The sequence below is a fragment of the Bubalus kerabau genome, chromosome 15 (genome assembly GCF_029407905.1).
Source record: "Bubalus kerabau isolate K-KA32 ecotype Philippines breed swamp buffalo chromosome 15, PCC_UOA_SB_1v2, whole genome shotgun sequence".
NCBI lineage: Eukaryota > Metazoa > Chordata > Mammalia > Artiodactyla > Bovidae > Bubalus > Bubalus kerabau.
In genome coordinates, this window is record NC_073638.1 from 46897517 (window position 1) to 47024568 (window position 127052).

General features: G+C 44.0%; 5 protein-coding genes and 1 long non-coding RNA gene across 15 annotated transcripts; 2 read left to right on the plus strand and 4 right to left on the minus strand.

The window, feature by feature from the left end:
* Positions 1-39963: 39963 nt before the first annotated feature.
* CCKBR (cholecystokinin B receptor) lies at positions 39964-50659 on the minus strand. Of its 2 annotated transcripts, XM_055547698.1 has the most exons (5): positions 50509-50659; positions 42310-42561; positions 41909-42158; positions 41469-41626; positions 39964-41329 (listed from the first exon to the last, which is right to left on the minus strand). In XM_055547698.1, exons 1-5 carry the CDS (start codon positions 50657-50659, stop codon positions 40791-40793), a joined length of 1350 nt encoding a protein of 449 aa, XP_055403673.1. In that variant the 3' UTR covers positions 39964-40790. The 2 variants fall into 2 exon arrangements, with proteins under 2 accessions (XP_055403673.1, XP_055403674.1); XM_055547699.1 differs by lacking the exon at positions 42310-42561.
* Positions 50660-60912: 10253 nt separating this feature from the next.
* LOC129628131 (uncharacterized) lies at positions 60913-64274 on the plus strand. Of its 2 annotated transcripts, none has more exons than XR_008702729.1 (3): positions 60913-61040; positions 61715-61871; positions 63870-64274. It is a non-coding gene; the product is annotated as an uncharacterized LOC129628131 (long non-coding RNA). The 2 variants fall into 2 exon arrangements; XR_008702730.1 differs by having other exon boundaries at positions 60926-61040; positions 61787-61871.
* A 1663-nt stretch (positions 64275-65937) lies between these two features.
* CNGA4 (cyclic nucleotide gated channel subunit alpha 4) lies at positions 65938-71962 on the minus strand. The gene is made up of 6 exons (XM_055547563.1): positions 71265-71962; positions 71032-71133; positions 70727-70833; positions 69778-70423; positions 68657-69006; positions 65938-66937 (listed from the first exon to the last, which is right to left on the minus strand). The coding sequence occupies exons 1-6, from the start codon at positions 71324-71326 to the stop codon at positions 66477-66479; spliced, it is 1728 nt and encodes a 575-aa protein (XP_055403538.1). The 5' UTR covers positions 71327-71962; the 3' UTR covers positions 65938-66476.
* A 4023-nt stretch (positions 71963-75985) lies between these two features.
* Positions 75986-104951, plus strand: FHIP1B (FHF complex subunit HOOK interacting protein 1B). Of its 8 annotated transcripts, none has more exons than XM_055548827.1 (12): positions 75986-76132; positions 87024-87352; positions 87482-88120; positions 88474-88632; positions 88825-88911; positions 89118-89318; positions 93106-93185; positions 93393-93598; positions 93991-94770; positions 97239-97417; positions 97577-97739; positions 100483-104951. In XM_055548827.1, exons 2-12 carry the CDS (start codon positions 87215-87217, stop codon positions 100845-100847), a joined length of 2997 nt encoding a protein of 998 aa, XP_055404802.1. In that variant the 5' UTR covers positions 75986-76132; positions 87024-87214; the 3' UTR covers positions 100848-104951. The 8 variants fall into 8 exon arrangements, with proteins under 8 accessions (XP_055404802.1, XP_055404808.1, XP_055404806.1 ...); XM_055548833.1 differs by having other exon boundaries at positions 93991-94188; XM_055548831.1 differs by having other exon boundaries at positions 93393-93556.
* C15H11orf42 (chromosome 15 C11orf42 homolog) lies at positions 101330-105421 on the minus strand. The gene is made up of 3 exons (XM_055548835.1): positions 105350-105421; positions 101726-102524; positions 101330-101460 (listed from the first exon to the last, which is right to left on the minus strand). Exons 1-3 carry the CDS (start codon positions 105419-105421, stop codon positions 101330-101332), a joined length of 1002 nt encoding a protein of 333 aa, XP_055404810.1.
* Positions 105422-110545: 5124 nt separating this feature from the next.
* Positions 110546-111559, minus strand: LOC129628133 (olfactory receptor 52W1). The gene has a single exon (XM_055547564.1). It carries the CDS (start codon positions 111506-111508, stop codon positions 110546-110548), a length of 963 nt encoding a protein of 320 aa, XP_055403539.1. The 5' UTR covers positions 111509-111559.
* Positions 111560-127052: the final 15493 nt, after the last annotated feature.

Consider the following 127052-nt stretch of genomic DNA (forward strand, 5'->3'; position numbering starts at 1 on the left):
AGTTTCTAGGCAGACCTTTGGAGACTTCTCTGTCGATGTCTTTGTTGTTGTTGCTTAGTTGCTAAGTTGTGTACGACCAAGTTGTGACCCCTGGACTGTAGCCTGCCAGGCTCCTCTGTTTATGGGATTTCCCAGGCAAGAATACTGGAGTGGGTTGCCATTTCCTTCTCCAGGGGCTCTTCCCCACCCAGGGATCGAACACTTATCTCCTGAGTCTCCTGCATTGCAGGTGGATTCTTTACAGCTGAGCCATCAGGAAAGCTCATTGATATCTATACTCACATACTTGTGAACATACATGCACACACACTTGTATATTACATATATGTATACAAATACATATGCAAACATACACATATATTTCTACTTCAGTGTTACGTTTTGTAGGTTTCCAAAAACCAGTTAGGAATGTCAAGTTAGAACTAAATTAATTTAACATTAAATCACAATCAAATCATACTAAAAATAAAATTACATTTCTGGAAGCATAAATGAGAAAGTTTATATAGAATAATATCTGGATTTCCAGCTAATTTTCACAAAATCAGTTTACAAAAGATATTAATATTTCTGCTTTTATCCAATATTATCATTTATATTTAGTTCTCCAAATATCAGGGCATGAGACATTATGACTTTTTTATTTAAAAGCAAATAGAGAACATTTAGAAAACTTTTGTCATTAGCAACTTCCGTCATTTCAGCTTTAGTAAAATAATCGACTCTGCATAGATTAAAATATACCATTTCCACATCCCTCAAATACATTTAACTATAGTAATTTTCTTGATTTTGACAGAGGTAAAACATATGATCATCTTTAAGATGATTTGTGTGCATGCTCGGTCATGTCCAACTCTGCGAACCCAGGGACTGTAGCCAGCCAGGCTCTTCTGTTCATAGAATTCATAAATGACTTTTTCCTATTTTAATTAACAACATCAAATAAGGAAACGCCCAAATCAAGAGGTAATACATCTTACAGTTCTATTATTAATATACTATATACTTTTACTACTATATTTTTAGATTTAAAACAAATCACTGAGAATACTGAAAACTTAGAAATCATACAAATTAATTCAAGAAAACTCATATCGGAATTTTACTGAAATAGAAGTTGCAATCGATTCCCTCTCATTCCTGATTCTGAAGCAGCAGTTTCTAGGTAGAATTTTTGTTTGTTTTTTATTTATGGCTGTATGCCTCAAATGGGATATGAGTCCCATAACCAGGGGTCAAATTCGTGTCCCCTGCAATGGAAGTGCAAAGAAGTTTTAACTAGCTGAAAAGACCTCATTCATCCTTGTCTCTCTCTGTGGAATTTATGTGTGGGAGAAACTTCTCAATAATTATTTGGGTATGTTTTAAGTATCTTTATTTTTCTCCCTGATTTGTTGCTTGTTTCAGTCTATCAATATCATACTTATCCTGAAAGAGAAAATTCATGAAGAAACTATTCTGGACAAAAAAGTCATGGTTTTAGACATGATTTAACTGCTGATGGCATTTTTACTTTCCCTGAATAGAGTGCATCTTACTTCAGTATACTTGAGAACCATGGATCATTTTGGAATCCACAAAGCTGATAGTAAAAAAATGTTTCACAAGCAAATCACACATTTAAGAAGGACTGATAAAATTTACAATTTCTCAACTTCTCACACATATAACTCACACATTCATTCTGGTCAAAATATACTCTTCAAGAAATGTTTCAAAAAAGAGTTTCTCCTATTTATGAATGGAAATTTCATGTTCCCAATTAACTATTTCAAACATTTAGAGCAAACACATTTTGGAAATGTTCTCTCACAATTTAAAGGTCAGAATACCCTCTCCTGCCCCCAACTCCTGGATGACTTTCCTTTCCTTTCCTCAGACTCAACAGAGGTCACAGTAAAAACTGTGGCAGGCATAAAATACATTTGTGAAGAGTGAAAAATTGTTCTCTACAACCAAAGCATCCTCCTTTCTGCCCAGTAAACAGGTGATACATATTGAGCATATTAATGTAAAGGGCCTTTCATGTGTCTAGACAATGAAGTCCAGTGTGATTGTTATTATTCAGTATTATGCTGAGAGTTCTACTTAATGTAATAAAAGAAGAAAAAATATCTAAATATGGAATATGCAACTATCTGCATATTCCACAACTGTGGAAAGGTGTCATTAATGTTAAGTTGTAGAACAAATGTAGAATAATACAAATTGTGTAATTTCATTAAAAAATTTAAGTACATAAAATGTATAACATATATGCAATAGAAAACTATTTTACTTTTTGATAGTGGAATGGAAAAACATAAACTTATATTTTTTATATTCTATACTTTTCCAACTATTTGGATTTATAAATATGTATTAATTTTGTTGATAAGAAAGGCAAAATTCTACCAAACTCAGAAGCCCTTAGCCTATAAATGTAATAGCTTTCTCTTTCTTTTAAACATATACATTAATACTTTTATACATATATACTTTTATATTTATATAAATGTCAAAATAACATTTTATATTTCTTAATCAAACTGTATATATATATTTCACAGCAGAAGTATAAGCAAAAATCTTGAATTCAGAATCATGTAATTTTTTAGAAAATCCTTAAGATGCAATGGCACCCCACTCCAGTACTCTTGCCTGGTAAATCCCATGGATGGAGGAGCCTGGGGGGCTGCAGTCCATGGGGTCGCTAACAGTCGGACACGACTGAGCGACTTCACTTTCACTTTTCACTTTCATGCATTGGATAAGAAAATGGCAACCCACTCCAGTGTTCTTGCCTGGAGAATCCCAGGGACGGCGGGGCCTGGTGGGCTGCTGTCTATGGGGTCGCACAGAGTCGGATACAACTGAAGTGACTTAGCAGCAGCAAAGATGCCATCAGAAAACTGCTAGAGATAATCAATGTATTTGGTAAATTTGCAGATACAAAATTAATCACAGAAATCACTTTCATTTCTATACAGTAATAACAACTGATCAGAAAGAGAATTTAAGGTAACAGTCCCATTTACCATTGCAACAAAAAGTATAAAATACACTGACTTTTGAACATTGAAAAACAAACAAAAAATTGGCTTTTTTTCTTGTGACTATAGGCATATATATAGCCCAGGAAATTTTTGTTATAAGGAGTTAAGCTCTCAGCATAGGAGATTTACACAAAGAAAAATATAACATCTACAATTATGACAATTCAAGCAGGTATCAAAAATGATAAGATAATTTTAATTATGTAAGAAAATTCTCAAAATTTTTATGGTTAACCATTTTAATGGTTAAAATATCAGAAAATGATACTATTTTAGCACAGTAGGATTCCAGCTATGTTTTATTTTTTAAATTTATTTTAAAAATATTTATTTATTTATTTGGCTGCATCTTATCTTAGTTGCACCACCCAGTTATGTTTTAAAATTAAAATATGCATAAGAAGAAAAAGCCTAGGCTAAAATGTTAATAGTGATTGAGAGGATAGTTCCATGTTTTCTTCTTTAACCTTTTTTCTTAGTTACCAAATCAAGTAATTTTTGCAATAAGCACATATTACTTCGGCAAATAGAAAAAAGTAAAAATTTAAAATGTTAAACAACAGTACAATGAAGTTGCAAGTAAATAAAACCTGTCAGAAATGAGAAAGAAACTTAAGAGTGTAAAGTTGAGGTAGGAAGACTTAAACAATTCTATGCTGACATGTGGAGAATTCAGAGAAGAGTTGAAGAGACTCAGTTAAGTGAGTGCCTCATTTGATTTATAGGGAATGGTGTCTTGAGACTGTAAACTTATTTTTCCAGCATCCAAATAAGGTATTTTCAGATTGTGCTGAGAAGCCAAGGGGAAAAAAATAAGATAGACAATCTCTGGTTAGAGCTCAAGTGTCTGCAGGCAGTCCTTGCTCCCTTGACAGAGCTTTAATAATGGAGCACTCCTACATGCCAGCTGGGCAGGCTCCTCTCCATCTCATCAGCACAGAGAGGAGAATTAAACTGCAAGCGTCGACTTACTCATAGGGAGCTAAAGCTAAATAAAGAGGTGACATTGGGGAGGTGGGTGGCGATGGCATGGATCCTAAGAACTGGCTTTCAAGGCATAAATACTTATGTTGCACAGAGTATCTACAAACCAAGGATATGGTTGAACAGACAGAATGAAAAGACAGAAGTCTCCTCTAGGGAAAAATCAGACAAGATAGCCACACTGTATATAATCACTAACCTTTGTATACGGTGTTTAAACAGCATCTCAGAAAGTACACGTGCCATCTTCCACCTCATTTCCTTTGCCCCCCCTTACTTCTGTCAACTGTATTTCCATTCCCAATTCCCAATGCTCAGTTTGTCTCCTCCCTTTCAATAATCTCCCATATGTATATTAGTTAAATCTTGAAGAAGCTAGTTATGCAACATTTTATAATTCTAGTCCCTCATTTCCGTTTCATTGCTATTATCCTCATTTATAGTCCCATTGCCTCTGATTTGAGCCCCTGAAATCATCTCTTAAATGTTCCTACTTCAATCTATTTGATATACTTGGTAGGTCAAAACACTATCTTGATTTTCCCCAAAACTCATGACCTCCTCTTCCTCTTAGCTGATTTCAGGGGCTCAAATTAGAGGCAATGGGACTATAAATGAGGATAATAGCAATGAAATGGAAATGAGGGACTAGAATTATGAAATGTTGCATAACTAGAATTCTTGTATATTTGCTATAGTCTATTTGTGTAATTATTCCCTTCCCCACTGCACTGTAAGTTCCTTGAGGGCAGGGTGTACTGAATTTATCTTTTCGTCCTTCACAATACTACTCATTCACTTAGAAGTCATAAAAACACTTGCAGTGTACTTAGTTGCTTAGTCTTTTCTGACTCTGCGACCCCATGAACTGTAGCCTGCTAGTCTCTGTCCATGGGGATTCTTCAGGCAAGAATACTGGAGTGGGTTGCCATGCCCTCGTCCAGGGAAAAACGCTTGGAGCCTTGGTATATAATTATTTGTTTAGTTTCCCCTCTCTTCTTACCCTGTGCCAAGAAACTTCCCAAGAGCATGCTTTAGGTCAGAGAAATGAGACTGATGCTTCCTCACTCAACCATAAAGACTTATCTCTTGAGCATTTGCTTCCTACTATATCACCAGTCAGTGATGGAAATAGATTACCACAAGCCCATTCAAAACAGACAGGGGTTGTCATCCCCTTTTCATAACTGCCTGTTTGTTGGTAGATATCTATGCTTCCATCTTAGTTGGAGTCTGATTCCTATGATGTATTTGCTACTAAGCACCAGTAGATATAGCTTCTGCACTTTGACAGACACAAGTTCTTTTTTTTTTTTTTAAATAGCAATTTCCTTTCCCTTTTAGGTTATTTTAAAAGATATTTGTTTATTTGGCTGCACCAGGTCATATGGGATCTAGTCCCCTGACTAGGGATCGAATCCAGGTTCCCCTGCATTGGGAGCACAGAGTCCTGCCATCAGACCACCAGGGAAGTCCCCCAACACAAGTTCTTAATTGCACACAACTCTGGGATGACTGCTGTTATACTGTTACCACCATACAGCTTCATCGGCTTACTTTCCTGGAACCTCTGCTCCTCAAGCCCTCTCCTACCCTGCCATCCATTGCCAATGCTCCAATATTTCGTTATAAAGTTAAACCTTCTTGCTCTTGCTCCAACCAAGGTAAGGTTTCCTGAGTGAATCCTACTGCTCTCACATACCCATGGAAGCTCAGATCTTTCAACTATTCTTGTTTAGGAAGGAAGGTACTGTGTTACAGTGTTTCTCTTTGGTCCCACCAATACTAAGTACAACTTTTCTCTCAAGGGAAGGAATGGGATCTTGATCTCCTATCCAGGTCAGGGTTTGGGGGACTTAACAGAATACTTAAAATAGACACATGGTTGGTGATTTTTGACAAACTGTTAAATACACTAAACCTAGTGATGAGGGAGGGGGTTGCTCCTCTAAGTCTGTGCTATTTAGCCACGTATGTGGCCCTAGACTTCCAGGATATATAAGCAAGTAAGCTGAGGGTATTTGGTTATGATCATTGTGTCTCACTCTCTTTTTTTCCCCCAAGAGGACAGACACATTAAGACCCATGTGTTTGCCTGGAAGTTGACAGGTTGTACTAATAAGAGGAAATTGAATAGGAAAAATGGAATTCTGATCTAGATTAAAAAGCAGAGACATTACTTTGCCAACAAAGGTCCGTCTAGTCAAAGCTATGGTTTTTCCAGTAGTCATGTATGGATGTGAGAGTTGGACTCTAAAGAAAGCTGAACGGGGAAGAATTGATGCTTTTGAACTGTGATGTTGGAGAAGATTCTTGAGAGTGCCTTGGACTGCAAGGAGATCCAACCAGTCCATCCTAAAGGAGATCAGTCCTGAATATTCATTGGAAGGACTGATGGTGAAACTGAAACTCCAATACTTCAGCTACCTAATGCGAAGAGCTGACTCATTTGAAAAGACTCTGATGCTGGGAAAGATTAAAGGTGGAAGGAGAAGGGGATGACAGAGGATGAGATGCTTGGATGGCATCACTAACCCAATGGACATGAGTTTGAGTAAACTCCGGGAGTTGGTGATGCACAGGGAGGCCTGGTGTCCATAGGGTAGTGAAGAGTCAGACATGACTGAGCAACTGAACTGAACTGAACTGATCTAGATTAAACAAAAATCAACTTAAGGCTTATTGGAAGATGGCAGAATACTAAAACTGCAAGGCTAACAGAAACACCTGAAAACAGAAGAATGCTTCCAAAACAAGACAAGAAATCTCATACCAACAGACAAAAGTGAAAAAAAAAAAAAGTTTAACTTCGTCAACAAAAAACAAAGCCACAGAAGCCAAACTCTAGATGGAATCTCTGCAATGTGTTGGATGCTTAGTGGATGGATTTCCCAGCACCCCTTAAAGGAGCAGCCATAGAGATCCAGCTGCTGCTGCTGCTGCTGCTGCTAAGTCGCTTCAGTCGTGTCCGACTCTGTGCGACCCCAGAGAGGGCAGCCCACCAGGCTTCCCCGTCCCTGGGATTCTCCAGGCAGGAACACTGGAGTGGGTTGCCATTTCCTTCTCCAGTGCATGAAAGTGAAAAGTGAAAGTGAAGTCGCTCAGTCGTCTCCGACTCTAGCGACCCCATGGACTGCAGCCCACCAGGCTCCTCCGTCCATGGGATTTTCCAGGCAAGAGTACTGGAGTGGGGTGCCATTGCCTTCTCCGGAAATCCAGCTAGTTATGTGCTAATTTCCTGATCCCTGGCCCCTGGTCAGGCCAAAGCATTCTATCCAAATTAGGTAAAACACAGTCTTTTCTCTAGACCAGTGGTTCTCAACTGGAGGTGATTTTGCCCCCAGGGGACATTTGGCAATGGCTGGAGACATCTTTAAGTATCGCGACTGGCATCTAGTACACAGAGCTCAGTGATGCTGCCAAATATCTAACAAAGCACAGGACAGCTTCCCCAACCAAAGAATTATTAATAACTTGTTCAAAATGTCAATAGTGCTGAGGTTGCTAAACCTCACAGTTGATTGATCCCTACTGTTAATCTTACGTAGGCTGTTCTTTACTCAGTTAGCTACAATGAAGAAGTGGATGAAAAATATTCTCCTGGAACATGATGAAGTACGTAGTGGTGGAGCTTTAAGTTTATTACTGACTCAGAGACAAGGCATTGCCTAGAATTCATAAAAACACTATAATGAGATAAATTTTAATTCAGATAAATTGTTTGGTAGAGGAAGACTTTTTTCCTTAGCTAGTAATTAACTTGCCTTATGGCCCTTTCTCCATAGCACTCAATATGAGACTGTGTTGAAGCATTAATTGAACAGTTTTTACTATCATGTCAAAATGAACCTGTTATTCAACCTGACATCCAGTAATACAGAACCAGCTCTGGCAGTGATGAAGACTCTATAATCTATATGTCTGTGCCTATGGTGCATGATGGAAAAAGTTGCAAAGTAAATTTAGGGTAACCCCTTTTCCCCAACCAAAGACATTACATTAAAATAAAAAAAACAACAACAAAAAACAGAGGAACAACACAGGTGTGTGTGGAAGCATTTTCATAGGGACTTGGGGGAAATTTTGTTCTTTTACAGAAATACTAGCACCCATTATCAGGACATCTATTTGTGCCTTTGTTATAATGTCTTCTTGGATGTGTTAACATAAAGGCACCGAGATCAAACAATATCAGAGCCACCAGCAGAGTGAAATAAAAGTGAGCAAAACTACTTAAGATTTGTCAGATGTGATATTTAGTTCAAGAAAGAAAAGGACAAGAGTATGTTTATGTATGAGTATTTTTCATAGGCATTTAACAATTATTTTTAGATACTATTTTCTGATTGTGCTTTAGGTGTGTTGATACAGAAAGTGGAAAGAGAAACTGACTCTAGTGAAGCTACATGTCATCATCACAGCAGGAAGCTAAAACGGGACTTAATGATGTAGAAAAGGGTATTCAGGTCAATGGATGCTGACCAGGCTTGTCAGCAGTTTGCCTTAAAATAACAAGCAGAATTTTAAGACAGAGCTGCATTCCCACTTGAGAGTTATGCTTCCTACAACCGTAGTCACTGTGTCAAGGCTTCCTGCACAGCCTGTCAAGGCAGCCAAGTCACTGTCCATTGTGCTGGATTGTCCAGCTCAGTCAGGACCCAGTGGAGGGAACATAGAGAGCTTCTGAGAAAGGAAAATAGGGAAATGCATCTGGGACCCCAGTGAAGGTTGTCTGGAGGTAGATCAATTTCTGGAAAGCAATATGTGCTGGAAAAATCTTATGGATCATATTGGGGCTACTGAATATTTCCTTGAATTTTGTTTTTAACATTCCCCAAAATGATCAGAAGGGTACCCAGAAACTCTAAAATAAAACTTGAAGTACATTTGGCTCTGGTGGGTTGGAGAAGGGTCAAACAAATAATTGTTCTCATGGTGGGGAGACAGCACGTGAACTTACCCAGCACATCAAAATGTGAAAGTCATTCAAAGCTTGTTGCAGATGTGTTGTCAACGTTATAGGGTCTGTTAGAAAGAATGGTGGTGAATGGAGGATAAATAAAATGTTTTTCCGGTCGGGTAACGAACCCAAACATATCCTGTGGACTTCAGTTGTCCAGGGCAGGGGTTGGGGGATGGCTAACATTTGACCTAGCGTGGGAAGCTGTTAAGCATACAGGGCAAAACCTTCATCAGCCACTTTCTGGATTCTTTAACCTTCTTAGAAGCTGCCAGAAGCCAATGCCTTTCTAGTGAATAATGGGATACTGCTCATATTTTTTAACGTGGCTCTGAGTCAGCATATGTGGGTCCTTGGCCAGCTCTCCAGACAGACCTGAGCAGATGAGAATAAAATAAGACACTCCTTTCAGTGGTTTTTCTGCTGTCCATCCTTATGGCTCTGTATAAGCTTTACTTTTCACCAGAAAAAGAGCTGCTTCTATCACCCGCTTCATTGCTGCTGCTCTTTATACAAAGATTGTGCTATTTAGCTCACAACTGAGGGGTTATCTAACAAGCCATGCCTGCCTGGAGGGCAAGGGTCTTGTCAGGCACTTCCTGGATGGTTTTGCCATGATTAAAAAAACTAGAGTGGTCTCTGAGTTCAGTGGTTGTTCTTTCCCACCCTGCTATGGCTGTAGGAGGCCACAACCCTGTGAAACGTCACCCTTGCGAAACATCACGGTGGAGCTTCGGTCAGATCTCACCATGTGGACAGCCTCTGATTTCCTGTATGTGGCTCATTTGGGTAGCCCAGTTACGAAAAAGAAGAACAAAAATTGCCAAGAAGGAATATCTCCTGCTTTGGGTATTTTTTGGGTACATCATTTATCCATTGCCTCTGGAGGCTTGGGTTGCTATTGTGTTGGAGGGTAGTTATAAATATGCAGCTAACCCACACTTAATTTCATGGTCTGGGGAGAGGGTACGTTACCATCATGTCTTCACGAGTCAGTATCATTTTGTGAGGGCTTCCCCTGTGGCTCAGCTGGTAAAGAATCTGCCTGTAATGTTGGAGACCTGGGTTTGATCCCTGGATTGGGAAGATGCCCTGGAGAAGGGAAAGGCTACCCTACCCATTTCCAGTATCCTGGCCTGGAGAATTCCATGGACTGTATAGTCCATGGGGTCGCAAAGAGTCGGACACGACTTTTTCAAGTGGGTGACTTTCACTTCACGTCCTCTTGTGAACAAGACCAAGCACTACTGTGTAGAGTACCGAAAATTGATCAACAAATCTATTTTCTAGAATCCATAGAAAGCTGATGTTCATGTGCTACTGCTCACTTATAGCTTATTGTAGAGAAAAAGTAACAGTCTTTAGCAGGTACCCACTGGAACTGGGGTGACCAACCCATCCTTATCTTCTCAGGACTGTCTCTGTTTTAATACCTAGTCTCCCGTCTCAGGAAACCCTTCAGTTTCAGGTAAGTTGGCACAGTTGGTCACCCTAAGGAGAACTGAATATGGCTCTGATCAAAGGGCTGATGAGATTTATGAGGTCCCGTGTTTTAAGGAAAGTTCCATACAGCTCTTAAGTGAATATGTTCATCTACATCGGTGTTATAAGGTTTCCAATATTGAAGCCAGAAAGGCCAATACAGAGGAGGAATGATTGTTAAACATAGGATATTGAATAAAACCACTGTAAAATTCATTAAATATTTAGTGTTTACTATGTTCCAAGCACATTTCTAGGTATCAGAAATTGAGAATTGAGCAAAATAAAGGCCTTAATTTCAGAGGACAAATTCTCAGGAATATAATCAGGAAAGTTGGCGTGCTTCTTCTGAACTGTGGAATAAAGGAGCACAATGGTCAAACCTTCCCAAAACCAAATTGGTGAGGACATGATGTAGCAAGATGTTTTCATGATGTATCCTACTATTCTCTAATCTTGACTGCACATCCTGGGAGGAAAAAGTTGGACATTCAACCTCAGTATATATTTGCAAATTATATGCATGTACCTCCCAGGTGGTGCTAGTGGTAAAGAACCCGCCTGCCACTGTAGGAGATGTAAGAGACGTGGACTTGATCCCTGAGTTGGGAAGATCCCCTGGAGGAGGGGCATGACAGCCCACTCCAGTATTCTTGACTGAAGAAGTCCATGGACAGCGGAGGCTGGTGGGCTACAGTCCATGGGATCACAAAAAGTCGGACATGCCTGAAATGACTGAGCATGCGTGCACTACTACTATGCGAAACACATACACAAAAATGGAAATTCAGAAAAGTTGCTCTCTAAGGCCTTCTGGGGCTGAAGCAAAAGCTCAGGGCACACATGGTCAACCATTAAAGGGTGGTTTAATTCCAAGTAGGCATTAAAAGATCACTTTTAAATGCAGGTAAAATCATGGCTCTCATACAGATATAAGAATAAAAATGAGTTGAAGATTTTATTTAACTCATTCATAGAAAATAAAAGTGATACAACCAGGTCAAAGGAGATTACCAAGAACAGACACAGTTAAAAGTCAGGAATATGGAAATGTACAAATAGAGCCAAAACTGATTTTTTGACTGTTTCTCTCTAGAAACAGAATTTGTTTGCATGTCAATAGACAAGAATTATCTGGCATTGCTATCAGTTATCTACAGTTTACAGAATCAGAATCAGACAACTCAGGTGTGCTTTAGAATAAGCACTTATTTTTCCATTTATGTATATTTTTTCCCTACAGTCTCCCCACTTTTGATCAAAAAGAATCTCAAAGAATCCTGATCACAAAATGAATGTGGCCTTATTAGATATGGCCTGATTATTTGCATAGGTAGAGCAAGAATGTTACCACAGAGGCCTTCTTTTAAGTTTACTCTGCTGGAGGTTTCCATAAAGAATCTCAGGTTGGAATTCTAAAAGCCTCTATTACTTGCTGTCCTGAGGCTAAGAAGCCATTGCCCAAGAAACTATCCACCAGGTTTCATCTGCAGGACTTATGATACATTGTGGTGACTTCTCTCAAAGTCTTCAAAACATCTCTAGGCTCCTGTCATGGAAGTGACCTTCCTTACCAGCCAGACCCTGTAAGCGAGGTACCAGGAAAGCATTGTTGGCAATAAAGTCACCCATGAAGTCAACCTTAGTTCCCTGAGATCTTCTTGCTTTGTCCCTGGGGTTGTGCCCACTTGGAGTGGCCTGGTGACAAGGTCACTGCTAGCATGAGCAGCCAGTCTTCTGCAAAGGAGCTGCTTGGTGGCTGCAGACGTCAAAAACCAAGGACCTGAAGCAGCTGGGAGTTAGAGGGTGTGATTCTCTTACTCTTCCAAACAGTCCCTCTATCTGCCCCTGATTCTCTGAAACCTTTTCCAAATAGGATTAACAGGCGCTCAGATCGGCTGTCCATGATGCTCCTGGTTGGAAATCATTCGATAAAGTCCCTCCCAGAGAGAATCTTCAGAAAATCCAAAAGCCATTCAGCAGGGACAAAGCACGAATGAACAGGGAGGACCTGTAAATCACTGGTTCAATTTTTAAGACTAAGAAACCTGAATTCGAGTCACCTCCTACCTCCATCCTGATTCTCGAGTATGGGCCATCATATGACTGATACTGCTTTTGTGTCCCATTGAAATTTTGGCTACTACAAGAAAACCTTCTAGCCAGATCTGTGGAAGAAACTTTAACCTCAGTGAAATGAACATGGGACCTCTGTGCTGAGCCTTAAATTGAGAAAGTAAAGCAGCTTGTTAAGAAAAAAGATTTAAGAAAAAGTATTTCAAATGCAATGGTAATTTGGACCAGTGAAATACTGCCAGGCTGGGAAGTAATTTGTAGTTAAGAGAAAGGTTGGAGAATTAAGGTGCAGGGATTGCCCCCTAGTGTTCATGGTAAAGCTTGGAGTCTCCTTGTATTAAGTGAACTGAATATCACTCCTGAATTTATGCAATATTCCTCCCTAGAGGAAAGAGATGGTGGGAAAGCTTCAGCGAAACAAGTTCTATCTAAATATATATTTTTCTAGGATAGAGAATGTGTATCTGTTGATGGTCCAGTTGCTGGTCTGGAATTAAGCTCAATTATTGTATGCCTTCTCCAGTGTTCTTGCCTGGAGAATCCTAGGGATGGGGGAGCCTGGTGGGTTGCCGTCTATGGGGTCGCACAGAGTCGGACACGACTGAAGCGACTTAGCATCAGCATTGTTTGCCTTTCCATCTTTCTACATCTTTCAGGTGGATGGTCCATATCACGATGTTTTATATAGTATCTTAGGAGGATATTCATACTGCAGACCTGATGTCGGTTATGTCCAAGGGATGTCCTTCATTGTGGTAGTGTTCATTCTCAGTTTGGAAGCAGTAGATGCTTTCATTGGAAATCTCATGCATAAGTCATTCCAGTTGGCCTTTTTCTGTGTGGATTGCCGCCAGATGTTGATATATTTTGGAACATTTGAAGTATTCTTTGAGGGCAGTCTCTTTACTCTTTTTCTTCATATTAAGTAGTCTTATGGTCTCACTCTAGACATATACTTGACAGATTAGATCTTCACACAGTATCACAAATCACTCTTCTGCTTGATCTGGCCAGTCCAGTCCAGGATGTATTTTGCAGAGATGGGGAGGAATATTTATTTAGAAGTGGGATAAGAATCCTCCAGTAATATGAAGACATTTTCCTTCAGATAGACTTTATTCACATAACACCGTTTCTAAATAAACTGGCAGAGAATCTCACACTGGAAATCTCACACAGTGGCTGCTGTATTGCAGCCACTCAGATGTAGAAAAGCACCAACTAATGGACTTAGGTCTTTGGGTCAATGATGAAGGATATTGAAGAAGGAGACAAAATAACAGTACTGCTTTGAACAGCTAATCTTCACAATTAACAGACCAACTGAAACATAAAGAAGCATTTTTTATAACAGTATTTTGTTTCCCATGTAAGCAGCATGGAGAAAGTTGGAGCAGTTCAAAAGAAGCGAGAGATGGAAAACTGCTGATTTTGAATTTTGTGTCTGAAGCAACAGAAATGAAAACCTATTGACAATATTATTTTAAAAAGTTATTTTGTAGGGAGAGCCATTTTACAAAAGAGAAAGTGTAAATGGTTAGTTCATATTCCATAATTTGGGGTAACATTTGAATGCAATAACATTTTAAAATAATTTTGGGGAAAAAAGACAGTGGCTTGTCATACCCAACTAAATAAGCATCATTTTCAAATATAACATTCCAGACAAAGCCTCTGTTACATAACCATTTTTCCAATTATATTTAGTAAAAAGGAGGGTAGATTCTTACTGAACGTTTGCAAATAACTATGTTATCATTTAAAAGTAAGAATATTTAATAAAAGTTTCTGAATTTGGAAGGGGAGTCAAGTAGGGAGAATAAAACATCATCTAAAGATGTTTCATTCAGTTTACAAAATCAAATTTTACTAAATTGTTATGGATTATAAATAAGTTAATAAGAAATGTATCTTATGTATCCAGAAAATTAGAACATTAAAACAATATCAACAATATTCCAAACAAATAGCTACGATCATCTCTCATTAGTCCATCCATTCTATGTAATCATTTCTTGTCCTGCTGGGTCTTGGGTTAGCAGTATCATGAACCCATCTTCTTCTTACTAAAAAGAGTTCTGTAGATCCTAATTTAGACCATTAGCATGGTCTTTCCTTTTCAGGACAGTCTTAAAGTTGTTTAAATGATGACATCAGCAGCCTGTACCCAAGATCTATTATTCATTGAAGTGTCAGTAGTTTGAAGTAACTGGCATAGTCCTTTTCCTTGGACTCTGGGGACCATGCATCTTTGTCAAAGACGTGATCTGGCCCCTGCAGCTGATTTCAGAGGCTTCAGGGGAGCTTACAAGTAATACAAAAACTATCTGTAGATGTCAGACTTAAAATGACTGTGGTAATTGATGGAGAGAGTTCATATCAAGCAAGATGTAACTGACAAGGAAATTTGGTTGTTTCTGTGTCATGCAAAACAATGCTAATCCAAATAAACAAACACATAAAGCTATGACAAAATGTCTACATACATAATGATTAAGGCTATTTTCAAAGAAGATATTGAACTTTACAACCAATTTATAAAAATGAATGAACATACTTGTTACAGAGGAAAAATTCTTGAGATGTGCAAAATTCCCTACTCATTATATACATAATGCACTAAAATATACCAATAATATATCAAGAATATCGAGTTAAGAGATTCAGAGTAGGTTCTAAACATTTATATGTTTAAGAAAACTCTACAGATAAGTCTCCATTGCCTGGAGAAGGAAATGGAAATCCACTCCAGTATTCTTGCCTGGGAAATTCCATGGACAGAAGAACCTGGAGGGCTACAATCCACGGGTCGCAAAGAGTCAGACACAACTTAGCGACTAAACAAACAGCAACATAGATAAATCTGATATTTATCCCCAAATGAAAACCACTGGCTTAGAAGACTCAGGTTTTGCATTAAAGGAGAAAGATTTAAACCAAGTAAACATTTTAAATAACTAAAATTATGATTAGTAACACTATTTTGCTGTTGCCTAACATCAAGCAAAGCATCCTTGGGATGAAGATAAACAAACATCAACAAGTCTCAACATCATTCAAGTCCCAAGATAGTTACAGCAATAAAATTTTACTTATACAAATTTAACCTGGGGAAGGCTAAGCATTTTTTCTGATTTGACAAATCTTTCCATGAAACTCATAAATAGCAACATAAATAAAACCTAATTATTTAGAAACAACATCCCTCTTTCATAAGTTAAGGAAAAAATCTTTTGGAGTTCGAGAGACCCACTTAGAAATATCAAAGATAGGTTTAGGGAGGCAAAAATCAAAAGTTGTCAGGAGATTTAAACTCTTAAGATAGGATTATGGGTGCCTCAGAAATTACTGTTGTTTTTCTTCAAATACTATGATTTGAAGGTGACGATAAAACATCTAAAGATAAGCACAAATGTAACACAATTGTAAAGAATCTTAGTTTTTTTCTAAGTAAGGAAATTTTGCTTTTTAAAAATAGTCAGGAACATAATACAATTAATGTATTGTAAGACAGAATCTTTTGCTATCTAGGCAAAGTATATAGATAAAAAGAACTTTCCATATTGGAGGTGAAGGCAATGAGAAGTAACATGGAAACAAGACCATCAAAAATGAGCAAACTTTGGTGAAATTTTAACACATTTCATAACTTTTCAGACTCAGGTATTATAAACCAAGGCAAATGAAATTTAGTGATTGCCAAGGGTTGGGAGACGGTGAGGACGGGGAGTTAATTATTTAACAGGTATGAAGTTTCGGCTGGAATTTGAAACTTTCTGGAGATGGATGGTGGTGACAGTTGGCAATGTGAATACACCTTACACTTAAAAGCGGTTAAAATGGTAGAGTATTACAAGCTTTGCCTTTTATTGTGTTCTTTTATATTTTGGAACAAACTGACACTTTACATTAGGACCCATATCTCAGGGCATCTATAATGTGAGAATGAATTTCAAAGTATGAAGATGTTATTAATATGTAAACAAGTCATTGCTGCTATTTTCAAATGACTCAATAAATAAAGATTATAAACATTTCTAGTTCAGTTTCCAATATGGTAAACAATTACACAACCCCTAACCACCACCCCCACAGCCCCCCAGCATCCTCAGTACGTTTCAACAGTGCCAAGGGGTTTTGGAGACAAAACAAATCATACATATAAACCCTTAAGACCCATTGTTTTAGGATAACACTTCTCTTTTTTTTTTTTTCTTGATAAACAGGAGCACATACAGAGTTGTATTTCTATTACTTCTCAATATAGTATCAACCACTAACATAAATTTTAAGTTTTAATCAGAGTAAACTTCCATTTCAAAGAAAACTGAGGTTGAGGGGGAGGGATGAGGTGGGTAATTGTGAACTATGTCAAACACCAGCTTTTTATTTTATTTTTTGACTATATCACATGTGATATCTTAGGTCTTCAACCAGGAATTGAACCTGTGCCCCCTCCAGTGTAAGCATGGAGTCTTAACCACTGGACCACCAGGAAAGTCCCACATACCAACATTTTAGCCTTTAAATAGAGCAGCAGGGTTCATGGATACACATAATACAACTTTCCATAGCCACATATATCCCTTACAGTACAACTTATCAAAGTGGCAAAAATGAATATACTAATTTACAGTGGTCCCCAACCTTCTTGGCACCAGGGGCCAGTTTCACAGAAGACAAATGTTTCCATGGATGGGGGGTGGGGGATGGCTTTGGAATGATTCAAGCACATTCCACTGATTGTGCACTTTATTTCTATTATTATTATATCAGGTCCACCTCAGATAATCAGGCATTAGATCCCAGAGGCTGCATTAACAGACTCAAAGATACAGCCTGTCCACAGCATATAAATATAAGACACAAAAGTATTTAAACTTAAAATTATGCTTAGTAATCAATGTCCAGTATTCTATCATACTTAAGAATGACCTTGGTATGCAGTAACTACCCATTACTTAACTTAATTTTAGTATCAGTCCAAGGTTTTAAGCTACCTAAAACTCTTGGAAATTATCTTCAAGCTGACATACCGCAAAACAGAATTACTGTTGAAATAAAATTTATTTTCAGAATTATTACTGTGAAATAAAAGATTTTCAGAATAATGATTTGATTAGTGAAGCACAACTTTTCATTTTTCATAATCTTAAACATTGTGAGTTATGCTAACTAATCTGACTTAATAAACTTGTATAAGTTTAGAAAAAACATATCCAAGTAGAATACTGTTAGGAATTATACTTAACATCAATGAATTAGAGAAAATATAGCTGTTTTTCTTAAACCCCAAATGCTAAACTACTGATTTTCCAAAGATTTCCTTATATTCATAAACTGGAATTTTAAAGATATTATTGAGTGGGTTTTGTTAGTGCAACACATTTAAATATTTAGAGTTCATTTTCACCACTTTCTGAAAATTAAAGGAATATTTGCCTAATTTAAGCTCTTATTTATCTCTATCCGTCTTCCCTGATGGCTCATCTGGTAAAGAATCTGCCTGCAATGTGGGAGACCTGGGTTCAATCCCTGGGTTGGAAAGATCCCCTGGAGAAGGGAAAAGCAACCCACTTCAGTATTCTGGCCTGGAGAATTCTTGGACTGTATAGTCCATGGGGTTGCAACGAGGTTGGACACGATTGAGTGACTTTTACTTTCACTTATCTCTATCAGCCAATCCGAAAAGAACTCAATTAACATGAGACTTTATAATCAAATTTATTAATACCCTCAGCAAGTGTGAAAATATTACACTTTCAGAATGAGGGATAAAGGTTTTTCTAAACTACAGACACACAGATAAAGAGGGCTTACAGCTTGCTTTCTAAAATTTCAGTCACAGGTCATGAGTAAAATCTCACCAATCCTGGTATGAAGGAGTCGTTCTCCTTCTCAAAGGGCAAAGGGCTCAATAGAGTTGGGCTCAAAATAGGCAAACAAAAATGACTAACAGTCCAAATTCTCTATCATCTTTCACCCAGCAGAGCATGGATCTCTATAGCTCATTAGTCCATTTACAGAGATCACCAAACGGTCAAAGACCAAATTCTCAGTCACTGCTGCCACTAATGAGTATTGGCTATAAATGAACCAAAACCAAAACACAAAATTTGTAGAGAGGAAAATTAAATCAGAAAAATAGCAAAGATGCCTTGTCACTTTGGATTCCCCTCTGAGAGTCAAGGAGAGATGTGCCTGAGCATAACCACATCTTTGGTGATGAGGTTTACCTGGCTCTGTCAGATGAATGCATTATGCATTTTAATGGAGGACCCCTAAAACTGTTAAAAGGCCATTTCCAAAGTTGAAAAAGTATGATTCTAATACACATATAAATATGTATTAAAAGGAATTTTTTTAGCTTATTAATGAGAACCCAAAGAACAGGCACCTTCATGGATTAGGAACATTAAAATGCACGTGCATATGGAACCCAAGCTGAGTTTTTTGCGGGGTGGGGTTTGAGGTAAGGGAGGTGTTTTGCATTGCTATTGTCTACAACTTCAAGGAGGAAGACAGCTTCAAGAGTGTCAGAATCAGATAATGGGAAGAGTGTACATAGAGAATACATAGGTCTACTGAAGTTCATTTTTTTCCCTACATAAGGTTATCATTAAGGTTGAGATGCAGATGCCACTCCTTACAAAGCTATGAAAATATGGTCCTACTGGACTTGTCTGTAATCCAGTTACTCCCAAGGTTCCATCTTATTGCTCTGAGATTATGTTTATAACCCTTCTCCAGACCCAAATATCCCACAGCATTCAATCAGTTGAGACACTCCATATACCACTTGCAATATCACCACCCAGGCCACATACAGTGGAAAAAAAAAATCAACCTTCTTTTCATGTTTCTAAAACCCTGATGTGAAAAACTAAAGGTTAAAATTGTTTTAAAAAACCCACACTTTAACTTGTTTAAAACTTCCCTAACTTCAGTTTCCAATATAAAAAGAAAACATCCAGAAATCTAAAAGCAGTTGCCTTAAACTGCTTTCAACAAGAAAAAAACAGTAGGCCTCCCCTCTGTAAAAATTCTTTTTGACTCAGTCATGGTGAATCACTTAATCTCATTTCTAAATTGTTAAAAAAAAAAAGAGAGAAAAAAGAGAGAGAGAGTGAAAAAAGTACCCTCCAAAAATAGACTGTAAAAAACTGAAAAAAAAAACACCCCAAAAGAAAGAAGGGGGTAGTCTTTCACTCATACATCTAAAATAGTGCTCAAAAAAATGGTAGGAGATGCTTTCTCCTCTGAGGGCTCTAAAATGCAACTTCCCTGTGCGTAGTGGGGTTGGAAAACAGGACATCATGCTATAATGGGTTCTCCTCTGCTTCTGATGCAGCTGAGGCCCAAAAGCAAAAAAAAAAAAAAAAAAAAGGAGTAGGTGGCAAGTCCCCTTACTTCAAAGTGGGTTTTGAGACCACCTTCATGGACAGGCAAAGGAGGAGGTAGTTGGAGAGGACAGAGGATGTGATGGTTGGATGGCATCACTGACACAATGGACATGGGGTTGAGCAAGTTCCAGAAGATAGTGAATGACAGGGAAGTCTGGCATGTTGCAGTCCATCGGGTTGCAAAGAGTCAGACGTAACTGAAGCGACTGAACAATAGCAAGTTAGAGATAGCTTTGTGATCTTTAGAGAAACACTCACCCCTCAAGTCCTCAAGATTTGAGGTCAAAGAAAAGACATTTTGGAAAAAACAGTTGATGCCCTGTAGCATTCTCCCTTCTACCTCCTTCACTTATCCAAGGCTGCACACCTTTTTATCTCAAATCTCGTGAGAAAGGGCTTTGAAAAATCAGTTCCCTTAAAACTGAGTGGACCGAAACAATTGGTGTCTGACCCATACCCAGGAGGATTAAAGGTGGATGGCTGTGGCTGGAGTCAGGTGCTAGGATGAGGAGTGCATAAACCATTAAACTCAGAGCAGAAGTGCCTGCTTCGAGTGGACCAAATGAGGGAAGGGAGAGAATGAGCCTGAGGGTTGTTTCCAAGGAGACCCCACCTAAGTGGGCTTGCTACTAGGCAACAGAGATTTCAAATCAGATGCACAAGTCAGTGGAACAGGTGGCCAGCACAGGAGGTCCAGTGTTTCAGCGGACCCATTTCCAAGGGCCGCATGAAGCTGCCTAGTAAGAGGAGTCCATAGTGAATATCCATCAAAATCCTGGGCCGGCACCAGCACCACTAAGTGTTACAGTTTCCCTAAAGTAAGGCCTTTCCTCCTCTCACTCCTCCTGCCTCCATCCCCAAGCCCTGTTGGACCCTAGTCCTAGAGGGAGTGGGTTTGGAGGAGCAGAAGCCTTAGGTGGGAAAACAAAGAAGACAGTTGTGCCTCCCCTGCCCCCGTGGGCCCCTACCTCCCTCTCCTCACTTCATGCTTCCAGCCTGAATCAGCCTGGGCTGGGGAAGCAGAAAAATGGGAAATATTTGTCTTAAATCAAGTTCAGAGTTACATGGGACTGGACATTTCAATGACTGAAATGAGGCTATTTTATGTCTAAAATTGACCGGAGGGACTTAAATATTTTTCTATGAGTGTCTGGAAGAGCTACAGACACCCACTTAAGATTTCATCCACAGACAAGAAAGAAATTAGCCTCTGAGCAGAGTGGGCAGGAAAAAAATTAAAGTTGCTTTCAGAGCACATCCTATCAGATGCTACCCTTTCCACATAATGGTTGTACAAGTTTGCTCCAAAGAAGACAGCTTCTAATAAGCTGTTTCTATAAGCTGTCTTCTACGCTTTTTCCCAGCTTCTAATAAGCCAACCACTATCCCCCTAAATTGCACTCATCTCACACGCTAGTAAAGTAATGCTCAAAATTCTCCAAGCCAGGCTTCAGCAATATGTGAACCGTGAACTTCCTGATGTTCAAGCTGGTTTTAGAAAAGGCAGAGGAACCAGAGATCAAATTGCCAACATCCGCTGGATCATAGAAAAAGTAAGAGTTCCAGAAAAATATCTATTTCTGCTTTATTGACTATGCCAAAGCCTTTGACTGTGTAGATCACAATAAACTGTGGAAAATTCTGAAAGAGATGGGAATACCAGACCACCCAATCTGCCTCTTGAGAAATCTGTATGCAGGTCAGGAAGCAACAGTTAGAACTGGACATGGAACAACACACTGGTTCCAAATAGGAAAAGGAGTTCGTCAAGGCTGTATATTGTCACCCTGTTTATTTAACTTATATGCAGAGTACATCATGAGAAACGCTGGACTGGAAGAAATACAAGCTGGAATCAAGATTGCTGGGAGAAATATCAATAACCTCAGATATGCAGATGACACCAGCCTTATGGCAGAAAGTGAAGAGGAACTCAAAAGCCTCTTGATGAAAGTGAAAGTGGAGAGTGAAAAAGTTGGCTTAAAGCTCAACATTCAGAAAACGAAGATCATGGCATCCGGTCCCACCACTTCATGGGAAATAGATGGGGAAACAGTGGAAACAGTGTCAGACTTTATTTTTCTTGGCTCCAAAATCACTACCTATGGTGACTGCAGCCATGAAATTAAAAGATGCTTACTCCTTAGAAGGAAAGTTATGACCAACCTAGATAGCATATTCAAAAGCAGAGACATTACTTTGCCAACAAAGGTTCGTCTAGTCAAGGCTATGGTTTTTCCTGTGGTCATGTATGGATGTTAGAGTTGGACTGTGAAGAAGGCTGAGTGCCAAAGAATTGATGCTTTTGAACTGTGGTGTTGGAGAAGACTCTTGAGAGTCCCTTGGACTGCAAGGAGATCCAACCAGTCCATTCTGAAGGAGATCAGCCCTGGGATTTCTTTGGAAGGAATGATACTAAAGCTGAAACACCAGCACTTTGGCCACCTCATGTGAAGAGCTGACTCATTGGAAAAGACTGTGATGCTGGGAGGGATTGGGGGCAGGAGGAGAAGGGGATGGCAGAGGATGAGATGGCTGGATGGCATCACTGACTCGATGGACGTGAGTCTCAGTGAACTCCGGGAGTTGGTGATGGACAGGGAGGCCTGGCGTGCTGCGATTCATGGGGTCACAAAGAGTCGGACACGACTGAGTGACTGATCTGATCTGATCTCCCTAAAATGGTTCTACAGGACTTTCCCCTGTAGAACCATCCCCAGGATAAAAGACCATGCAGACTCTGAGAAACCTGTCAACCACAAAGAATACAGCAGCCAAGCAGGAAAATAATAACAGGATAAGATGCTTTTTTAAGGGTCTTCCAGCATTGGCTTCTTACATTGAATATTCCACGGGATTCATCAAACAGAAAGTTCTAGAGCTAAAGGCTGTTTAAAGAAAAATCAGAGCAGGAAAAAAGTATCAGTGGAAAAAAGAATCAAAACCACAGAGAAATCAAACCACGAGGAAGTCGCAATGAATTCTAAAATCTCACTCACAAGGCAGTTCTTTGTATTGTGTGTGACTTCCATCTGAAGGAGTGTGCCAAAGAAACTTTGGGTGAATTTTAGAGACCTTCCACCTTGGTGTGGCAGGTGGACACCAGCTAGGGCCATTTTCAACCTCTGCTGAGAGCAATAATGTCCTCAAACTGATCTTTGATACAAATCATGGGATGAGGAAAGAATTACCTTCAAGGATCATCTATATGCTAATAAAGTTAGTAGAGGTGATGAAATTCCAGCAGAGCTATTTAAAATTGTAAAAGATGATGGTATTAAAGTGCTGCACTCAATGTCAGCAAATTTGGAAAACCCACCCATGGCCACAGGACTGGAAAAGATCACTCTTCATCCCAATTCCCAAGAAGGGCAGTACTAAAGAATGTTCAGACTACTAGACAATTGCACTCATCTCCCATGCTAGAAAGGTTATGCTCAAAATCCTTCAAGCTAGGCTTCAGCATTATGTGAACCAAGAAATTCCAGATGTTCAAGTTGGGTTTAGAAAAGGCAGAGGAACCAGAGTTGCCAACATTCACTGGATCATAGGGAAAACAAGGGAATTCCAGAAAAACATCTACCTCTGTTTCATTGACTACACTAAAGCCTTTGACTGTGTGGATCATAACAAACTATAGAAAACTCTTAAAGAGATGGGGATACCAGACCATTTTACCTTTTGCCTGAGAAACCTGTACGTGGGTCAAGAAGCAACAGTTAGAAACTTGTATGAAACAACTGACTGGTTCCAGTTTGAGAAAGGGTACGACAAGGCAGTTTATTGTCACCTTGTTTAACCCAGAGCATATCATGCGAAATGCCAGGCTAGATGAGTTACAAGCTGGAATCAAGACTGCCAGAAGAAATATCAACAACCTCAGATATGTGAATGATACCACTTTAATGGCAGAAACTGAAGAGGAACTAAAGAGCCTCTTGTTGAGGGTGAAGAGCATGAAAAAGTGGGCTTAAAGCTCAATATTAAAAAAAAACTAAGATCATGACATCTGGTCCTATCACTTCATGGCAAATAGAAGGGGAAAAGGGAGCAATGACAGATTTCCTTTTCTTGGGCTCTAAAATCACTGTGGATGGTGACTGCAGCCATGAAATTAGACGGTGATTGCTTCTTGGCAGGAAAGTTATGACAAAACAAGACAGTGTGTTAAAAAGCAAAGACATCACTTTGCCAACAAAGGTCTGTATAGTCAATGCTACAGTCTTTCCAGTAGTCAGGTATGGATGTGAGAGCTGGCCCAGAAAGAGGGCAGAGGGCCGAAGAACTGATGCTCTCGAACTGTGGTGCTGGAGAAGAATCTTGAGAGTCCCTTGGACAGCAAGGAGATAAAACCAGTCACTCTTAGAGGAAATCAACCCTGAATATTCATTGCAAGTGGTGATGCTGAAGTTCCAATACTTTGGCCACCTGATACGAAGAGCTGACTCATTGGAAAAGACCCTGATGCTGGGAAAGATTGCGGGCAGGAGGAGAAGAGGATGACAGAGCATGAGACAGTTGTATGGCATCACCAAATCAAGGGATAAGAACATGGGCAAACCCTGGGAGATGGTGAGGGACAGGGAAACCTGGCATGCTGCAGTTCATTGGGTTGCAAAGAGTCAGACACCACTTGGTGACTGAACAACAACATTATCATCTACATGTACAATTTCAATATAATCTTTGCTGTTTATTTCTACATAGTGAATGTGTACATTTGCTAACAAAGCTGGTCCATCATAATCATTCCCCTGCCTCAGTAATGTATTGAGATATCTTTTAAAACAGAGGGTATTACAGAGTTATAGGGGCAGATGACTTCAATATTCCTTCAAAATCTACCCTTTATCTCTCTGTGATAGATAACCTATCATACTGGGTTGGGTTATTTTTCTTTAATTATTCGGGAGTCTACAATGAACAGATGTGAGTCTGCTTTCATGGAATCCCTACAGAGCTACTGTGGTAGACACCATGTGCTGACTACCTAAACACCTCTAGCTAGCAACAGGGAATGTAAAAAGGAAGAAACAGACCTATGGGGGCTAAAAATGAACTTGGATCTAAGTAAGTGGAGTGAGAGAATTCAAAAATTCTGTCCCATTCATCAGAATTTCTTAAACTTTAATGTGTATAGTCATTACCTGGGAGTCTTGCTATAAAATGCAGGATCTGATTTAGAAGGGCCTGAGAGTCTTCATTTCTAACAACCTCCTGGGGGATGTTCACCTTGCTGAATCATACCTTAAGAAGGGAATAAATTGAAAAACAGTAAAGAGGATATCATGGAATGAAGGTAGAATGGAGGATTAAGTCCAATAATGTCCCCAGGTCATGCTCTGGCACCACTTCCAGGGGAGGCCTTTTAGATTCTTTAGCAACTGAACGTCTTCAGAGGAGTCCACTGCAGAATCCCCTTATGAGAATGGTATCATCCTACTCATTTTAACTGTGTGACAGAGTTGGGAGTTGGGCATCCTCCTCACAGTTCGAGGAAAACATCACGTGTCCTGGGAAGTGAAACCCTGGCAGCAGCTGACAGCAGGCTGCTTGGACAGTGGGAATGCTCTGGGGTGGGGGGGACGACAATGGCAGGAGCCACTCGGGAGAGTTCACGGGGGTAATGCATGAGTTGTCCCTGGCAATCCCCAGAGATACATTTCTGGTGAGGGAGTTTTTAAGGGGGATGCCAAGAGGCAGAGAACGAGGCACCCTGTAAAGAACCAGAGGTGTGGCCAGTGCTCACGGGGGCATCATGCCAGGCTGTGTCAACCGGAGAAGCAGAAGGTGACATGGCGTCACCACCCCTTCAAGGGAGGAGGCACTTGCTTTTCCTTCTTTCCCAACGCTAGGGGGAAAAACTGTAAGAGGGGAAGTGTGAGCGGTATCTGCGAGCCAGACTATGTCCCTTTCTCTACTCCTGTCTCTACTGTGATAACATATATTAAAATTTTTGGAATTTTTTGTGAATCTGCATGTTTATAACCTTCATCCATTTTTCTATTTTCTTGTTAATTTATAAGATCTTATATATATATATATATATATATATATATAATTTTATTTATAAGATCTCTTTATAGATATTAATTAAAGGAGAACTTTCTTATGGGAAAAACCCCATGGTTTGAATCTTGGAGGTGATTAGCTGTTAGCAGCAACAATAATGGCAGCTGCTGCTGCTGCTAAGTCGCTTCAGTCGTGTCTGACTCTGTGCGACCCCATAGATGGCAGCCCACTAGGCCCCTCTGTCCCTGGGATTCTCCAGGCAAGAATACTGGAATGGGTTGCCATTTCCTTCTCCAAGCATGAAAGTGTAAAGTGAAAGTGAAGTCGCTCAGCCGTGTCCGACTCTTCGCGACCCCATGGAGTGCAGCCTACCAGGCTGCTCTGTCCATGGGATTTTCCAGGCAAGAGTACTGAAGTGGGTTGCCATTGCCTTCTCCGAATAATGGCAGCTAACCATTATCAATCACTATTTTTCAGGTAACTCTGTTAGACGTTTTACACAGATTCTTCCATAATCCTCCTTGTGACTCTACATAGTAGAAATTATCTCAGTTTTATAGGAAAAGGAAACTGAGATTTAAACAGCATAGACAATGTAAACAGTGGACCACAACTAGTGAATATTGACATCAGAGTATGAATCCAGGCACAAGCTCTGGAGGAAGAGACAGGAAAGGCATTAGGATCTTGAGAATGCATAGGATCTTATAGTAGGGGATGTGCCAAGGCCTCAGGCTAATAGTTATTAAGGTCACAACCCCCTCTTTTGTAAACAAATATTAATGGTGAAAGATTGCCCTGAGTTAGGTACCAAGTCAAGAGTGGTGAGGGAAACAGACGGGGTTCATGGAGTTTATTGTGTGAAGGGAGAGAGCCACATACACAAATAAGTATGTAATCTGAAATACTGACAAGTGCTATGAAAAAAAATTCTAAGCATGTGTTAGAGATAAAGGGTGGAGGATAATTTAGGCTAAGTAAGAAAAGGCTTGTCTGAATGAGAACTATATAAACAGAGATCTGACAAATAAAATAAGTGAAGAGGAGGAGAAAAATATTCTGGGGCAGAGGAAATTGCTGATGAAAAAAAGAAAATGGTCCTGATGCAAGAACAAGCAGAACTTTTGAACAAATGATGCTAGATAGGCAGGCGGAGTTCAGGGCAAGCAGGGAAGAATTTGAAGTCTCAGGAGGGAATCTCAGGATCTCGACACATTATGGGGGTAGATTAGTGGGAGTTCTGGCATTTGGGGACCAAAGTTTCCAGATCTTCCAGTCAGTTATGGAATCAGAAACTGACCCCTGAAGGTGTGGGGAATAGGGGTCCTGAGGCAGGAAATGAACCTGGACTTTCTCTGTCTCAGGGGCTCCTAACCTCTTCTCACCCAGTCTGTTTCCTAATCCATCCTGCTTTTTTGCATCTTTAAACTGTCTACTCAGTTCCACCTAGTCCTTTATACCTTCGACCCTTTGAGCACAGGCATTTCCTTGAAGATATGGAAGGAATAGCTCAGTTTTCTTGCTCTTTCTAGAACCAATTTTGCTTAAAATTGTTTCTCTTCCCCAGAATTCCTTTTTATAGTCATTTGGAAAAACTCTAGAGAGTAGTCTAACTCAGATTGTACTTCCTTCACAAAGCTTTCCTAGGTCTCCACAATCAAAGGCCCTACTTTGCCCATTCAACCGGAGTAGGGTCTGTCTGCCATAAGATATTTCATGTACCCTATGTCTTCTGGAAAATTGGTGAACCTGTCCAGACACAGGCCCTGTTGCATCCACCTTCATAGAGCCAGCCTCCTGTTTGTAGTTTCTTCTCTCTCTCCTATAGCAGGAAGTATTTGTTCACTCACGTTAATCAGTGGCTTGGTCAATATTGTAATCTTCACTCCCTAGGCATTATTCCCACTGTTTTATGAAGGTGAGAGTCACTTGGGTACTTGTTAAAAAGTCAAATTCTGCGGTTTTACCTTTAGATCTAAAAAAATAGTATTGTCCAGGCAAAGAGAACCAAAAATTATATTACTAAAAACTGCCCCCAGGTAATCGTTATCATGACAGAAATTCAGAAAATACCACAGAGTATAATTTAGGTCAGAGAATTAGCAGGTGCACCCTAAGTTAGATGTTTGCTCATTTACCTTTTTTTATCCTGTGGCCGAACAGGTGTTACTGCAATAGGATTTGTTTTTCTCTAGCCCTTTAAAAGGGAAGGAAGGAAATATGTTTTAGATATAGAAGTATTTGGAGATGGGTATTTGGAACTGAAGAAAGCCTGAACTGAAGATCTGAATTAGTAAATTTGCATAGAACAAACCCCAAACTCAAATTTGGGAGAAAATCAGTCCAGAACAGGAACATCTAATATATACTACGGATTATTAGGTGTTCTACATATAATGAATTATTAAGTTAATCCTGATGATTTCCCCTATAAAGTAGGTTTTATTATCTACATTTTGCAGGTGAGGAGACTGAGTTTCAAAGAGATCAAGTGACACAGGTCGTCAAGCTAATACGCAGAAAATCTCCCCAATAGATTGTTTATCCATTTATCTCCCATGTACCATGTACCTTTCTTAAACATAATTTACTCTTTTCTCTAACCAGTTTTAAGCTTTGGCCCTTTTCTTTGGTTTTTAAATAATTTCATTATGACAACTTTAGGTGTTGGTTCTTTTTTATTGCAATTCATAGGATTTCTTAAATCTGTGGCTTTAATTTCTTGCTCAAAGCTGCCCTAAGCTCCTTGCCATTTGTCTACTCATAAGACAGACTTTTATAATATAAGTACCATGAGAGTGACATTCTCTCACTTTGCCATATGCTCTTGGTTAAAGTCAGATAGGTCCCCTCTCCTACACTTAGGGGGATCCCTTAGAACCTGTTTACCTGAGACTCCATAAGACTCCCCACTTTGCCAGCCCCTGGCTTTGATTTCTGTATACTGGGACCCATGACACTAACATACTAATTTGGGGGAATATGCATACCTTCAGGGTGAAAGAAGCTCCCATACCTTCTTACCCATCTTAAATCTTCACATTTTAGCTTGATTCTTACTGTTTTATCATCTCTTCATTCATCTTAAGAAAATGTTTCTTATATTTTGTTCAGTTTTCCTCTTTCAAGTTATTTTCAGCCAGAGGGTTGATCCAAATAACCTAGCCTGCCATTACTAGGAAAAAGAAGTCCTAGTTCTAGTGTGCAGGAGATTCACTCAGATTACTGTTTGAGGGGCAGCCTGCAAGGATTCAAACATGGAAGTGAAAAAGACAAATTAGTCTGATATTACAACTATCCAGGTGAGAGACAGTAGTGGCTTGGTGAAAGGTGGCAACACGCAGAAACTCAATAATTGGATAACTCCAAAATAACTCCAGATATCTAAATAATTGAAAAATAAGCCCTTTAAAAATAATCATTTAAGAGTTTTATATTATCATTTTCTCCCAAGTAAAGTAGGGTTGAATAGAAGCTCATTAAGACTTTGTGGTGGTGTTACACTGCAGTGTTTTTTACACTTTAGTGGAAACTTAAGGTTCCATTACCACCCTACCCACCATCAGATAATCAGTTAAAACCCTATATATAGACAGAGGGTTTGACAAGCCCTGAACTGGTGAGAAATAAACTTCTATGTACTACCAGTGACAATTTAAAAGACTTCCATTTTTCTGCAGAGAGGACAATGGGAAGCTGCATCCCCACCCTTAGTGGTGGACGCCCCACAGAGTCCTCAGATGGAAGTCACTTAAGAGACTCTGCAGTTCTGAATTGGGTTTGTGGTCTTAATATCCTCTCAAATATGTATTTTCTGGGTTGGGAGGTTGGTGTGGCTCTTATGGAGGGTCCTTAGGTCACTGGCGTTCTGTGTTGCACTCTGTTGGTCCATGTTTCCTCTTGTTCATCCTATGTCATCTTCATGTAGGAAGCTCAGTCAGGCTGGACTACATTGCCTTGTTTTAACTCCTCTGCTATTCTGCAGGAGTAAACTGAGGTCTCTAAGGAAACATTTCTATCTCTTTGGATAGCCCAGCCCTGCCCAGATTTTTATTCCCAACCTTCAAGTCCTGCCAACCACCCCTACAATTGTGGTTGGACCTCTGCCTTTTCACTCTAACTTCTTTTCATGCCACTTTCCTCAGCCTTGTGGGACCTCTATTTCCTGAACTCATTAAGGTCATTACTTTCCTGGAGTCTGTCCCTCCTGTATGCCTGGAAAGTTCTTCCTCTAGACCTTCTGGTAGCTGGCTCCTACTCACCATTCCAAAGTCTGTGAGTCTTCCCTTGCATTCAGCATCAATAGATTAGATGAACACCTAAGTTATATGGATCCTGCACACCAATAAGAAAATGTAAACATCTTCTGAAACAATAAGGGAGGGCAGGTAAGCCAGTCTAGAAGACCAGAGAGTAGGCTGTAGCACTGCCCCGCTCCTGAAGAACAAAGGAGCAATAGTTTCACCCAAGCATATCCAACACCTCCTAACCATGGAGTCCTTTTTGGCTCTGCTGTGGTCTAAATGTATTACCCCAAAATTCATATGCTAAAACCCAACCCCCGAGGTGATGACATTACATATTGAGGACTTTTGGGGTGATTATATCATCTGAGCAGAACCCTCATAAATGTGATTAGTGCCCCTATAAAAGAAGCCCAAGGAAGCGCCACTGCACCTTCCACCTTGTGAAGTTACAGCATAAAGATGGCCATCTACGAGTCAGGTTCTCACCAGATGCCAAACCTGTTGGCACCTTGGTCTTGGACTTCTCAGCCTCCAGAACTGTAAAAAATAAATTTCTGTTGTGTATGGGCCACCCAGTTTTTGACATTCTGTTACAGCAGCCTAAAAAGACTGAGACAGGCCCCTAGATTCTGCAGAGGAACCAGGAGGCCTGAGGCCCAGGGTGTGGAGCATTGGTCTTTCTGGAGAAGATGGGTTTTGAATCTGGAGACATCTTTTTGTGGCTTCAGATCACTAGTTCTGTGTTACCTCTTATCACTAAGTCACATCCTACTCTAGGTATTTTATTCCACACTGGCAGATATTGGCTTCAATAATATCACAACTAATCTCTTTCTACTTAATAATTAAGCTGATTTGTGATTCTGAGCAAGTCATTTCTGTTTTAACATCTTTGCCTGTAAAATGGGGATAATGCAGCCATCTCAAGATATTACCATATTAGAACAAGAGAAAGTACTCTGAAAGGGTTAATTAAACATTATGTGACTATGAAGCAGGATTATTAAATACTTGCATTTTGTCAGATCACAACAGTTAAAACCCAGCCCAACAGTTACAGCAGTGTCTTCCAAGTTCTGCTGGGTGGGAGGCCAGCCAGTCATCAAAACATGTTAGAATTAAGGTTTACCCAGGCAGCTACTTCTGGGCTTCACAGCAGCAGGCGTTCTTCCTGTCCATGGTGAGGGTCCCTTCTTGCTGGACTAAGTGAGCACACTGGCTCTCCTCTTAAGTCCCTCCCGTCCCCAAGATAAGTTCCTACCATCTATTTCCCTTTCTTCTTCTTGCCCATCTATTTCCCCTCCCCACTGATCACTCTCTCAAGCAGCCCCTCCCTCTCATCCTAGCCCCTTCCTTTCATTACCTCCTCCTCTCATTAGTCTCCCCAGCCGCTCCCCCTCCTTCTGACCAAGCCAGTTTTCTTTGTAGATCTTTTCTGTGGCCTCCCTGTCCCGAAATTCCATTGCAGCCAGCGGCACCTCTGCGCACCAGCCTCTCTCCCTCCTCTCAACCCAGCCTTTCCTGGCCTTAGCCGTTTCCTGTGCGTGGCTCAGGTTCTCAACGGCCTTAGCCGTTTCCTGTGCGTGGTTCAGGTTGCAAGTTAAAAACGTGTAGCTCACCGGCTCCACGTGCGCCGGCGGGAAGGGGGCCTAAGGGGCGGGGCTAAGGGAGGATGGTGCCTCTGCCCCTAAGAAGCAAGCAGATCCGATTTTCCCTGGGGCTCACCGTAGCGAGGTGACTTACAGGTTGGTATCAACCTGAACCTTAAGTTTTGCGTGTCTGTGTAGCAGGGCCTGGCGCATGAACCACCCCTCCCTTGGGCACTCCTCACGTGTCTGCATCTCCTCCAGAACTAGCTTGGGTTGGTCTCTCCTTCAGAACCTGCCCTTGAAATGACTTGCTGGGAGGCAACAAGACCTGGCAAAGACCACACAAGTCCAACCCAATACCCATTTATGGGAGGGAGTGTCCTTCTTGTTTGTGCACTCTCTATAAAATAACTTATTTTATAATAATTGTTTTTGTAATTGTTAAATTATAACTGCTGTAATTAAAATTATTATTCAAGGAATTCACTGAATTGAAATTGTATTTCTACAAGCACTAGCAGTATTTGTCCTTTAAAGGCTGAAATTGACCTCCTAAAGCAGCCCACAGGACTGGATAACTCAATGGAAAACTCAGCAGAGATCTAGGCTACTACCTGGGCTTCCTGGGTGGCTCAGTGGTAAATGCAGGAGGTGCAGGAGACTCAGGTTTGATCCCTGGGTTTTCAAGATCTCCTGGAGGAGGAAGTGGCAGCCCACTGCAGTATTCTTGCCTGGAGAATCGAATGGACCGAGAAGCCTGGGGGGCTAGAGTCCATGGGGTTGCAAAGAGTTGGACAGGACTGAGCGGCTGAGCATGCAGGCATGCAGGGCACTTTCGAGGAAAGATTATATTTTGAACAAAGGCATAAAAGGTTGCTCTCTTTGCAAACCCCTCTAAAAGAAGGGATTTCCTGAAAGTGAGAGAAAGTTAGGGAATTGGATTTCTCCATCTATGTATAATGTGTCCGCATCTCCTATGCTCTGTTCCTCCTCTGACAGCATACTGAGGTTTGTCTGATCCCTTAACTGGGTTTAAAGGGATTTTTTTTTTTAAGGTATAAATCTTCAGAAAAGGTGAGAAAAAAGAGATTATGAGAAAATTTTGGAAACTGAAAAATAGATAGATAGGTGTCTAATGACTTAGTTGACCTAAGTAAGCAGATATAACAGGGGAAACCAAAGAACTGCCACACCTAAATGGCAGAACCCTCCAAAGGCCTAGGAATTGGTGGTTCAAGATATTTCTGGAAGTTTGGGGGGTGGGGAATAAAAGAAGATTGGTTGAAAGCTGTTGAAAAAAAAAAAAGATTTCTAGATCCCTTAGCTAACTCGCTACTGTTTTTCTCATTGGCAGAAGACAGGAGATCTGTCTGGAGAAGATAAAATTGAAGGCCCTTCAGGCACACTTGAAGGCAGGGATACCATAAAACAATCTTAAGTATCCATATGCACAGTAAATGCCCCATCAGGCCTACCCCCATGCCAAGGTCTTTTCCCACTGGCTCTCCAAATGCTGGAAACCAGGTCTTTATTCTCTCCAGGAAATTGGAGAAGTTCTCTAGGACATCTCACCAGCCAATGAAGAAAGAACTGAAGGTCTTAACATCTGGAGATTCCAACAAATAGCTTAACTATATCATCCTATAAAGAAGCTCCCAGAAGACAAGCTCCATTCACTGCTCAGACTTCCAATCAGCTATCAGTCCTTCACTGTTAAAACTAAGCCCTGCCCTACTGTGAGCAGGATGGACCTGTACAATTCCAAATTCCAAAATCAATAGCCACTATTGTAGAGCAAAGGATCAGAAGTCAAATGACTTTGGTCTTCAAAAGAATATCTTCAAAATACAGGTTAAAAAATTCCCAACCTGGAATTCTATATCTGGCCAAACTAGGAATCCAGTGTGAGGGTGAATTACATATATAGATATAAAGACTTCCCTGGTGGCTCAGATGGTAAAGAATCTGCCTGCAATGCAGGAGACCAGGGTTCAATCTCTGGGCCAGGAAGATCCCCTGGAGAAGGGAATGGTTACCCACTCCAGATTCTTGCCTGAAGAATTCCACACACAGAAAAGCCTGGTGGGCTACAGTCCATGGGGGTCGCAAAGAGTTGGACATGACTGAGCAACTAACACTTTCAGACATAAAGATTACTTTCCTAAAGTTTACTTTCCATGCATTCTTTCTCAAGAAGCTATTAGGATATGTAAGGGCCAAGACTAAGAAGCTTTCTTGTTTTGGGTGAAAGACTTAAAAGAGCATCAAAAAATTTAATGATCAACATTAAAAATTGTGCAATATTAAAAATGTTAAAATTTATGCAAAAAAATCCACGATGAACAAAAACATCAAAATGTTAAACACAAAATCCAACAGGGATGGATTAAGGTGAAGTGAGTTAGGCCAAGTTGTACAAGTGCAGAGTGGGATCCCATCTTTATTAAACACGCTGATATTTTGTTGGTTACGTACACAGCCCTGTGAAGTGAAACAGGACTACAAAGGGCTGGAATACAAGGAGGTGAATATCACTGGGGATCATCTGGGTGCCTGGATGTCACAATAACAAAAATTATGCTATTATTTTGGAGAAAGAAATGGCAACCCACTCCAGTGTTCTTGCCTGGAAAATTGCAGAGGAGCCTGGTAGGCTATAGTCCTTAGGCTCACACAGAGGTGGACACAACTTAGTGACTAAACAACAGCAGTGACATCTTATTATTTTATTGGGTGAGAAGGGGGTATAGGAGTGTGTGCATCTGGTTGATGGAAATGAGAGTTAAACCCTCATCTTCCTTGGAGAGTGGCCAATAGATAATACTGCCAAACCGAAGAACCAGAAGTAATATTAGCATGCTATTAAAAGACATGGTAATAAATACTAGGAAAAAATGGATAAGAGATTTGAAAGTAATTCCCTCTGTAGGAGGGGAAACGAGCAAGTTAGAGGTCTGGGGACTGCTGTTTGTCTTGATGTCGTAGAATACATGATTCTTTAAACTGTATGTGTATGTGTGCTCAGTCGTTTCTGACTCTTTGTGACACCATAGACTAAGGTCCACCAGGCTCCTCTGTCCATGGGATTTTTCTGGCAAGAATACTGGACTGGGTTGCCATTTCCTTCTCCAGGGGCTCTTCTTGACCCAGGGATCGACGCCACATCTCCTGAATCTCCTGCATTGGCAGGTGGGTTCTTTACCACTGACCAACCTAGGAATTCCCTTCAAACTATGTGTATATATGACTAATAAAAATATTAAATAAGTAAATCAGTGTTGGAGATTAAAAAAAAAAACTGTAAAGTACTCCTCATGGGAAAGGCAGAAGTTTATTGGACTTTATTACATGATGTTATGATTCAGTATTATTTTTATTTTGGATTACTTATGGCAGTGGCTGCCAGCATGATCTCAATGCTAGGATGTCTAATAATCTTCCTGAGCTTGTGCATTTCCTTGGGAGACAGCTGCTCCAGCTCAGGTAGCCTTCACAACTACATAGCAAGTCATGAAATATCTCCAAGTGAGGGATACCAACAGATGAGGGAAAGTGAGGCTCAGAAATAGAGAGTAACCAGTCAGAGCTAGTCACTCCATAGTTAATGGCATTGGGGCGTACTGGGTACCAGATCCTTCCAGTGAGATCGGTTTTCAGACCAAGTAACTGTTGTTAGCTCTTTACCCTGGAGCTGCGTATTGGTCTCCTTTGGCCAGATCCCCACTTTTGCTGCCTAATTCTGGTTTGACCTGCATCACCTTTCAAGTTGGTGGGTGCAGCTGTTCCCTGACAATGTGAGGGCCCTCTACCTCTCTGGGTGCACTTATAGCCAGGCTTCCTACCTCAGCCACCCTATACGCTTCTCTTTTCTGGGATGAACTACAGATCCCCACATATAGGCAGCCCAGGGGCTGGCCTTTAAATTTCCTGAATTGCTGCTTGTTACTTCCTGGAGGGTTGTACGTGTGTGCTTGAGCTCAGTCACTCAGTCATGTCTGACTCTTTGCGACTCCATGGACTGTAGCCCGCCAGGCTCCTCTGTCCATGGGATTTCCCCGTCAAGAATATTGGAGTGGTTTTACATTTCTTATTCCAGGGGATCTTCTTGACCCAGGGATCAAACCCACGTTTCCAGCATTGGCAGGTGGATTCTTTACCACGGAGCCATCTGGGAAACCCATATGCCTAAATTTAGAAGGATCAAGGGATTATCTCTGGTTTAAGGCAAAAAAAAGATCCCCCCGCACCGCCCCCGCACCCCCCCCCCTACAGATTGAGTCCCACCTGGAACGCTCTGTCCCTGTCCAGGTGGAATCTTTGCACCTGCCTTTCCTTGCCCACGTGCAATGTTAGCCCTGTTCCCTGACACTTAGATGGAATCTTGTATCCTGTCAGGTAATGTCCTGTGTTCTGCCTTTCCCTCATTACTTGAAGCTCATTTCTTTCACCCTGGGAAATTTACTCAAACCAGCCTTACCATTTAAATAAATGTAACTTCCTCAAGAGCCCTTTCATGTCTTATCTCTTACTACTGACCTGTCAGGTGAGTATTCTGGAGCCCCAACTGTTTTACTAAGACAAAGTGCCTAATTTGATTAAGACAATGTGCCTGTTTGGTTAAGACAAAGTACCTAAGACAAAGGGCCTATTTGGTTAACTATTTCCTTTCTCAAGATGTGGATACACGGCTGAGCTAGAATTGTTTCCAAAAGACTGAGCCCTACCTAAAGGGAGGTGTTAATCTTCATGACTGGTGCTAGCAACAGACCAAGCATCTGACTGAACAAGTGCCCCATAAGGTTGGGGAACAGTGAATGAGATTCAGAGAACAGGAAGCAGACAGAGAACCATGGTTAGAATCTGCAATAGGGACTGCCGCTTCCACTTACAGGCATTATATCCCAGCCCAAAGCTTTGACCTCAGATGGGGCCTGCTTGCTTCTCCACCCTTTCCATTTGCTTTTCTTCCCTCCCACCTCTCCTCTCACAGAGATAACTTGAAGGAACAGTCTTTCCTTAAAGCATCCCTTGCTTTCCACTAATCAGACCTGAGTAACCAGAGTGTATGGTTGTCCAAGGCTCTGGCTTGAGTTGTCTGTGAGAGTTGTCTGGCACAAGGCCCCCTGTGCCTGTTCACTGTGAGACTGTCTCTTTTCTGGTTTGTCCCCATATCTGAGACTTAGCTGGAATCCTGCCTTCTTGGAAGGTTTGAGGGGGATGAGATTTCCAGCACAACCACCATCCTCAAGTTTTGTGGAACTGGCCTCCCTTTAGTGGCTTCCTTCCAGGCATGGAGATGCTAGAACTGGGGCTTCTGAAGGATCAAAAAAAAAAAAAAAAAAACAAAAAAAACCCACAAAGCCTCTTGATGAAAGTGAAAGAGGAGAGTGAAAAAGTTGGCTTAAAGCTCAACATTCAGAAAACGAAGATCATGGCATCCGGTCCCATCACTTCATGGGAAATAGATGGGGAAACAGTGGAAACAGTGTTAGACTTTATTTTGGGGGACTCCAAAATCACTGCAGATGGTGATTGCAGCCATGAAATTAAAAGACACCTACTCCTTGGAAGGAAAGTTATGACCAACCTAGATAGCATATTCAAAAGCAGAGACATTACTTTGCCAACAAAGGTTCGTCTAGTTAAGGCTATGGTTTTTCTAGCGGTCATGTATGGATGTTAGAGTTGGACTGTGAAGAAAGCTGAGCGCCGGAGAATTGATGCTTTTGAACTGTGGTGTTGGAGAAGACTCTTGAGAGTCCCTTGGACTGCAAGGAGATCCAACCAGTCCATCCTAAAGGAGATCAGTCCTGGGAGTTCATTGGAAGGACTGATGCTGAGGATGAAACTCCAATACTTTGGCCACCTCATGCGAAGAGTTGACTCATTGGAAAAGACCCTGATGCTGGGAGGGACTGGGGGCAGGAGGAGAAGGGGACGACAGAGGATGAGATGGTTGGATGGCATCACCGACTCGATGGACATGAGTTTGGGTGAACTCTGGGAGTTGGTGATGGACAGGGAGGCCTGGCATGCAGCAATTCATGGGGTCACAAAGAGTCAGACACGACTGAGCGACTGAATTGAACTGAACTGAATACATTAATATATATTTCTTATAAATCACAATATTGCAGAAGATAATGTAATTCTTCCCATTTTACAGGTGAGACTGAGACTCATTGAGATAAGTTGCACAAAATCACACAACTTTTAAAAGGCAGGACCACTGGTACCCAGATCTTCAAGGTTTGAAGGAAGGCAAAACAGCTTAATGGAAGGAAACAAAGCTTTAGAGGCAGAAACCTGAGCTCAGTTCCTGTCTCCCTTCTAGCTGCAGGGCCTCACGCAACTCCCTTAAGCTTTCTCAGCTTCACTTTCCTCTTCTGTCAAATGAAGAGAAATGTTCTGGAGAAGAGTTTTGAGAATGAGATGAATTAGTATATATAAACTCCTGTCACACAGAATCAAGAAGCATTGGATTTCACCCCTACCCACTCCATCACTCCACCTTCTAGGCCCAGGCTCAGTCATCTTCCCATGACATCATGCTGTTCCCTGCCCAGGATGGGAAATCAGGCAGGAACATAAATAACTATGCTAGAAGAGAGAAAGCAGTAAGTACTCTATGAGCAGACAAGCTTTGTGAGGATGACCAAGCAGGACTTCACGGAGACAGTGATATTAAAATCCAGACCTGAAATGTTCTGTCAGATTTCCAGAGATGGAAAATAGATGGAAGGACCCCAAATTCCACATCAGGTAACTAGATCAGGCACAGGGTGACGGATGTGTAAGTATTCTGTAGAAGAAAAGACTGCGCAGTATGGGAAATGGCATTATTTCAGGCTGTGCCTATGTGCTAGGTTCTAGGGTAGCCCTGGACCACCATACTTGAGCTCATATTCCAGGCTGAGAGGCTTGGAGTATGAGCTCTCCATGACCTCATGAGCTATGAGTACCAGCCCTCCCTTGCTGAGCTCCCCACCACCATCTGACGGACATTAGGAACCTGGGCCCAAGCTGGAGGGACTGACAGTGGGGGAGCCTCTTCAAGGCTGTATCTCCTTCAGAAAGGATGGTGGGAATGAAGATCAGGGAGTGCCGTGAAGGCTGTGGGCAAACCTACTCCCACCCCCTGGAAAAACTGGCATGAGCGAGCAAAGCTCAATATCTTGCTTTCCACAACTCCAACCAGCTGGGATTCTATTTTTAACCAGTACTGTCTTAGTTGACAGCTTGGAACGCCTTCTCCCTCATTTTCTTCCTTCCTCCTGCCTCTTGCAGCCGAGAGCCCTGCAGAAAGGATGGATAGGAGCAGCTCAGAACTGGTAAACAGACCACTCTCCTTTCTCACTGCCCTTCACTCCATCCAGTGTTTGTTCAATGTCGTTAGTGGGTGGATTTTAGAGGTATTATTGGCTGTGAAGCTAATGGAGCTTACATCTCAGGGATCCTCACTTGCAGGGATCTCTTCCAAGGCCCTGGTCAGTGTCCTAGCAATTTTGTAGCTGTAATTTTGCATTTTTTTTTCTTAAAAAAGGGACATCCAATTTTATAAGCTCAAGGCCCACAAAGTTTGGGTCTGACACCAGAGGGTATGGCTTCTCTTCCACCTCCAGCTCAGTGTCTACTTCAATAAGATCATTCCTGTCTTGCTTTAATTTCTTGTATGACCTTGAGCTGCTTTCTTTCTTGTGCTGGGTCTCAGTTTCTCCACCTGTTACAAGATGAAGTGTCAAGGAGCCCTCTCCTAGCATACCACACCTCTGTCTATTTCTGTGCGTTCCCTCGGTGAGATCATCTGTTCTTCCTGGTTTGTCACTGTATGTGCAGGGGTGATTTGCTATCTCTGCCTCTCTCTGGGGCTGGATCAGTCTTATAGTCAACAGGGAGACTGATTTCCGGGATTTTCATTTAGGTTCAGCCCCCCCCCCCACCTCCTTTCCCACTGCACCTCTCCTTGTTGCTGGCCAGTAAAAGGTGCTTCCACAGTTAACAGTGCATTAAAAGGCCCAACTCTTTAATTCTGTATATCTGTTATGTTCTGACCCCATATTATTACAAATACACAGTGAATAAACTGAGTCTTAACATACAGTGCTTTCTTTTTTCATTAAAATTTTAATAAGCATCTATTAATACAGTACCCTAACAAGGGGACCACTTTAGGACAGTGTGCTTAGGAATGATGATGTGCCATGCGTATTCCACCCCTAACCTTATTCTCAGCTTCGTGACTCTGGTGTGAGGTGGGTCCAGGCTGACCACTCAGAGAGAATTCACACAGCCTCATCTAGACTCAGACCATGGGCTTTTTGGCAGGGGGTCATGAACTCCTGTTCATGATCAGCATGAGCAGCAGGGGGAGGGACCTGACAAAGAGGACTCCCAAATCCCATGCCCCCTCACATGCCCCAGAAAAGTCCAAAAAGGAAATTGAGGGGGAAACCAAGTCATTTATCATTTCTTGAAAAAGTCCGGTGAGGGGATTATTTAACTGGAAAGGAATGAAGGGACTTCTTAGTGCAAAACAGCTCGTTGGTCCGGGAAGTGTGAGATTAGGCAGGTTGGTGTTTGCAGCACTGATTGGGGAAGGGCACTGTGAGGTCAAACTATGGGCACAGCGGAGCATCTCAGGAGTCATTCCTGTGCCAGGCTCCAGAGCCCTGAAAGATTCAATGCCCCTGCTATACGTGTGAGAGGCAGGTCAGCCCCTGTCGGTTTCCACAGTGTGGAGACAGTCCACAGCTAGGGACGCTGGGTCTGTCCAAGGTCAGTGCCATGGCTCTGTGTGCCAGGCTCAGTCCCTCATTGAGTGCCTCCTTTTCTGTGTGAGGGTCTGGTTTGTTTCCTTAGTATCAGGTAAGCCACCCTTTCCTGGCCATTGGGGTTAGTCAGTCTCTCGTGTCAGCTGGTCTGCTCTCTTGTGTGTTTGGACGGGGCTGAGCTGGTAGGAATCCGCCTGTCCTGCCTCAGCCCCGCTCCCGCTCCACCCCTCAGCCAGGCCCCAGCGTGCTGATGGTGGTATAGCTCAGCCTGGACAGTGAGGCGATGGAGGGGGTGGGAGGGTCCTCGTCCGGCAGAGGTCTGGGGCGAGCCCGCGGAGGCCGAGGACAGCAGCGGGTGCAGGTGTCAAGGCAGGCCTGGCGAAAGCGACGGTGCATGAAGCAGTAGACCAGGGGGTTGACACAGGCAGAGGCGTAGCTTAGCAAGTGGATGAAGGAGATGGGCGCACCCGAAAGTGCACGATGTGCGCCTGGGCCGTCGAAGGCGCGCCACGTGTTGGCGCTATACACCGGCAACCAACACAGGAAAAAAAGCACAACGATCACCAGTAACATCCGCACCACGCGCTTCTTAGCCAGCAGCTTGGCCTGGGCTGGCCGGGTGCTGGATCCTGGGCCAGGCGTGGGCGCGGTCAGCGCAGACATCTCCAATGCAGGCCGGGAGCGCGGAAGCTGTACATAACAGCCGTCGCCGTCCTCACCCGCCAGCCGGGTCTCAGACCGGCAACGTCCGTTCGCCTGGGCAGGACCTGAGCACAGACCGTGGGCGGTCAGATTTGGAGGCTGAATCCTCCAAAGCCCGCACATTTCAGCCCCACCCACTTTATGTCCCGCCCCTTCCCAAAGTCCCGCCCTCTCCTGGATTTCACACACCTTGTCCTGGGCCACCAGGCAGCCCTCCCTGACTTCCGACCCGGCTCTGGCTCTCGCTGTCACTGTCACCGTCAAAGCGAAGCCCTAAGTAGAGCTCACGGGAGATAAGCCCGTAGGCCACCGCCATAACCACCCCAGGCACGAAAAACAAGAGCAGGAGCAGCAGTACCGACCTGGAGACAGAGCGCAGACCAGTCAGTGCGGGTCCCTGTCCAGCTATAATCACTGATGGAGGAAGACTGAACTGGTGTATCTAGGGCTGGTGACCATGTCCCAGAGGTAGAGGTAGGATTCGGGGTACAGCTGGTAAGGGCTAGAGAACTGGGGAGGAGCCCCGAATGGGGATCCCAGGGTGGTGGGTCGTGATAATTGTTGGAGCAAGATTCTGGGTAATGCTTCTGAGTGATGGAGATAAGAGAAGGGAATTCTCAGGAATGGGTAATAGGCACCCTCACCAGGTTTGGCGAACCCGCGCACTGGGCCACCGGTGCATGCATTGCAAGACACGAGGCCCCGCTGGCTGCACGGCAGTGTACACTGGGTAGGGCACCATGAGCAGTCCCGACAGCATCCACGTGGCTACGATCACACGAGCCGCGTGGGAGCGCGTCTGCCACACGCGTGCCTGCAGTGGTCGGCAGATGGCGCTGTACCGCTCGAGGGCGATGGCCACGAGGCTTAGCGTGGACACGCTCACAGACACCCCTAGGAAGGAAGAGGAAAGGGTTACCTAGGAAACTTGCGCTACACATTCCCCAGTGTGACTTCCATACTCCAGACGAAGACAAACCCCTACATTCGGCAAGGACTTTAGGGGAGGAGAGGGCTAAGGGAGGCAGGGCGATTGTTCACCTACCCATAAAGTAGGAAACCGCCTTGCAGACGACTGTGCCGAAGATAAACGTGCCCATGAGATTGGGCAGGAGGGTGAAGGGCATGCAAGCCACAGCCAGCAGGAGGTCGCTGACTGCCAGTGAGAGCAGGAAGGCATTGGTGACGGTCCTCAGACGGCGGCTCAGCCCCAGGACCACGATGATGAGCACGTTTCCTCCAACACTCATCAGAAAGATCACAGCGTACAGGGTGACCCTAATGGCCAGCTCCAATTCTGGGTAGGAAAGAGGTGAGGTGGCAGCAGGGGGTCTGGCCCCCACTCAGCTGGGCTGTCCAGTCTCACTTATTCCTAACTCTTCAAGCCCTACTACCCAGCCAGATCCCCTGATTCCCAAATCCTCCCCCTCCCCCACTGGCCCAGGACCCACTCAGTAAATGGTGAACTTGAATCTGTTACCCTTTTAACCTCTACAAGCCTAGTTAAAGTGGCCTAACTCTACCCTTCCTTAAGAAACCCTGTCTGTTCTCAAGCTTTGCTCCAAATCCTTCTTTCTCTTTGCAGCCAAACTTCTTGAAGACATTATTTGCATCTTTTCATCCACTCCTCAGTCTATTACAATCCAGTGACCTCTTCCCCATTACTGTTCATAAGTGTTCATTACACTTCTTTTCATGGTTACTAAGCTTTAACTACCAAATCCAAAGGTCCCTTCTCAGCCTATTCTACTTAATGACCTCCTGGTATCATTCAACCCTGCTGACTGCTATCTTTTGAGACACAGGTCTGATCGTGTCTTTATTGTCTTAAAAAACAACAATAATCACTAAACAGACAAGCAAAAAGACCCTTTACCTACTCTCAACTGTCTTCAGCTTGTCATCAAGATTCTCCCAGAACTGGCCTTTTCTTCCTCTCACCTCATTCCTGCAATGCACTCATTTAAGCCACCAGATGACTCAGTTTCTGGGAGGCATCAGGTGCACTCATGACTCTCCTTTGCTCACGTTGGTTTCTCAGCCTAAACTGCTCTTTCACTGTTCCCCCACCACTATTCATACCCTCCTCCCCCCATTGAAAGTGAAAGTGAAGTCGCTCAGTCGTGTCTGACTCTTTAGAACCCCATGGACTGTAGCCTACCAGGCTCCTCTGTCCATGGGATTTTCCAGGCAAGAATACTGGAGTGGGTTGCCATTCCCTTCTCCAGGGGATCTTCCCCACCCAGGGATTGAAACCAGGTCTCACGCATTGTAGGCAGATGCTTTACTGTCTGAGCCACCAGGGAAGGACTCTCAATATTAAACTTGTTTTCTGTTATCTGGTGAACTACTTAACCATTGTCGTTCAAGACTAGGACTGACTGCTCCCTCCTCTATAAGGCCTCTCTGGACACCTTATTTGGAGCTAATCTCCCCTTCCTCTGACCCACGCATGTTCCCTACACACCTGTTAGAATGGCCTTTACTTTCTGCCTTGTATTTTAATTATCTATAAACATTCCCTCTCACTCCACAAGCATTTGCAGAGGATTATCTTTATACTAGGCACTGGGGACAAAGATGAACATGACAAATGCCCCAAGAGCTCTCATCTGAGAGCTCACATTCTAGAAGTCTAGAGGGAAACTCAGACGTATAAATAGATATCTGTCACACAGTGTGATAAGAAGTGAGGTTGAAGAATAACAGAATGCTCTGGGAGCTCACAGGAAGGACACGTAGCACTGCTGGGCTAGACAAAGGGCTGACCCCGTTCACTTGTGTCATTGCCTGTTGGGGGGAAGGATTCATCACTGGGCTGCCATATCACAACCAAGACAAAACTGAATTGAATTAAACTGGACCCAGTCACCCCTGCCCATGGCCTCAGTGTGAGGGAAACTGGAGGTTGGAAGGAAAGAGGGCAGGGACAGAGCCTACCAGGTTGGGGAGAGGGAAGGGCCCAGAGCTGCATCATTCTCCATAGCCCCATACATTGGCTGACTTTTGCCTTAACTCCCAAATTAAACTGTTTTTTTCCCCATATCAATAGTTACATACTTATCCAGAAGTTGTTGTAGACTTCAAGGAAGTGCTATTTACAAGAAATCTCCTACCTGAAATGCCTGCAATGCAGGAGACACAGGAGATGCAGGTTTGATTCCTGGGTTGGGAAGATCCCCTGGAGAAGGAAATGGCAACCCACTCCAGTATTCTTGACTGAAAAATCCCATGGTCAGAGGAACCCGGCAGGCTACAGTCCATGGGGTCGCAAAAAGTCAGACACGACTGAGCGACTAAGCAGTACAGTACCCTCCCTGAATCCAGGAATGACATTACTTTCTCAGAGCACACAGCAAGTGAAGAGCCGAATCAGAACAGAATCTTGTCTCTACATTTCCAAAATGCTTTGTCTCCTGCTGCTCCCTCACCTCTCTGTCATTCATCACGCTGCCACTACCAGACTCTACCCTGGCATTTCTTACCGTATTATGATGTTCATGTTCTGTCTCTGCCACTAGACTATGAGCTCTTGAGGGCAGGGGCAGTGCCCACCTTGTTCTTCAGCATGTCCCTAGCATTTGGCATAATGCTTCCTGCACAGGAGGTGTTAACACCTGCTTGCTAATGAATCTTAACTGGATCTCTGTCACTGTCCACATAAACACATCTGCTCTGCTTCTCCTCATCCCTCCTTCATCTCTGTGCTTCTAAAGCTCCAGCATGCACTCTCCTTGCTGCCTCACTGCCTCTGTTTCTTTGGAGACCCATGTTGGAGAATCGTTTGGGTGGTACAGGGGAAGGGGTCAATAACAGGCTGTGATTTGGGATGTGTTACTTTTACTATTATGCACAAACTGTCTATGTCTCATTTAGAAGCTGGGATCCCTCTCTGCAGGGGAGGCTTATGGAAGGTTTGACAATTTGAGGTGTGCGTGTGTATGTGTGTATATAGGGGGAAATAAAGAACATTTGGGAGGGGGGATCTCTGTCAGAGAGGTCCTTGGACCCAAGAAAATAGAACAGGTGGTCTATCTTGCATTTTTGTGTGTCTCCTTTCAGTCCACTGCCCTTCTACGCCCTTCTCCTCTCCTCTCATCCCATCCCTTATCTCTCTAGTTCTGTCATCTCTCTCACATCCTCCTCTGTCCTCTGGATGTTTCTCTTCAACTAGATTTTTCTTTTTTTTGGCTGCACTGTGGAGCCCTGGCAGTGACAGCACTGAGTCCTAACCAGTGGACCACCAGGAGTTCCCTTTCTACTAGTTCTTGATTCAGTAACCACACCTAAAGTTTGGATGACACTCTAAATTGTGAAAAGCTCATTTCTCATTCATTCATCTGGGGTACAGCCATCAGTGCCTTGACAGTCTACCTGTGGGTGTCATTCTGCTGGGGATGAGTGTGTGCTAAATTAGTCATGTCGGACTCTTTGTGACCCTATGGACTGTAGCCTGCCAGGCTCCTCTGTCCATGGGATTCTCCAGGCAAGAATACTGGAGTGGGCTGCCACACCCTCATCCAGAGGATCTTCCTGACCCTGGGATTGAACCTGAGTCTCTTACGTCTTCTACATTGGCAGGTGGGTTCTTTACCACTGTGCCACACCAGCAGATCAGAAATCAGACCAGGGGACTCAGAAGACTGGAACAGTTCAGTTCTGCTTCTGGTGTCTAGAGCATCTGCATTTGTTCTGTCCAGATGAGGGCATACAAGTGTGGGTACAAAAATCCAGATGAGTCACATAAAACAAGAACAGGCTTTTCTAAGAAATGATTCCACAGAACAGTGAAGCTGCTGATGCCTCAGATCCTGCCATTCACTGGTGTCTTGGATTTGGTTACCCATCACACAGACATCAAAGTAGTACCCATGCTTCTGTGGTGAGCATGGATATCATCCAGCTGATTGTGAATGAGAGCAGAGTAAGCCTTGGGAATACTTGAGTATTAGAGATGATATCTGGGTGGGTGAGATTGACACATATTTCTGTGGGCAATATCTGGAGAAGGGTAACAGCTATGTGTCTATAGGTAATATCTGATTGAGTGTGGGTTACCTTTAAGTTTAGGTAATATCTAAATAAGTGTTGTAACATTTGAATGAGCCAGGGTCTACAGATAACATCTCATTTTGTAGGTAACATCTACAGGAAGCATGGGTTACATTCAGAGGTTTGTATGTGAATGAGGGAAATATCCAGCTGATGGTGGTCCTAGATGACTGAGCAGAAGTAATATGAAAGTATATGTGGGCAATATTTAAGTGAGTGTAAATATGAGATGTTAACAGATTAGGATGTTAACCTGATTGAGTAAAATAACAGCGTCTGAGTGACCACAGGTAGTATTTGAGTCTTTGCAGGTATTATCTGAATATGTAAGAGTTATATCTATGACTTTATAGGTAATACCTGGAGATGGGTTCCTTAAGAAAGCATGAGTAATATTTGATTATATGTGGATAATAAAAAAGTGAAAGTGTGTGTGTTTGATGGATGAGTAACATCGAAATGACAGTGGGCAATATTAAAGTAAGTGTGGGTGGCGTCTGTTTTTCTGTGGGTAGCTTCTTTTTTTCCCATTTTATTTATTTTGTAAATTGCAGTATAATTGCTTTACAATGTTGTGTTGGTTTCTGCTGTGCAGCAACATGAATTAGCTGTGTGTATATGCACGTCCTCTCCCCCTGGAGCCTCCCTCCCACCCCTCCTCCTTCCACCTCTCTAGGTCATCACAGAGCTGAGCTCCCTGTGCTATACCATAGCTTCCCACTAGCTATCTGTTTTACAAGTGGTAATGCATATCTATCAATGTTATTCTCGCAATTTGTCCCACCCTCTCCTTCTCGTTCTGTGTCCACAAGTCCTTTCTGTGTGTAGTTTCTGAGTGAACATTGGAAACATTTAAGTGTATGTGGATTATATCAGAATAATGTGGGTAGCAGCCACGTTTCTACTGGTAACACTGGGTGAGCCTGGGTGAGATGTGTCTGTAGGGGTAATAGCTGAGTGAGTGTGGCTGACAGTCTCTGCCGGGTGTGTGTAGGCAGCAGCATCTAGATGACTTGGGCTCTGAATCACTGCACATTCTGCTTGCTCAAGGTCCCTTACTCTATCAACTAGCCCCTCTTCTGCACTTCAACCTTCCTTTCTCTTGGCCTATTCCCCATCAACATTTAAAAAATGTTTTTTTCTCTGCAATACATACACATTCAAAAGACAAACTATATGTGCATGTGCATGTACACACACACACACACACACACACTTCCCCAACCTCATGTTATTTCTAGAACTATCCTGTTTTTTCTTTGTCTCTCTATCTTCAAAACATATGGAAGTTTTTATCTGCATGCCTTGGTTCACTTCTCATAACCCCTTCTCCATGGCCCAAACTTCAACCGACCGTAGTCAGTAATAATACCCTAACCTTAACCCCACAGCTCCTCCTAAGATGTCCTTTCCATTGAATCCGAAGGATGTTATTCTGACCTTATCTGACTTATATTGGCAGCATGTGATACCTTGTTTGAAATTTTCCTTTTTTTTTTCTTCCTTGCCTTCTTGTCTCTCTAATGGTTTCGTCTAGATCTCCTTCATGGACTCCTCTTCTTCTGCTTGGCTTTTAAAAATTGGTCTTCCTCAAGGTCCTATCCCAGGACCTCTTTTTTTTTTTAATCTGACAAAATCTTTGTATGATTTAATCCAGTTTCATAGCTTTCATTACCTCCTCTAGACAAACAAAAACCTTTCAAGTCTGCATTTCCAGCTTGTACCTCCCAGATCCTTGGATTCAACAGCTTACTGGGCAACTCCACCTGGATATTTCACTGGCATTTAAACTCAGTGGGTTCCAAATTGAATGGATAATCTCCTCCTTCAAATCTGTTTCTGCTTCCTTATTATCCTCAATATACAGCACAACAACCATCCAGTTGTCTAAGTCAAAAACCTAGATGTCGTCCCTTGACCTTTTCTTCCCTCTCCATTTCTAATAAATAATCAAGTTCTATGGATTACACTTCCTGAAGTGTTTCTCCAATCCATCCAGTTCTCTCCATCTCCACTGCCAGTAGCTTAGCCTAAGCCAGTATCATCTTTCACCAGGGCCAATGTAACATAATAGCCTTCAAAGGGATGCCCCTCTGCCCATCTCTTGTCCACCCTCTTTACTACAGAACTAATCCTGGCAGCACTACTTCACCTTTCAGCAGTTTCCATTGACCTCGGGATAAAATCTATACTCCTTAGACAGTTCCATACATTTTTCTGGAATCTCTCTAGGCTGGTCTTCATCCTGAGTGTTCATCATTCCTCTCTTATGGTACATGTTCCAGGCACTCAGAAACTGTGATACACTGAATGAAAGTGCCATGGATTTAAACTCTGGGTGTTTATACATACTGTTCCTCTGCTTGAGATGCTTTTTGCCTTTTCTGCCCCTTCATTTGGCTGACTTTCCCTCAGCTTTTTTCTTTTTAAATTTTTCATTGGAGGATAATTGCTTCACAGTATTGTGCTATTTTCTGCTATACATCAACACAAATCAGCCACATGTATACAATATGTCCCCTCCTTCTTGAACTTCCCTCCCATCTCCCACTGCCCCCCACTCCTCTAGGTTGTCACAGAGTACTTCCCTCAGCATTTTAATTTTTATTTCAGTTTACCCTTTACCTCCTCAGCAGGTCAAATTTGATTCCCAAGGCTAAACTAGGCTACAGGTGCTCCTCTTCTGAGTTCCCCCATCCCTCTCAAGGCACGGCCCTCTTTGTCTGGCAATTCCCTGCTTACTTGTCTGTCTCTGCGGCTGAACTGTGAGCTCCTTGAAATAAGAACTGTGTCACTTTTGTTTTATTCCTGTCCCTAGTGCCTAGCACAATCTCTGATTCAATAAATATTTGTTGAGTGAAAGTATCCAAGTGCAAAAATGAGAGAGTATATAACAATGAGCTGAGAAAGTATTTGATATTTTATGGAGGTAAATAAATCCTTCAGACAATTTATTCCTACTTTCCCTTCTAGAGCATGGAATAATTTCCTTCTGCTTAATGCTGTTCCCTGTCCTGGAATCCCACTTATTACTTTTCTGCCTCCTGAACTCCAACTTCAAGGTTCCCCTCTGTGAAGTTTTCAGATCCCATCTCTTTTGGGTGCCCACAATTTGGTCCCTCTTATGGGAATTCTAAATGCTGACTGTGGCTTCTCGCATTGGCTTTTGTCTCTTTCCTGCATTGAAGATGAGAGTCCAGACTGGCTCTAGTTTAGTCCTGTATGCCTGGCACCTAGCCTAGGAACTATAGTAGCAGCTGTCTAGTAACCACTTAAGGAAAGAAAAGGTATGGGAAGGGGAAAATATGACTGGAGCTGGGTCATCAAGAAAATGTAGATGTTGAGTGACGGGAGGAGTGAAAGTCATTTCCAGGACTGGGTGAGTGAGAATGGCCTGGGGATGGGAGAGAAAGGTGGCACAAGGGGATGGGATGATGAATGGGGCAGCCAGGCTCTAGAAGGGTGAAACCTAAGGAAAGGCAGGTTGGAGAGGGGGCTTGGAAGGGACCTAGAGACATTACTTGGAGACACCAAAAGAGAGAGGGTATAGAGCCTTGAGAAGAACTCCAGCTTGGGAGGCAAGGAGATTTGAGGAAGAGGGCAATGGAGAGCAGCTCCCAATCCAATGTCCAGCCTAATTCAGGTTAGGAGATCTCTTGGGGAAGGCAAAGGGTTGGGGTGGGCAACACAGGAGACTGTAAGTGTTTGTAATTGACTGTAACTTCCCATTCAGGTCTTTCAGACTGCCTCTGCCCGAAGCCAGTCCCCTTCATCCCCCCAATCTTGCCTTTCTTCCTTCCTTTCCTTTCCCATTGAGGCTCCCTGAACTGACTGCAAAAGGAAAGGAGAGACTTGGAAGGGATTGGCCAGAGGAGGTCCTTGCTTTCCCACTGTCTCTGTCTAGCAGTGGGCTGTGTGTTGGTGAAGGTGATGCGTTTTGGGGGTGACCAAGAGCTCTGGGGGTGGCGAGGGGGCCAGGGTGTGAAGGGACTCTGACCAGGTAGTGTGAAGCTGGGATGGAGTTTTATGAGCTGTGGAGGACAGATGTGTCAGGGGAGCTGTCTGGGGACGGAGGGAGTACTATGAAGGGATAGTGTGGGCTATCCCTTTGAGGAGGCTATGGGGGGCCTCTGTGAGTGTTGTGGGGTGCAGTGAGAAGGAGCTCGCGGAGGGGGCTTAGGGAGGCACCCACCTCGTGTCCCGGCTCCGCGGATGCGTGGGGGCTCACAGCTGAGGTTGCCGGTGCCGCTGCCGTTGAGGAGGGGGCCCCCCGAGCGGCACAGGGAAGCCCCCGGCCCGGGTCCGGATCCCAGCACGCTCCGGTTTGGCTTTAGCAGCTCCATGGCCACGGCTCAGCCGCCGCCTCCCAGTGCTCGCCCGGGCGAGCTCCCGCTGCGGCTCCACCTGCTCCCGCCGCGATTCCGGCTGAGGCTCGCGCCCCGCCTGGTTCCCGCCCCCAGCCTTGGCCCCTGTTCCTCCGCTCCTCCTCTGCGCGCCCCGCCTCTGCTCGCCTCCCTCCCAAGCTCGGGACCGCCTCTGTCCAGCCAGGTGACTCTCCGCCCCCTTCTCCTGCTCCTGATTTACCCGCGCCCCTCCGCCCTCGCCCGGGGTCTGTCTTGCCTCCCGCCCGGGGGGGCTGTCCGCACCCCACCCCCTAGATTTCTCCCTTCTCTTAGAGATTTCCTTCCCGCCCACTCCCCTTCACCAGCGTCCCGGTTCCCGGGAATTCTCGGGAGCGTGTGTATCTGTGTGTGTTGGCGAGGGTTGGGGAGAGGTTAGTAGTGGATGGAGAAGTTGCGGGGAGGGAGGCTGGGTAAGAAGGCAGCGTTAAGAGGGACAGGGTAAGGCGCGGCTGCCGCAGGGTTTAGCATCTTTTCCTGGTGGGTCGGGGAACGAGGAGGTGGCCACCGAGACGCTGGGATCACCGGCTGCGTCGCAGACACCTTAGCCCGCGGGAAGCGCCACGGTACCCAACTATGCCGCAGTGGCCTCAGTGACCGTGACACCATCGCTGGTCGTTCCCTGCAGCTCTTTGCCTCGGGGTAGGGGTAGTCCCTGCATCTGTTCCCCGCACCCTCACCTCCTACATCAGGCCCAACACCCAAGCTTCCACGCAAAGCGCCCAAGGAACCCTCCCCAGCGGGCAACGATGTGGAATGGGGCAGCATTCCCGCCCCGCTGGGGAAAAGGGCTGCCTGGAGGAAGAGTGACTTGGGGGTCGAGGGGCGGCCAGGGTAGCGGCGAGAACTCCCCGGGATAAACAGGAGTGAGGTGGGGTGAAGGTGGGGTATGGTTCGCTTCCCAGCCCAGCGCAGGCTTAACCCGGGAGGAGGCGGCTCGCTTTCTCTGTGGTCTCCAGGCAGCGCCCACCCTCACCCGACGCACTGAAGCTCCCTGTTTGTTCTCAGCGCAGGTGTAGCAGCCGGTGTAGGGAGTCAGGTTCCCACGGTGGGGCGGGGGTTTGAGGGGGTTGGGGACTGGAAGGGGAGCACTGAGGTGCACCAGGAACACAACTGAACAGGGCAGGCGCAGGACTGCGGTCGGTTCAGCTACTTGGGTAGGACTTGCCTCCACTAATGTTTTCCCCCTGCTCGATGTCATTCTTCTTCATTCCAAAGAAACTTCAACTAACTGGGAATTTCATTCTCTGGCCTGACAGCAGTAGCTGTCAGAGGTGGGAGTTATCAAAGAGAACATTAGACTGGGGGCGAGGTCTGAGTTTACGGGGAATTCAGAGACTTATCCAGTCAGTCTTTGGAAGAGGACCTGATCCAGCTAGTACTGAGTTTATAGAGGTTAAAGATATTGAAAGAGGATTTAAGCCTGAGGTCAGTGGGAATGTCGTCAACCCAACCCCCCTTCTCCTGGCACTGCCTGCCTTCCCCACCATAGCAGCCCGATTTGCTGTTTGTTCAGCTCCAGCACAGGTGAGGGCTCAGATAACCTGCTGAACTTTTCCCATATTGGATGAAGGTAGGGTGTGGGGGCAGGGAAGCAAAGGTAATGTGGGGGGAGGGGAGTGGAAATAGAAATAGACTGGCATTCACTTACTCAGCAATGTGCCAGGTATAGGGCTGTACACTAGCTGTCCAATACAGTCTGTGCCAATTTCCCAAGCTAGTAGGAGAAAATGATAGGTAAACCTATGATGACAACATATGGTCATAAGTGCACCCATCAAGATGCACAGATCAGAAATTTACAGATCATCTTGAATGCCTTACTCCCTTATGCTCCTGCACCCCTATGGTGAAGGTTGTGATGAAAAAAAAAAGAAAAAGAAGGATTTAGTCTCCTTTTTCACTGGAAGATAACCCTCAACTGTCAGTCCCTTCAAGAGTTGCCTGAGCTGAAGAAAGCTAGCTCATTCAAGGTCAGGTTCCCTTTCTGAGGCATCCTACAGTCAATGACTGATCAGCAGAAAGATATAAAGATTCACTTCCCTTACTCTGACAGAGGACAACTTTGAAAGATGTTCCCAGCTCCTCGCTGGGGTTGACTGAGGTCTTTGTTGGGCTGCTCAGCTTCTCCCTTTCCCCGATCCCACGTTCATCCTCTTTCTTACACAGGTGTTGACTCCGAGAGCCCTCCTTAGTAAACATCCTCCACAGTAATCTCTGTCTTAGAGCCTGCTTCCTGGGGAACATAACAGCTTCTCTCCCATGTTCAATCAATCACGAAGTGCTGTTGATTTTAGCTACTGGGTGTTCCTTGAACCATTATGCTTGTATCTCTACTGACATTGCCCATTGTTTCTTGTACTACTCTCCCAGCTTCCTAAGTTGTCCACATTTTAATGGATGCCTCTTTATATCCACCCTCCACCTTGTAACCAGAGTGCTATGTTTGGAATACAAATCTGATTATGCCATTCTTTGGACTTCTGCTGTGGGAATAAACAAAGAATTTTAATAGAGTCTGTGAAGTCTTGGACTGCAAGGAGATCCAACCAGCCAGTTCTAAAGGAAATCAATCCTCAATATTCATTGGAATGTCTGATGCTGAAGCTGAAACTCCAATACTTTGGCCACCTGATGAGAAAAAGACCTTGATGCTGGGAAAGGTTGAAGGTGGGAGGAAAAGGGGATGATAGAGGATGAGATGGTTGGATGGCATCACCGACTTGATGGACATGAGATTGAGTAAGTTCCCTTACATGAGATTGAGTAAGGGAGTTGGCGATGGACAGGGAAGCCTGGCGTGCTGCAGTCCATGGGATTGCAAAGAACTGGACACTACTGAGTTACTGAACTGAACTGAACTGATGAAGTCTGCATGGCCTGACTACTACTGACTTCTCTAACTACCTTGTTTCAAATCACTATGGTTCTTGTTCTCTCCACTGAAGACACTGGCCTTCTTTTTGTTCAGTTTTCAGATATATGTCTTTTAGTTACATGTCCTCTGCACATTCTCTATGGAAGATTTCCTTCCTTACCCAATTAACTTCTACTCATCCTTCTGATCTCAGCTCAAGTTCTCAGTATTTTTCAGGGGTGTTTCTCCCTGCTTTCCCTCTTGGGTGGGCAGAATTGCAAGATGATTCCTAATGACTGTCACTCTTGTATGATCTCCTTCCCTTGGGTGTGGGTGGAACTTGTGAATGTGATAAGACATTACTCCTAAGATTATGGTATGTGGGCAAAAGGGATTTTTGTGAATATAATTAACAATGCTAATCAGTTGACCTTATGATAGATTATCCAGTTTGTCCTTATCATATGAATCCCTTCAAAAGCCACAAGTTTTCTCTGGTTGGCAGCAGAAGAGGAAGTCAAAGAGATGTGAAGAACAAGATTTGATAGAGGGTAGCTAGCTTGAAAATGGAGGGGCAATGAGGCAAGAAATGGGGGTGGCTGTAGTTAGCTTGAGGATGGAGGAGGGCATACAACAAGTGCCTGAGAATGGCCTCTAGTTGAGAGCCATCTCTGGCTGACAGCCAGCAAGAAAATAGGGGCCACAGTCCTACAACCACAGAAATTGGATCCTGCTAATGACAAGAATGAACCTGAAAGCAGATCTCCCCCCAGAGCCTCCAGAAGAGAATTGAGTCTGACTGACACTCTGAGTTCTGCCTGGTGATAACCACTCTGAGCAAAGAACCCAGCTTTACTGTCTGTGAGCTAATAAATGGATGTTTTGAAGCTACCAATTTCATGATAATTTGTTACTGTAGCCCTAGAAAGTAACACACCTCTCATCACAGGAGATAGAAAATGCAGACTCTTGCAAGCCATGCAAGGAAGAAATGAGGGCACTGGAAATTTGTTAAGATTTAGAAAACCTTGGAAAGATTGCAGTAGCAACTGGTGTGGAGAGCAACTTTAGGAGTGGGATCAATTGGGAATCCATGACAGTAATTCAGGGAAGAATTGACAGTGGTTTGAACTAAAGTCATGGAAGTAGTGGAGAAGATGGCTCTGAGAGATACTTAGAAGGAAGAGGGACAGAATTTATTTATTTATTTGGCTGCATCCTTGCGTCTTTGTGGCATCAGGTGGGATCTTTTGCTGTGGCATGGGGCTCTCCAGCAGTGGCATGCAGGCTCAGTGCCACTGTGGCGCGTAGGCTCAGTGGTCGCTGTGTGCCTGCTTAGTGTTCTCTGGGCATGTAGAATTTCGGTTCCCTGATCGGGGATCGAACCTGTGTCTCTTGCCTTGCAAGCCTGATTGAGAGACAGAATTTAGAGGCCATTTGTTTGTGGAAAGTGACAGAGAACAATGAAATTTAAAATGAATAATATTTCTAGTGAAAGTTTGATAATCACCTACTGTTCCAAGCATATTGTCTTTAATCCTCACAAAAAAACTACAAATTTGAGCACAATATTATCGATTATCATTTTAAATGAAAAAACTGGCTGAGAAAGAGTTTTAGTAACTTATCCAAAGCCACAAAGCTTTGGATATAAAGGTATAAAAAAGCCACAATTCAAAGCCAGGGAGTTGGGAAATCAGAATTCATGTGGTCCTAGTATGCTGCTTCCCAGAATGAGTAGAATTTTTATTGTTTCTCTGGTCACCGTCTTCTCATTTTGCAAATTTTTTTTCAAATTTTCTTGATTCATAAATTCTCTTATTGCATCTCTAACTCTGGTGAGTGCCTGTACACACACACACTCATACACACACACACCAACTTTTACTCACAACAAATAACACAGCCCCTGACTTCATAGAGAAAGTAATAGCTATCAGACAGAAGTTCCCACCAGAGAATCTGGTCCACTTTGGACAAGTATAGTTTCAGATGCCTGTTAGACACATAGGTAGTAATTCCAGTAGAAAGCTGAATACATAGGTTGTAGGAATTAATGCAAACCATAGAATTAACAAGAGTATGTTGAATAAAGAGAAATGAGGACCAGATGAGAGGTCTGGGAAAGACCATTGTTTGAAGGCTGGATAGAGAAAGATCAACCTGCAAAAGAGCCCAAGAAAGAGCATTTAGAGGGGTGAGGGGAGAACAAGGGGAGAATGGCATCATAAAAGCAAAAAGAGACACGCTGAATATATTCAAATGCTGCTTCTGGACCAAGATAATGAGGATGAGAAATGTACTCAGAATTCAGGGACCTGGAGAGCCTTGGCCTCAGAAAGAGCCATTTTGGTGAGGTCCTAGAGCTTCCCTGATAGCTCAGTTTGTATAGAATCTGCCTGCACAGCAGGAGACCCCAGTTCGATTCCTGGGCTTGGAAGATCCCCTGGAGAAGGGATAGGCTAACCACTCCAATGTTCCTGGGCTTCCCTTGAGGCTCAGTTGGTAAAGAATCTGCCTGCAATGTGGGAGACCTGGGTTTGATCCCTGGGTTGGGAAGGTCCCCTGGAAAAGGGAAAGGCTATCCTCTCCAGTATTCTGGCCATGTGGTCACAAAGAGTTGGACATGACTGAGTGATTTTCACTTTTCACTAGAGACAAAAGATGGATCCGATGTACTGAACACTGAATGTGATGGGAGAAAGTACAGCAGGTGACTTTCGACAAGTCTTCTTGAATAGTAGTTATTATGCAAAAGAAAAAGTGTAGTAACTGGAGGGGGATGTGGAATTAAAGATTTTAAAGATGGAAGAACTAGAACTTTTTTAGTGGCAGATCAAAATACTGCAATGTGTAGAAAAGACTGAAGGAGAGAGAAAGACAGAGACAGAAACTGAGAGGCAGAGAGAAATAGAGACACTAATGCAAGTTTCTTGAGAAAAGGCAGCGAAGTATGGAACCCAGTGTACATGTGGAGGGTTCTACCTTTTGATGTAAGTAGAGACTCAATTCAGAGAAGGCAATGGCACCCACTCCAGTACTCTTGCCTGGAAAATCCCATGGACGGAGGAGCCTGGAAAGCTTCGGTCCATGGGGTCGCTGAGGTTTGGACACAACTGAGCGACTTCACTTTCACTTTTCACTTTCATGCATTGGAGAAGGAAATGGCAACCCCCTCCAGTGTTCTTGCCTGGAGAATCCCAGGGACGGGGGAGCCTGGTGGGCTGCCATCTATGGGGTCGCACAGAGTCGGACACGACTGAAGTGACTTAGCAGTAGCAGCAGAGACTCAATTGTAAAAAGCTAGTAGAAAAGAATAATTTTAGAAGAAAATGTCATGGCAACCACATTATGAGTATGTTTCCTAGATTTTTGTGGTTAAGTGTGGCTTTATGACTACATTTTGGACAGAGGTTGTGGATGGAAGCCTTAAGTACAGCTTCCAGATCAAGTTCTTAAAGGAAAGGAGTGGATTCTCTCTTCCTTGTTGCCCTTTCTTGCAGGTGACTGTGGGTGTGGATAAGCCACCTTCAGTCATGCAGTGACTAGCTTTATTTAACAGGGCAATTGAGAGAGTGTTCAAAGAAATTGAGGATACGAGAGTTTGCTAATCTTGGAAAAGGAGTTACGGAAGCTGAAACTCCTCTGAGAAGCTTTCCTTAACCCCACACATCTGGATTAGGTGACTCTTAACCCATAGACTTCTGTAATACCTGTATCTCTCATTCATTATGGTAATTCTCACAATTACATGTCTTTAAAAAATTTATTTATTTTATTTTTGGTTGTGTTCCATCTTTGTTGCTGCATGCAGGCTTACTCTAGTTGGGGTAAGTGGGGTCTACTCTCTATGGCTTCTCTTGTGGCAGAGTACAGGTTCTAGGGCGAGTGGGCTTCAGTAGTTGGGGCACATAGACTCTAGAGCGCCACCTCAGTAGTCCTGGCACATGGGCTTAATTGCCCCGCTGCATGTGGGAATCTTAGTTCTTGGACCAGGGATCCAACTCGTGTCCCCTGCATTGGCAGGCGGGTTCTTAACCACTGGACCACCATGGTAGTCCCACAATTAACATGTCTTGTAATCACCCTTTTGCTTGTCTGTATTCCAAGTGTCTAGCATCTGTCCTTTTCTCCAACAGTTTCTCAAACCACTCCCCACACTACTCTCATTTCTTTTCTATTTTTTTATGCTTAAGGAACCTTGAGTTGCTTATAATTTTGTGGTGCCTTCCATATTGTTCATCACCTATGTACCTTGCTCATTTTCTCCCCTCTAACCAAGTGCAGATGGGTAATGGGAGGTGAAGATCAGGAGTTTGTGGGCGTAAATTATTTCAAGAAGATGGTTTGTAAAGAGGAAAAAGTCATAGATACTAGTGGGGTTATCTGGTGGTTCAGTGGTAAAGAATCTGCCTGCATTGCAGGAGACTTGGGTTCGATCCCTGGGTTGGAAAGATACTCTGGAGAAGGAAATGGTTACCCACTCCAATATTTTTGCCTGGAGAATTTCATGGGCAGAGGAGCCTGGTGGGCTACAGTCTATGGGATCTCAAAGAGTTGGACATGACTGAGTGACTGATGCTTTCACTTTTTTTTACGGGGGAGGAGGGACATACCATGAGCGAAGGAAGAAGGAAGAGAGATGAAAATGCAACATGAAGGGGAGTCAAACCTCATTTCTCAAAATCAGGAGATTCCATCTGTGCCAGGGATTAAGCCAGCATTTGGAGAGAACGTGAGATTGCTGAGGGCCAGGAAACAGGGGAACGTTAGATCACAGAAGAAGGAGAACTTCAAAGTCAATATGAGTAGACAGAGGGCAGAGACCTGGACCCTTATTTCAGAACAAGTCAGAAAGCTAGATCAAGGAGGCAAGTGCAGGAGGCCCTTAAATAGGGCCAGGTTCAGTCCTCAGGGAAGCTGCCTTTCTGACTCAGGCCTTGTCCTGTCAAGGTAGTCAGTTTTCTGTTTTTTGGTGCCTGCCCGTGTGTGTGTGTGTGTGTGTGTGTGTGCGCGTGCACGCATGCATGCACATGTGTGCCTTGCAGGGGGTGCTGGTCCACCTTGCTTGACTCTTGTGGCTTAGAACAATCTACCTTTGCCTTGTGTGCCTTGCAGGGGGTGCTGGTCCACCTTGCTTGACTCTTGTGGCTTAGAACAATCTACCTTTGCCTTGGGGAAGTTTGAGCCACCCATGCTACTGCTCAAGGTGGGCACACGATCCTTCTTTCAATATTCTATATCACAGTTGAGATAAGAGGGGAATGTTTAAATAAACAATACATCAGTAAATATGCAAGGGAGAGTATGCAAGAGAAAAGCACATAGTGTCGAATGCACAGCCAAATAACCTGCTTGATAAGGTAGGGCTTATTCCAGGTAGCCTGAAGGTCCACAAAACATCAACACTTTCCCTGGGGAGCCCAGTGTTCACGCACAGTGGTCATGAACACACTCTGCCTCCACAGCCCTGACCCTGACACACATGCAGCTGGGATCGAGAGCTAGGAGGGAAACCAGTCATTTACTCCTTGGGGAGCCTGCTGGCCCAGTCTCTCCCCTGTGACTGTGTGGGTTGCCTCCTCCCCTCACCTTTCAAGGCCTTCTTTTCTCTGCATTTCTGTGATGTGCAGATATGCCTCTCTGCTGAGCTCCTGCCCACACACTCCCTGCCCACATTGAAGGTCCTTCCCTTGGCATGATTAAACAAAGAGGCAATGAGCTGAGAAGACAGACAGGCAAGAACCAGAGCATGTAGGGATGTTGGGCAGAGGAAAGAAACCAAGGGAAGGACCAGCCTTCCAGAGCCTGGGGCTCATGCTGTGGGGAGCAGAGCATACACTGGGGACTGGCTCCCACTAGAAGGTTACATGTGGCTTCAGATGTGGGCTTTCACAGGTAGGCTACAGGGTCCTGGAGACCCCAGGTCAGGGCCTTACTTGAGGGCTAAAAGGGCCATAGGAAGGCTCACCCGGGAGGTTAAACAGAGAAGGCGTCTAGGAATACATTCGTGCCTCTGGGGCCCTGTGAGACCTGCTGGTGGAGGGCAAGGCTGAGGACAACAAGCCAAGGTACTGAAAATGGAAAAGCAGTGGCAGACACAGAGAGGGTCCATGCATTCTGGGTGAAAAGCACATGAGTTTTCAAACTGGGAGACGGCAGTCCTGAATGATCCCAGCCATTCCCTGTGCTGCCCTCAACAGGTATTCATACCTTGGGCTCTGATTTAGCATAACTTCCTCAGTAATGTCTTTCAGCCGCACCACTGCTGTCTTCGCTAGAAAATTTGAATAAGGTTTTTCTTAAATCAGTCAAGATTCGGATTTTAAGATTCTATTTCTCCCTGGGTAATTCTCCCAGCTGTGCAAGGAAAGCACTCCTGAGGTCTGGGAGGGAGCTAGGAGGTGAGAGAAAGAAAGCGCTTCGCCCTCTGCTGGCCAGATTAAGCATTGCCAGCACAGCCCCTAGGCCCAAGGCCAAGGAGGGCTGCACAACACCCATGAGCCCCAGGGCCCTCAAAGGCATATTTTTACCTGCTGCGGCGGCGGCTGCTGCTGCTAAATCGCTTCAGTCGTGGCCGACTCTGTGCGACCCCATAGATGGCAGCCCACCAGACTCCCCCGACCCTGGGATTCTCCAGGCAAGAACATTGGAGTGGATTGCCATTTCCTTCTCCAATGCATGAAAGTGAAAAGTCAAAGTGAAGTCGCTCAGTCGCGTCTGACTCTTAGCGACCCCATGGACTGCAGCCTACTAGGCTCCTCCGTCCATGGAATTTTCCAGGCAAGAGTACTGGAGTGGGTTGCCATTGCCTGCTCCCATTCTTACCTGCTAGAGCGGTAAGAATAATGGTCTTAACTATTATTCATTGTCAAGCAGTTGCTTTCTGTCAGGCACTGATAGACAGTTTACATTCATAATCTCATTTACATTTTACTTCTCCAAGCATTTCTTTCAATTTTCTTTCAATTTTGTAGGAGGCTGAGTCCCCCAGCTACTAAGTGATGTTTCAGAACTACCATCTGACTCTGATTGACTATCAGCACATTTTGCCCCCAAACTCTTATTTTTTGTGCTTTTAGGCCAGGTTAATACCTGCACTGACTTGGGCTATGCCCTGACCCAAGTTTCAACCCAGCTTGATCATCTACCTCTGATCCAAGCCTCAAGCCAAACCCTAGCTTCACCCGCAAGCTGGGATCCACCCACCTGTCCCTCCTGCTCCTGGCTCCTAGTGAAAGAAAATTCAGATCTTCCCTGGATTGGATGGCCAGACTCCCTGTGAATCTGATTTCCTCCCAAGCTGGCTACTTTATTTCCATCTGTCTTTGCCATTAGCAGTCAAACTCTCAGCAAGAAAAAGGTGAAGCAGGGTGGGCTGAAGAAACTCCTGTGGGGAAATGGCTAATTGGGAGCACTGAGGAGGAATGTACATCTCAAATCTTAGCCAGGCCAAGGTGTTCTGAGGTTAGTGACCCAGCGAGGGAAATGGGTCCTACAGAGGTGGGGATGGAGGTGGGGTGGGAAGAGCTAAGCCAGAAGCAGCTGAGCTATCAGCAGAAGGGCCCAGTTTTGAAACCCCTGAAGGAATCTGGTCGTGACTCCGGAACTCCTCCCTCATGCATGCATGAGGGCAGAGAGCTGGAACTAACAGCTCTTCTCCAGAACAGTGGGTGGTCCCTTGTCTAGTTATGTAGCCTTGAGATCACACTTCAGCACACTGGCTTGCTGGTGATTCACAGGCGCCGCTCTGCACCATGACTAGCTCCTTCTCCCCTGGTTACTACCTGGTTACCACCGTTATAGCCTGCAACAGTCATTCTCAAGAAAAGAAGGAGCTTGCCTGGCCTTGGCCTCAAGCTGAGGCAGTTTCATTTCTTAACTCCCTAGAAGAAACAGACAAACCTAGGTTTCATTCCATGTGACTTAGGAGCCCTGTGTTACTGGACAAATTACCTAATCTCCCAGAGCCTTTGTTTCCTCATTTCAAAATGGGGAAATAATAGCATGTTTCTCATAGTTATAAAGATTATCTGAGACAATGCACTTAGCCCAGGACCTGGCATAAACAGCTTTACAATTTTGTTGCTGTTGCTTAGTCACTAAGTTGTGTCTGACTTTTTGTGACCCATGGACTGTAGCCTGCCATGCTCCTCCATCCATGGGATTTCCCAGGCAAGAATACTAGAGTGGGTTGCCATTTCCTTCTCTAGGGAATCTTCTTGATCCCAAGATCGAACTTGTATCTCCTGCAATTCTCCTGCATTACAGGCAGATTCTTTACTGCTGAGTCACTGGGTAAGTCCAACTTTACAAAATCCTATGTAATTTTTTTAGCTGCTCTGTGGGCTTCAGTTTCCTATTTAGAAAAATTAACATAAAGCAATGTAAGTTTCCTAATATTGCTATAAGAACCAAATGAGATAATTTACATATAGCAGTTAAAAATGACTGCATTTGTGCTCAGACAGGTCATGTTTGACTCTTTATGACCCTATGGACTGTAACCTGCCAGGCTCCTCTGTCCATGAGATTCTTCTGGCAAGAATACTGGAGTCCATTGCCATTTCCTCCTCCAAGGGATCTTCCCCACCCAGGGATCAAACTCGTGTCTCCCAAGTCTCCTGCATTGGCAGTGGATTCCTTACCACTAGTGTCATAACTGTGTATAAAAAATTGGATTTTTCCTTAATTCTCTAAATTAGACAATTGTCATCTAAACGTTTAACCACCTATCTTACTGAAAGATTTAATCTCCCTGTGTTTTGTTACTTTCTTTCCATTCTCTCGTCCTCCACATTTAGGGTCTTATAAAAATATCTGTGGATTTTATGTTGGACAGAGTATCTGGAGACCAGGGGGCTCTGTGGCAGTCGGACCGTGTTGGTAATGCAGGTCTGCACCTCATTCACTCAAGCCTGAGCTCCCTCTAGTGGATGCTGCTTTGAGACTCCAGTACGCCCCGGGGCAAAGTGATCTTCCTGCAGTTTCCAAAGATTTGATCCTTAGGGTTCCTTCTAAGCCTGGGCTGAAAGTGTGGTCCAGGCTGCTTTCCTTCCCAGTAGCCCTGTGATAGGTAGAATTTTGGCTCCCATTATCTTTGCCCTCTGGTGTTATTTCTGTGATTATGGCGAAAAGGGACTTTACAGATATAATTAAGGTCAATAACCTGCTGACCTTAATTAAAATATGGAGATTATTTTGGCTTATCTGGGTGAGCCTAATCTAATCATATGAACCTAAAAAGCAGAGGTCTCTTAGAAGCAGGAGTAAGACATTTGGAGAATAAGAAAGACTTAACATGCCTCTAGTGGCCTGAAGATAAAGGGGCCATGTGCAAGGAAATAAAGATCTCAGTTCTACGAACAAAAGACACTGAATTCTTCGAACAACCTGAATGATCTTGGAAGCAGACTCTTCCCAGAGACTTCAGATAACAGCCCAGCCCAACTGATACCTTGGTTTTGGTTTTGGGATGCCCAGTTGAGCCAGAGGACCCAGTTGAGCCACACTATGCTCAGATTTCTGACTCAGAATTGTGAGATAATTAATGAATACTGTCTTAAGCTATTATATTTGTGGCAATATGTTACTTCAATAAAAGGAAACTAATATAATGTTCAAGAATCCCATTTCCTTCCTTAGTCTTAGAGAATCTCCTTCCTCAGAAGTACAGACACTTCTGCTTTTTCAACTCTAAGCCCTCACAGACAGCTGGGCACAATTCACCCTTAGGTGAATTTTTTGTGAAAACCTTGGAGCCTTGTTTTTTTTCTTTTTTTATTATAGTATATTGTTATAATTGTTCTGTTTTGTTATTTTTAAATTTATTTATTTTTAATTGAAGAATGATTGCTTTATAGAATTTTGTTGGTTTCTGCCAAACATCAACATGAATCAGTCATAAGTATACATATGTCTCCTCCCTCCTGGGAGCCCTGTTTTTATAAACAAAAGCTAGGGCAGAGAGTTTCTGAACATTTCTGTTTTGACACTGCAATTTGAAAAGCTTTAAGTCTAGGGGATACAAAACTTTAGGTACTTTTTTACGATGAGAGGAGGGATAAAATGAACAAAACCGAAATGAATACCTCTGTGAAGTTTCCTGCCACATAGATAAATGCTTAGCCTAGCAATTGACATACAGTAAATTACACTCTTTGGACTAAAAGATTGTTTTTGTTGATGTTTTTTTGTTGTGATTCCAGGAACTTAAAATTGTGTTCCCTGCTGCCCATCCTGGCTCAACTCTATCCAACTTGTTCCCTAATTGTCAAAATGCTGTTTCCCACACAGGAGGGGTGTCAGTCTGCAACTAGAGGACCTCAACATGGTTATTCAAGATGTCTTGTGGTATGGTTGCTCCACCATCTTCCCATCCTGGAAAAGCGGAGATGCCAAGATGCACAGCTGACTCCAGAATTTTGCTCCTGCTTCTAGGATAGGCAAGATGGCCAGTTATCACCCTCCTTGTGCTCAGAATTCTGCCAGGTGGCAGAAGCCACCTGTTCTAGGAGAGCCTTCTCTTGGGACAAGTGTGTACATTATAAATGAAAAGCTTATTTTTAGCACCCTGAATCCATCAGAGACCACCAAAGTGGCCTTCATTACCCATTCTAGCTCAGCATGACTGGAGGGCAGAGATGGTAGGAAAACCTCTTGAGAAACTGACACATCTTCCTCCAAAATTGGATCTTTGCCTGCTTCAACTCTCATCTCTGTTTGCCAAATAAATATTTAGGTACCTAAAACCTGGCATAGTTTTAGCTCTGAGGACCCAGCAATAATCAAGAGACCCCATGCCAGCCCTATGGTTCTCATAATTGGTGAGGAGGATATCACAAAATAACCACAGATTTTGAAGTGATCGAAAGTGCAGTAACCCTCATAATTTCTCCTGACACCTCGGCTCCAGCCTCAGTCTCAGTTTCTGTGCCTATTTGAAGAAGTTTTGTTTCGAGTCCTTCGTGTCTGAGTCCCTCTGTGTCACCTGTATCGTGACCAAAAAGTTAGTCGTCGTAGAGGACACCAACAACTCTGGGACTGTCTCCATGACAACACATCAGCATATCCTGCCCTCAGAGCCCTGGAGACCCTACCCTACATTCGTGTACCATTTATAATAATCATTCTTGATATTCTGTAACTGATGATTCAGCATCTTGAAATCATGAGAAAATTAAAGACCAATGTTGTTTACATTTCCCCTGTGGTCTGACTTTTGTGGGTGCTTAAAAGTCATATTATGAACCTTTCAACCACAAAACCCAAAATTGGGTTTTGCTTCCCACCTAACAGGAGACGTTCTCACCTAAAAACTTGCTACCACTATGAAATAAAAACTTTGTACCCATATTTTCTTCTTGCTCCTTTCTGCCTCCTGAGCAACCCTGGTGCTTCCCCATGTGCTCCTGTATGCCATAGTGTGCTCACTTCCTGTTGGGGACTGTAAGTAATAAATCTTCTTTCAGTGGCATTGATCTCTGAGTATGTCATCACTCAGTCAATGTAATATAAATTTATCAGCTAAATGTTGGTAAATTAAATTCCAAGCACATTTTGAAGTACTGCCTGGCACAGCTCACACCCAAAGACTCGCCAGGCCCTGGAGGAGCTAAAATTATGGCAAGGGTGAATATGATTCAGAGATGACATTTGACTCTGCTCCACAGACCCCATAACACCTCTTCTGCCCCAAACCTGCAGACCTTCTTCTAAGTATGTCAAAGTTTCTCCAGAACTCCCCAAACACTCATCTCCAGTTGTCCCCAATCATGATACTCTGCTCCACTGAGCCTCCATTCTCCACCCTATGTCTTGGAATGCTGTACAGAGAAGGAGGACTGGATTTCTGCCAGGACCAAGGCCAGCTCTGAGAACCATCATGGTAGGATAGGGCCAGGTTTACAGTCCTGGAAACTATTCTCCTCTTGGAAGAGCTCAGTTCTGAGGGTCAGTTCTGAGGGTAAGGTATATCTGGTCCTAGGTTCCAGGGCTGAACTGAAGGAAGGAAAAAGGAGCAGATATTTACTCTGGCTTACTAAGCAAGATCGAACCCCTCAGAGCTCATGAGGTTGAGGATACAAAACCTGCTGTGAGATGCAATGGTCAGGGTGTATATGTGAATGTGTCTATGAAAACATGTGCATACTTACAGCAGTGTGATACATAAGCTTGCTATACTGTGGCACAATGATTCTTCATTCATCAGTCCTCTCATCTCTTTGAAGCCAGCTACTACACAGCCTGTGCCCCTTGCCCCTGTAACCCAGAATTCAGACAGAATTTATCCTGGCTGGCTCACATTGGCTTTGGTTTTTTTCATCAACCCCATAAATGCTTAGTGAGGAAGCAAATGCTTTATTGAAGTGCTGTTTGCAGGGTACACTTGTGAACCTCCCACGTGGAGGAGCATTTAAAAGATACCTTGGAACAAGAGGGCTATAGATATGCTTTTGTGTGTTCACAAGTGTGTGCAGATCCATGGAGGACATCTGTGTGTATTGATGTGTTACTCTCAGTATACGTGTGTTTATGAGGTGTGTGACTGAATGTACTTATATGGTGTTGGTATAAGACTTATGTAGGTGAGAAAGATGTGTGCTCTGAGAAGGGGAACTCCAGAGCATTTAATATGGATTTCACAGTCTCCTGGTCAGTGTGCATATGTGCAAATAGGTATGTGTGCATGTGTGTGTGTGTGCATGCGTGTGTGTGTGTATAGTTCTGGTGAGCAGAGGTTGAATGTATGCTACACTCCTGCATCTCTAGGTGGTACATCTACAGACCCAGTTCACGCCCATCTCTGTAACCCAGCAGACAGGATGGCAGAGTTTCTGCAGGCAGATTTCCCTACAAGTCTGGATTCACTTGGTGGTGGGAGTCCTGGGGATAGACATGGGGTCACTCTAGGCCTGGAGGTCCCTCCTGGCCAGCTCTGCCCTCTCCATCTTTGGACGTTCCCTCCCCAGGTTCGCCCTCGTCATCAGCCTCCATGAGTTCCTCAGGCATTGGCCACTCCCGGGTCTGCCACTCCAGCCGCTCGATGCGATAGGCGATCTTGAGTGCACTGGACTCCAGCTCAGCCAGGAGTCGAGCGAACTTGGTTTGCAGATCATCAAGTTGCTGGTCTAGGCCTCGCAGCCGGGCCTCCGTGGCCTCTTGTAGGGCGATCTCGGCTGCCTCCGCGTTTACATCCAACTTGTTCATTTTGAGCAGGATCTCACGGCCCTTTTCCTCCATAACAGCCTGGGCCTGCGGGTACTCGCTCAGCACTTCCCGCAGGTCCTCCTTGCTCAGGCAGAACAGGTCCGAATAACCTAGACTCTTGATGTTGGCTGTGCGGCGATTCCCAGACATGTTCCCTGTGGCCGAGGAGCAGACAGGTGGGAGGACAGTTAGTCAGGGTGGGTGTGAGGGGGTATTTCCCGTCTGAACCCGGACCCCCACCTCCACATTTGTGCTTCTGAGCCTCTCTTTCTGTCTCATTAATTCTTTCATTCTGTAATGTACTGGGTGGAGACTAGGCCTTGTGCTGAGTGGGTATCAGTGACCTGCCTCCAAGAGTTCAGTCTAGAGGAAATAGACATTTGATGGAATAGTTACCTAACAGCACAGTCAATGCAGTGTAGACAAGCATCTGGTACTGTGGGAAGACAGGCAAAGAGCCCCAGACAAGCTTTAAGGCAGAGAATTCAGGGAAGCCTGGAGGAACTGATGCCTAGACTGAGTGGGAGGTAACTAGGGGAGGAGGGAGGGCAACTAGGCAGAGGGAGGAGCATGAGCAGAGGGAAGGAAGTAGGAAAGAGTTGGGTGGTTACGGAGTACAGCAGGCAGGGCAGAGAGACCAGAGTGCAGCAGTGTGAGGAGCTGGGGAGAGATGGAGAGAGCCAGGTCAAGGCCCACAGCCCTGGCAAGGAGTCTAGACCTTAGCTAAAGGACAGAAACTACTGAACTATTTTTAGCAGGGGAACTGTATGGTATCATTTGCATTTTAGAAAGCTAATGGTGGGTGGCTGGTGGGAAGATAGGTTCTGAATGCTGCGAAGTCTCGGAGCTAGAAGGACCTTAGAAAGGGCAAGGGAGCCACCATTTGTTGAACTCTTGCCACGTGCCAGGCCCCGCACTGGGTGGCTCACCCATACAGCTCATTTAATTCTTACAAATAACTCTATGGGTTTTGAATATCATCCCTCTTGGGTAGGTGAGGAAACTGAGGCCTAAAAGAGGGAAGTGATTTGTCCAAAGTCAGGTAGATAGGCCAACTGCATACCAGATACAGGGCTTGAGGGGGTCCTTGGCTGACAAGTGTGAGACCTTTAAGACAACTAGAGAGTGGGATCCCCAGGCTGAGAGCACATTCTAGTCTTAGTCAGTGACAGCGTGCTTACCCCTTTTAAGTTTTTCCCATCTCCTGTGGCCTTGGTGTCTTTACCTGTGCTGTCCTCCTTCACAGGCTGATAAGAAGAATAAATGAGCCGGTGTACAGCACCTAGCCTGGACTGGAGTTGATGGAGTAAACAGGAGGTCATTCCTTCTACCTTCCTTTCCATTTGGCTATGAGAAAGCTCTTTCTCATATTGACTTCAAGTGTGTATACTTATCACCCATGTCACCTTGGACAAGTTCCCCAAACTCTCTGTGCTCCAATTTCCTTGCCTTTAAACTGTGAATAATAGTACCTACTTTATAGAACTGCTGTGAGAATTAAATGAATTGGTACACATGAAGAACTTTGAACAGGGCATGTAGTAAGCATGTAGAGAGTATTAGCCATTATTATTACTAATTGCTATTATCTCGGCACTTTTCACTGATTTGTTGGTGCTTTGGGTGAATACTCACAGAGCAAGTCTGCTCTCTCTTCCAAGGACCCAACCTTCTCATGGACGTTGACTCAGCCTCTTCTCAGGGAAGAGACCCTCTGTGTCCTGCCTCTCTCTTGAGCCCTCTAGTGACTCAGGCAAGGGCCAGCTGTCCTTAATCTGTGGGCTCTGAAGTGCCATCTGGTCTCAGCACAGGGTTCTGCTGTCCCCCTTCCCCTCCCATAGCCCGGTCTCCAGAACAAATGCTGAGGTGCCCACCTTTGATGTTGATGATGCTGATCTCCCCAAAGTAGAGCCCTGCACCAAGCACAGCATACTGGGTGACACCATCGTCGGCCACCACGGCCAGCTGACCCTCTCGGATGATGTACATCTCTCGGCCAATGTCCCCTTTGCGGCAGACATATTCACCTGGCGAGTAGGTCTGGGGCTGCAGCTTCAGCACCAGCTCCTCCAGCAGGCTGGCCTCACAGTTTTGGAAGATCTGTACCCGGCTCAGGGTAGGCAGGTGCACAGACACGGCCACTTCTGCCCGCAACCGCTCGGGCAAGTGCTGTAAGATGGCTACCTCATTGGTCATCTTCTTGTTGATCTGCAGGTGCTGGTACCTGGGGGGAATGGTAGTAGCAGTCCTCACCAGCCCCTTACGGTGCCTCCCTCTACATTTTCCATCAGGGTTCTCAGCTCAGCTTCAGCCAAGAACCCAACCACACTGAGCTCTCACAAGGGTCATATGAATACTTGACAGTTGGTTGATAAATATCTTTAGTCCACTATCTCCTGGTCACAGACATATTTTGACCTCTTCTCTCCCATCCAGGGCCTGGAAGCCTTTACACAGTGGACAGAGCCTTAATCCCTGTCAGGCTTTACCCACCCACCATTCCACGATGTCTTGTACCATTCCACTAAAAATATCTACTTTAGTCACCAAGCCCCATCTTCTTTAGAGGTCTTCTGTTCTATGTCCCTAACTTGGTGACACTTCCCCTTGTTCACCCTACAGTATGGACTCCATGACATAGTCAACCATCTTGTTGTTGGTCATCCCCTGAGGAGTATTGCTCTTACCTCTTACACCTTCCAGGACCTTCTGAGTCCTACCAGGTGGTGGCAGTTCCCATTCCCTGGGTTCTGGGTTAGCTTTCCTTGTGTATGAGTTCATCTCCCTGTTAATCTCTTACCCAACCCCTTTCCTTAAGTCCATACCCAGTTAATGGAGGACATCCTTTTCCAAGTTCCACCCAGTGAACCCTCCAATGAATACCACATCCTAAGTGCCCTGCCTGACCCACCAGGCAGTAAGAACCCAGCTACCTTCCTCAGAGTCTATCCTACACACCTCTTCCTGTCCTGGTCTAGAACCCCAGCATCCTCACCAGTCAATGACTCTCCGCTCCAGCCGGCGGTTGACATGATGCAGCTTCATGTACTTCTTCACCAGCGCGTGGTCTGGGTAGAAGGCTGCATCTGCTGTGTTCATGTTGTAGATGACAGAGCTCATGCTACCCATGATGGTGGCGAAACCCATGACTGCCAGCAGGAAGTCGCCCACCATGAAGAGGTACTCCTCCTCCCGGGCTGGCAGCGGCGTGTCGCCCACGGTGGTCAGGATTAGCGTGGAGAAGTAAAAGCTGTAGAGGTACTGGCGCCGCAGCCGCTCAAAGCCTGGCTGTGCGGGGTCGGGGTACACCCAGACGTCACGCCCGAAGCCCAGGTACCGGGACAGGGCAAAGTAGAGGCAGCTGTTCCAATGGATGACCACAAAAATGTAAAGCATCAGCTTGGCGATGCGGAAGGCGTTCGGGTAAGCTGTGCGGGTCTCCATGCGGTCAAAGGCCTCAAAGAGGCGGGGCACTCGCAGAAAGCGGTTTAGCCTCAGCGTGGGTGTGTGTGGACCCAGACTCACGTAGGCAACATCCGTGGGCAACAGGGAAACCAGGTCCAAGAAGAAGGTCCAGGTGTGAACGTAGCGACTCGAGATCCTACCTTTGTCCACCACCAGGATGCCCTGTTCCAAGAATCCTGGTGGGGAAGGGGGCTCAGTCGTGGGTGGGGTCAGGTATGGGGCGGAGTCGGGGCACCTTCCTGCTTCCGGGTACAGTAATGAGGTTGAGGGTGGGTAGGCCAGGGCAGCACAAGGAGACAGTTACAGGGACAGGATGGGGTTAGGCCTAACCCTGCTCCAGGGTTTCTGGGGTGAGCACTGGGGTATTGTAAACACAGAGACATGTGACAGTGCTATGAGGGAGGGGGTCACTTTCTTGTTACTAAGGCTCTCCTTAGGAAGGGAACGTGGCAGGAAGGTCAGTCCTGAGACTCACTGACCAGTGTGGAAGCGCACCACGATGTCCAGGAGGTAGAACAGGTCACTCGTGTAGTCCAGCACTAACCAGGCCACCAGATAACCGTGCTGCAAGTCGGGGAAGCAGGCTCTGCGTGGTAGGCACAGAAGGGATTGGCTTAAGGGATCCTTCTGTGTGTGAGGTATTGTTCCCAAGCCGCTGAGCACTAAACCTGGGCCCTTGCATTGGCACCGCCCCCACACCAGCCCCGAGCAAGGGCCCGCCCTCTGCCTGGGCCTCACTCTTTATCCCTGGTCTCTGCTTAGGGCCCTTCCCATAGCGGCAAACCTGCACACCACGATGATGAGGTTATACATTACTGGGAAGACCATTGTGTTCAGCCACCAGTAGTAGTAATCCCCAGATGGGTCCAGGACTGGCAGAGACTTCCTGTGGGCAAAAGAAGTCGGGTTTCATTTATCCATGGTTCGCTGTTGCCCTTGCCACCCAGTGCAGCAAGGAGGGATCAGGCTCCATCTGGTGAGGCAGACAGATAGACAGAGGGGACCAGGATTTCTCACCTGGCCTTGGTCAGGACAGGAGGGCTGGACTCTGTCGTCTTCACTTTGCTGTCCTGGCTCATGGTTCTGTGGCCTGCTGCCTGGGGATGAGATATCCAGGGCCTCTGCCTGCAGGTAGTTTCAGGAAGTGGGGGCTAGGGCCTGCCTTTCCAGAAGAAGCTGCCCTTGGTCTCCAGCTGCAATTCCTCCCTCTTTGGCTTCTGAAGCTCTTAGCAACGCCACCAGAGCCAGCCGCTACCGAAGTGGTGGAACCCGTGTGGCTCCAGCGCTCCACCCTGTCTCCTAGGGCCCGGGTTTACACCTACCCAACTAAACATCTCTAATGAGGTCCTTGGAGATGGTGGGGGTGTATGCCTCAGAGGTAAGGCTAAACCTTGTCTCCCTCCACCTTCCTCAAAGCTGAACTACATAAGGGCTTTCTAGTGGGGAGACTTGGTTGCCTGTGTAGGTTTAGGAAGTCATTCTGCTTTACCTTGTGCAAATTCCCAGCTTGAACCTCATTTTTTATTCTTTCAACATCTATGTACTGTCAGGTGCGTCAGGTATCAGGTGCTGAACTAGTCTCCGGGGACAGAGAATGCCTTTCATATCAATGTGAGCTCTGGTTCCATTACTTGCACCCTTGTCTACGTCCTTCCTGCTGCATGAGTGTGATGGGGGCCATCCTGTGGCATTTTGGTCCTCATCCCCCTCCTGTTACCTCTTGTGCCTGATCTCACCAGTTAGTTCGTGTGTTTTCTAAATCCTTAACCTCTTTCAGTTTTCCCTTTCTGTGAACAGGCTTAAACCTCCCATCCCAGAAAATAATTTAAAAAAATCCTAAAAATTCTCCCTCAACTTGATGTCCCTTTCACTAATATCATCGTTCTCAAAAAGTCATAATCAAAACACCTGCTATGTGCCACATCAAAATTATGCAAAGTATTGGGGATGAAAGATGAATGAAACACATTCTTTGTCCTCCATAAACTCGAAGCCTAGTAGGGGGAAGCGGCAGGTAGATAGGCAATTATATATTAGTCTGATGAGTACTCAATTAGGTGGGTACACAGAGAGTTATTACAGTGCACAGGAAAGATCCCAATTGAGACTAGGTTCTGTAGGATGAATAGGAGTTAGTTAAGTGTAGAGATGGAAGAGTGAAGAGTGCTACAGGCAAAGAGCAAAGAGCACAGAAAGGCACAGAGATTTCAAAAAGCATAGGTGACTAGGGGAATGTCAATTGGTTTTTGTAGCGAATCTGAGAGCCTAGTGGTGAAAGATGAGGCTGAATGGTTGACAGACGACAGCTCAGGGAGAGCTTTGTCAGCCATGTTATAAAGCTAATAGCTTATCTAAAGCAATGGAGAATTCATGAAATGTTTTGCACAGTTAAGTGATATGGCTAGATTTGTGTTTTCAGAGAGTGTCTTGGAAGAAACATCTACGGTCTACAACAGTATATTTTATTTTCTTGAAAACTGCTTTTCCCATGACTTGTATTGATACCATAATTTCTTGGTTTTCTGTTTATTTCTTCTTAGTCTCTTTCATAAGCCCCTCTGCCTATCCCTCCTGTTTTGGTGAGGTTTTCCTGGACTCTGATGGACTCTCTTTGTATCCTCCCAACTCTCTGTGGTCAATCTGGGTCACCCACAGGATCTCCTTTCCCATCTAATGACTCCCAATAACTCTCTTTGAGCTACAGACCTATCTATACCACTAAGTGTTCACAGGATGTCCCCATTCAGATATTGCACAGTCACCTGTAGCCCATTTAGTCTTTTAACTGAGCTCATTATCTTCCCTATCTGCTCTTTTTCTTATGATCCCTATCACTGGCCTTTCAGCCAAAATACTTAGCACCAGTATTGTTACTATTACAACTGTATAATATTGTGACAGTTTTAAAAAATGTTCAAAAATTCTCTGATACTCCTTCCTTGTGACTGTTTCAGTCAATAGAGTAAAGCAGGAGTGATGTTGTGTGGCTTCTGAGACTAGATCATAAAAGGCCAAGCAGCTTCCTTCTGCTTTTCTTAGAACACTCACTGTCCAGAAGCTCTCTCAGGATGCTGCCTCTTACAACCTGGCTGCCTTGTTGTGAGAAGCTCAAGCCACAGGAATAGTCATGTGCCTGTACTTTGACAGTTCCAGCTGAGCTCAGCCTTCAAGTTATCCCAGTTGTCTCAGGCATCAGACATGTGAGTGAAGAAGCCTCCAGATGATTTTAGTCACCAGCTTCAAGTCACCCCCAGGTGTTTGAATTTTCCAGATGAGGTCCCAGACATCAGGGAACAGAGATAAGCCATTCTTGCCCTGTCTTATTCAAATTCCCAGAATCTGTGAGCATAATGAAATGACCAGTGTTTTACCCTACTAAGTTTGGGATGATTTGTTATATAGCATAGTAACCAGAGGACTTTCCTGGTGGCTCAGTGTCAAAGAATCCACCTGCAGTGCAGGAGTCCCAGGAGACGAGGGTTTGATCCCTGGGTCAGGAAGATCCCCTGGAGGAGGGCATGGCAACCCACTCCAGTGTTCTTGCCTGTAGAATCCCATGGACAGAGGAGCCTGGCGGGCTACAGTCCATAGTGTTGCAAAGAGTCAGACATGACTAAAGTGACTTATCATGCACTCAGTGCATAGTAACTAGACCATACATATAGAAAAGTACATATTTCCTAAGTACACAGCTTGATGAATTCCACAGAGTGAACACAGTCATGTAACAGGCACTCACATCAAGAGCCCCACTCTGCCCTCTTCTAGGCAGCGCTTTTCCAAGGGCGATCACTAACCTGACTCTTAATCCTATCATTTAGTTTTTCCTGTGCTTGTATTTGGAGAAGGCAATGGCACCCCACTCCAGTACTCTTGCCTGGAAAATCCCATGGATGGAGGAGCCTAGTGGGCTGCAGTCCATGGGGTCGCTGAGAGTCCGACACGACTGAGCGATTTCACTTTGACTTTTCACTTTCATGCATTGGAGAAGGAAATGGCAACCCACTCCAGTGCTCTTGCCTGGAGAATCCCAGGGACTGGGGAGCCTGGTGGGCTGCCTCCTATGGGGTCGCACAGAGTCGGACACGACTGAAGTGACTTAGCAGTGCTTGTATTTGCTTCCCAGGTGGCTCAGTGGTAAGAAATCTGCCTGCCAATGCAGGAGACATGGATTGGATCCATGGGTTGGGAAGATCCCCTGGAGAAGGAAATAGCAAACCACTCCAATTTTTAATCTTTCCTCTTACTTTTTCTCATATTCATCCAGTCATCAAGCCCTGGTGACCTAATAACCACGTATCCATTTTTTCTACATCCTTACTATTCCAATTGGGATCTTATCAATCTGATCATAACATTTTTTATGGTTCTCTATTATCCCAAGGATGAAAATCTAAACTCCTTAACATGGTCTACAAAGCTTGGTCCATGTCTTCGACCTCATCTCACAGTGTTTCCTCTGCATGTTCCCTAGGCTCCAGACAAGCTGTACTAATGATAGTTTTCAGAGTACCTCCCACATGTTGTCCATTCTTTCTTGCCTTGTTATGTACTGATCCTTTCCGCTGAAACTTCCATTACTTTTTCTTTTTAAATACTTTTTCTTTTAAACTAATTTTAGGCTTACAAAAAAGTTGCAAAAATAGGACAGAAAGTCCTTGTAAACTCCTTACTCGTGTTCCCCTGTTATCATCTTAACTAGAGCACAGTGATCAAATCCAGGGAATTAACATCGATGTAAAACTTGCAACTAAACTGCAGACCTTATCTGAAACTTTCATTTCTCAGTCTTATTCTTGCTTGTTTCTAAAGACTGCTCAGACATCATCTTCTCCTAGATGGCTTTCCTAGGCCCCTTTGCTCTTCTTTCCCCTCATTCTCTAAACACTCATAGGACTTGTGTGTGAGGAGTGCTACTCCTCGATGTGTGTTGTTGTGTGAGGAGTACTGCTCCTTGATGGCAATTACACTACGTTGCAATTGTCTATAAAGGCTGAGATCCTGAAGGGAAGAGACTGGTTATAATTGATCTGGAATTCTGCCTGACAAGGAGGCGCTTACTCCATGTTCCTTGAGACTGAAAACGATAGTGCTCAAGGTATCAAAAGGCAGCAGGTGTTGGCGAGCCAACGAAGGGCACTCATCGCCTGGGTCCTATCCAAGCCTGCAGGTGGTGCAAGAAATGAGCTAGACCACTCGCTGTCTGCCTTCTCTAAGGCTCTGCTTTTCCGCAGGTCTAGCTCACCTGCTAACTCCTCCCCTTAGACCTACCCCCCAGTGTTAGCTCCACCCCCTCCACGCCTCCTCTTCTTCTGTAAGCTCCTTTAGGACCTGTGACCCCGCCCCTACCACTTTAGTCACTCTTTCATCCGGATCTCTGTCCTAGGCCTCGCCCTTCGGCCTTTCCCTGCCTCTTTTAGTCACGTCGCTCTTTAGGTCCCGCCTTCTGCCCTCTGGTTTGACCTTTCCTCCTCAGGCTCCGCCTCCACCCCGCGGGCCTCCTCCTCCCCAGAGGTCTTCCCCTGTGACAAGCGGGAGTCCTTCAGAAGGGCGGGGTTTGCAAGTGCGAGGGGGCGGAACCTGGAGGGAAGAGGCGGTAGTCCTTGCTCGGAATGCCGTCGGCGACCCCGCCCCTGCGCTCGGCCGTTGCCAGGAAACAAGCATCGACGCTCTGGCTTTGGCCCGGTCCAGCCAATGAGCTGGCACGCCGCTGCCCAGCGGTGCGTCGCTGGGCGGTTACGTGTGGTGCGCGGGGGCGCGAGTTGCGTGTGGCGCGGGGCGGGGCGCGGCTGGTGCGCCTGAGGAGCGATGGCGGCCTGAGCTCACCTAGCACCGCGGTGGCGACCGGGCCTGGTCAGGGTCGGGGTTCTGTGAGTGAACACTAAGTAAGGGCCAGAGGGCCCGGAGAGGCGCGAGAGGGGATGAGGGACTGGGGAATGACGGCACTGGGTTTGGTGACTGCCCTCCTTGTGAGGGGACAGGGTGAGGGGCTGGAATGTGGTGAGGGGCCGAGTGTGAGTATCTAAGGTAGGGGAGCAAGATTAGAGCCTCGGGTGAGTGGGCAAGTAAGGAGCTGGGTTGTATGAAGGGCCGGGATGCTTTCTGAGGGGCCAAGTGAAAGGGACTTGTGAACACGGTTTAGTGAGGAGCTGGGGCTCCTGTGGGCAGGAGTGAGGGACAGCCCTGGCTGGACCAGAGTGAGGAGGGGTTGAGGCCTGTGCTGGGAGGGAGAATAGAGAGGGCTAAGGCGGGAACATGCCGACAGCTAGTGAATCAGGAGGGAGCTGAAGGCAGGGCATGGAGGGAGGAACAAGGATTGTGAGACCTAGGTAAAGATGAGAGGTCGGTTCTGAATGGAGTGTCCTGCCCAGTGAGAGCAATAGTTTTAGGTTGAGTTAGGATAGCTTGGGTGGAAATGTGCACTTCGCTCTTCTGCTTCATAGGCTCTACATATTTTGGAGGATCGAAACATGAAGATGTCATGGACAATAGTAACAATGGTAATGAAAATAATTTTTGAGACTTACTCTTTAACAGAGTCATCGTTGGAATTCCTCATTTCCTCAAGTTATTCCTTGGGACTGAAGACTTGGCGATGTTCCCTCTCATAGAGATTTTTTTTGGCTAAGACTGCCTATGTTTGTTTCCTCTTCACCTGATTCTGGGCAACCTTACTCCACTGCTGCTCCTTATCTCTGCTGAGCTGTGGGGCTTTGACGGTTGCCTTCTATATTGGACTAGCTGCTTAAAGTTGCTAATTCTACTTTCATGAAAATAATATGGCTTGTTACATACAACGCTGTATTTAGACTTCCAAACAGGATGACTTACAGTTAAATTAAAACTAATTTATGTACAGTAAAGTACTCATATTTAAAATGTACATGTTTGATGAGTTCTGACATATGTTTACATCTGTGAAACCATCACCATTTTCAAGATACTGAACATTTCTACCACCCTCAAAAGTTTTTCTCTTATCCCTTTGAAATCATTCCTCCCTTCACGACATGTTAATTGGTTCAGTTTATTAGTGTTTTATAGGTCCCATGTTCCCTGCCAACCCACATGCACATAAAAATTTTGAATGTTCTAGAAAGCTGGGTTGGCAGTCAGATAATTGCCACTTCCACACTATTAAAATTCCCTCTCTACTGACAGTCTGCCACAGAGCAGATACCTTCCCAACCTCAGGAAGAGGTTCATCTTCCCTAAACAGACCATTCTCTGAGAATTAGGAGCAGCCCAAGTCCCCATTCTATTCAAGAATCTGAGCCTTAGAAACAACCATTCTGTGGTATGTTTTCATTGCTTCTCTCTGAAGACCTAGCAGATTTTCATGGTAGTGGAACCCTTGGCAATCTTACCTAGACAGAACCCTGTAAAACGTACATGTATAATGAAAGAGTTTTAGGGCAGTGATTCCTAAACGTTGGGTTAAAAACAGTGCGTTAAGTTTTTATCTATTCAAGGTGGAAGGAGAGAAAGAAAACATATGGAACATGAGTTTTCCATAAAGATAAATTTATTCTTAGATTATCATTCCTGTTCTTCTAGTGTTTAAGTGCTCTCTCACTGATGAAGTAGTGGTGACAGCAATTGATGGGTTTAAAAAAACTGATCTATTTGTCAAAATAAAAAGTAATGATTCTATTTTAAAAACTTTAAAATCTATTTCCACTGGGTCATGAAATTCAGAAATTTAGAGGGATGGTGTGGCTGCTGTATTATGTTGAGGAAGCATGCTGCACATGCTTCCTCAGAATTACTGTCTGATATGGATTGCATAGTGATCTCAGGTTTTGCTGGAATTATATAGTTTCCCTGTGAAGTATGTAAGGGCAGGAATTCTTATTTTATAGATGGAGAATCAAACTGGGGAGCCAGAGATCACAGTGATAAAGTGGCAAAGTCTGGACTCCAGATTTGGTCTCATGAGAGTGACTTGGGGTGGAAAATAGTTTGTAACATAGAGTGAAGGTGATGTGGCATAAAAAGTATGTGATTTATAAGAAGAGTTGTGATGACATGGAGGACATTATACTGGCAAAATATATTTTTTAAAAGATTTATAGTTCTGTTTCCAAAAGACGTTAAAGAGACTTTGAGGGTGACATAGGTTTGAAGGTTTTGTTTAATAATGTGGCAAAAACAGGAACAATTGTCCATAATACCTGGGTCACATTGCGATAATGGTAGGTCAATCAAGTCGTATGTCAGAGGGTTCTTAGGGACTGTGCATTCTTGATTGTCTGGAGAAAGCACTAGGTTGGTAAGCTTACTGTTTGCTATACTGAATCTCTATTGAATTGTAGTGCTTTAAGTGTAATGGATTTTGCTTTATGATACATAGCTGAATGATAGATCTGAGAAAATGAAACATAGATGAGGATGATGATGTAGAGATAGAAACATGTTTGGAGTGCTGTGTGTAACCATTTATTCCACCTCTGCTGTGTGCCAGCACTCTGCTAAGTGCTGGGAGGACAAATTCATTCATTTATGAATTAATTCATTTATTCATTCAGCAGATACTTCAGCATATAGTCTGCCCTTACGATGCTCACATTTTATGAGACAACAAGATGTCAATAAATAAGACGTGGTCCTCTGTATCCTCAGGGAATTTGCAATCTGATTGGGAGAGGTGGACACATGAAAAGATAATTTCAATTTAGAGACAGAATGTGAAATGTAAAAGTATATCATAATTAGATGATTACTTCTCTGTATCTAGTCTTAGTTTCTCTCTATGTTCCGGTCATATTTACTCAGTGATCTCCTGTATATGTTCACAGGTATCATAGTTAACATGTTCAAAACAGGACTCATTGTCTTTGCTTTGAATGTCTTCTTTTGTGCCATATGGTATATAGCAGTCCAGGCAAGGACTTCAGTGTCATCTTCCATCTTTCTGCTCCTTTACCCCCTCTATTTAGTCAATCACTAAAATCTTAATACATTTCCTTTTATAGTCTCTCTACTTGCTTCATCTTTTCTGTTATAGCTTCACAGTTAAGGCTTTAGTTTACTTCCTTCTTGTCTCTTATCTGGACTTTTCCCCCCTGATAGTCTCCTGCCTTCGGATCTTTTTTTTTGTCATTTAATTTTTATTATTTTTTATTTTTTTTTTTTACTGGAGTATAGTTGCTTTACACTGCTGTGTCAGTTTCTCCTATACAGCGAAATGAATCAGCCATACATATATCCCCTCTTTTTTGAATTTCCTTTCCATTTAGGTCACCATAGAGCAGTAAGGAGAGTTCCCTGTGCCATAGAGTAGATTCTCATTAGTTATCTATTTTATACATAGTAGTATATATATCAGACTTTCTGTTTTCTAATCCATCCCTGGAATGATCTTTCTAAAGATACAAATTTAATGGAGCTCTTATGCTTAAAAATTTTGGCTGTTTGTCTTCTGTAGGATGACATCCAATTCCTTAATATGGCATCATTTGGCCTCGACTCATGACTAGCCTCATCTTCTGCCACTCTCCACTCTGTGTTCTAGCTTGAATAAATTGTTCACAGCTCCCTAGCAAACATGTTACTTTTTTAAGCCTTGAAATCTTTGTAATTTCTCCTTTCTCTTCTAGGAATGCCTTTTCTTCTCTGCCCAGTGAACTTTCCTCATCCATTAGGATCTGGTTCAGTTGTACCTCCTCTTTGACTTCTTTGTCACCCTCTCCCACAAAGAGGTTGGAGAAAGCCATGTGCAACATGGGATTTACTTTGGTAAGGGGAGTCAACATGTGATAGAGTTCACGTTGTGAGTTATGAGGGCTCTGCTGGAGTCAGGTGGGGAGATGCCTGCAAGAAGCAGAAGTGGTACTGGGGAGAGGAGGAGTGAGTTGGGACCATACACTGATATCCCATTTGTTTTATAGGTATAGACTGAGCGATAGACAAGCAGAGAGGATATGTGTAATCTCAGCTCTAGATTGCAGGCTCTTATGAGGTGGGGTTTGTTTGTTTTTTCCTTTTGTATTCCTATGAGGTTTTAATCAGATCTTCCCACTTTAAGCATCTAGGGTAACAGCACATTGCTGCCTCTTAGGTCAGTAAGAGGCAGAGCCTAGGAAGAACATTTGTAAGGGGATGAGAAGCCTTAACTTCACTGACCTGTTCTTAGAAGGTTGTTTGGTCTCTCTCTGTCAGCTGTAGGTGTTAGAGGTGTATCCCTGCCCCCAGCTCTCTCCCTCTCTTTGCCTCACCCAGGGCAAAGGTTCATAAGTGGGGCTGAGCCACTTCCTGCCTTGTTCCTGCTGTTGGTGGACACTCTTGCTGAGTGTGCCTGTATGTCTGAATCGGGGGCCCTATGGTGAGTGTTTGGCTCTGGCCATTTGGGAGGTCTGAAAGATCAGCTCCTTTTTTCTCTGTGACTGAGCTTGTAGGTGAATTTGGGAAGAGAGGTCTCCTTTTCTGTAGACTTTGCTATGGGAGGAACAGGCACAGTCATAGGGTGGTGATTCCATTCTCTTCTTTGTCTTGTTCTGAACTTTTCAGGGTTAACAGGGAGTGAGGGAGTCTTATATAGGTGACAGGAACACTGAACTTGGCTTTCTTTCAGGCTTTTGAAGTAGGTGAAGAGGGTCCAGGTTAAGTGTTAGCTTTTGATTCTGAGACACTGATTTAAGTGTGGTTCTTCTCTTTGAGGTCTTTGAAAATAAATGGGGGTGGGGTGGGGAGGGAAAGTCCTGGAGACCAGTTCCCCTTGGGTCTGTGATTAGTGCCTTATGTTAGTCAAGCAGTGGAGCAGAAGTGGTTCCCCAGGTACATCACAAGGTAGAAGGTGTTTGTTAGTCTATGGAATTAGGTTCTGGAAGCTGGAGGCAGTTTAGTTTTGGACACATTAAAACCTTACTTTGCTGAGACTGGTTGCTTGGCCCTTCCTCAGCTTCCCTGGGGATTCAGTGTGAGGTGGTGAGGATGGAAGTGTCAGAGTAGGTTAGATCTCTCCTTTCTGTCAGAGATGAGGATCTCTGAGAGATGGAAGACGGAAGTGGGAAGGAAAATGTCATTTGTAGAGCACCTAGACTTCTACATAGGTTATCTTATTTAAATCTTAAAACAGTAACAATATATATTTCATCAGGAATTTGTAGATGAGGAAACAGGCTCTGATGTGTGATTTATTTAAGGTCATGCAGTGGGAAAATGGTTGAGATTCAAACCTTTGTTTGAGGGACTCCAGAGTTCATGCTTTATTTACTACTTTGGGTTATTCTTGCTGGACCTTAAGGACCTCTATTCGTTTTCAGTCCTCAGATGAGGTATGTCTGAGGAAACATTCTGTAACCAGTAATGCTGTTGTATCAGTCAGGGTCTTTGAAGGTAGCAGATGGCACAAATTAGGTTTGGAAAGAATTTAATGATAAATGGGCTGTCATCTCTGACAGAAAGGAGAGATCTAACCTACTCTGACACTTCCATCCTCACCACCTCACACTGAATCCCCAGGGAAGCTGAGGAAGGGCCAAGCAACCAGTCTCAGCAAAGTAAGGTTTTAACGTGTCCAAAACTAAACTGCCTCCAGCTTCCAGAACCTAATTCCAAAGACTAACAAACAGCTTGTAAATATATACAAAGGCATGGGCAGAGTTTAAGGAAACTGACAAAGGATGATGCAGTATCCCGGGGCTAAGAATGTGACAAATGACAGGTCTAGGAACAGGGGAGATTTCTTCCCAGTAATCGCACTTGCTGGCTTTGCCTTCTCCAGCCCATGACTACTTGGGATCTTAAATACTAGGACAGACGCGTAAGTACTTTTTCTAGTGCATCTGTGCTGGTGATCCAAGTCAGTGTGGTTGTGTTTGATGGTTTATAGGAAACCATGTGGGGAAGACTGAGTATCCATTCTGTGGCACTTCCATTTTCTCCCCTCTGCTCTCTCCCTCACCCCGACTCTCTTGGGTGAGTGAGGGAGGGAAGAGTAGTTGGGTAGGGGGTAGTATTAGATATTAGCTTTCTTCTTTTTGTTTTCAGATTTACCGGAAGTGGCACCCATCCTTTATATTTTACTGTTTTCTTCCTTTCTCAGAGAAAGTGGTGTACTTCTTTTTCTCAGACTAGTACTATACTTGTTTTTTTTTTTTTTTTGGTCAGTTATCCCCTTCTGATTTATCCACAACCTGTTACTTTGTTCAGACTTCTTTTCCTCACTTGACAACTGCCCTTGAGGCTCCCCATCTGACCGGCTAAAATCAACTGACTATTTTTAGTTTTCATTATTTTATCTCTCTGTAGACTGTGCACTATGCACAACCTCCAGTTTCCTGAAACTTCCTTTCCTTGATTTCTTGATTATGGTTATTTCTTGGATTTCTCCTTCCATTTCTGGCTACCTTCACTAGTCTTTTTTAAAGACTCCTCCTTTGCTTTTTTAAATCCTGGTTTTCCCCAAGATGTCACCCTTGGCTCCTTTTGTGATTACTGATCTCTTCAGATGATTCCATCCCCTTACTTAGCTTCATCTACTACATATAAGCTGGTGACTCCTGGATTTATAGCTCTAGTCGTGATTTTACTCTTGAGCTTGACATTTCTACTTGCTTTCTGGACATCGTGGATATCTTATCGGTGTCTAAAAACTTAACATGTCCAAAACTGTACTCATTCTCTTCTAAAACACAGTTCCTTTGTTGTGTGTTCCTAGTCTGTTAGTGGAATTACCTTTTACTGAGACTCTTATACTTCATATTAGGGTCTTCTGTCATCCTCCATTCATTTGGTAGATCTTATTACTTCTACTTCATGGTTAAGTTAAATCTGAAGGCTGATTATCTGCATTTGCATCTCATTCTTGCCACTTACCAACTGGGTACCTTTGGCTACTTAACCTTTCTAGGCTTTGATTTCCTTATGTGTGAAATGGAGATAATAATACATCTATGGTTTTTATTAGGCTTAAATGAACAATAACATGCAGTGCTTAGAATGGAGACTGGCATATATAAGTGCTCAATGTGTGCTAGCTATTATAATTTTTAAATTCAGCATCTTGTTCCACAAATGTTTTTGAATGGCAGTTACTATGTTGGCATTGGACTTTCAGAGAAGAATGAATGATATGGTCTCTTTCGTCAAGGAGCTTGCTATTAGTGACAGATATTACAGGTGTAAACACTTTCATTATCACAGGGGACATGCTGTGGGACATAGAGGTGAATCTCAGATTTACCTTTTCTAATTCTGCTCTTACGACTTTAGTTCATACATTCCTTTTTTAAAATGGACTATTGAAACAGATTTTTATAAATTGTCTACTGCCATTAGTCTCTCTCTACCTTGTACTGCTAGCTGACATATTTTTAAAGGCAAATTTGATCTTACCATTTTCTTGTTTAAAAAGCTCCTTTATTCCAGGGTGTTCATAAATAAAACTCCTCAGCATGATATTCAGTGATATTTATAACCTTCACCCATGTTTACCTTTTAACTTAACATTGTCCTCTCTTCTCTAAATGGTCTGTGTTTAAGCCACACCAAACTTGCAACTGTTCTTTAAATTTACTATGTTCTTTCACAGTGCTGTATTTTTGTACATAATGTTTTTAATATGAAGAAGACTTTTTGCTCTGCTCTCCTTGTGACCAGTATCTCATTGTTAACGTTTTACATCAGGTATCACCTCTTTTCTGGAATCCTCTTATGGTTTCCAGGCAGATTTAGTTTCTTTCCTTAGTGCCCTCATGACATTTTTGTAAATACCTCTTTATAATATTTATTGAAGTTTTTGTTTATGCTCCTCCAACTGTTTTTATCCATCTTTGTATTTCCAGTGCTTCCTTAGCACAGTGCCCCAGTACTGGTATGATGTACACTGAATTAATCAATGAGTGGGCCCTGCCTGCTCCTTAGGACTGACTCTTCCCATTATGTCTTTTTGGGAAAAAAAAAAAAAAAAAAAAAGACTTATCTTTTGTTCTCAAGAAAGTTTCCTTAAGCAAGCAGAGTTGCTGCCTTTTAGTTGTGAGCAGATAGTGGTGAGAGACTGTGTATATGGGTAGAAGGAGGTGGTGGTTAATGTAACTGGAGGGCAAAGTATGGGTCTGTTGGCAGGTCTCTGGGTTCCTTTAGGCCTTGTTGAGTATAAAAAGGAAGGATGATTGAACCATGCCTTTCCTCTGAAGTTGTTGTTGTTTTTTTGCCTCTGAAGTTTTTATACTCAGGAGGTATTGTTGAGAGCCATTACTGCTGAGAGGGTGGTAGATGTGATGAAGAAGGAACTGTGAGCCATGGCTGAGGCCAACAGATGTTTACCATGATGGTATGGTCACTCACCTAGAGCCAGACATCCTGGAGTGTGAAGTCAAGTAGACCTTAGGAAGTATTACTACAAATAAAGCTAGTGGAAGTGATGGAATTCCAGCTGAGCTATTTAAAATCCTAAAAGATGATGCTGTTAAAGTGTTGGAGTCAGTATGCCAGCAGATTTGAAAAACTTGGCAGTGGCCATAGGACTGGAAAAGGTCAGTTTTCATTCCAATCCCAAAGGGAGGCAATGTCAAATTCAAACTACCATATACTGTACACATTTCACATGCTAGCAAAGTAATGCTCAAAATCCTTCAAGCTAGACTTCAACAGTACACGAACCACAAATTTCAGATGTTTAAGCTGGATTTAGATAAGGCAGAGAAACCAAAGATCAAATTGTGAACATCCGTTGGATCTTAGAAAAAGCAAGGGAATTCCAGAAAAATGTCTACATCTGCTTCATTGACTATGCTGAAGCCTTTTACAGTGTGGATTACAACAAACTGAAAAATTCTTCAAGAGATGAGAATACCAGACCACCTTACCTGCCTCCCGAGACACTTGTATGCAGGTCAAGAAGCAACAGTTAGAACCGGACATGGAACAATGGCCTTGTTCAAAAATGGGAAAGGAGTATGTCAAGACTGTATATTGTTACCCTGCTTATTTAACTTATATATGCAGAGTATATCATACAAAATGCTGGGCTGGATGAATCACAAGCTGGAATCAAGACTGCTGGGAGGAATATCAACAACCTTAGATATGCAGATGATTCTACTCTAATGGCAGAAAGTGAGGAGGAACTAAAGAGCTTTTTGATAAGGGTGAAAGAGGAGAGTGAAAAAGCTGGCTTATAACTCAACATTCAAGAAACTAAGATTAAGGCATCCAGTCCCATCACTTCATGGCAAAATAGATGGTGAGAAAGTGGAGGCAATGGCAGATTTTATATTCTTGGACTCCAAAATCACTGCAGACAGTGACTGCAGTCATAAAATTAAAAGATGCTTGCTCCTTGGAAGAAAAACTGTGACCAACCTAGACAGCATATTAAGAAACAGAGACATTACTTTGCCAACAAAGGTCTTTCTTGTCAAAGCTATGGTTTTTCCAGTAGTCTTGTATGGATGTGGTGGCAGAGGATGAGATAGTTGGATGGCGTCACCAACTCAGTGGACTTGAGTTTGAGCAAACTTTGGGAAATAGTGAAAAACAGGGAAGCGTGGCATGCTGCAGTCCATGGGGTCACAAAAAATCGGACATGGCTTAGTGACTGAACAACAGCTCTTTCTCTAATGAGGGTGCTCTGTCATGTCCGCAGGAGTGAATGTTGAATGCATCTGACAGGAGTGGGTATATGTATGTTTATGGGAGTGTATCCTTGTATTTTTTTCTAGAATTAAAATTCTTTTGCTTTTTTGATTGGTTCTGAATTTTTACCTCTTAAGATTATTCAGCAAGTTAAAGATCTGTTTGTGTATTTCCTATTGGGTGGGCTTCTAGGGAGGGACCTGTAATAGAAAAAGGTTTCTTCCTCAGAAGTCCCAGAGGACTAGAGTCAGATCTAGACTGGATTTCCTGATAGTTCATTGTTCGTTCGTTCATTCATTCATTCATTCACTCACTTGAGCATCTATACATTCAGCAGATAATTTATTGATCTCTAGGTACTGGCGATGCAACAGAGAAACCTTATCCTCAGTGAGCTTACATTGTAGTAGGGAAGATAGATAAATGAATAGACAAATATTTTCAGAAAATAAAAAAGTGTGCAGAAGAAAGGATTAGAAAGCTAGAGAGTGAAGGTGGGAAAATGCAGTTTCGATAGAATTGTTAAGTAAGTCCTCTTTGAGGAAATGGCATTTGGAAAGAGTGATGTGAACAATGTGAAGATCAGGAAAAGTGCATTCCAGACAGAGGCAAGAGCTAGTGTTCAAGAAAGGCTCCTATGAGTGAAGTACGAGTGAGAAGGGGCATGTAGGAAGTTATATAGATTAGATTAGATAGTGCCCTAGAGGCCAAGGTAAAGGACTTGGATTATTACCAGTGTGATAGGGAATCATTGGAGGGTTTTCAGCAGAGGAGAGATGTAGTATAATTTATGTTTTAAAACTCTAGTTGCTTTGTGGGGAATAGATTGTCAAAGGGCTAAGACTGGAGGCATGAAGACCAGATTGGAAGCTATTGCAATAGTGAGGCATGTTTGGAGGGTATAGATTATAGGCTGATGAACTGGATATTGGAGGTAATAACAAGAAGAAAGAAGGATGATGCCCAGGTATTTGACCTGAGCAAGTAGGTGAATATTGCTATCATTTATTAAGGTGGAGAAGGCTGGGGAAGTAACACAGGTTTGGTGTTGGAATGAGTTCTGTTTTACACGTGTTGACTTTAAAGTGCTGATTGTGTGTGTCGTTTTCAGTGGAGTGGTGGTTCTAAGTTCTTCCTGTTGGGTGGTAGAAAGAGGCAAACTTCTGTTAACCTCTCTATTCTTTCTCTTTGAATTAGATTTGTAGGTCTGGATTGGGCAGTGACCTCTGGGCTCACTGTTCCAGCCTGGTGTATCTTCTGGCTCCATGGACAGTTGTTGGCTCCTACAGACCGGATGAAGCAGACTAGAGACACAGGTGGAGAAAACCTCCAGCTGGCAAGTTCTCAGAGTGTGACTCTCTGGCCGCTGGCCGTGCCCAGCCTGCCTTATGGAGAGGATGAACTGGCTGAGCAGACTGGCCTCCCGGGGCCCTGGGCACCGTGTACCACAAGGGGCCAGTCTGCAGACCCCTGTCATGGCTGACCCTGAGACTTGCCTCATGGTTTTCAAGAATCACTGGTCCCAGGTAGGAGACTGTATACCAAAGGGCCCAGTCTGCTACCTGCCTGAGTCCCTCTAAATTTCTGTGTTTTCTCACCTTATCATCTAGTCACTTTATCTTAGATTCCTTCTCTTATCTGTCCTGATTCCCCAGGTGGTGCGAATCCTGGAACGGCAAGGGCCTCGGGCAGCTCCTGGGGGTGCTGATGATCTCAGTGCCGTGCGCAACCACACTTACCAGATGCTGACACTCCTGGCAGAGGATCGCGCAGTGCCCTTGGTCCCCACAGCTCCTGGGCCCCTGCTTGAGTTTGCTCTGCGTGAGGATCTGCTAACCCGTGTGTTGACATGGCAGCTTCAATGGGATGAGCTTGGGGATGGGGTTGAGGAACGGCGGGCTGAGCAACTGAAACTCTTTGAGATGCTAGTGAGCGAAGCTCGCCAGCCCCTGTTGCGGCATGGTCCAGTTCGTGAGGCTCTACTGATCTTGCTGGATGCCTGTGGCCGCCCTGTGCCCAGTAGCCCAGCACTGGATGAAGGCCTGGTGCTACTTCTCAGCCAGCTGTGCGTGTGTCTGGCCCGGGAGCCTTCATTGCTCGAGTTCTTCCTGCAGCCACCTCCTGAACCTGGAGCTGCTCCCCGTCTTCTCCTCTTTTCTCGCCTTGTCCCTTTTGTCCATCGAGAGGGCACCCTGGGCCAGCAGGCCCGCGACGCCCTACTCCTGCTCATGGCTCTATCAGCTGGAAGTCCCACTGTGGGCCGCTACATCGCAGATCACTCTTACTTCTGCCCGGTCAGCACCTCCTGGGATGGGTGTAGGGTATGGTGTAGGCACCTTCCTATTTAGGAGGTGTGGAGGGGCTATGCACCGGGGCCCTCTCCTTTAGCAAGTAGCCCCCTGGGTTTGAATGTAACACCTGGAATTGGGGTGGGGATGAAACTTGGGCTTATGTGGATAAGGCAGGTATGAAGGCTTTTCATGGGCCAGTGTTCCCAGGTGATGTCTTGGCACCTTTGGTAACTAAATATCTGCTCTGGTAATAGCTTTTATCCCTGTTCCATAAAAACTCTGGGTTAATAGTTCACTGTTTTCATTTTTTATATTGTCTGTGCCTTTGGTAACCTGTCCTTGGGGATGGCCCCCAGGTGCTGGCCACAGGGCTAAGTGCCCTGTACTCGTCACTGCCCCGAAAGATTGAAGTTCCAGGGGATGATTGGCACTGCCTGCGACGGGAAGACTGGCTTGGAGTGCCAGCCCTTGCGCTTTTCATGAGTTCTCTAGAGTTCTGCAATGCAGTCATTCAGGTGGGACTGGGGTTCCCAGGAGCTCTGGCCCTTGCTCATCTGGGGAAATGGGGTGGGAGAAGGTACAATCTCTGGAGTTCTGATTTTCTTTCAGCTTGAGGGGAGGGTGCATATATATATTCTAACATTTTGCTCCCTTTCTGACAGTAGCCCCCTTCAAAATGCTCCATCCTCTTTTTTGTACCCATACAGGTGGCTCATCCTCTGGTGCAAAAGCAGCTGGTTGATTATATCCATAATGGGTTCCTGGTGCCAGTCATGGGCCCTGCCCTGCACAAGGTGAGAGTCATGGTGGCAAGGCAGATTAAGGGATTAGGCTGAGGAGTGGTTACCTCAATGCCAGGACCAGTGTGGGTGGCAGTGGGCAGGGTACTCCTCCCTTTTTCCCTGTCTGTTCCTGGTACCTCCTTAGAACTTAAGGAAAATGGCTTTGTGTATATGTGGGGAAGCCCTAAATTTCCAAACTTTACCTTCCCTTCGTGCAGACCTCTGTGGAGGAGATGATCGCCAGTACCGCCTATCTGGAACTTTTCCTACGGAGTATTTCAGAGCCCGCCTTGCTCCGTACCTTCCTGCGATTCCTGCTGTTACACCGGCATGACACCCACACCATCCTTGACACCCTTGTTGCCCGTATTGGCAGCAACTCCCGGGTATGGCCCCTACCTCTGTCCTGGCTTACCTGGGTGAGCCATCTCCTCTCTCCAACCTTTGTTCTGGGAGGGTGTTTCTGCCCTTCTTTGGCCTTTGTCTCTAGTAATCACTTCAAAGTTAGGTGGCATTTTCTTTCTAGTATTAAACTTTTAACTATTTTGGGGACATTTTCAATGTGCTTCTCTGCTTTTGTAATATCTGGATATACATAGGACAGTTAAATTTTATGAATGACTTTGGCCACTCATGGCTATAGGTTTTGCCATTGTGCAGCACTTGTAATATGGCATTGACCTGAGAGTCTCTTCAGCTGTGTAGTGCTCTGTGGCTTGTTGTGGGTGACTCGAGATCACCTCTTCAGGCTCTGAGCCTGCTTTATAACTAGTGTGTTTACCTGTTCTTCCTTTTGAATTTTCTGTATTTGAACTGCTGTAACTTGGGGCACCCATCTGCCTACCTACCTAGTACAATTCCTTCCTCCTGAAGGTTTTAATCGAATGTTCACTGTGTTCACTGTACTGGTCTCTCGTACTGAGGATATAATGGTAAGCAGTTTTTGCTGACTTCATGGAGCTTCCTTCACAGAGTAGGTAGAGAAGCAAACACATAACTGAAATAATTGAAAGTTGAGGTCATTTTTATAAAAAACAGGCTGCTTAGAAAACAGAGAGTGAAAGTGATAGTCATTCAGTTATATCCAAGTCTTTGTGACCTCATGGACTGTAGCCTGCCAGGCCCTCTCTCCATGGAATTCTCTAGGCAAGAATACTGGAGTGAGTTGCCATTCCCTTTTCCTGGGGATCTTCCTGACCCAGGGATCCAACCCAGGATTAAAATTTGAAAATGCGTTGGCAGGTAGATTCTTTACCATCTAAGCCAGTAGGGTAATCAAAAAACCTCTCAGAGGAGATGACATTGAACTGAGACCTAAAGGTCATGAGGGAGCTAGCCTACTAAAGAGCAAGCAGAAGAACAGTCTAGGAGAGGGAGCAGTGCTTGCAAAGAACACAGTGGGGGAGAGGAAATGAAATGTATTTGAGAAGATAAAAGACTAGTGTGATTGGAGGTGTAGTGAGCATGGGGAAGAAAGGAGGGAGAGGTGGGTAAAATTCAGATCATGCATGGCTTTGTAGACCATGGTAAGAAGGTTAGATTTTAACCAATAGAAATATATATAAAATAGGAGTAAGTTGTCTAAGTAATAAAGACCTGCTGTCCTTCTGGGGGAAATAAAGCATTTGTTTAGCCATGCACTTTATGGCATTTATTTTGGCTCTATCACCACTTTTATTTCCTTCTTTTATTACAAATAATTGAAGTTCTCTGGGTCTTTGTGTTTGAAGTAGAAGGTCTTGGATCACTAAGGGTTCTGGAAAGTTGTTCCAGTTACCTGAGATACCTGGTAGTAGGGTTTGAGGTAGGTAGGATTTCTGGATAGCTATGTTTTGTATACTTGACATTCTCCTGAATAGCTAAGTTTAGGGTATGTGTGAGATTTTTAGACTGACTCTGATTTGACCAGAGTTTCTGAACCAAGTGTACACCCTAAAATTGGAAAAGGACAATAACTACAACAACAGATTCTAAGCTCTGCCTTAGGTCTCTTGAGTTATATTCTTTGGAAGTAGGCCCAAGGCATGTGAACTTTTATAATACTCCAAAATGTAAGTATGATACATGCCTTAGCTTAAGAATTATTGGTATAAACCAATAGGAAATAGTTGCCAAAGCTTTAATTTTACAAAGATACTGAAAAAGTTTTGTTTCTAATTATGCTGAAGTTCGACCATTGTCTTAAATCTATTTGGCTTCATAGAATGTCCTGTTCATGTTTTGAGAATGTTGATTTCCTTCCTAGGGTTGATTTTTTTTTTTTTTTCCCCTGTGCTGGGCTCTGTCCATCTTGTTTTTGTCTTAATCTTACCCTAACTTCTTTGATTCTCCCTCAGTGTCTTTAGTCTTTAGCACATATTTCTGTTAGTATTGCATTTGGTCCTCTGGTTTCAGGAGCCTTTCGTGGTCTTTGGGTATTTATTCTTGGCTGTCTGTTCTTGGAGGAACCAAATCTGTTCTGATGTCAGGATTCCCATGTTAAACATGCAGGTGCTTTCCCTTTCCTGTGTTTGGCCCTTTTAAGCTTTAATCTATTGGCCTGACTTTGTAACCACTATAGCCTGACTTTCATGGCCTAAGGTGAGTAATTCTGGCTAGCTAGTCTGAGTATCTGAGTATCTGTATTAGTTTCCTATTGCTATCATAACAAATTATCACAAACATAGTGGCTTAAAACAACACAAATTTATTACCTTACCATTCTGTAGGTCATGTATCTGGTACTGACCTTACCCTACTAAAATCAAAATGTCAGTGGGGCAGTGTCTTTTCTGGAGGCCCCAGGAGAAAATCCATTTCCTTGATCATTTTAGTCCTTGGTCATATTTACTTAATTGTAGTTAAAGGATGAGATTACTATTTTCTTGCTGGCTGTCAGCTGGGAACCATTCCCAGCTTCTAGAGATCAGCTAAATCCTTGACTTATGACTCCTTCCACCCTCAAAACCATCAGTGGTGGATGGAGTCCCTCTCATGGTTCAAATCTCTTTCTTTTTGACCCAACTAGAAAATATTCTTTGCTTTTAAAGACTCATGTGATTTAATTGGGCCCCTCTGGATAATCCAGGCTACTCTCCTCAACTTAAATTCCTTAATAACCTTAATCATGCCTGCAAAGTCCCTTCTGACATGTAAGGTAAAAAGGTACAAGATCTGGAGATTAGGATCTGTACATCTTTGAGGGCCATTTTTCTACCTACCACACAATCTTTAATGAGTCTGAGTGTTTTCATTAAAACTCATGTTTTAATGAGTCTGAGTGCTAGTTAAAATGGTCATTTAGGGTAAATATCCATGCTGACTAAAATATGAATTGCTATCTTATCTCTTTGCCACCATGACTGGCTTTTAACTTCCCCTCAGTCATTTGGTAAAGGATGAACACCTAGACTGTGGAGGTAGTGCCCTAGACTAAGACCCAGTGTTTGTCTTCGAGGAGCTCAAGTATACTTGTCATAAGGGAAGTACGGAGACAGCGCTTGGGGATTCAGCGGAGGAAGGGAGAACTTACATGTGTCTGCTGTCTTTGCCTGGCTGGAGGTGAACCACCCTTATTGCTTTTCTAAAACAAAAGATTTCCCTTGTTCTGGACCCACCTATTTTTTCCTTTTCCTGTCAGCTGCCCTTGAACTTTTCTTTATCCTACCTTCTCCGAGAGACACTGGTGTTGGAGGGGTGACTCACACTCCATGTTCACAGCCCCACCCACTTCCCAGCTGGGATTCTTCCAGGTTCTCTCTGGTTTCTTGCTGGTAGGCATTCAGTTACTATGCTGCTATAGTCTGCTGACTGGCATTCACTTAGTTATCATGTTGTGTTGTCTCCTGTTAGACATTCACTCAGACCCAGTATTTCCTGGGATCTCTTCATGGGTATTCCTTCCATTTAGGTGTTGCTAGAATCTCTGTTGCCAGGTATATGTAGCCAGAGTTTGATGACAAGTTTGTGGTCTGTAGAAATGCATTAAATCTGGCACAAGGTTTGTTCCTATCTGTAAATAATGATATCTTGACCACAAAGATAGTGTAATTATTTATTTAATATTTGAATGATTGTTACATGCCAAACCCTGTGCCATTGTTGTTTTAGGAGTGGTTGCTTGGGCCTCAGGTTGTGGGGGGCGGTTCCCATTTGTTAAATATCTTGAAGGACTGAGAGCTCTTACAGTGACTCATCTCTACCCCCTCCTCCCTCCCTCCCCCCCAGCTCTGCATGGTGTCTTTGAGTCTCTTCAGGACCCTTCTGAACCTCAGCTGTGAGGATGTCCTGCTGCAGCTGGTTCTCAGGTAGCTGTTGGGGCAGGGCTGAGGGATGGCTGATCCCGAACCTTCAGGGCTGTCGGTGCCTTGTGCACTGCTGGGGTGATGGGTTGCATGGGGGTTGCTTGTGCATGTCCTCTTGAAACCTGGCTTAGCCATGTAGTTCCACTGATGTTCTCTCAAACCCTGTCCTTCCTTCCTGATCTGTCCTTTCTTTTCTGCTGTCTTTCCCAGGTATCTTGTCCCGTGTAACCATGTGATGCTGAGCCAGAAGCCGGCTGTGCGTGACGTGGACCTATATGGACGAGCCGCAGACAAGTTTCTCTCCCTAATCCCACGCTGTTGTCGGCACCATGCCTCCAGCCCACCTCGTGCAGAGCATGCCTCGTGGGCACGAGGTGGGCCTAGCAGAGAGGCAGGGAGAAGGGAGGACACAACGGGTATGGCCTGGGTCCTGGGGGAGCCTAGCAAGAAGGCGGGGCCAGGGTGGAAGGAGGGAGGTGGCTGTGAGTGGCATTCCATCTTTAGGGAAGTTGGTGAGAGGTGTTGGAGGGTGGATCATTAACTCTACCAGAGAAATTTAGCTTCTGAGCAGAGCTGTTCCTTTTTTTCACTCTGGTCATGCTCTTCTGTTTCTGTTGTTTTCATGGTGATGGTGGTGAGGGTGGTGTTGAATGAGGAAAAGCTTAATTTCAGTGGTGGAGAGTCAGCTGTCCAAATCAGTCACATTTCTGCTGCTCTGTTGGCTTCTCTTGTAGTTACCCATGTTGTGTCATCCCTCCTCCTGCACCTCTGTCTCTTTGATCCCTCTTATGTTTTTTCCCCTCGGCAGGCCCTGGAAGCCCAAGTGTTGACTCTTCTTCTGTGGTGACTGTACCCCGGCCCTCCACACCATCTCGTCTAGCCCTCTTCCTGCGACAGCAGAGCCTGGGTGGCTCTGAGTCCCCAGCCCCAGCCCCTCGCTCACCAGGGCTTGCTACGTCCCCAGCCTCCAGCCCTGGCCGCCGGCCCAGCCCTGTGGAGGAGCCTGGTGAGCTGGAAGACAATTACCTGGAGTATCTGCGTGAGGCGCGCCGTGGTGTGGACCGCTGTGTCCAAGCCTGCCGTACCTGGTCTGCCCCCTATGATGGCGAGCGGCCCCCTCCTGAGCCTAGTCCAGTTGGCTCCCGGACTAAGAAACGCAGCCTACTGCCTGAGGAGGGCAGGGACAATGCGGGGGAAGGGGAGGAGGAAGAGCTGGGGAGTGGGGGGCTGGCTGGGGGTGCACGGGAAAGCCTTGGCCACCTGCCCCCTCCCCAGCTCAATGGGCTGCCAGGACCATGGCCTGAGGGGGCCAAGAAGGTTCGTCGGGTGCCAAAGGAGGGAGCTGGGGAACCACTAGAGGACACTTCTGAGGGCATGGCAGGACTAGAGGGCTTTGGGCAAGAGCTTCGGGAGCTGGAGGTGGCATTGAGCAATGGGGGTGCTGGCTCTGAGCCTCCTCTAGAGCCTTCACTACCTCTTGAGGAGGAGGAGGCCTACGAGAGCTTCACCTGTTCCCCTGAGCCCCCTGGCCCCTTCCTCAGCAGCCCTTTGCGGACTCTCAACCAGCTGCCAAGCCAGCCCTTCACTGGTAAGCTACTTAGCCTAGGTCTTCTCCTTTGTGTACTCTTTGCATGTTCTCGACCTGTTTGTGCTAGTTTCTGAGGCTTCTTGGCCATGTCATTCCTGTGTACTTGCCTAGCTCCTCATCCATTTTGCTTGGGTCCCCTCTAGATACATATCATGTCATACTGTGTCTCTGTGTCTGTCTGTACATCTTCCATGCTTGTGCTGGTTTGAGTATTGACTTTTGTTTCAGCCTTATATGTCTGTCCTATGTGCATGTTCCAATTCTTCCTCAGTCTGGCCATTTCCTGGGATGTGTGATCAGGATATTTTGTGTTTGGTGTTTCCTGGTAAATCACAGTAATACATCTGAATCATGTGGAAGACATGGCCTGTCCTGTTTGTGAGGCACCTGTAAATCATGCTGTTCCATGCTGTTCCTACCAGTGTATCTGTCTGGGTGTTGGGTCTCCTGTCAGCTCTTCTGTGGCCCACAGTCAGCTCTCTGATGTAGTTTCCTTTTTCAGCCCTGGCCTCCTTTCTCCCAGCCCCTTTAGAGAAGGGCTCAGTTTCAAGTTTCTCCTGTTTCCTATCCTTGTACCTTGCCTTGACTGCTCAGTAAGCCTTTCTAAGGGTTTATGGGTAGTGGTAAGAATTGCAGCAGATAGAGGGAAATACCTCTGTCTGGGTAAATTAGATCAGTGACATACCGCAATCAGGGAAAATGACAACGCTGGCCTTGACTCCTCCAGTTAAGTTCTTTTGGTTTCTTCCAAAGACCTAGGGGTTAGACCTGGCCTGAGTGGCTGGGCTAACTGCATTTTGTTTTTGTTTGACCCTGCTTTACCCAGCCCAGCTCGCACCTGGCTCTTGTCCCTCCTCTACATACCATCCTGGGGGTTGTTGGGGAGACACTTCTGGGAAGCTGTGTAGTGATTTGGACTAGACATTCCTTGAGTTAGTGTCCCATCTATGTCTTTGATGCGTGTAAATCACTTACTGTGATGCTGGTATATTGTGAGAACTCAGCATGTGGTAGTTTAGGATTATTATCTTGGGCGGATGGCAGATAGTAGTTGACCAAGGCACCACATGTCTTTCTCACATGTTTGTAGTGAGGTTATTGTGCATTGATCAGTACAGTCAGTACATGTTCTAACTGGGCCTGGGATATACTGCCACACTGCTTGCACATCATCAGGGCTTTTGCTCTGGAGTAATAACAACTCTTGCAGACTATAGAGAATAGGTGTATTCATTTACTTAGCCTCTGCTTTGCTCTTTCCTTTTCTATGCCACTAGAAGGTGGTGTGCAGGTTTTACCACTTTATTGAAGTGTTAACTGAAGCTTTCTTTTTTCTTCTTCATAAACTCATCTGAGCTTTTTGTCTTGCAAAAAAGTCCCCTGGAGATGATAAGGGATATCTTAGGACCTTGCTAAACCAAGAGTTGATTTAGAGCTAAGGCTAGTCATGTGTGTGTGGAGTGAAGACTGTTCTAGTATCTTTTTCAGGATTCAGTGTCTCTTGCCCTTCATTGTTCTCCTGGCTTAATTCCTAGGGCAGTTCATAGGCATAGTCCCTTTCTCCCACAAATCCCTGACCAGACAGACTGTGATGGTTCCACTGTACTAGTGTTGGTGACCTGGCTCAGTTGAGGCCAGTTCTTCTAGAAGGTCATTCTAATCCCTTCTGCTAGTCTCGTTTCCACCAAAGAGTCTGTCCTGGATCAGTTTTCTCTGGCCCTGAACTAAGCTCTTTTTTTCCTACAGATTCTATCTTACCACTTTCGTTCCCAGTTCTTGAACAGACCTGATTATTCCTTTGGTTCTCCAAAGATTTCTCCCCTTTTAAGTTGATCAATATAGTCACCTTCTTTGCCTTCATTATGCTTTCTTGTGGCTTTATTTTTGACTCAGGTCTAGTGTTATTCTCTGTCTTGTGTGTAACTCTGTTTCTTCTTTTGGTTCTAATCACTTAGTCACTTGTTCTTTCTTCAGTTGTTCTCTTGGGTTAAGCTTTTTAAAAATTGAGAAATATCATATAGCTTATAGTTATTATTGAATACTTAAAATTTGCTAGATTTTGACCTAAATGCTGTGTATCAGTCTCTCTTTGATCCTCTTAATAACCTTGTGATGTGGGTGTTTTTCTTATTTTAACAAGTAGGAAACTGTGCTTGGAGAGTTTTGATTCATCTAGTAATTTTACTAGTAAATGGTAGAGCTCAAATTTAATCAAGTCTGTCTAATTCCAGAGCCTGTGGTCTGGCTCTTCAGCTAGAATGTGTATAAAGCTGGCATCTGGCCCTCTTGTGGGTCCATGTGGTGTCTGCCATTTTATCTTGTCCAGAATAGGTGTTCACAGGATATTTAAACATTCCCAGAGACTGAAATACAAATAATTTTCACCTAGTGGGGGATCTCGTTTTGGGGAGGAATGTGTGTGATGTGCACTGTGTTCAGGCCTTGTATCCTTGTGCCCACCTCCCCAGGCCCCTTCATGGCTGTGCTCTTTGCCAAACTCGAGAATATGCTGCAGAACTCCGTCTATGTCAACTTCCTGCTGACGGGGCTGGTGGCCCAGCTGGCCTGTCACCCCCAGCCCCTGCTCCGCTCTTTCCTGCTCAACACCAACATGGTCTTCCAGCCCAGTGTCAAGTCCCTGCTGCAGGTGTGCGATGCATGCGTGCATGGGTGCGTCCAGGCTCCACAGTGGGCCAGGCCCACAGCTGGAGTAGCCCTGGGGGTGCTGGGAACAGGCCCGGTGGGGCTAGAAAGGACTGTATCAGTCTGAAGCCACCCAGAAATGTCATGAAGTTGTGCTTCATAGGTGCTGGGCTCTGTGAAGAATAAGATTGAGAGCTTTGCAGCCTCCCAGGAGGACTTCCCAGCACTGCTATCCAAAGCCAAGAAGTACCTCATTGCCCGTGGCAAGTTGGACTGGACCGAGGGCCCTGCAGCAGGACCTGCCCCCCGCCGATCTGATTCCCTAGGTGAGGTCTACCCTGCCACCGCTTCCCCATCTTCCCTAGGCAACTAACTAGCTCAGGTTAATTGAATTCTTTTAAGGTTGAAGCCTTGTGGTGGGAACTGGAGAGTTGCAGAGAATGGACTCTTGATTTTATCTTCAAGTTTCTGGTCAGAGGAAAAATAGTTATGTCCACTGAGAGCCAAATCAACAGTACCAGCAAAAACTACTCTAGAATCTGGGGACAGGCAAGGGGACAGAATAGTTTCTAGATTGAGATTGTTTTTTTTTTAGGTTGCAATATTGTTAAAGTTTGGTAAAGGATATTACATTTGACACGGGTCTTGAGAGATGGGTAGGACTTGGGTGGCAAAGGAGTGGGATGACTTTATTATTTGTTCAGGAGATAGCATGAACTGTTTAGCTGGAGCACGGAATTTGGAAGGTGGTGGAACAGTTGGTAGTAAGGCTGGGAAGATTTCATCACAGCAGAAGGTTCTCAGAGTAGAAGTTGGGATGGGTGGAAGTTGTAAACTTTTAGGCAGTGAGATACCAATTGGAGGTCCTATATGTGGGAGTGGAGAGATAAGTATGTAAGTTCATGTGCTAGGTGCACTGGAGTTAGGAGAACATGGAGTCAGAAGAGCAATCAGGAAGCATCTGCCATAATGCAGATGTGACCTGTGAGGCTTGAATTAGAACAGTAGAAATAGGAAGAATTTGATAAGGTGGAAGTGGGAAAGAAGTATTGGCAGAGTTTGGTGAGTAGTTGTGAGGTATGAGGAAGAAGGAAGAGTTATATATGAAGAGTTACATATGATGTTTTAAATTTAGATCTTTTATCAGCAAGTATCTGAGTGTTTGAGCTTCCCAGGTGGTGCTAGTAGTGAAGAACCTGCCTGCCAATGCATTGGGCATAAGACATGCGAGTTTGATCCGTGGGTCGGGAAGATCCCCTGAAGGAGGTATGGCAATCTACTCCAGTATTCTTGCCTGGAGAATCCCTTGGACAGAGGAGCCTGGTGGGCTACAGTCCATAGAGTTGCAAAGAGTTGGACATGATTGAAGTGACTTAGCACACAGTGCATCTGAGTGCTTGCCATGTGGTGTTGTCTTTGGTACAGGAGACTCATGGAGGTACAAGATGAGATCTTTACTTTGAAAAAGCTGATAATCTAGATGGGGACTAGAGGATTGTCATAACTGAGGGAGCAAGGTCCCAAAGGTGGTGGAAGTAAGTAGGATCCAGAGCACCAGGGAAATTTTTTTCCCCCTTTGAGGCAGTTGAGAAATCAAAGGAGGAAATGATATGTACCAGTGGAGTTTTGAGATGTAGAGGAAATTTTAGGGAATTGAAGTCATCCTTTATTTGTTAATCAAAGTAGGAGGCAGAATAATACGCTGAGCAAGAAAGCAGAGGTGAGATGAGGGCTTTCGGAGGAAAGTGTGTAGGTTGGGAAGAGTACCAGGAGGGTTAGTATATAGCTGTGAAGGCCCAGTTGAAGTTTCTTAGCATGATTTCCTCATGGTCTAGTGCCAGGAAGTATTCTTGCTTCCACAGTCTTGGTACTATGTGCACTGGGATATAGAGGTAAATAAGACAGAGTGCAAGCCCTTAAACTCACAGATTAATGTTTGAGGAGAAGACATGAGAACAAGTTATTGAAATGCAATGTGATAGGGCAGTAAAATGGGAAGTTGGTGGAGGCCAAATTAGAGGAGAGTTGGGGTTAGGGGGATTAGGCCAGGGATGAAAACAAGGAGAACAAAATTAAGGCAGAAGGGGCTACAGAAGCATGAGAAGAGCTTGGAGGGTTCCAGGGGGGAGCAGATAGATGTGGATGCCAAAGCCAGGGGCTCTGTAGAGTCTCAAGAAGAGGTGGGAGGAAGTGTGTGAACCTGGTTATAATGGGCTCTAAAAGCCACATTTAACGTATCTGTTTAGTGTATATCTGTCACCAGTATTAGAGGGAGAGAATGGGAATGATATCATGATCTGGAGACTAGATCCCCAGAGTCTTGGCCCTAGGTCTTGGAAGGGACAAGAATACATCCAGGGCCAGCAGTGTCGGCAGGAAATTAGAGGAGAAAAGGCAGTATTTTCAGTGGTTCATTTGAACTGACATGTAGTTGTCTGGCCACAACCAGTGGGAGGGTAGCTTTGGTGGTTATAGGAAAGGAATTGGTGGAAGGCCAAATGGTAGCACAGGAGAGTAGATCTTGGAGGGATAGCAGTATGTGACAGATCTGATAAAGTCACTGAACTCTGATTGCATATATAGCCCCTGTGGGTATTGAAGGAGCAGAGGATGTGGCTGAGGTGTCATAGATGGGCAGGGGGAAAGGGGAAGTGTTTGATTCCAGTACAGGAGCATGCTGGGCAGCAGGAAGTAAGGGCATGTTACAGACAGGGGAGAAAGAGCTTAATGATCTAGAATAGTGATTGGAAAGGGAGGAGCAGTAAGAGAACCCCTTAAGGTAAAGGGACCTGGAGAAGGGAGTGGTCCTGTCTGAAGTGTCTGAAGGGTTGTGCAGTGTCTGAAGGGAGTGAAGTGTCTGAAGGGTTGACTGAGCCTGATGGTTGACTGGTAGGATGGCTGGATAGAGGGAAGGAGGCTGAGCAGGCAGCACTTAGGTGTTAAGAGTCCTAGTTGAAAAGTTCATGAACCTGGGAGGTGGGGGTAGGGTAAGGTGGGGACCTCTCCTCTCCCAGGCCAAGGGATTCTGCCTGACCTCAGCACCTTCCCGACACTCCTGTTTGTTCCCAGTGAAGAGCCGGAGGCCGTCCTTGGGGGAGCTACTCCTGCGGCATGCACACAGTCCAACCAGGGCTCGGCAGGCGGCACAGATGGTTCTCCAGCCTGGGAGAGATGGTGGCGCAGGACTTGGTCTAGGTGGGGGCTCCCCTGGGGCTTCGACGCCGGTCCTACCCGCCCGGGGTGGGGCCCCTGAGCGCCAAGGTGAGGCTCTGCGAGTCAAGAATGCTGTCTACTGTGCAGTCATTTTCCCTGAGTTTCTCAAGGAGTTGGCTGCCATCTCCCAGGCACATGCTGTCACCTCGCCTTTCTTGTTGGATACTTCCGAGGAGGGGTCTGGCCCTCCTGTCTCAGGCTTTGGGCCCCTCAATCCTTAACTTTCTTCCATGGACAATCAGGGCCTTGAGTGGCCTGGGCTGGGGCCAGGGTATAGGCTCCTTTTTATGTTTGGAGGCAGTGGCAAGAGGACTTTTTAATTTATTTCTGATGAATGTTTTCTGGAGAACTTGTTGCAATATGTATAAAAGGGAAATCTCTATTCTGTGCTCATTTTTCTTTCCCACCCTTTATCTGTGGGGCTGGGGCCCCAAGAAAGTTGTAAATAGATGCGGAAGTGGTCAGGGTGTGTTCTCTCTGGTGAGGACATGATGCCAAGGTTTCAAGGTACTTCTTATGCCTTTAGAGGGTGAGGGGAAAGGAAGCCTAGGGAAAAAAGCTGGGACTTTCCTCCTCCAGACCCCCACAGGAAGAAGCAGCATGGGCCCAGGATGTTTGGGGGAGCAGCAGTTGATGTTTATTAGGGACCAGTACCCCATGTCAGATCTTGGGGGCCTCGCCCCCTGAATCTTTCGCCTCAGCTTCATTCGTCGCTGTCGAACTCCGAGGATAGACCCTGCAGCAGGGGCAGGGACATGGAGTGCCGGTCGGGGTCCCCGGGGCCCCCACCCTGGGCTCCTGGTGGGGGGCTGCGGGGGCTGAACAGCCAGTTCTCTGCCAGGGTTGGGGATAGTCACAGCTTGACTCATGCCCTAGTCTTTCTGCCTCCCTGATCCCTCCCTCTGGTCTTCTGTGCTGTACCCACCCCCTCACCAGGACCATGCTTCCGTCTCACCCTCCCCTGGCTCCCTTACTCCATCCCCTTGACCAGGGTCCAGTGCGGAGTTATGTGTGGCCCACACATTCCTGGGCTATACTCCCCATGCACTTTCCCTCCACCGTATCCCAGCCCTCTCATCTTCATTTCCTCTAGCAGTACCTGACAGCATCTGGGGCCCCCTTCGGAAGGGGTTTCGGCCCTTGTAGGAGAATCTGGTTGGTCTGCACTCTGGCCCTTCTTGGGGAGGTGGTGTAGGTGGGGCTGGGACAGGTTGGGGCACATCAGCAGCTTCGGGGATATCATCAGAGGCTGATGTAGGGGCCGGAGGTGGCATGATGCTGAGGTTGGGTCTGGCCCAGCTGGCCCCTTGGGGCAGTGGGTCTTTGATCAGGGGCTTCTGTGGTCCCAGCACTCCCTTGGGTTGCAGTGAAAACTTGAGGCAGGAGAAGGCAATAGGCAGTGACCGTTGTAACCGGAGCAGCTGGGGCTCATGGGCTGTCGGCAGCAGCCCCAGCTGTAGCCAGGAACAGGAGAAGACCTGGTAGATGATGTAGATGCTGTGGGTGCTTCGGAGCCAGGGAAGAGACGGCTGTAGGCTCACCTGCCCTGGTGGCAGCAGCAGGAAGGCCATCTTCTTGCGTAGACCCCCCATGTGTAAGCGGATCCGGCAGGGCTGCCCATCCAGCAGTCGCATTTCTTCATAGGTTATCTCTGCTCGGCTGTTTGGTGAGTATTCTCGAGTGCAGTGCGCGAAGGCACCCTCAGAGCCTGCCTGTTCCAGGAGGTTTGGTAGCAGCCCCACTGGTTGTAGTGCCCGCCGGCCCTGCCTACCTGGCAGAGCCAGGCGGCTGTGGGCTGGGCGGGACTGTTTCACTAAAACACCCAGAAGGTCATAGCACGCTGCATCAGACAGAAAAGGTACTGCCACTACATTGGGCCCAAAGCGCTCCTCGATAACCTGCGGGCAGTCAGTATATAGGTCAGAGACTGAGTTAGGGGCCAGGTTAGGAGTTAGTTAACCTGGTAGCCTGCTCTAGATGGACCCTCCCTCTGCCAGTGTTCTTTACACTCCACAACATGCTCAAAGTGTGGTGCTTCTTGCTTGTCTCCCAGTTCTTCCCTGTAGCAAAACCTGAATGTCTCCTGTGTGCCAGACTCTGCTAGATGCAAGAGACTTTGTCCTTGTCCTAAAACAGCTCAGAGAGCAAACTGCAGAGCAGATGATTTAACAGCCTTTGTCTTTGATTGAAGAGGACCAAAGATAGTTTCTAGGTGATAATACTTTAGCTTTGAGGGAATTAGTAAGCTAACAGAATGGTCAGTCCATGCAGAGGGAACAGCCAGTGAAAAAACTTGAACTTACAAACTAAGAGGGGCATAATCAGGAACATATAATTTCATATTAAGTGTAGGGTATGGAGAGGGACAAGAATGCAGGAGCTTAATTATTCAAGGCCTTATGTGCTAACTGATGGGAATTTTATCCTGAGGACAGTGGGAAGCCACTTGAAGGGCTCTGGTTAGGAGGGGCACGATTCAAGTAGGCATTTTAGAAAGTTAATTTTATCTAAGAAGGCATAAAATAGAGAAAAGTCAGTTAAGAGCATTGTAAAATTCCAGGCAAGACATGGTAAGGCCCTGAAGTAAAACCCTGGGGGAAGATACTTAGGTTATAGAATTAGTAGGACTTGGTCACTTAAGGGGTGAGGGAAAAGGCATCCTCAACGGTTATTCTTAGGTGATTGGTTAAATGCGTGCTGTTATTAACCAAGAGTGGATACACAAAATAGGTTTGGAAGTCCATGCTTATACTATGTCTATAACCCCTTAGTATACACCTTCTGCCTGAGCTGAAGGATAGTTCTTGTGTGGATTTGAGGCCTCATGTTGTTAGTACTAGTTCCTGTAGGCTTTTATGGATCACAGTTCCTCTTGGTTTGGTCCTTCTTGTCTTGGCCTTTTTGTGCTTGGTTTTTGCCATGAAAATTTATTAGGCCCTTATTCTTACCCTGAGGGCCCCAATGTTATCCTAAAGTGCTCAGCTCTGTGCTAGGGTGAGTGTGTTCTTGGCAGAGTCATCATTTGAGACCACTGCCTGCTTCCACTGCACTTCTGGGTGGAAGTTCTGAGGACTTAGAGGCCTGCAAAGTTAGCCTCTTCCAGGGGCAGCCCATGAAAGTGATGGTGGAAGATTATCTTCCTGGAGGTACCTTGGTGGTTTGAGTTCTGAATAGGGAGCCCTTGAGCCACATCCTGTTTAGTGAGATGTCCTATGAGTGCCCACTAACTCAGCAGTTCTGGAGAGGAAACCAGGTCACTCAAATGTGTCCTGCTCCTTGAATTTGTCACATATCACCAGTGATTTATCCTGTATGTCTCTACCCTGACTTTCCTGACAATTTTCCATTTAAATAGAACAGGGAGTTTTTCTGATTGTCAGAGGAGGTGTAGCTTTCTGATAGTTAAAGAGCTCATTTACTTCACCCCAATTGATCAGGACCATCCTTTCCCATTGCTGAGACTAGTTGCTCTCATTCTTGGGAGGACCTTGGCTCTTCTCTTTCTGCCTGGGAAGCTGACCTCTGTGGTGAGCAAGTACTCCATTTCAAATGGGAGTTACATGCCATTAAGGCTGCTTTGAGTTTACTGGATACTTCAAGATGATTGTTTTAAACTTGGTGAGTTGCCTTCTGCAAATGCTTCAAATTCACTTTAATTCAGATAACATGACCAGAATTGATCCCTAAACTCTCTAATCTCAGAAATTAGTGGCCATCTAAATTTGGTGTGGTTTTTTGGACACTGGCAACTCAGATAGAGCTGAAATCTGCCTGCTCCTGAAAATCTGTATATTTTGGTTCAAAACCCAAGTTTGTCATTCTGTGGAAGTTAAACTGGAGGGAATATCTGTGAAGAGGTCAAAGGTAAAGTTCAGGTTCTTTAGAAAATGTAAAAGGCCTTTCACCATTAGCCCCTGTACCTCTTCTTCCTCATTTTCATCACTACTTCTTTGAACTCTATTCCAGAGGACTATTTGCAGTTCACTAATACACATTTTTATTTTCCCTTTCTTGGCTTTTGCACATAGTCTACCTTTAGTTAGTACACTGTTCACTCACTCCTGCCCCCTTCCCCCCCATTTAGGTGTTTATTACTCACTCTTGGAGAAGGCGATGGTACCCCACTCCAGTCCTCTTGCCTGGAAAATCCCATGGACGGAGGAGCCTGGTGGGCTGCAGTCCATGGGGTCGCTAAGAGTCGGACACGACTGAGCGACTTCACTTTCACTTTTCACTTTCATGCATTGGAGAAGGAAATAGCAACCCACTCCAGTGTTCTTGCCTGGAGAATCCCAGGGACGGGGGAGCCTGGTGGGCTGCCGTCTATGGGGTCACACAGAGTCGGACACGACTGAAGCAACTTAGCGTAGCGTAGCGTACTCACTCTTTATGTGCCAGGTATTCCTCTTCCCTCCATGTGAATAACTACTTGTAGAGCTAGAATGTTACTCACTCCAGAAAGCCTTCCTGACCTAAGTCTGTCTCCAACATAGCACTTCTTCCTACTCTCAGCTCTCCATCCATTGTCTTTCAAGGAAGCTTTTGTACTATATTTGCAATTGTAATCAAATTGGCCACTTAGTGCAGCACCTCTCACAGGAGACAGCACTGAGTAAATATTAGTTATTATTGTCTTCACCCTTCCAACCTCTTCTTACTTACAAGCTGCTGAGACCTATGTAGGTTACACTGTGTTATTTCCTCTTTTGCCCTCTTTTCCTACCTTATCTTTGATGAGAGTCCAGGTGGCATCAGCTTCATCCAGTGTCAGCAGGTGGGGGGTACCAACCAACATGATGGGGTGTGGGAGGGGTTAGGCTGGGCAGTGGCTGCTGCAGGAACCCCAAGCTGCCCAGGGAGGTGAGGCCCCCGGTGCCAGACTCTGACCTACTGCAGCATGAGGTCATAGAGGTCCTGCTGGGTGTTGGGGCCTTGGGTGGGGAGAGGGCAATCACTTTCATAACCCCACTGTACCCACAGCCTGAGTGCATATTTTTTAGTCAACCCCTTCATTCTCCTGCTATAGCGGGGGAGGAAGATTCAGGTATCCATTAGGATGTGTTTATGTGTGTGTGTAGTTCTTGGTTTGAAATCTTTAAGGAAACAGGGTCAAGCCTTTCCTCCTTAAAGCAATTTGCAATGCTCTGTTGTCAGTTGCAAATGACTTCTTTGTGAGGTTGGATTGGGGTCTTGAAAGACATGGGAGAAGCACAGATCAGGACTTAAACTGAGAACAAAGCAGTGGCTTTGAACCTTGGCTGTACTTTGGAACTAACTGAAAGCTTTAGAAATTATTAGTACCTGGATCCTATGCCCAAGGATTTTGACTTAATTGGTCAGGAATATGCCTGGGCATCAGGAATTATTAAAGCTCCCAGGCAATTCTAATGTGCAGCCTAGGTTGAAACCCTTTATTAATGAGTGGGTTACAATTGCAATAAAAACCAAATGTGTGTAGGAGGGTGCCAAGCTGAGCAGTGACAGTGTGGAGGATAAGAATTGAATTGGGATAGTGTTGCCTTAGTAACTGGAGAGAATTTTCAGGAAGCCAGAATTTCCCAGGTGAATTTAAGAAGAATTTTCTTCATCCTCTGTTCCCTTTCCTAGGCTGCTTTGTATCTGGTGGATGCTCTTTATGGCCCTAATCTTTGGTTTTCAATTGTGTCTCTGCCACAAAATCTCAACCTGTTGTTTTGCTGAAGAAGAGTGGTTTTTTCCCTGGAGAAGAACCACTCTAGAGAGTCTTTCTAGTAGCTACTTTCCCACTCCACTCCTGTGTGCCTGCGAAGACCCCTGGCATGTGGGGTGCATCCTCCCCTATCCTTCCCCAGCATGTAGGGTTACCCCACGAAGTTGGCCATTGTCTGAGCTGGCTGAGGTGATATAAGTATGAGGCACTAGGAAGGGTCCTACCATGGTGGGAGAGTGTTGCCAGGAAAAGTTTCCTAGAGGAGCAGTGACTGGCCACAGGAGAGGGTCGGTCTAGCTTCCTAGACAGAGCTAGGATATCAGGTCTTTGAGCAAAGGTTTGACTGAGCATGCGCCATGGTCCAGGAGAAGAATTAATAGTCAAATATTTGTTAAAATTGTGTTAGAGACTATTCCAAACACTTCAAATGAATTATCTTAGTGAATCCTTTTAGTAATCCTTGAAGTAGATAGTGTCATTTCCATTTTATGGGTGAATTAACAGGCTCAGAGAGGTTAAATAAATTTAGTGCAAGGCATACAGTGAGTTATTGGAGGATCTGAGATTCAAATTCATGCCTGCCTGACTCCAGCTTTAACCATTAACCAGTAGTTCTTTTTTGGTGAAGGGAGAGATCAACATATTCCTTCTGCTCACCTGAGTGTGTTGGGAGAGCTTTGTGCAGGTGGAAGTACAGTGTGGTGTAGAGAAAAGGAAATGGGTAGGATGAGAGAAGAGATGCAGTAGACCAAACCAGAAATCCCAAGTTTCTTGTTACGAGAAACCAAGTCTCTTCCTTCTGATGCCCCTTTGGCACATTTTTAATTATGGTTGATGAGGAGAGGTCACCTTATAAAGTATAGTTGGCACCTGTTTTCTCTTAGAAAGGAATTCTGAGTGAGGAGGACAGAGGTAGAGAGCAGACAAGGACAAGATGCTTGGGGGAAGGCTGGCCATCAGTGCAAGGAGACAGAGGCAGAGGGACAGAGACAGTGAGAGCTGCTGGAAGACAGAGGCAGGGAGTAATACACATCTGTCTCCTGAGGGGGGAATCCAGATTGAGAAGCAGGTGGATGAAGCAGGTGCAGGGATGATGTGCTGTTGGTGAAATCAGATGAGGCTCTCTTTTCAGATTTTTGTTCATAGCCGGGGCTCAGAGGTAAAACGGTGTACAGTTCAACTCCTTGGCCAGAATCCTATGCCTCTGTCTTCTTTCTCTTGCTGTCTTATTACCATGATTCTCCAGACTCCCTAATCCCTTATTGCCCTACCCTAAGTAAATCTGTCTTTCCTTTTGGCACATAGAATCTGAGACTGAAAATTGTTGAAGGAAAAGAGATGACAGCTGAGTTCTGGGTGGAGTTGCTGAGCCCAAGGACTGGGCTCTTTGGGCCATATCCTGTTCATGGGTTTTGCCACCACTGTAGCACCTTCTGTGGTCTCCCTTGCGAAAGGGCACAGCTCGTCAGCGTATTTAAGGAGTGACCAGAGTGGAGAGCCTGAGGGGAACAAACAGGTGGGGGCTGTTATCCAGAGAACAGTGCTGCTTTCTGCAAGAACTTCTAGGGTAGTATAGAATGGTGTTGGGAGCAAAGACTTCAGAGTGACAAAGAGTCCTAACAGGTCTCTTCACTTCTCTTGGGCTACAGGGATAATCCTACAGGTCCCTAATCCCTTATTTGAAATCTTTTGGGATGGGTGTGTTTTGGCATTCAGGATGATTCAGATTTTAGAAAGGGAATATAGTGCCTTTATGATAAGTAAAGGAATACCCCAGTGGGATTCAGGGCAGTGCCCTACTGTAACCAAATCTATCAGTGTTTCTGTAGCTAAATATATGAATATTCACACTAAGTGAGATAAATAGATATTATAAATATGATCGTGACGGGTCAGGCCAGATTTTGGGTCAAAGTTATAAACAAACTATTGTTTCTTCAGAGATTTTTTATTTTGGAATTATAGATAAGGGATTATGGGCTTATAATTGTTCTCAGGTTGTTGTGGAGGAGTAAGCGTGCCAGAAAAGCCTTCTAAACACACCACATGGTAGGTATATATGCAATCTCAATCCAAAACAAAATACAAATGTCCAAGGGGGTGGACTTTTTGACTTACAGTGGACAATGTACGGCTTTGGACCCAGCTGCCTTGGGAGTTGTGCACAACCACAGAGTGAAGGTGCCTTAGAAGAGAGGCTTCCTGTGGTGGGTGGGGAACAGGATTCATTGCTTTTGAACATTGGCTGCATATGATTTCCCTTTTCATGTACCAGAGGGGGAAGGTGTGTGTGTGTGCGCGTGTGCGTGCGTGTGTGTGTGTGTGACACAGGACTGTCACACATATCTTTATATTTCTTTATAATAATGTTGTAATAAATATCTGACTGCATACATGTTTGTTCACATCTCTAATTATTTTGTCAATATAGATTTTTTGAGGAGGTTTCACTAAGAGAAAGATGTAAAAGACTGATGACCCATTATTAGGGTTAGAATTTTATCAAAGTTATCTGCAAAATTACTGCCTGGATGGTTCTTTACCTCAGAACTTCATGAAAAAGGTTAGCCTTGAGAAAGATGGAGTCCATACTTGGGCTGAGAAAAACTGGATTTGCTCCTTGTCCACTTGGCTTCAGTGTGACAGCACTCTGAAAATCACACAGCTTCTGGGCTGTCTCTGTAGTTATTTGTTGATGAGGACCTGGAGATGGCATCACTTGCTTTTCTTCAGATCCGCAGCCTCCCGTGTGGCATCCCATGATGCTCGGTCCAGCTGCCTGTGCTGAGTGGTCCGACTGCTCCTGGTTCAGGTCTTTGTGATTAACTCCAGTACCCACTGTTATGATCATTTTCCCGGAGAGCTTAGGTCTGGCTGTGCAGCCCGCAGCTTTCTCTGACTGCGTGACAGTGTCTCCCTACCTTTTATGTGAGAATATACTCATTCTAGACTTAACGCCGGGCTTCCCTGGTGGCTCAGCAGTAAAGAATCCTCCTGCAGTGCAGGAGATGGGTAGGGAAGATCCCCTGGAGGAGGAAATGGTAACCCACTCCAGTATTCTTGCCTGGGAAAGCCCATGGACAGAAGAGCCTGATGGGCTAGAGTGTCTGGGGTCGCAGAGTTGGACATGACTGAACACGCACCCAGACTTAATGCTGGCTTGAAAGATCTTTCTGTGCAAGGTCCTTGCAGTTTGGAGTTTTTTTTTAACAGAAAGTGAATCCCATGTTAGGCAACACCACGACACTTCCTATTTAATATCTCTGTTCTCTGGCAGCCACAGCAGTGTGAAGTATTCCTATTTCATCATATTGCACCAACATCGTGTGTTTCTCATGATGCTGGCCAGGACAAATGGAGGTGCTGATGAAAATTTTATTTGAGAATTCTATATTCTTGTTTGAGGGTGCACAAAAAGGCATGTTGGTAAGAGAAGATAATGATCTCTGGCAAACAGGTGAAGTGGTTACAATGATTTTCTGGGATATCAAAGTTTCTTTCAGTTGAACCCCTGACCCCTGAAGCTATAGGCCCAGGGAGAGAAGTTCTAGTCATCAATATCTGAGACTTTGGCAGAGCAGTGAGGGTAGGGGGAATAGTGGTTTACATATAGAGACCCAGAAGGTTCTCTGAACTGAGAATGTCTTCAGGATCAGGGTCTTGGAAAAATTTGGGAATCCAGGGCGCCTCATCCCAATTATTAGAAAGTGGGGAATAAGCCTGCTTAACTCCTTCCCGAAGGATAGGCTGAAAACAGAATCAGGCTCCAGGCATGGAGGGAAGGCTATAATCCCAGACAGGTGCCCAAGGACTTCCAGAGGCCGTGTCCCTCTTTCCAGACCCCTGGGTCCAGGATCTGTAGAGAAGCTTTGGTGTAGGAACGTGGGCAGACAGGTTAAAATGATGGAGCAGAGCTGGGGGAGAAGGAGGAGGGTGTTTTTAAGTTAAATCGTGTGTATTGTGATCCCAGGTTTATTCCCTGGCACCTTTTCTTATCTCCTCTGCATGGCAACATGGTTGCCCATCTCCTGTCTCCTCCCAAGCAGGATGCATGGCTAGACCAGTCTACAGAGCCACTGGTACACCGAGACTTCACAGCAAATATCTGTTGAGTGGTTGTCACAGTCATACACAGATCATGGGACAAAGAGGACACCACACCTCCAGACCACAGACTCCTCTGAATGTCCCCCCTCTCCCACCCTCAGGCTCCCTTGTTTTCATTGTTCATTAAAACTGGCTTTTCTTGAATGTGAAGATTTCTAGGAGCCGGTCCCTAATCTGCTTCGTGCGGGCCCCATAGATGAGAGGGTTAAGGGCAGGTGGCAGCAGCAAGTAGATGTTAGAGAGAAGAATGTGCACAGGCTTGGGGACGGTGTGACGACCAAAGCGGTGTGTGAGGTAGGAGAAGAGACCAGGCACATAGAAGGCTAGAATGACACAGATGTGGGAACTGCATGTACCAAAGGCCTTGGCACGGGCTTCCTGGGTAGGCAGCTGCAGCACAGCATGGGCGATGAGCCCATAGGAGCCTGTGATGCCTAGAATATCTATACCTGACACAGCCAACGAAAGCACCAGCCCATACAAGTTGTTGGCTCGTGTGTTACCCACCACCAGCTCCACCACTGCCATGTGTGCACAGTAGGCATGGTCTATGGTCTGGGCTTGGAAGTGCTCAAATCGTGCAACCAGCAGAGGGAAAGGCACAACAATAGCCACAGCTTTTAGTGCCAGTGCCAGGGCTGCATACCCCACACGGGCTTTGGTGACTAGGATGGGGTAGTGCAATGGACGCCCTACTGCCACAGCACGGTCACAGGCCATGGCCAACAGTACACCAGATTCCACGGCCGTCAGTGCGTGAACAAAGAACATCTGGACTAGGCAGGCAGCATATGGCACAGGCCGGGGCCCGAGCCACAGCACAGCCAGCAGCCCTGGAGCTATAGATGTGGCTAAGCTCAGATCTGTGGCTGCCAGGCTGGCCAGGAGCAGAAACATGGGCTGATGCAGTGTGGAGTCTGTCTGCACCACTGCCAGCAGTGCTCCATTGCCCAGCAGGGAAAGCAGATACATGGGCCCAAAGACCAGTGTCAGCCAGGCCTGCACACCCCCTAGCCTTGGGATGCCAGTCAGTATGAAGAAGGTTGGGCGTGAGAAAGTAGAGTTGGGCTGTGGAGCTTCTGTCATCCTGTGGGGTCAGAGCTTTTGGGCTCATGGAAGCATGACTCATCATGGGTAAAGGACAAAGGGAGAGATTTTGGGGGTGTCACAGTGGCACAGATCCATCCATATGTGTAGGAGTCATGCAGGGCTGGGAGGCAGTGGTATAACCTTTGATTGGGGTTATATAGATATAACCTTGGATAATCAGGGTCACAACCCTAGCTAGGGTGGAAGAATCCTTTTGCCTGAAAGTCCATGAGTGTTGGGGGAGCAAAGGGAGACAGTGGAAGTGAAGTGGGGGTGTCACTGCTGCAGTGCTAGAATAGCTGGAGCCCTCCAGTTGGGGCTCAGCTGAGATGACTTTTTCTTCCTCAGAGTCCAAGTAGAGTCAGTCTCAGTCTCTGTAGATGGAGAGAAAGCCAGTACTGGGTGGCGATCAGGCCTCAGGCTGGTCCTGTTCCTGACTGTATCTTAGGCAGAACTCCTGGGCCCAGCTTCCTCAGCTCTACAGCAGGGGTAGGCACAATGATCTTATGTGTTGCCCAGCTTTAACATTCTGGTCACCAGCCCTCTAAGAAGAAAGGAAAAGAGAGAGAAAGGGAGAAACAGGAGGAGGAGGCAGAAGGGGCCTGGAGCAAAGTAGGGAGGCTGATATGATGGGAGAAAACCTGGTGGGCTTTTGGGGTGTGGGGTTCTTCTGTTATTCTTCACTCCATGCTGAAATAATGAACTTGAACACGGGCTGGAGAATTGACGCCGCGCAAGCAACGGAGAAAGAGAGACGGCAGTAAAGAAAGGAACTTCTCTGTCTCCTTTCCTTCTTCACATTCCAGAAGGGGGGTCACATTCCAGAATTGAGTCTCTTTCCTGGGGTGCCAGGGGCAGAGCAGGTGACAGAGGGGGAGGAAATGGCACTCAACACAGACTAGCAGCCAGAGGAGGAAGAAGTATCTCTGGTGTTGGAGGAGGCAGGGTGAGTAGAACCAGTTTCTCCCAGAACCTAGCCCACAGCAGAAACTTAGTGAAGGTTGGATGGATAAATGAAGGAGGAAAAAAGCCCCAGAAGACTTGACTGAGGAAAGCTCCTAAGCACCATGGGTTTGCAACTTCTCTTCACCTTGACTGCTGCCTGTGGGGCCCTTTATGTGGCTGTTCTACCTGCTTCCCTCAGGGCCCTTACCCCTCCCACCTGGGCCATATTAACTCTTCCTTGTACTGCGTCTGGTAGCCTGGGTAACTCAGGAAGTAGTGTAAAGAGGCAGAGATGGGGACAATGATCAAAGAGACTGACTTTTGGCATTGAAAGATCTGGGTTAGAGGAAACTTTCTCTGGGAGGTCTTTGCTGACTCACTGATGTCTGGAGAGATAAGACCTTGCTTGCTTTCTTCTTTAATAGCATCAGTTCCCCTCTATTGTAATTGTCTCTCTTTCCTCCACTAGACTGAAAGAGTTACAGGCAGTGTTTCTTATTAGCCTCAATATAACCACCACTTATCATAATATCTGGTAGTTAATTGTCAATAAATAAATATTTATTGCTCTTAATTGTGGGACAAAACTGCTGACCCAAACGGCCACCCAGACAGCATTTGCTAACAGTGGTGCCTACAGTTTCAGAAGCCTCCAGTATCCATGGAAATGAAAAAGACTCACCATTTACCACAAGTCCACCGAGTAAAATTCTTTCTGCTATGATGACACATACTCTAAAAATCACCACAGTATGTAAGATAAAATAACAAAATCACAGGGACTATGGAAAAAATAGGAGTAGGGACATAACATTAAAATCTTCATCAGTGAAACATTTGAGAAAGAATGTGAACCTAGTACAAGTGGTAGTGCTGTTTTACACATGTTAAACCGTTAGGATGTAACAGAACTTGTGGGATGAGCCAAAGCAGTTCTAAGGGGGAATGTCAGCAATAAATGCCTACATTAAAAAGCAAGAGAGATTCCATTTAGACAACCTCACTCTCCCCCTGCAGGAACTGGAAAAAGAACAAACTGAGCCCAAAGTTACCAGAAGAAAGAAAAGATTAGAACAGAAAGACATGAACAGGAAAATAGAAAATATGAACCAAAGTTAGTTCTTTGAAAAGATAAATTAATAAATCCTTAGCTAGACTCACCAAGGGAAACAAAAAAGAGATCAAATCAATAAAAGTACAAATAAAGGAGACATTAGAATGGATACCACAGAAATTCTAAGAATTATGAGAGGCTACTGTGAATGAACTATACCAACAAACTGTACAACCTAGAAGAAATGGAAAAATTCTTAGAAGCATAACCTATAATTCAAGACTGGATCAGGAAAAAGAAAATCTGAATAGATCAATTACTAGTAAGGAGATTGAATCAGTAATCAAAATTCTACCAATGAAGAAAAGTCCAGGACCGGATGGTTTCACTAGTAAATTTTTGCCAAATATTTTAAATAAGAATTAACCCAGGCCTTCTTAAACTCTTTCAAAAAAGTTGAAGAGGAGGGACAACTCCCAAACTCATTTCATAAGACCAGCATTCTGATAACAAAATCAGAAAAGGACACTACTAGAAAAGAAAACTATAGGCCAGTATCCCTGATAAATATGAATGCAAAGATTCTCAGTAAAGTACAGCAAATCAAACTATTCCAAAATCTTGCAGGATAAGGAAGACAAAGATATCACATGCACAAAAAAGATAATTATAGGTCAGTTGAACAAAATGCAAAAATCCTCAATAAAATATTAGCAACAAATTCAACAATACATGAAAAGGATCATAAACCAGGATCAAGTATAGGGTTTTTCCTGTGATTCAAGGGTGATTCAGCATAAACACAAATGAAGCAATGTGATACATCATGTTAATAAAATGAAAAACAAATCACATGATCATCTAAATAGATGCAGAAAAAGCATGACAAAATTCAGCATCCTCTTATGATAAAAACTCGTAACAAATTAGGCATAGAAGGAATATATCTCATAAAAAGGCCATATATGACAAGCTCATATCAACTTTTCACTGTACTCAATGGTGAAAGGTTGAAAACTTGTATTCTAAAATCAAAACAAGACAGTTTCACCACTGTCAGCCACTCTCAGCACCCATTTTCAACATGGCGCTAGAAGTCCTGGCTAGAACAAGAAGGCAAGAAAAAGAAATAAAAGGTATCTGAAGTGTGAAGAAGCAAAACGGTCTCTAGTTTTAGATGACATGATTTTTACATATAGAAAATCCTGAAAACAATCAAAAAGCTGTTAGAACTGACCAATGAATTCAATAAACTTGTAGGATACAAAATTAACTTCCAAAAATCAATAGCATTTTATATACTAATGACAAACTTTATGAAAAAGAAATTGATCTCATTTACAATAGCATCAAAAACAAAAAAATAAAATAGGGAAAAAATTTGACTAAGAAGAGGAAAAGAGAAATAGAATATTCTAAAAGCTATTGATATAAGACATTGATGAAAGAAATTGAACAAGACAGATAAATGGGAAATGTGTTCATGGATTGGAAGAATTAATTTTATTAAAATGTCATTACTACCAAAAGTCATCTATAGATTCAATGCAATCTCTATCAAGATTCCTATAGCATTTTTTTTTTACAGTAGTAGAAAAAACCTCTTAAAATTTATAAGGAACCACAAAGACCTTGAATAACCAAAGACATCCCGAGAAAGAAGATCATAAAGCTATACTCTATAGTTATCAAAACAGTGGACACACTGGGGAAAGAGAGGGTGGGAAGAATTGAGAGAGTAGTATAGACATATATACACTACCATGTGTAAAAAAGCTAGGTAGTGGGAAGCTATCTTTTCTCCACTGAGTATTCTTAGCTTCCTTGTAAAATATTAGTTGACTGTATATACTTGGGTTTATTCCTATGCTCTCAATTCTATTCCATTGATCTATTTGTCTACTTTTCTGCCACTATCATACTGTTATTTTTTTTTCATTAAAATTTTTTATTTTTTAAATATAAATTTATTTTATTTGGAGGCTAATTACTTTATAATATTGTATTGGTTTGGCCATACATTGACATTTTCTTTATTTTTTTTAATTGTAGTATAATTTGTTTACAATGTTGTGTTAGTTTTTTGCTGTCCAACAATGTGAATCAGCTGTATATATACATACATACACACATACAGGTATGACCTAAATCATATCCCTCATGATATACAGTGGAAGTGACAAATAGATTCAAGGGATTAGATCTGATAGACAGAGTGCCTGAAGAACTATGGATGGAGATTCAGGACATTGTACAGGAGGCCATCCCCAAGAAAAAGAAATGAAAAAAGGCAAAGTGGTTGTCTGAGGGGGCCTTACAAATAGCTGAGAAAACAAGAGAAGCCAAAGGCAAAGGAGAAAAGGAAAGATAGACCCATTTGAATGCCGAGTTCCAAAGAATAGCAAGGAGAGATAAGAAAGCCTTGGTGATCAGTGCAAAGAAATAGAGGAAAACAGTAAAATGGGAAAGACTAGAAATCTCTTGAAGAAAATTAGAGATACCAAGGGAAACATTTCATGCAAAGATGGACACAATAAAAGACAGAAATGGCATGGACCTAACAAGCAGAAGATAAGAAGAAAAGGTGGCAAGAATATACAGAAAAGATCTTCATGACCCAGGTAACCACAATGGTGTGATCACTCACCTAGAGCCAGACATCCTGGAATGAGAAGTCAAGTGTGCTTTAGGAAGCATCACTATGAACAAAGCTAGTGGAGGTGATGGAATTCCAGCTGAGCTATTTCAAATCCTAAAAGATGGTGCTGTGAAAATGCTTTATTCAATATGCCAGCAAATTTGGAATACTCAGCAGTGGCCACAGGACTGGAAAAGGTCAGTTTTCATTCAAATCACAAAGAAAGGCAATGCCAAAGAATATTCAAACTACCACACAATTGCACTCATCTCAAAAGTTAGCAAAGTAATGTTCAAAATTCTCCAAGCTAGGCTTCAACAGTATGTGAACTGTGAACTTCTAGATGTTCAAGCTGGATTTAGAAAAGGCAGAGGCACCAGAGATCAAATTGCCAACATCTGTTGGTGTTGAGGTCCTTTAATGGACGGAACTTGGTGGCCTGGTGTTGACGATAAGAAAGTAAAGGAGAGAAAGAGGCTGATATTCCTTGGTTTACACAGAAAGCCAATAAAGCCCCTGACATGGGACTTGCTCTGTTCACGGAGGCCTCAGGCGCCCTCTCAATGGGGTGAAGACGCAGAGCGCCTTCTCAAGAGGGTCTTAGAAGCCCGAGCAGGAAAGTGAACTCAGAGGGCCTCTGCGCTCCAGGGGATCAGCCTGAGAGAGAGAGAGAGAGAGAGAGAGAGAGAGAGAGAGAGAGAGAGAGAAAGACATGGGGACCAGAGCTCTGATGGAGCAAAGGTGTTTTAATCAACATGGTGTGGGCATATATACCGTCTTACAAAGTAGTTATTCTCAGCAAAGATAAAGATTAAAATTCCAGACTTACAAAACATAGGCAATCCATATTAAAGAGAGAGATTTGTAAACGATCACTTTTACCGTATGGTTCACAAGAAGGAAGAGGGTACTTATCACCATATAGAAGCACTAATGAAGGAAATGCCTGGATTTCTCAGCCCCTCCTCTTAATTCCAAGGAACAGAGAATTCCTGACAGATCCAAAACAGCACACAGGAAGCCTCCTGTTAAATGCTTCCTGACATGTTGGATGATTGAAAAAGCAAGAAACTTCCAGAAAAAGATCTACTTCTGCTTTATTGAATACACCAAAGCTTTTGACTGTGTGGATCACAACAAACTGGAAAATTCTTCAAGAGATGGGCATACCAGACCACCTTACCTGCCTCCTGAGAAATCTGTATGCAGGTCAAGAAGCAACAGTTAGAACTGGACATGGAACAACAGACTGGTGTGTGTGTGTATGTATATGTATGTATGTGTGTGTGTGTGTATATATATATATATATATATATATCGCCCCATGTTCACTGCAGCATTGTTTACAATAGTCAACACAAGGAAATAACTTAAGTGCATGTTGATGAATGAATGGATGAAGTTGTAAGATACACACTGGAATATTATTCAGCCATAAAAATGAGGAAATCCTACCATTTGTGGTAACATGGATGGCTTTGAAGGGATTATGCCAAGTGAAATAACTCAAAGACAAAGACTATATGATCTCACTTATATGTGGAATCTAAAGAAAAAATAGCAACCAAAAGGAGAAAGAAAATATCCCCCAAACTCATAGGAAAAGAGATCAGAGTTTTGGTTACCTGAGGAGGAGGGTGGGGCAGGAGAAATTGGAGGAAGGTGGTCAAAAGTTACAAATTTTTAGATATAAGTTAGTCCTGGGGATGAAATGTAAAACATGATGACCACAGCTAATACAACTGTGTGATATGTAGGGAAGTTGAGAGTAAATTCTATGAGTTCTAATCACAAGGAGAATTTTTTTCCCTTTTTTTTCTTTTTATTGTATCTGTACGAGAAGATGTATGTTACTCAAACCTATTTGATAATCATTTCACAATGTATGTAAATCAAATCATCAGGCTGTTTGCCTTATGCAGTGTACTTTAGTGTTGTGTATGTTGATTATTTCTCCATAAAACTGGAAAAATTTGCTAAGTTTTGTTTTATGGTTCATAATAATGGCTATCTTGGTAATTTTCCATGGATGCTTGATTAAAAAAAAAGTTTGATCTCTTGTTGGGTGGTCTTCTACATATGTCAGTCAGATCTTATTTGATTGTGTTGGTCAGTTCTCCTACATCCTTGTTCATAATCTGTCTAGTAGTTTTATCAGTTGTAGAGATAGAAGAACTTCAATACTGAGGGGGCTGTTAGAGTCCTAAACTATAATTGTGATTTGTCCATTTTTCTTTCCATTTCTCAGTTTATGCTTAATGTGTTTTGAGGCTCTGTTGTTTGGTATGTACATACTTAGGATCATTATATTTTCCTGGCTAATTGATACTTTTATTGTTATGTAATATGTCACTTATCCAACCAGTCCATTCTGAAGGAGATCAGCCCTGGTATTTCTTTGGAAGGAATGATGCTAAAGCTGAAACTCCAGTACTTTGGCCACCTCATGTGAAGAGCTGACTCATTGGAAAAGACTGTTGCTGGGAGGGATTGGGGGCAGGAGGAGAAGGGGACGACAGAGGATGAGATGGCTGGATGGCATCACTGACTCGATGGACATGAGTCTGAGTGAACTCTGGGAGTTGGTGATGGACAGGGAGGCCTGGTGTGCTGCGATTCATGGGGTCGCAAAGAGTCGGACACGACTGAGCGACTGAACTGAACTGAATATGTCATTTTGTCACTAGAAATATTTTTGCTTTGTGCATGCATGTGTGCTCAATTGCTCAGTTGCATCTGACTCTTTGCAACCCCTTGGACTCCAGCCTGCCAGGCTCCTCTGTCCATGGAATTTTCCAGGTGACAATATTGGAGTGTGTTGCTATTTCCTGCTCCAGGGTATATTCCTGACCTAGGGATTGAACCGTCATCTCCTGCATCTCCTGTAATGGCAGGCATAGTCTTTACCACTGAGCCACCTGGGAAACTCATTGTAGTGTACTTTATCTGTTATTAATATAAGCCACTCCTTTTTTTTAAAATGAATGTTTGCATAATATATATATATATATATTTTCCTTTTATTTTCAACCAACTATGTCACTGAATATGAAGTGAATTTCTTGTAAACAGAATAGAATTCGGTTTTTTTTTTTTTTTTGGTTAGTCCACTTTGCCAATCTCTGTTTTTTAGCTTGTGTGTTTAGACCATTTACAGTTCAGGTAGTTTTTAATGAGTTGGGACTTAAATCTGATATTTTATTATTTGTTTTCTGTTTGTTTCTCTGTCTCAGCCCTCTGTTTCTGTTTTCTTGCCTTTCTGTGGATTGCTTGAACATTTTTAGGATTATTTTCATGATTTACTTTTTGAGTATATGGCTTTGTGTAGTTTTCTTTGTGGTTGCTCTGTTAAAAATTATTGTGGACAATTATTCATAGTCCACTGGCAACAACATTTTGGCACTTTTAGTGGTAAAACCTTCATTCCATTTAGGTCCCTTTACTCTTCCTATTTTAAAATATTATTGTCTTGAGTGTCAGATGGTGTAATCACTTTTGTTTTAATCATTGCATATGATATAAAAAACTCATGGGAAGAAGCATTTACACACATTCCTGTTTTTTCATTATTCTTTATTCCTTCTTGATGCTCCAAAAAAATCTTTATTCTAACATATGTAGACACCCATGTAACCCACACTTCCCTCAATATATAGAATGTTTTTTACCAGAGGAAGTGCCTTCTGCTTCCTCCTACCCTAGAGGCAATCGTTATTCTGATTTTTATCACCATGGGCTGGTTTTTATCTATGTGGAACCTCATGAAAATGGAATCATGCAATATATAGCCCTTTGTATCTGGTCTCTTCCATGCAACATAATGACCCTGAGTTTAACCTGTGTTGTATGTTTTAGCAGTTTTCAAAAAAAATTTACATTGGAGCATAGTCGATTAACTAGTTTGTGCTGGTTTCAGGTGCGCGGCAAGTGATTCAGTTATACCAATACGTGTATGTGTTCTTTTACAAAATCTTTTCTCATTTAGGTTATTCCTGAATATTGGGCAGCATTTCCTGTGCTAAACAGTAGGTCCTGGTTGGTTATCTGTTTTAAATATAGTAGTGTGTACATGTCAATTCCAAACTCCCAATCCCTCCCCTGATTCTTCCCCCATGGTAACCATAAATTTTTCTCTAAGTCTGTGAGTCTGTTTCTGTGTTTTAAATAAGTTCATTTGTGTCATTTTTTAGATTCCAAATATAAATGATATCATACAACATTTGTCTTTCTCTGTCTGACTTACTTCACTTAATATGACTCTCTCCAGTTCCATCCATGTTGCTGCAAATGGCATTATTTCATTCTTCTTAATGGCTGAGTCATCTACTGTGGGCTCCCCTGGTGGCTCAATGGTAAAGAATCCACCTGCCAATGAAGGAAATGCAGGTTCAATCACTGGGTCAGAAAGATTCCCTGGAGAAGTTTTGAAATGGGAACCCACTCCAGTATTCTTGCCTGGGAAATCCCATGGACAGAGGAGCCCAGTGGGCTATAGTCCTTGGGGTTGCAAAAGAGTCAGACATAACTTAGCAACTAAACAACAATAACAACATTCTATTGTATATGTGTACCACATCTTCTTTATCCATTCATCTATGAGTGGATATTTAAATTCCATATCTTGCAATTGATATCTTGGAAAAGATATCTTCCATATCTCAGCTATTTTAAATAGTGCTGCAATGAGCATTGGGGTGCATGTATCCTTTCAAACCAAGTTTTTCTCTGGATATATGCCCAGGATTGAGATTGCTGGATCATATGGTAGCTCTGGGCTTCCCAGGTGGCACTAGTGGTAAAGAGCCTCCCTGTCAATGCAGGAGACATAAGGATGAGAGTTTGACCCCTTGGTCAGGAAGATCCCCTGGAGGAGGGCCTGGCAACCCACTCCAGTATTCTTGCCTAGAGAATCCCGTGGACAGAGGAGCCTGGCGGGCTATGGCCCATAGGGTCATACAGAGTTGGACATGACTGAAGTGACTTAGCACACACACACATCATAGCTCTATATTTAGTTCCTAAAGGAATACTCATGCTGCTGCTACTGCTGCTAAGTTGCTTCAGTCGTGTCCGACTCTGTGTGACTCCATAGACGGCAGCCCACCAGGCTCCCCCGTCCCTGGGATTCTCCAGGCAAGAACACTGGAGTGGGTTGCCATTTCCTTCTCCAAAGCATGAAAGTGAAAAGTGAAAGTGAAGTTGCTCAGTCGTGGCCGACTCTTAGCGACCCCATGGACTGCAGCCTACCAGACTCCTCCATCCATGGGATTTTCCAGGCAAGAGTACTGGAGAGGGTTGCCATTGCCTTCTCTGAAAAGGAGTACTCATACTGTTCTGCATAAAGGCTGTACCAATTTACATTCCCACCAACAGTGTAGGAGGGTTTCCTTTTCTTCACACCCTCTCTAGCGTTTACTGTTTGTAGATCTAAGAGGAAATGCTTTCAGCTTTTCATCATTGAATATGATGTTGACTGTTGCTTTGTCACATATGGCCTTTATTATGTTGAGGTACATTCCCTCTATACCCATTTTCTAGAAAGCTTTTTTTTTTTTAAATCATAAATGGGTGTTGAATTTTGTCAAAAGTTTTTCTGCATCTATTGAGATGATCACATGGTTTTTATTGTTCAATTTGTTGATGTGGTATATCACACTGACTGATTTGTGGATATTGAAAAATTCTTGCATCTCTGGGTTAGATTCCACTTGATAATGGCATATGATCCTTTTAATTTTGTTGGATTTGGATTGCTACTATTTTGTTGAGGATTTTTGTGTCTATGTTTCTCAGTGATAAACGTTTTTAATCACAAAAAAACATGTTTTTTGGTGATATCTTCGTCTGATTTTGGTATCAGAGTGATGGTGACCTCATAGAAAGAGTTTGGGAGTATTCATTTCTCTGCAGTTTTGGGGGATAGTTTCAGAAGAATAGGTGTTAACTCTTCTCTAAACATTTGAGAGAATTTGCCTGTGAAGCTATCTGGTCCTGGACTTTTATTTGTTGGGAGTTTTTAAATCACAGTTTTGATTTCAGTACTTGTGATTAGTCTGCTCATGTTTTCTATTTTTTCTGGGTTCAGTCTTACAAGAGTGTATCTTTCTAAGAATTTGTCCATTTCTTCCAGGTTGTCCATTTTATTGGCATATATTTGCATATATGGGTAAGCATTCATGCTTAGTTTCTCAGTCGTGTCTGACTCTTTGCAACCCCATGGACTGTAGCCCTCCAGGCTCCTCTGTCCATGGAATTTTACAGGCGAGATTACTGGAGTGGGTTGCCATTTCCTACTCCAAGGGATCTTTCTGATGCAAGGATTGAACCCGCATCTCTTGCAGCTCCTGCACTGTCAGGCAGATTTGTACCACTGTGCCGCCTGGGAAGCCCATCGTTGCTTGTAATAGTCTCCTATGATTCTTCGTATTTCTGTGGTGTCCATTGCAACTTCTCCTTTTTCATTTCTAACCATATTGATATGAGCCCTCCCCACCCCACCTTTTTTTCCTTGATGACTCTGGCTAACGTTTTATCAATTTTGTTTATCTTTTCAAAGAACGTTTTTAGTTGCATTGATCTTTTCTATTGTTTTATTTATTTTTATTTCATTTATTTCTGCTCTGGTATTTATGATTTCTTTCCTTCTACTAACTTTGGGCTTTGTTTGTTCTTTTTCTAGCTGCCTTAGGTGTAAGCTTAGGTATAAGCTTAGGGTGTTTATTTGTGATTTCTCTTACTTCCTGCAGTAAGATTGTATTGGTATAAACTTCCCTCTTAAAATTGCTTTTGCCACATCCCATAGGTTTTGGATTGTTGTGCTTTCATTATTATTTGTCTCTATGAAGAAAATGTTAGAGTTAGGGTGCTTCTAACATCTGCCTCCAGAAGAAGGAAGCACGTGGTGTCTCCAGTCTCTAAATATAAACACCCTGTTCAGAGCAGGACTAGTAACACCTCCTCATGCCAACATAGTCAAGCTCCAGCTTTCTCTTTTCTTCACATTCCTCTTCTCTCAGAAGGGATATTTTTCAATTTCCCATTTGATTTCTTCAATGATCCATTGGTTGTTAGGTAGCATCTTGTTTAATCTCTACATGTCTGCATTTTTTATTTTTTCTTGTCAGATCAAATCAGATCAGTCACTCAGTCATGTCTGACTCTTTGCGACCCCATGAATTGCAGCACGCCAGGCCTCCCTGTCCATCACCAACTCCCAGAATTCACCCAAACTCATGTCCATTGAGTCAGTGATGCCATCCAGCCATCTCATCCTCTGTCGTCCCCTTCTCCTCTTGCCCCAATCCCTCCCAGCATCAGAGCCTTTTCCAATGAGTCAACTCTTCGCATGAGGTGGCCGAAGTACTGGAGTTTCAGCTTTAGCATCATTCCTTCCAAAGAATTAAGGAAACAATTCCATTCACCATTGCAATGGAAAGAACAACATACTTAGGAATATGTCTACCTAAAGAAACTAAAGACCTATATATAGAAAACTATAAAACACTGGTGAAAGAAATCAAAGAGGACACTAATAGATGGAGAAATATACCATATTCATGGATTGGAAGAATCAATATAGTGAAAATGAGTATACTACCCAAAGCAATTTATAGATTCAATGCAATCCTTATCAAGCTACCAACAGTATTCTTCACAGAGATAGAACAAATAATTTCACAATTTGTATGGAAATACAAAAAACCTCGATTAGCCAAAGCTATCTTGAGAAAGAAGAATGAAACTGGAGGAATCAACCTACCTGACTTCAGGCTCTACTACAAAGCCACAGTCATCAATACAGTATGGTACTGGCACAAAGACAGAAATATAGATCAATGGAACAAAATAGAAAGCCCAGAGATAAATCCACACACATATGGACACTTTATCTTTGACAAAGGAGGCAAGAATATACAATGGATTAAAGACAATCTCTTTAACAAGTGGTGCTGGGAAAACTGGTCAAACACTTGTAAAAGAATGAAACTAGAACACTTTCTAACACCATACACAAAAATAAGCTCAAAATGGATTAAAGATCTAAATGTAAGACCAGAAACTATAAAACTCCTAGAGGAGAACATTGGCAAAACACTCTCCGACATAAATCACAGCAGGATCCTCTATGACCCACCTCCCAGAATATTGGAAATAAAAGCAAAAATAAACGGGACCTAATTAAACTTAAAAGCTTCTGCACAACAAAGGAAACTATTAACAAGGTGAAAAGACAGCCTTCAGAATGGGAGAAAATAATAGCAAATGAAGCAACTGACAAACAACTAATCTCAAAAATATACAAGCAACTCCTACAGCTCAACTCCAGAAAAATAAATGACCCAATCAAAAAATGGGCCAAAGAACTAAATAGACATTTCTCCAAAGAAGACATACAGAAGGCTAACAAACACATGAAAAGATGCTCAACATCACTCATTATCAGAGAAATACAAATCAAAACCACTATGAGGTACCATTTCACACCAGTCAGAATGGCTGTGATCCAAAAGTCTACAAGCAATAAATGCTGGAGAGGGTGTGGAGAAAAGGGAACCCTCTTACACTGTTGGTGGGAATGCAAACTAGTACAGCCACTATGGAGAACAGTGTGGAGATTCCTTAAAAAACTGGAAATAGAACTGCCTTATGATCCAGCAACCCCACTGCTGGGCATACACACTGAGGAAACCAGAAGGGAAAGAGACACGTGTACCCCAATGTTCATTGCAGCACTGTTTATAATAGCCAGGACATGAAAGCAACCTAGATGTCCATCAGCAGATGAATGGATAAGAAAGCAGTGGTACATATACACAATGCAGTATTACTCAACCATTAAAAAGAATTCATTTGAATCAGTTCTAATGAGATGGATGAAACTGGAGCCTATTATACAGAGTGAAGTAAGCCAGAAAGAAAAACACCAATACAGTATACTAACACATATATATGGAATTTAGAAAGATGGTAACAATAATCCTGTATACGAGACAGCAAAAGAGGCACTGATGTATAGAACAGTCTTATGGACTCTGTGGGAGAGGGAGAGGGTGGGAAGATTTGGGAGAATGGCATTGAAACATGTATACTATCATGTATGAAACGAGTTGCCAGTCCAGGTTCGATGCACGATACTGGATGCTTGGGGCTGGTGCACTGGGACGACCCAGAGGGATGGTATGGGGAGGGAGGAGGGAGGAGGGTTCAGGATGGGGAACACATGTATACCTGTGGCAGATTCATTTCGATATTTGACAAAACCAATACAATATTGTAAAGTTTAAAAATAAAATAAAATTAAAAAAAAAAAAAAAGAAAGAAAGAAATCCCAGGGCTGATCTCCTTCAGAATGGACTGGTTGGATCTCCTTGCAGTCCAAGGGACTCTCAAGAGTCTTCACCAACACCACAGTTCAAAAGCATCAATTCTTCAGCGCTCAGCCTTCTTCACAGTCCAACTCTCACATCCATACATGACCACAGGAAAAACCATAGCCTTGACTAGACGAACCTTTGTTGGCAAAGTAATGTCTCTGCTTTTGAATATGCTATCTAGGTTGGTCATAACTTTCCTTCCAAGGAGTAAGCGTCTTTTAATTTCATGGCTGCAGTTACCATCTGCAGTGATTTTGGAGCCCCCAAAAATAAAGTCGGACACTGTTTCCACTGTTTCCCCATCTATTTCCCATGAAGTGGTGGGACCGGATACCATGATCTTCGTTTTCTGAATGTTGAGCTTTAAGCCAACTTTTTCACTCTTCTCTTTCACTTTCATCAAGAGGCTTTTGAGTTCCTCTTCACTTTCTGCCATAAGGGTGGTGTCATCTGCATATCTGAGGTTATTGATATTTCTCCCAGCAATCTTGATTCCAGCTTGTGTTTCTTCCAGCCCAGCGTTTCTCATGATGTACTCTGCATCTAAGCTAAATAAGCAGGGTGACAATATACAGCCTTGATGTACTCCTTTTCCTATTTGGAACCAGTCTGTTGTTCCATGTCCAGTTCTAACTGTTGCTTCCTGACCTGCATACAAATTTCTCAAGAGGCAGATTAGGTGGTCTGGTATTCCCATCTCTTTCAGAATTTCCCACAGTTGATTGTGATCCACACAGTCAAAGGCTTTGGCATAGTCAATAAAGCAGAAATAGATGTTTTTCTGGAACTCTCTTACTTTTTCCATGATCCAGCGGATGTTGGCAATTTGATTTCTGGTTCCTCTGCCTTTTCTAAAACCAGCTTGAACATCAGGAAGTTCACGGTTCACATATTGCTAAAGCCTGGCTTGGAGAATTTTGAGCATTTCTAATCTCATGGTGTTGTGGTCAGAAAAGATGTTTGATATGGTTTCAATTTTCTTAAGTTTACTGAGACTTGCTTTGTGATTCAGCATGTGATCAATCCTGGAGAATGTTGCATGTGCACTTGAGAAGGATGTGTATTCTGCTGCTTTTGGATGGAGTGCTGTACAAATATCAGTTAAGTATATCTGGTCTAATGTGCCATTGAAGACCTATGTTTCCTTATTGATCTTTTGTCTGGATGATCTGTCCATTGCTGAAAGTGGGGTGTTAAAGTCTCTCACTATTATTGTATTTCTGTCAATTTCTCCTTTTATGGCTGTTAGAATTTGCCTTATATATTAAGGTGCTCCTATGTTGGATGCATATATAATTGTTATATCTTCTTGAACTGAACCCTTTTTCATTATGTAGTGTCCTTCTTTGTCTCTTGTAACAGTCTTTATTTTAAAGTTTATTTTGTCTGATATAAGTATAGCTACTCCAGTTTTCTTCTGATTTTCTTTTGCTTGGAATATCTTTTTCCATCTGTTTTAGTGGTTTTTTCATTTCAATTGCTGAATTGTGTGCCATTATATGAATATATCACAATTTGCTTATCCAGTCT

What these genes read in the sequence shown, in the direction of transcription:
- C15H11orf42 (XM_055548835.1), bottom strand. Translation starts at nt 105,421, where the DNA reads ATGTTGGTTGGTACCCCCCACCTGCTGACACTGGATGAAGCTGATGCC. An exon ending in GGACTCTCATCAAAGATAAG is followed by an intron (nt 102,525 to 105,349) that starts GTAGGAAAAGAG and finishes GACTGCCCGCAG; the next exon opens with GTTATCGAGGAGCGCTTTGG. An exon ending in GGGGCCCCAGATGCTGTCAG is followed by an intron (nt 101,461 to 101,725) that starts GTACTGCTAGAG and finishes CAACCCTGGCAG; the next exon opens with AGAACTGGCTGTTCAGCCCC.
- CNGA4 (XM_055547563.1), bottom strand. Translation starts at nt 71,326, where the DNA reads ATGAGCCAGGACAGCAAAGTGAAGACGACAGAGTCCAGCCCTCCTGTC. An exon ending in CTCATCATCGTGGTGTGCAG is followed by an intron (nt 70,834 to 71,031) that starts GTTTGCCGCTAT and finishes CCTACCACGCAG; the next exon opens with AGCCTGCTTCCCCGACTTGC. An exon ending in CAGCATCATCAACATCAAAG is followed by an intron (nt 66,938 to 68,656) that starts GTGGGCACCTCA and finishes CCTCGGCCACAG; the next exon opens with GGAACATGTCTGGGAATCGC.
- CCKBR (XM_055547698.1), bottom strand. Translation starts at nt 50,659, where the DNA reads ATGGAGCTGCTAAAGCCAAACCGGAGCGTGCTGGGATCCGGACCCGGG. An exon ending in CCGCGGAGCCGGGACACGAG is followed by an intron (nt 42,562 to 50,508) that starts GTGGGTGCCTCC and finishes TTTCCTACCCAG; the next exon opens with AATTGGAGCTGGCCATTAGG. An exon ending in GGCGGTTTCCTACTTTATGG is followed by an intron (nt 42,159 to 42,309) that starts GTAGGTGAACAA and finishes CTTCCTTCCTAG; the next exon opens with GGGTGTCTGTGAGCGTGTCC.
- LOC129628133 (XM_055547564.1), bottom strand. Translation starts at nt 111,508, where the DNA reads ATGACAGAAGCTCCACAGCCCAACTCTACTTTCTCACGCCCAACCTTC.
- FHIP1B (XM_055548827.1), top strand. Translation starts at nt 87,215, where the DNA reads ATGGAGAGGATGAACTGGCTGAGCAGACTGGCCTCCCGGGGCCCTGGG. An exon ending in TCTGCAATGCAGTCATTCAG is followed by an intron (nt 88,633 to 88,824) that starts GTGGGACTGGGG and finishes GTACCCATACAG; the next exon opens with GTGGCTCATCCTCTGGTGCA. An exon ending in GCCAAGCCAGCCCTTCACTG is followed by an intron (nt 94,771 to 97,238) that starts GTAAGCTACTTA and finishes CCACCTCCCCAG; the next exon opens with GCCCCTTCATGGCTGTGCTC.